The sequence below is a fragment of the Dipodomys merriami genome, unplaced genomic scaffold, assembly GCF_024711535.1.
Source record: "Dipodomys merriami isolate MVZ:Mamm:240054 unplaced genomic scaffold, mDipMer1.0.p SCAF_31, whole genome shotgun sequence".
In the NCBI taxonomy this organism is placed as follows: Eukaryota; Metazoa; Chordata; class Mammalia; order Rodentia; family Heteromyidae; genus Dipodomys; species Dipodomys merriami.
Window position 1 is genome coordinate 12,355,607 of NW_027204604.1, and position 139,966 is coordinate 12,495,572.

The 139,966-nt window shown below is 51.1% G+C and overlaps 5 protein-coding genes and 1 long non-coding RNA gene across 21 annotated transcripts in view; 3 read left to right on the forward strand and 3 right to left on the reverse strand.

Annotated features, from left to right (window-relative positions):
• Positions 1-8,110: 8,110 nt before the first annotated feature.
• LOC138841164 (uncharacterized) lies at positions 8,111-18,036 on the reverse strand. 3 transcript variants are annotated; one of them, XR_011376336.1, is made up of 5 exons: positions 17,797-18,036; positions 13,056-13,249; positions 12,072-12,165; positions 11,694-11,789; positions 8,111-11,234 (listed from the first exon to the last, which is right to left on the reverse strand). It is a non-coding gene; the product is annotated as an uncharacterized lncRNA (long non-coding RNA). The 3 variants fall into 3 exon arrangements; XR_011376337.1 differs by having other exon boundaries at positions 8,111-10,994; positions 11,187-11,789; XR_011376335.1 differs by having other exon boundaries at positions 8,111-11,789.
• Positions 18,037-22,174: 4,138 nt separating this feature from the next.
• Chi3l1 (chitinase 3 like 1) lies at positions 22,175-30,063 on the forward strand. 2 transcript variants are annotated; one of them, XM_070041783.1, is made up of 10 exons: positions 22,175-22,268; positions 22,475-22,504; positions 23,651-23,852; positions 24,284-24,340; positions 24,912-25,062; positions 26,066-26,187; positions 27,159-27,282; positions 28,032-28,214; positions 29,130-29,246; positions 29,419-30,063. In XM_070041783.1, the coding sequence occupies exons 1-10, from the start codon at positions 22,244-22,246 to the stop codon at positions 29,557-29,559; spliced, it is 1,152 nt and encodes a 383-aa protein (XP_069897884.1). In that variant the 5' UTR covers positions 22,175-22,243; the 3' UTR covers positions 29,560-30,063. The 2 variants fall into 2 exon arrangements, with proteins under 2 accessions (XP_069897884.1, XP_069897885.1); XM_070041784.1 differs by lacking the exon at positions 28,032-28,214.
• A 4,333-nt stretch (positions 30,064-34,396) lies between these two features.
• On the forward strand, positions 34,397-41,994 carry Mybph (myosin binding protein H). Its single transcript, XM_070041786.1, has 11 exons — positions 34,397-34,648; positions 34,755-34,889; positions 35,558-35,725; positions 37,821-37,909; positions 38,192-38,387; positions 38,530-38,669; positions 39,339-39,498; positions 40,216-40,370; positions 40,557-40,743; positions 41,215-41,267; positions 41,724-41,994. The coding sequence occupies exons 1-10, from the start codon at positions 34,450-34,452 to the stop codon at positions 41,229-41,231; spliced, it is 1,446 nt and encodes a 481-aa protein (XP_069897887.1). The 5' UTR covers positions 34,397-34,449; the 3' UTR covers positions 41,232-41,267; positions 41,724-41,994.
• Positions 41,995-42,303: 309 nt separating this feature from the next.
• Positions 42,304-88,372, reverse strand: Adora1 (adenosine A1 receptor). 7 transcript variants are annotated; one of them, XM_070041792.1, is made up of 3 exons: positions 88,357-88,372; positions 76,025-76,429; positions 42,304-44,185 (listed from the first exon to the last, which is right to left on the reverse strand). In XM_070041792.1, exons 2-3 carry the CDS (start codon positions 76,363-76,365, stop codon positions 43,543-43,545), a joined length of 984 nt encoding a protein of 327 aa, XP_069897893.1. In that variant the 5' UTR covers positions 76,366-76,429; positions 88,357-88,372; the 3' UTR covers positions 42,304-43,542. The 7 variants fall into 7 exon arrangements, with proteins under 7 accessions (XP_069897893.1, XP_069897892.1, XP_069897891.1 ...); XM_070041791.1 differs by lacking the exon at positions 88,357-88,372 and adding an exon at positions 84,933-84,938; XM_070041790.1 differs by lacking the exon at positions 88,357-88,372 and adding an exon at positions 77,891-77,908.
• A 29,903-nt stretch (positions 88,373-118,275) lies between these two features.
• On the forward strand, positions 118,276-120,188 carry Myog (myogenin). Its single transcript, XM_070041465.1, has 3 exons — positions 118,276-118,746; positions 119,320-119,401; positions 119,948-120,188. The coding sequence occupies exons 1-3, from the start codon at positions 118,276-118,278 to the stop codon at positions 120,067-120,069; spliced, it is 675 nt and encodes a 224-aa protein (XP_069897566.1). The 3' UTR covers positions 120,070-120,188.
• Positions 120,189-125,711: 5,523 nt separating this feature from the next.
• Positions 125,712-139,966, reverse strand: part of Ppfia4 (PTPRF interacting protein alpha 4) — a 52,579-nt gene continuing 38,324 nt past the window's right edge. For 4 of the 7 annotated variants that reach the window (XM_070041796.1, XM_070041799.1, XM_070041794.1 and 1 more), the window contains 6 exons: positions 136,633-136,730; positions 136,013-136,188; positions 133,428-133,496; positions 128,493-128,670; positions 128,177-128,284; positions 125,712-127,895 (listed from right to left, as the gene is read on the reverse strand). In XM_070041796.1, coding sequence (XP_069897897.1) covers positions 128,226-128,284; positions 128,493-128,670; positions 133,428-133,496; positions 136,013-136,188; positions 136,633-136,730 — 580 coding nt within the window. In that variant the 3' untranslated portion in view covers positions 125,712-127,895; positions 128,177-128,225. Of the gene's footprint in view, positions 127,896-128,176; positions 128,285-128,492; positions 128,671-129,973; positions 130,196-133,427; positions 133,497-136,012; positions 136,189-136,632; positions 136,731-139,966 lie in introns of those variants that run through there. The other 3 variants (XM_070041800.1, XM_070041798.1, XM_070041801.1) reach the window with 2 other exon arrangements.

Consider the following 139,966-nt stretch of genomic DNA (forward strand, 5'->3'; position numbering starts at 1 on the left):
CGAGGAATGGGTCTTATTGGCCTCCTTCTTCCCTGACGCATTTTTGAGACTTAATAAATATTGGACCATATCATTGCTGTTTTCCCCACTTTTATCTTCAAGTGCCGAAATTGGTTCTGTCCCTCCAGTAAAGGACTTCTATCAAGTCCTCTTTAATGACCAGAGCACTGCTCTCCTGAGCCCTTCCAGCTTACAACGTCAGCAGACAGACAGGAGAGAATGAACTTTTTTTTTTGCCTGACCAGAAGCTGCACTAGGTGCATGGCAAATATTTCCTAGTGAAGAGTAATCAAATGAATCTGTGCTCCTGCCAAGTATCACTTTAGATCCCTGAGCACTGTGGTCCCAGGCAAGCCCAGCCATGGAGAACCGGCTGAGCCGGGTCCCCCCATAATCCCCCACAACTGTCGAATGTATCACATCTCATCAAAAGCTACAATGCTCCTGCATTTTTATTTTGTTTTCATGATAAAAATGGAACTCCTGTTACACCCAGGTGAGGATACAACACCGGCCCCTGAGCGTTGAGATTACAGACTTGCACCCCTGGGCCCAGTTTTTCTGTCCATTTTGGTAATGATTCTGAAAATTCTGTCTGGTGTTCTATACAGACAATCATATCATCTACATGAGTGAGTCTATTTCTTAAATCCAAACCTTACACCTTTCCGTCCCTCCTTTCTTCCTTCCCATTCTTTCTTCTTTTTTGTTCTGGTACTGGGGCTTGAACTCAGGTACTGGGCTCCTTCCCTTAGCTTTGTCACTCAAGGCTGACACTATCACATAGGCCACAGCTCCAATTGCATTGTGTGTGTGTGTGTGTGTGTGTGTGTGTGTGTGTGTGTGTGTCTGTGTGTGTGTCGTGTCTGTGTGTGTGTCTGTGTGTCTGTGTGTCTGTGTGTGATTGATTGGAGCTAAGACTCTCATGGGCTTTTCCGGCTGGTTTCACATTGTGATCCTCAGACTGCAGCCTCTTGAGTAGCTTTTTGTTTTGATTTTATTCTATTAATAAATAATCATTATTAATCCATTTCCCTGTTAACTTCATCTTAGATCACTGGGATTGTGGCCACATTGTTGTGATGTACAGTATTATCATTTTTGTAGCTTGCTAGACTGAGTTTATATATTTTTTGCATTTCTATAGTCCTGAGTATAATGAGACTACATGTTTTTCTTCCTTATATTTGTTGGGGCGGGGGGAGGCTGCCCTCTTAGCTACTGCCCCAGCCAATAAGAAACTGATCTGGGGTGTTAAGATTCTGCCAGCCTCTTATGAGCTGGAGAGTTGTCTCTTTCCATTTTCTGATAGGATAAAAGGACGGATCTGCTCCTTAGCCATCCGTATGTTAATACTCATCAGTGAAGCCATCTTAGTATGCTCTCTACCCTCTCCCAAGTAGGGCTGACAGGAGACAGGGTCACAATTCATGCTTTGCTCAGAACTCAGTACCTCTGTTTCCCCTGAGTAAGAGTCCAATCTGAAATGAAGTCAGAAAGGCTGCTTCCATTTTCACACCCTCAGGCCCCTAAAGAGGGTCGAGTCAGGCACCGTTAACCTTCCCTCTTCCCAGAAGTCTCTGGGGCATATCCAGACAATTGAAGGTCCCACAGCCAGGTTTGGGGAGCATATTTTATCAACAGTTGTGATAAGGTTTGTCTCCCCAGGGACCCCTCCTTGTGCTTTTCTGAGCCTCTTTCCTGGGAGCCAGGCCTGGTCCAGGGGTTACCACTAGTAGGCACTCTTGCTGTGCCTTTTTACTTCTTACTTTGATTAAAACCCACTCCACGATGCCCAGACGCATTGTACAGAGGGAACAGCCAGATGTCTTAATTAAGTCAGCCATTCGGGCAACAGAGATTTTTTCCCAATACATCTGAAGGAGAGAAATATTCTCTCAGAGACATCTCATCTCATCTGCCCAGGGTGGGGCTGGAGGGGTGCACACAGACATTCCTGGCATTCCTCCACCTTCCCCGGCCCCACCAGATGGCACGGAGATCTTGGGAGCTTAGGACGGCCCCACCCCACCCACTCCTTTCTCCAGGGTGTCTTTGCCATTCCCAGCTGTCACCCAGGCCAATAATAACCTATGGAGGCCAGGTGGCCCAGAAGCCCTGGCTTAGCACGGCGAGGACAGCCCCCTAACCCTCCCACTCCCTCAGCCCCTCTGTTCCTGGGAGATCACAGTTCCCAGCGGGAGAGGGGAGGCCTCAAGAGGGGAAAGATCCTAGGTCCAATGCTCATCACTCCTGCCTTGCCCTGCCCACTTGACCCTGACTTTCCTCTAAAGCAGAGCAGCTGGGCCACCAAGACTCCAGCCCACCCTAACCAGCCTAGACCCACCGGCTGCTGGTTTTACTGAGGTCAAGCACAGCCTTCAGTGCACTGCCCCAGCCTCCATCCCACCTGCCCCCTGAAAGGTAGACTCTGAGAAGGAGAGATGCAGCTCTATAACGTGAGCCAGGGCAGGGTCCTATGCCCAATGTCTGGGATGTTACAACGATCCTGCTGCAGCACTCAGACTCAGGGTGATGCTACACAGAGGACAGTTCATGTGGCCTGTTCCCCTTCATCCCCGGGCACCCTGGGGGGAGCGGGGCAAGTCACTTCTCACTTGGAGTTCTACTGTACAGTGAGCACCTCCCACCAGATACCCTACTGGCCATCGCCAGCCATCCCCAGCACTGGTGTCCCTTCTCAGGAGACAAAACAGGGAAGGCTTGATCATTCACGTGGCACCAGGTAGTACCCTCTCCCAGAAAGAGTCCTCTTTCAGGATAAGCCTTGGGCCAGTTGCCAGTGGCTCACATCTGTAATCCTAATTATTCAAAGAGGCTGAGATATGAGGATCGCTTTTTTTTCCTCCTGTGTTAAAAGCTTTATTTAGACTTTTTGTTTCTTAGCTGGATTATTCCATGTCATTTTGTGACATGAAATAAATCAGAAACTACTCCACTTTCATTTTAAGATCAAGCTTCTTGGTCATTGGAGAAATAAAGGAAGAAATCAGAAAGTTCCCACAATCCAATGAAAATGAACATGCATCATACCAGAATCTTTGGGATATGATAAAAGCAATGCTATGAGGAAAGTTCATAGCTCTATGCATTTCACATAAAGAAAATATAACAGTTCAAATAAATAACAATTTTATGATTCATCTAAAGCTTCTAGAAAAACAGGAACAGACCAAATTCCAAAGTAGTAGATGGAGAGAGATAATAAACATTAGGGCAGAAATCAATGAAGTAGAGCCTAAAAAAACTATATATAGAATCAACCAAACAGAAAGCCAGTTCTCTGAAAAAGTTAATAAAATTGACAGACCCCTAGTTAAGTGACGAAAACAAGAAGCAAAAACCCCTCAAATCAACAAAATTAGAGATGACAAAGGAAACATCACAACAAGCATCCAAGAAATTCAAGAGATTATAAGAGACTATTTCTGAAACCTGTACTCAAATAAGAAGGAAACTCTAGCGGAAATGGATAAATTCCTAGAGACATTCGAGCTGCCTAAGCTGAACAAAGAAGCTGTAAACCGCCTAAACAGACCCACCACAAGCAATGAGATTGGGAAAGTAATAAGCAGTCTTCCAATAAGGAAAAGTCCAGGTCCTGATGGATTCACAGCCGAATTCTGAGACCATTAAAGATGAACTAACACCAGTTTCACAGTTACAGCCTCAATGGTCAGGGATTCCATTGACCTGATGATGCAGATGTTCTTGCTGACCTGTGTGTGTATAGACGGCCATGTTTGCCACCTGGACTGGAAATGGATTCTAGATGACTGGCAATTTCTGACATCACATCTCTGCACAGCTTCCTCTGGGCTGTATCCAATAGGGCCCACTCTCCCGGGGTGAAGGTCACAGTTACATTGTCAATGATCATGATTCTCTGCTTAAAGTTCTGCCTCTTGGCCAGTCAGGAGCAAGTGCTAACTCAGTTTTAGGCACCACCATCACCATAACACTAAGTCAACTGCACTCATCAGCGTGATTAATGAGTCAAGGATTTCCCATGAGGCCAACACCTGGGGATTCATGGTCGCTGCAGTTTGCTGGTGTCTTCCTCTGGAGGTCGACTCACAGGCTTTCCAAGCTCTAAGCAGGAAAATGGCTGTGGTTGTGCTCAAAGCCAGCTGCAGAAGTTCCACCTCCTGTAGTGTCCCTTCGTTGTCACCAAAAACTCTGACGGGATGCAGGTGAAGGTTTATGAAATGAAAAATAGGGCGTCTTCAGGTAGGGTCATTGACTTGGATGGCAGAATTTGAATTTCTAGAAAAGTCACAATGGTAAGAAAACTTGGCAGAGCTTTATTGAGTAGGCAAATGAGCAAGCAGGCAGGCAACTAAGCATGCAGACAGACAGACAAGCAGAAAGGCAGAGACGCTCCAACAGAGTGCGGGTGCTCAAAAGGAGAGACACGGAGGATCACTTTTTGAAGCCAGTCTGGGCAGGAATATCCATGAGATTCTTATCTTCAATTAACCACCAAAAAGCCAGAAGCAGAGCTGTGACTCAAGTGGTAGAGTGCCTACCTCGAGTGAAAAATTTAAGGGACAGTGTGCAGGTTCTGAGTTCAAGCCCCAGAACAAGAGAGGGGGGAGGGAGGGAGGGAGAGAGGGAGGGAAGGAAGGAAGGAGGGAAGGAAAGAAAGAGAAAGAAAGAAAGAAAGAAAGAAAGAAAGAAAGAAAGAAAGAAAGAAAGAAAGAAAGAAAGAGGAAAGAAGGAAGGAAGAAGGGAAGGAAGGTTGGAAGGAAGGAACAAAGGAAGAAGGGAGGGAGGGAGGGAGGGAAGGAAAGAAGGAAAGAAGGAAGGAAGGAGGGAGGGAGGGAAGAAAGGAAGGCAGGCAGGCCTTTGCTGGCCCTGGCTCTCCCCTCTACCTGATGCCCAAGTGCCCACACATATAGGAAAGTTGCCTCTCTTGGCCAAGCACAAGGCCCACAACAATGGAGGGCTAGCTGTCTTACATTGCCCTTTACATCCACTTCTACTTCTCCAGATCACTCAGGGTTCTGTTCTCCACCAGCTGAGCCCGGCAGTCCCTCCTGGCTCACCTGTCCTTCTCTGCGAGGCCTCCACAGAGCCAGAGCCACACAGCAGGGGAGCATGATGCCCAGGCTCTGTCCAGAGCATCCCTGGAGTGACTCAGAGGCTCCTGGCCTTTGGAGAATAGCCAGGCTACCCCTCCTCAGATGCCTGGTGGAGGGATCCTCCGCAGCATAGCAGGCCCTGATGCCTTAAGACAATCTCTTCCTAAGCCTTTAATCCAGTGGTGGGAGCCATTTTCTATTAACAGGCCGTGACTTCAGTGGAAAAGCATAATCATCAAGGGCCCTATCGTTGTATAAAATTACTGAATTTCAGTGTGGATGCCACAGTTGTTTACTTTCACTCTCAAAGGATATAGAAAACATGGAAAAATAGTGCTTTTTAAGCCAAAGGAAAAACTGTACAAAATAAACAGGAGTGACAGTATTTTAAAATATGGTTTCTATATTTGGGGCAGCTGAGTGGACATGACATGAAAGAATGTGAAGGGAAAAGAGAGTGAGAAATTGTGGTGGGGAAAGAGGAAGACAAAAAGAAAGGGGAGGCTGAAATGTGAGGATTGTGGTTCAAAGCCAACCTGAGGAGGGAAGTCTACAAGACTTTCCAATTCTCCAATTATTTCTCCATTTCTCCCATTAACCAGCAAAAAAAAAAAAAAAAAAAAAAAAAACCCAGGAAATAGAGATGTGGCTCAAGTGGTAGAGTACCAGAGCTTGAGCAAAACAGCTAAGGGGCAATGCCCAGGCCCTGAGTTAAACAACAACAACAACAACAAAACTTAGAAAGATGAAAGGGAGAGTCAGGGGAGAGTGGAGGAAGAAGGAAGGAAGAGGAGATGAGGGCCGCAGTACACGCACACACCTTTAGTCATCTGCTAAGTCAGGACTGTCCCAGCTCCAAGCATCTCCCGTCATGCACAGCGAGTTTTCAGACTATTACCAGCTACAAATTATAATGCCAGCATAGTTAGGTGCTTACTTGTACTCTACCACTTAATCTTACCAAGAGCTTTAAAGGTTAGGTCTTTTGCAGATAAGGGAAGTAAGACCTTTCAGAAGCCCTCACATCACTGATAATGAGAGTCTGGATTCAAGTCTTCATCTGAGTTGGAGCTTTTATACCATTTCTGCCATGACCCCGCTCCGTGCAGAACTGTCTGCTGTGATTATCCTTGTGCACTGTTCTTGGCTCACCATGCTGCACAGCTCTTTCCTTCTGCTTCTTTGAGGCCATTCGACTGTCCCATCTCTTCTTCCCGCCTTCCCTGACCTCACACTTGGTTTGATGTATTTTCTTCTTCTGGACTGTTCTGGAGAGCTTCCACGGACACTGGCCCATCCATGGCTCTCCTCTGAAGAGCCTTCCCGCCTCCCCCGTGCTCAGTCACATCCCTCTGCTTTATTTATTTTTTACCCTGGCTGTGGTTTTCTTGCTGATTGTCCTTTGCTGTACTAAAGAAAATCTCCATATAAGCAGAACTTCGTCTGTCTTGTTTATGACCACAGCTCCGGCATCTAACACTATTTGGCAGATAGTAGGTAATTAAAAGTGTTGGCTGATGGATGAATGAATGAGTGCACAGACTTTTCTTCCTTTGCTGTCAAAGGGACATTCTCCTCAAGAACCAGCAAACCATGTCCTGGCTTAACACTTTCCCATGAGCTCCGGTCGGAATGAACCTCCTCCACAAGCCTGCCCAGGGCTCAGGTTGTAGATGGAGATAAATGAGATTTGGCCCCAGACTCAAGGCTTCATCTTTTGGAATTTACAGAATCTAGAAAGGAGGCGAATACATGCCCACAAAGTACTATGCTTCAAAATGAGCCGTAACAAAAGAGATGGAACCAAATACGTTCAAAGAAAGGAAAAAGGCTGTCTGATTGATCAATGGAGCCTTAACATGTAAAGGCATCAGCACTGAGCCTGAGTCCTGGACAAGACTGGGGGGCTGGGGGGCACAACAGCCTTGGGTAAGAAGCTCTGAGATTGAGAGTTGGGACCCCAGGCTGAGAGCCAGGCCCCCCAGGCTGTGTCTAGACCAGGTGGGTGGAGGGCGGGGATGGGAGCTGCAAAGGGAGGGAATCAGCACTAGAAAAGGATGGGTGGAGCTTGGACAGATCTGTGCCAGCCCCACGGGGGACCCTGGCCAGGCAGCAGCATCAGGAGCAGTCCGGGAGGGAGGGAGGGCGGTGGGCAGAGCTCCTGGGCAGTGAGCAGGAGAGGGTTAACCTGCTTCTCCCTGAGAGGCTCAGTGCAGGCGGATTTCTCAGTTTTCTTCAAGTGGTGTGAAATGTAAGCAGGTCAACAGGCCCGATTTCTCAACAGCAGGAAATGAAGCAACTTTTTTTTGTTGTTGTTGAGAAAACAGCCCGCCTTGATCAAGGGCAAGGCTCCAGGCTCTGGCCATTTCCCTGTCACATTAATCCCTGGTTTTTAGAAAACAGTTTTGTCCGGGAAGGGGTGGGGATCTGAGAGGAAGGCGGGGTGAGGGTGGCTGGGACAGGAATGGAAAGGAGGAAGAGGAGAAGGAATAAAACCAGGCTGACCAGCTGCCCAGCGGGAGGGAAGGGGCAAAACTGGGCTCCAAGGAACTTAGGGGGTTTCAAGGGGCGGGAGGAGCGGGGGAAGCCAGATCAGAAATAGGCCTCAGTTTCTAAGGCCTGTCCCACAGATGAGGCCTGACCCAGCTTCCAGGACCAGGACCACAGACAGTTCTAGTTTCTTCTCCTAGGTCAGTCTATCTAAATACCATGTTGTATTGTGCGTCTAGGCTCCTACAACTGCCCCAAGCATAGATGCCGAGCCCCTTGAAGACAAGATTACTCATTATTCTTGTGTCCAGCCAGAGAAGAATTCAGGCAAGGCATGAAACACAGTGAAAGTGATAGTTAAGATGAGTAGGAAAAGAATATACTTTCAATAGACTGAAAGCTTGTCAGGTGAGATGACAGCATGAGCCTTTGGGATTTGAGTGTTTATTGAGATTAGCATGAGAAATTCCCAGCCTACAGGACTGAGGTTGCTGTGGAGGCCTTGAGCCTACTATGTGAGCCCCAAAGGGTCTGGTTCAAGGGCCTGCATCTCAGTTTTGGTCAATTAAAGGTCTATTGTCTTGGCACTGTTCATTGTCAATCCACTTTAGTGTGAAACGAAGCCTTTCCTTAATCCTTAGGTGCATAGGGACTAAAAAGCATCCTCTGACCTCCGCGGGCTATTCAGATCTTTTAACCATTTTTATTGTTATTATACGGCCATTGTAGAAAGGGGGTACAGTTACATATGTCGGATAATGAACACATTTCTTTTTGGACAGTGTCACCTCTTTCCTCCCTCTCGCCCAGTTTTTCCCTCGGCTGTTCTGATCCTAGCTGAGGCTGATGGGCTGCGAGTCTCTAAGACAGACAGCCTGGGACCTCTACCTCCCGCCATCACAGCTGTCTCTCCACTGCTTCACATTTTTACCTGTAGGGACGAAGTCAGGGCCTGGAAGAATCCTCCATTTTGTTTCTGTCGCTTAATTGCTGTCACTAATATCTAACTGCTGCCTGTGGTCCCACTCCCCCGGCTGCTCCTAGCTCCTGGAACCTGTGTATAAAGGAATGAAGCCACTGCCCTGCTCTGTGGCCCTCAACATACAACTCCCCACCCCTCACCCTGTCTCCATATGTCTGCCTGCCTTAGACTCAGCCTGGGCCTCCTCCTATTCTCGCCTCAAAGAGCTCATTTTTGGGCCTGGGCATTGTTCCTTCACTTTTTAGCTCAAGGGAAGTTAGTGTTTTACCACTTAAGCCACAGCTCCACTTCTGATTTTTTTCTGATTAGCCTTAGAGTCTCATGGACCTCCCTGCCAAGGCTGGCTTTGAACGATGATCCTCAGATTTCAGCCTCCTCAGTGGCTGGGATTACAGGCATGAGCCACTGAGGCCTAGCTTTTAAAATAGCATCTTTATCTACCTGTATCTACCTCTGCCCTAGGCCTCCTGCTGGCCTCCAGCTGTGCAAACCAACCACCAGCTCACTGTAGATATGCCTGCCTCCCGTGCCCACCCCTCCCACACGTGCTTGCACTAGGACCTCAGGGGGCTCCTGGCTCTTCCTCTTCTCTTGCCCCTTCCATTGAACACATCTTTAAGTTTGCTGCTTTCCCCATAGTAACTGTCTTGAGTCTGCTGCCTTCTCTCCATCTCTAACCCACCAACCTGTACACAGCACCCAATCTCCCGCCTGAACCTGGTTAATAACTATGCATAACCACTATGGTGTCACATGCCTATAATCTCAGCTGCTTGGGAAGCTGAGGCAGGATGATCCCTTAAGTCTGGAAATTCAGAACAAGAACCTAGCTCAAAAAGGTTACAATTAGCCAAGCACTGGTGACTCATGCTTATAATCCTAGCCACTAGGAAGGCTGAGATCTGAGGATTGTGGTTTGAAGCCAGCTTAGACAAACAGAACTTCAAAACTCTATCTCTGGGGGCTGGGAAGGTGGCTCAGTGGTAGAGCGCTTGCCTTGCATGCCTGAGGCTCTGGGTTCGATTCCTTAGCACCACATAAGCAAAAAGAAAAAAGCCAGAAGTGGTGCTATGGCTCAAGTGGAAGAGCGCTAGCCTTGAGCTGAAGAGCTGAGGGACAGCGCCCAGGCCCAGAGTTCAGGCACCACGACCGGACTACCCCCACCTTCCCCCGCCAAAAAAAAAAAAAAAAAAACACAAAAAAACAAAACTCTATCTCTGATTAACCAGCAAAAAGCCAGAAGTGGAAGTGTGGCTCAAGCGGTAGAGGCCCAGGCTTCAGTGAAAAAGCTAAGAAAGCTTGAGGCTCTGAGTTCAAGCCCCAGTACTGGCGCATACATATACAAAAGAGAGAAAATTGCAATTAAAAATAGCCATTCTTACTTTGGCCTCTTCCACTTGCTTCCTTCTATGTCTGTTTTCTACTGGGAAGTAAGACGCATTCCAAAACATCAATCCTCTCCTGTGCCACTATTTAAGGGGTCAGGAGTGTCTGATTACACGAGGGTTAAGACCCCTCTTTGTTGACAAGGACCCAGACCCTGCCTCTCTCCACCCACCTCCTGCTTCTCTCCCTTAGCGCAATCTACTATAGCCACACTGCTCTGCCTACTTGCTTCTCCTTTTTCTCTGGGACTTTATATTCTCTCCCTCGGCCATTTCCCCTCTTCTTGGCATGCCTGACTCCCTCAGATTCTAGCCTCCTTGGAGATACCTCCCTGGCCAGCCAAACTGCAGCACGTGTTTTTCTTCATTGGACCAGCTCAGCCTGATACTTGGCCTCTTACAGGGGCCCAGAAATTCCCTGGGAGAAGGGATGTGGGCTGGCTCCAGTGACTCTAGTGAGCTCTTTTTCCCCTTTATAAACCACCAAGGATTCAGCTATCTCCTCCCTTTAAAAAATTCTCCATGCTGCTCACACCAACAACACAGCGTGGCCTTTCTCCCCTTTACCTCTTCCAAACTAGTCTCAGAACTGGACAAAGTTGGCTACCAGCTTCCTAGCTGCCCCTTTGCATTTCTAGGTTTAAACACTGGGCATTGCAGGGAAAGAGAGGACAGTGGAAAATAACCACAGAGAAAGCTGCAATCCTGAGACGGAGTGAGTTCCTCGGGCCGTGGTCCTCGGTCTATAGTTAGCCTCTGACTTCCTCTCCTGGCAAGAAGCACACCAGTTATCTAGGACAGACCTGGTTTCAACCCTTCCATTGTGTGCCTGCGCCGCGTGATTTTCTCCGGCGCGCTCTCGCTCTCCTTCCTTCTCCCCTCTCTGGTCCCCAGGAGGAAGCTGTCCTTTCTCAAACAACCCCCACGCTCAGTGTGGAAAGAGCTAAGTCTGGCTCTTACTTTGTTCTACCACATAAAATCTGCAAGACTTTGTGCCAATCGCCACGTGCTCCAAGCTTTCGTTTTCCCCATCTGTAAGAGAGAAAAGTCGACACCTCCTTCTACGATTTGGCAGGAGTGCCTGCATTGTACCTGTCCATCACTTGGTACCCATTTCTCTACTCTTCCTTCTCAGGGTCGAGAAAGAACGTGATAGTGTTTTCTAGCCCCAAGCCCCCAATAACCTCCAGGACTGCGGGGGATAATATAAGGCTTAAACCAAACCTGAGTTGGTAGGGATGCTGGACTCTGTTCTCCGGGTTCTGCGGTGGCCTGGGAGGAGAGCCAGGTCCTGTCTGTAGGTGGGGAGTACCATCTCCATGAGGAAGAGGTGCTCTTGGAAAAGCAAACTCTTTATTGAAAACAGAAGCTTGGAAGACTGGCCTTAGGCAGGTAAGAGATGGTTGACTCTTAGGCTCCAGCTAGGAGCAGGAATCCATCCCAGATTTATGGCTTCCTCAATGTGGTATCAGGGCAGAGGGCCGCTTGGAGGCTGGCTCTCCACAAGTACTTCCTGCCCATCATCCGAGACTCCCCCACCCCTCAAGTCATATTGGAATGTTCTGAGCTATGTTCAACGTTGCTAAGCCAGTGTGGAAAGGGCTGAGTCTGACTCCCATCCAAGGAACAGCAGTGACCCAAGGCCACATTGGTGACAGTTCCTTACAAGAGCACATCCGGGCCACAAAATCTATCCTGCCCTCCATGTGGAACTCGTAGTCAAGTGCCTACCTGGAGTTCATTTCCATTCAGGTCATCTCACCTCCTCCAGGCCCTGATTAGCAGGAGAAAGATTGTTGCCAGGCCCATGGCCTGCATTCTCTTGGGCTGTTGGGACAAAGTCTGGTGATTAGACTTGAAGGCAGGTAGTAGCAGAGAGACTAGGAGATGTCTCTGCTCTCTGCTCCTTGCTGTCAGCGGAGAAAGCAATCTCTGTATGAGTTTCCTGTGGCTACTGTAACACGTCATGAATTTTGGGAGGCTTCAAGCATTACTGACTAGTATATTACAGTTCCAGAGTTCAGAAGTCTTAGATGAGGTCTAGGAGGATAACATGAAGTTGTCAACAGGTCTGTGTTCCTTCAAGAAGCTCCAGATGTAATCGCTTACCTGGCCACATTCACTGCTTAGAAGCCACCTGTGTACAGGCTGGAGATGTGGTTCAGTGGAAGAGGGCTTTGAGGCTCTTGGTTTAATCCCAGCACTGGAGCAGATGCAAGAAGAGGGAGAAGCAGATGGGGGAAAAAATGGAGAGACAAAGAGGAGAAGGCGTTCCCTGTATTCTATGGTTTATTAATCCTTCCTCCACCTTCAAAGCACCTCTCTCTGACCTCTGTTCCACCAGCACCTCCCCTTTTCTGTGTTCAACATAGAAACCTTTGTGGGGCTGGGAAGGTGGCTCAGTGGTAGAGTGCTTGCCTCGCATGCATGAGGCCCTGGGTTCCATTCCTCAGTACCACATAAACAGAAACAAGACGGAAGTGGCTCAAGTGGTAGAGCACTAGCCTTGAGCTGAAGAGCTGAGTGAGGGACAGCGCCCAGAGTTCAGCCCCCATGACCAACAAAACAAAAAACAAAAATGAAACAGAAAGCAACAACAACCTTACATTTGCTTCCCCAAAAGTCAAGCTAACTTCCTTATTTGAGATTCTTAGACATGTTGCCCAATTCTCTTTTGCTACGTAAGGAACATATTCACGATACTGGGGACTAAGACATGGGAACCAATGTTATGTCTGTCACAATCTCTTTATTGTACAAATATTCTCCTCCACACGCATTTTCTGGGCTCTAGAGAAAACATGTTACTATCCCATCCCACCCCACCCCACCTCAATGTACCCCACCCCAACTCCCTTCCCTTCCCATCCCATCCCATTCTAGCTCATCATATTCTTTCCCACCCTATCCTGTCATCCCTCCCCTCCTCTCTCCTTTCTCTTCCTCCTCTCCCTTTTCTTCCCCTCCCCTTCCTTTCTTTCCTTTTCCTTTCCTTCCCTGCCCTGCCCTCCCCTCCTCTCCTCTCCTCTCCTTCCCTCTCCATTTTAAGAATATCTAAGGATGAAAGAGAGGCTTCAGAGTTCTTGCTGTTACCTGATTCACCTCTTGGCTATGGCAAAAGTCCTCCATATCCTCCTTCCAAGTGCTCCTAACTTCAGTGCTTAGTTGAGGAGTCGCAAAATCGTCTTGCCTGTAGAAGGTGGTAATCGCACAGCAGAGCCAGGTCAGGGGTGGTGCAGGAAAGCAAAGACACTTTACTGGGGCTGAAGGTTTTCCGTATAGAATGCCTGCAAAGCAAGTACAAGGCCCTGAGTTCAAACCTCAAGGGCACTGGGGAAAAAAGTCACTTCAATTAAGCCAGGTGCCCTGGCATGGGTGAGAATGCTGACCCAGCTTCTCAGTCGGCAAGTCTCCACCCTGCCTTCTCTTCAATCTGCTCCCCACATGCGCCAGCAGGCCCAGCAAACCCGGACCCCCAGAGGAGTCCACCTGGGTATGGCTTCCCCACCTGTCCCTGGAATCCACCCTGCCTGTGAACCAACAAATCAATTTCACTTTGGCTGAGGAAACTCACACCAGCTGTCTTCATGGATTTTCTGGAAAACAACAATAACAACAACAACAACCAGGGTTCACAGGATCCTCTGAGGAAGCCACATGGCTTCCTTTACCCAAGCAAACGTGGTGACCATTGAGGACACTTTGCCATGAATAAGCCTCACCCAACATGCTAGACACGAAGGAAAACAGCAAACCAACAGTCATCCAAAACCATGGTCCCCAAAATAGTCAGCCTGGAGTGTGTCCTAGATACTTGGACTCCCTCACAAAAGCAGTGTGATGCCCGAGTCTGCCATTTCTGGAGTCTGAGGATGTATGTGAAGCAAGTGGTAGCATTGCTGTTTCCCATCCTAAATAAATGTGCCTAGTGTACACAAATGCATCTTGGCTTGGATTTCTTTCTTTCTTTTGTGGCAGGTCCTGGGGCTTGAACTCAGGGCCTGGGCACTGTCCCTTAGCTTTTTTCATTCAAGGCTGATACTCTACCACTTGAACCACAGCCACACTTCTGGCTTTTTTTCCCCCCTGATTAATTGGAGATAAGTCTTAGGAACTTTCCTGCCTGGGCTGACTTTGAATTGCCTCCTGCTTAGTGGTGATTGCAGGAGTGAGCCATCACTGCCTGGACTGATTGACTTCTTAATAGCTCGGATTCTGCTGTTCTATTGGAGCTCCACCAGCTTGCACAAGATGTGAGAAAAATTACCTCTTCTACAAATATGAAAAAAATGTCCTGCAGACAAATTGAGATAATCTTCCCATTTCTGTAGGGAATCAGGTTTGTGGAAGATGAGAAGGGACTTCTGTCCCGTGGGAGGAGGTTGAATCTGTTCATAAACAGGAAGGATTCTAGCTTCACCCTGTGTGTGCAGTAATGCATGAAGTGCTAATGTAAATCCAATACGGAGCCAACTTTATTAAAACAATTTAACACACAACATTGCTCCTTTCAAACTCATTATTTGTAAGTATTTTAAACCCCAGAAAATAAACTTTAGTTCCCTTTGGGCCATCTAAGCCCATTGCCTTTTATTGTTTTTCTTTATGTTCTGGTTTACCAAGAACATTTTTGGTCTAAGACAAAATCATACTACTTTTCCCCTTGATTAAAAAAAAATCAATTGTTTTTCAGACATATCTCCCTATTGTTATAGATTTTTTAATCTTTCTCAAAAAAAGTCAGAAAAGTCTATGAAACTCATGTCTCCAAAATTAACCAGCAAAACGCTGCAAGTGGAGGTGTGACTCAAGTGGCAGAGCACCAGTCTTGAAGAAGCTAAGCAGGAGTGGGAGGCCATGAATTCAAGCCCAGTACTGGCACACAAAAAAGTTAGTATATACATGAACATAACCAAAAGGCTTTTGTACAAGCTCTTCAAACTGTTTCTGTTGTTTATGCTTCACTGTGTTAAACAATAGAAAAGATGTATATAGATAGATAGATATACACACACATATATACACACACACTTATGTATACACATTGTGTGTGTGTGTATGTGTGTGTGTGTGTGTGTGTGCCAGTTCTGGGGCTTGAACTCAGGGACTGTGTGTTGTCCTTCTACCACTTGAGTCATAGCACCACTTCTGGATTTTTCTGAGTAATCTATTGGAGATAAAAGTCTATGGCCTTTCCTGCCTGGGCTGGCTTTGAACCACCATCCTCAGATCTCAGCCGCCTGAGTAGCTAGGATTGCAGATATGAGCTACCAGCGCCTAGAAAGGCTATTTTAAAATCATGTTTATTTCTCAAGGACCCAATAATACTGATTAGTCATCCAATCCAAATTCTTATTAATATAAGGGTTTAAATTTCAATAAAGATTTAGAAATTAAAGTCTCAGGTAATACATTGTCAGAGTGATGATTTTTTTTTTGTCGGTCATAGGGCTTGAACTCTGGGCCTGAATGCTGTCCCTCAGCTCTTCAGCTCAAGGCGAGCACTCTACCACTTGAGCCACCGCACCACTTCCAGTTTTCTGAGTGGTTTATTGGAGATATGAATCTCATGGACTTCCCTGTCCAGACTGGCTTTGAACCAGATCTCAGTCTCAGATCCTCAGATCTCAGCCTCCTAAGTAGCTAGGATTACAGGCATGAGCCACTGGCATCTAGCTAAGTCAGAGTGATTTTTAGCATTAGAAAAAGTAATTTCTTTTAGTCTTATGTATGTATGTGTGTGCTAGTTCTGGGGCTTGAATTCAGAAGCTTTCTTCAGGCTTTCTTGCTCATGGCTGGTGCTCTATCACTTGATCTATGCCTCTAGTTCAGCTCTCTGGTTAGTCATTCTAGAGATGAAGCCACATGGACTTTTCTGCCCAGTGTGGCTTCAAATTTCAGTCCTCCACATCACAGTCTCCTAAATAGCTAGGATTACAGGCAAGAGCCACAGGTGTCCGGCAAAAGTAATACCTTTTAGTAAAGATAATTGGTTATGATCATTAAGTTAGTACTTTATTTTGTAATTTCATAACCTAAATAAATCAATGTTAGTTATTTTCCTACCAGCAAAAATAATGGAAGGGGCTGGGTGCCAATGGGTCATGCCTGAAATCCTAGGTACTCAGGAGGCTGAGATCTGAGGATCCCATTTCAAAGCCAGCCTGGGCAGGAAAGTCTATGTGCCTCTTACTTCCAACTAACCACCAGAAAACCCGAGTGGCACAGTGGCTCAAGTGGGAGAGGTGCTCTTAGGTGATTTGGCAGGGACAGCCTGCCCCCGTGCCAGGAGGATAGGGGAAGTTGGGCAGGATTGGCAGAGAGAGAGAAGGACAAGCCAAGAGAGCGAAGAAAGGCTGAACACACAGAACCTCTGGCCTTTTACCACTGCATTGGCAGAAATTGTCCAACATCATGTGGGCTGGAGGTTTGCTCTCGCTCTCTCTCAATAAACCCTCTTCCCCTGACCCACGTGCGAGTTTCCTTTCAGCCACCCTTACAGAAACCAACCACAAATTCTCTAGAAAATGCTGCTCTTGGTTTGTGACCTACAGATTTCTGGCCTTATAGGTTGCAAATAATGCCACTTCCTGGCAAGCCAGGAGTATTAGCAAATATGGGAATCTGAGAGAAAGTAGCTCCGAGAAGAATTTCATATAATTACTTGGCACACACAAGCGCCAGTGTTGAGGGTGCTTCTGACAAAGTCTCCAGACATATACTCCCTGGGGCCCCTACTTCACCTGGCGCTAGTTCGGAAACAGCAATGTGCCAATCCACAGCTCTTTTCGAATAGAAGTAAATGCTGGTGAAATCAAATAAAATAGCTTAATAAGAGAATTGTTAAGCAACTTACACACTTTAAAGTAAGATTTTTCCCATAAGAAAGGAAAGACAATATTGCTTTCAGCTTTGCTTCGGACTACAGACCACTACAAGATGCGGGTTGAGGAGGGGGGTGCAGGATCCTGCGGATCCCGCTCCCCCAGTAAGCAGGTTAGCTTGATAGGTTCTGGACTCTGAAACAATGAGCTTTGACTTTCCCCTATGAATTTGCAGTCCTGACAACATCGATTTGGTACCTGGTTTTTGCCAGGCTGCTGAGTGAGAAATGTGTGGTCACAGTGAACTTGCTAGAACACAGTGGTTTACACAATCCAGGCAGTCTTGCTCATTTTTTCCCTTCTTAACATCTGCGTTTGCATTTGGCAAGCCATTCTTTCTGAATTCTGACTCCTTTTCGCTTTCCACAATTTGTATTCTTTTTTTTTTCTTTTTTCTTTTTCTTTTGCCAGTCCTGAGGCTTGAACTCAGGGCCTAGGCACTGTCCCTGAGCTTAAGGCTGGCACTCTACCACTTGAGCCACAGTGTCACTTCTGGCTTTTTCTGTAAGTGGTACTGAGGAATCAGACTCAGGGCTTCATGCATGCTAGGCAACAACTCTACCACTAAGCCACCTTCCCAATCTGAAATTTATATTCTTTACTATTGTGTGTTTGCCTGTACCAGGGCTTGAACTCTGTGCTCTGACCTCTCGATTAGGCTTTTTCTCCTCCAGGCTGGTGCTCTATCCATTAAGCCACACTCCCATCTCCAGTTTTCTACTGGTTAAGTATAAATAAGACTTTCACAGGTTACCTGGGGCTGGCTTCAAATCACTATCCTCAGATCTCAGTCTCCTGAGTAGCTAAGATTACAGGTGTGAACCGCCAGTGCCTGGCCCACAATTGTTTTCTTGTTTAAATGTTTCTGCTTCCCCTTGAATGTTTTCGTAAGTACCTATTACACATTAGAAACTGGCATGGACAGAGGCTGAAATCTGACCCGGTCCTACCTTATTGACCCTGTAGTCTGGCTAATGACGCAGATGTTAGTAAACTGCCACGTCCGTGTATACTTGCGCTGGGCTATAATGGCACTCTCCATGGGCTGTTCTTCCTTGAGATGAGACACCTTCAAGCTTCAATCAGAAGTGCCGTGGACCAGCTGTGTCAAGCTGTCTCTGAGGGAAGACATAGGAGATTTAGGAAAACACACACACACACCCCTTAAAGAAAGCTAGGACCAAGTAGGATGTCAGCACCCAGAAATCTGAGGGACTGAAGCAGCCCAGGTTCTGGTTTAACATATTTATTTATTTATACAGTTGTGGGGTTTTTTTAATAAGGCAAGGAAGGGACAGATTAAGATATTTATAACAAGTTGCATTCAGCAGGCATGGTTAGCTTTGGCAATACAGGAAACAGAAGGCCTGTGGTTAGAGACAGCTGAGCTCAATGTCGACTTTAAAGGCGGAGATGAGGAAAACATCCTCTTTTTATGCCTCGTGGCTGATCAGCTCTTGCCACTTCAGGCCATGGGCAGGGGTGACAAGGCTCAGGACTGCTGCCCCAAGAGCTCATGACTGCTCCCAGCACAGAGAGATGGGGATAAACTGGTCAAAGAAGGGCCAAAGAAGCTAGGTGGCGTCTCTGGGCAGCTTGCCTTGATGCATGCTCTGAGCAGGCATGCTGGCTAGAGACTGTTCCCAGCTGCTGTTTGGTGGTTTGTGTACCAAACAGCCTAGGAAGATAGAAACAGTACTTCTGAGAAAAAGACAGCCTGTGTGCCGTCCAGAGTAATAGAGATAACGTCTCCCTCCAGCGTAGGCAAAGCCTTTGTGGCAAAAGGCCTTGGTTCTGCAGGTCCAACATCACTCCTATGGCACCTAGGCTCCAAGTCCGCTCCAAACGTGAAGTTCATGTTAATGTGAGTGAATGGCCAAAGCCCTTAGTCTCCGACCTGGGATCTGACAGCATCCGTGGAACTGCGGCTGCTCATCTCAACAACTTGCAGGAAGCATAAATCTCAGACCCTTTCAAGCTGTGGCGGGGAAGTAGCTGGCACGTGTGGATTTGGAAGGAGACCCGCTTGAGTGGAGTAGAGGGAGGGGAGGGAAGTAAGGTGAAAGGTAATGACCCGTGAGGTGAGTCCCTTGTTTTGTCACCAGATGCCGGTGAAAGTTTGTGAAGTTTCCTTCTAAAAGTAGGGACTCAGGCCGGGTGCTGGTGGCTCACGCCTGTAATCCAAGCTACTCAGGAGGCTGAGATCTGAGGATTGTGGTTCAAAGCCAGCCTGGGCAGGAAAGACCATGAGACTCCTATCTCCAATAAACCACCAGAAAACCGGAAGTGGCGCTGTAGCTCAAGTGGTAGAGCGCTCGCCTTGAGCTGAAGAGCTGAGGGACAGTGCCCAAGCCCAGAGTTCAAGCCCCATGACCGACCAAAAAAAAAAAAGGTAGGGACTCTTCGCTTGGGATCCTTGACTTTGATCACAGAATAAGAATTTCCAGGCAAGTTGCGATAATAAGAAACCTTGGTGGAACTTTATTGAGAAACTAAGCAAGCAGACAAGCAGACCAGAAGAGAGGCAGGGGCACACTCTAGCAGAGTGTGGATGCTCTCAAAGGGAAAGAAAGAAAGAGCGAGACACAGCTCCTTGGCTGGTAGGGGTATTTATAGGGTAAAGGCATGAGTCTGACTTCAACGTAATGAAAAGACAGGCATTTTGTCTTTGCTCTAATCACACCTGGTATTTCATTTTCTGAGTTTCTGCATATTTGAGTATTCTTTCCACGTAAGAATTCATCCTGCCATAAAACAGATCTTTATCCTTGAGATAAAGATCCTATTGTCTGCATTTTGGGTTTGCTTAAGTTTGGAGCATTTGTCCCAGGAAGGTATACATCCTACCAGACAAATGTTAATTCTTGGAGTGAGAAATGCATCTCTCAGGAAGGAATGCATCCTATTGTCTTGCTTTGAAGCTGTGTTTCTAAATACCATGTTTCTAGCGGAAAAGGTCAGATAATGTGATGTCAGGAGAATGATCCCTTAGATATGTATTTTAATGTTTTTTTCTTTCATGCATGTGTTTCTAACGCATTTATAAGATTATCTCTTTGTTGCTTTGTATGTCCCTCCCCCACAGTATAACCCCTGCTTTCACTATATTTGATGTCAATATAACTTGTGGAGGAGATGGGGAAAAACCAGTTGTTTAAGGATACAGGCTGACCTGTTGCAACAATGAGAAGTACAAGTTGTCATGTCCAAAACGAGCTTTACAACGTCGGTGTGGGGGGGGGGAAAGGGGGGGAAGGAGAAGGATTGGGATTGGGGGGAGGGGGGAGGCTGGGAAGGGATGTGAAGGGTAAACAAAGGAGGAGGCTGCAATGCTTGGTAAGAAATGTACGTATTATCCTGCTCATGTAATTGTAACCCCTCTGTACAGTATGTTCACAAATAAAATAAAATTAAAAAAAAAATAAAATAAATACCATGTTTCTGACTTGCCTTCACCAGGCCTCATTTTCCTCAATTCACCATGCCTCATTTTCCCCTAAATGACTTTGGTCCTTCAATCTTAAGGGAAGTAGATGAATGAATATCTCCTGTATTTGCTGTAAGCTTTCCATACCTCATTTTCCCCTAGTCTATCCTGCTTCAGTTTGAGACAGAACGTGGGGTGAACAATCTTGGCAATGCCATTATCCTACAGAATGTGTGGAGTTAATAAACTGAGCTTAAGGTCTCACAGGACCAGAAGCCAAGGCTCCCCAAACCTATGAGATAATTTTTATGATGATAGAGATGAAAATAGGAAGTGTTTTCTTCATGTCCTTCATCCTGTTGGGAGAATTTTTGCCTGCAGATGCTACTACACTGTATCTATCAGCGTTAGAAGGAAGTCCTCCTTACAATGCTCCCAGGTAAGCAGGGGAAAATTCTCATTGGCTGCGATGTCTGTCAATCATCTCAGGTACAAAAGCAGTCAATGAAGGGAGGGGCTGTTGGGGCTTTAGAGAAAAAGAAAGGGAGAGAGGGAGAGAGAAGTGGGCCAGGGCAGCCCTTCCTGGAAGATCACTTTGTAAAAACAAAGGGACTTGGTTGAGAAGCTTTTTTGGCTCATTCTGGCCCTGGGAGTTCTAAACTTTTCACTCACTGTCAATTAATTTACAGTGAACACAGAATGGAGTTGTTCTGCAACTTTGGCCAAAACAATTAAAAAGGAGGAGGCAAAGGGGGAGAGGGGAGGAGAGGGAAGGGGGAAAGAAGAGAACAAGAAAAAGGAGGAGGGGGAAACAAAGGAGGAGGCTACGATGCTTGATACGAAATGTACTCATTATCTTGCCCATGTAATTGTAACCCCTCCGTACAGTATTTTCACAATAAAATAAAAAAGAAAAAGGAGGAGGAGAAGGTTCCAGAAACAGGAGCTAACCCACGCAGAGCTTCCTTAAGACATGTTGTGTGGTTGTGGCTGTGGTTGTGGTACAGGGGCCGGACACCAGGGCTTCCCACAAGATGAGCCGCTCTTGCTCTTGGCCTGGGCTTAGGGAAGGGCTGCTTCCTGCCCCTTCCTGAGGGGGGCGCTCTGTGCCCTGCTCCTGGTCCTAATTTACTCCTGTGTTTAGTCCGTGATACTTCACTGTGGTCTAGGCTTGGTCTTAGCCGGCATTTTAGAAAGGGGTAGCAAGCATCAGGCCTCCAAACATTCTCAGAACTTTCTCTCTCTGGCTTCTTTCCTGTTTGGTAATCAGCACATAAATTGCTAAAGTGTGCATGAAGAGAGGTGGTACATCGCTTGTGCCCACTCAGCCCCTAGGTTCTCTGGCCCTAGACTGGACCATGTAGCGACAGAGTGTGTGAGGGGAGGGCCCGCCAGGCAGGCAATATAATAACAGCCTTGTCAGAGGACTGTGGCTTACATAACTCAATTCTGCCCAGCATCATCCTGGCAACAGGCCTGGGCAGAGAAGACTGGAGGAACACAGGTAGCAGCTGCCAGAAAAGCTGGGAAGCTACTGGCAAGTACAAGTGGCCAGGGAAGGAGCAGGAGGAAAGTTTGGGAAATGTGGGCAAGCCCTATCCTTTTATCATACCTCCCCCTTTCCCTTCATTCCCTCCCTCCCCCCCCTACCCCCTCCCTGCCAAGGCTGGCAGGTGCTTTAGGAAGGCCTGGCCCAACATTTTCAAAACTCCAAGCTTTCTCAATCCCCTAGAGGACCACAGGACGCCTCCACCTCCTCTTGCCAGCCCGGGGATTGACTCACAGCTCAGTTCCTGCGAAGGACCTGCCTGGGACTGCGGTTGGGCGGGGGGGTAGGGAGTGGGTTGCAGTGGGATGGTATAAAAAGGAAGCGTGGGGCTCAGGGAAGAGGCCCTGTCTAGACAGCGAGGTCCCCGGATCCCACAGGCAATAGAGGGGTGCCAGGCATACGCTGCTCAGCTGCAGCCAGGATGGGCCCAAGGGTGTCTTCAGCAGGTCTCTGGGCCGGCCAAGGCCAACTGGATTTAGCAGGGGGGGTGGGAAGGGGTGGAGGCTGTGAAGGGGCCAGACAGCAGGCTGTGGGGAGGGGAGAGGGAAATGGGGGAGGAAGAGGCTGGTGTCTCTGGTGTCTTCCTGGCCTGGGGTCGGGGCAGGAAGGATGGATGCAACTGCCTGGAGTTTGACTCTGGATTTCCCTTCAGGCTTTGTGGTCCTGGTGCTGCTCCAATGCTGTGAGTACCCCCCCCCCAGCTCCACACTCTGACTCCTGGAGTGGGTTGCAGGCTCAGGGCCATGGAGGAAGAGTTCTTGGCACAAGGGAACACCCTTCCAGTTCCTTCTCTGACCCAAATGCTTGGAAAGACTCAGACTTGCTCAACCAAGACGGTGAGCATCTGGGAATTGATCTCACTACGCTTCAAAAAACAACAAGCAGGCAATGGTGGCTCAGGCCTGTCATCCTAGCTACTCAGGAGGCTGAGATCTGAGGATCATGGTTCAAAGCCAGCCAGGGCAAGGAACATCTGTGAGACTTATCTCCAATGAACCACCAGAAAACTGGAAGTGGTGCTGTGGGTCAAGTGGTAGAGCGCTTCCTTTGAGCTGAAGAGCTGACTGTGCCCAGGCCCAGAGTTCAAGCCCCATGACCAACCAAAAAAAAAGAAAAAGAAAAAGAAACTTGAAAAGGCTCTGGTTCAGTGAAGGCCTTGGCTAGTAGCCCAGGGGACCCCCAACTGCCTTTCCCTGTCACCAAGGGCTTCATTTGCAGCAGGAGGAATTTGAATGAGAGAGAAGGAAGAACTTCCTGTTCCTTCATCACAGATAGTGTGCCCCTCCATTCTGGAGACAGAAGAGCAGCCAGCACCCCTTCTTGAGTCATAGACCCCACTGCAGGGTCAAACTTGAAGGCCAAGGGCATCTTTGACCCTGGCTGTCTTGAGCTAGATCTCTGCCTTCTCACGTAGCCACTGTCTCCGGGAAGTCCTCAGTGCTTGCACGTAGTCCCATTTCCCGTTTGTTCATTGGCCTTCCCCTCACCCTGCCACACACAATGCTGGCTACAACTCTACAGCATGTTCATCCATTACCTGTGAGCTTTTCCAAGCATTTTCAGAATAGGCCTTGTTTCTATCAGACAGGGGGCTCTCCAGGGACAGGGAACTGGAGCCAGGGGCCCTCCCTCCAGAAATCTCATTTTGGGGGTTGGAGGTGGGGCTTAGCTGGTAGAGCACTAGCCAATGAGCAAGGTTGTCATGCTGCTCACGACTCTGCTCATCACCCCCCACCCCCTTCCTCCCAATACACCACGGCACCCACTGCTGCTCAGCTAGGTCTCCAGCTGAGGCCTGGCCTGCGTTCCACCCTGATTTCTCCCTCAGGCTCTGCCTACAAGCTGGTTTGCTACTACACCAACTGGTCCCAGTACCGGGAAGGTGACGGGAGCTGCTTCCCGGACGCTATTGACCACCGCCTCTGCACGCATATCATCTACAGCTTCGCCAACATAAGCAATGATGAGATTGACATCTGGGAGTGGAACGACGTGACCCTCTATGGCACGCTCAACTCGCTGAAGACCAGGTCAGACCACGGGCTGGCCAGGCCGGGGGGGGGGGGGGAGCGGAGCCGTGGGGCCCATCCCAGGGTAAGGCAGCTCTGCCCACAGGGGCCGGGGAGGGCCGCATGGGAGGCCTTGGGGGAAGCTGAGCAGTGTTGGAGTGCTGAGAACAGACTGTAGGAGGCGCTGTGGAGCTCCCTGGGCAAGGGGCGTCTGTGACCCTGCTTCACTCCTCTCTGGCTCCCCCCGTGGGGAGACAGGACAGGAAGCTAAACTCAGAGGACCTGCCACCGAGTCTGTGACCTACCAAAACACTAGAGATAGGAGGACACCAGAGAGATAGGAGGACACCAGAGCCAACCCCAGCCTCGCCACCCAAGCTAGAATTCCCCCATGGCCTCCCTGATGCATATGCATCATTCCACCACTGACCTCTCCTTCCCCGCCTTCACAGGAACCCCAACCTGAAGACCCTCCTGTCGGTTGGAGGATGGAACTTTGGTTCCCAAAGGTAGGACCCATTCCTGGAGCAGAGCAGAGAAATGAGAGCGGGAAACAATGACTCCAGACTGGCCAGACACAGAGGCCTAAATATACTTCTGTATATTTGAGAAACCAGTGCCCAGAGAGGGAGAGAAGCTTACTGAGAGTCACACAGCCTTCAACAATAGATCTCCTGTTGCCTGCCCATGCTCTTGCATCTCAAACCTGAACACGAAGAACTTCCAGAGTTGATGTGACAGAGCCAGAGGGAGAAGGGGGGAAACATGGGGTGTGGGGGGATGCCTTGGGGTAGGGAAGTTGGAGCAAGGTCTTGGAAGGAGAGTGATCATGCCATCATAGGTCCTGCCCGCTCAGTGCTTACCCTGTCCCACCATTCACCCAGGTAATCCTCCCAGCAGCCCTGCTTCGGGGCTCCACGGCACCTGGGGCTTCTTGTATATGGAGTCTGGAGCTATCCCAGCCAGGCCTGGGGAGCTGGATGACTCAGAGCCCCTGCTCCCCAGGGCCAGGAAACCCCTCCGCTAGGGCAGGGCACCTGCATCTCGATGCTGACACACTCAGGGTAATTTCTGTCCTAGATTTTCCAGGATAGCCTCCAGCTCCCGGAGACGCAGGACATTCATCAAGTCCGTGCCCAGGTTTCTGAGGACGCATGGCTTTGATGGGCTGGACCTGGCCTGGCTCTACCCCAAACTGAGAGACAAGAGGCATTTTACCACCCTGATCAAGGTCCTGGGCAATTCAAGAGGAGGCAGGGAGGAGGGTGGGCAGGTGTCAGGGTATGGGGTGAGTTAGAAGCTCTCTCTGTGTGTGTGTGTGTGTGTGTGTGTGTGTGTGTGTGTGTGTGTGTGTGTGTGTGTGTGTGTGTGTGTGTGTGTGTGTGTGTGTGTGTGTGTACACTGGGGCTTGAACTCAGGGCCTAGGTTCTGTCCCTACGTTTTTTTGCTCCAACTTGGTGCTCTACCACTTGAGCCACAGTTCCACTTCTGGTTTTTGCTGGCTAGTTGGAGATAAGAGTCTCTCAGATTTCTCTGCCCAGCTAGCTTCAAACCATGATCCGATCCTCAAATCTCAGCCCCCGGAATAGCTAGGATTACAGGCATGAGCCACTCGCACCCAGCTTTAGAAGTTGTCTAAGGACAGGCAAAGAGTGTCTTCAGCCTCATGACCCCAAATCATACAGGACAAGGAAGGCTCCTGTTAACCACAGTGGGAAGGTGGGGGGGGGGACGGGAATCCAAGAGACAGAAGGCCATGACTGTGCAGGTGCCCAACCCCACTTCCCACTTGGAGGAGAGGCATTGTCCCCTGTTCAATCCCACACTGGTCCCCCTGCTACCCGCATGCACTGTGTTCAGGGGCACTGGGCTGGATGTGGGGTGGGCCCAGGCATCACCAGGTGCCCAGGGGCAGTGTGGACACTCAATCTCTTTCATGCACCAGGCAGAACAAAGCGCAGAGAGGTGTTGGAAAACAACCTCATCAACCAATCTTCCAATGGCCCCTTCAGGCCAGGGAGCCTTTGAGTGCTGATGGGTGGGCATGGGGCTTGAGATGGGATTGGCCCAAACCATATTCTAATAAAATCATGGAGGAATCTTATTGGGAACCACTGAGCCCTAGGCAGAATGAGGTCAGAGCAAAACAGGAAAGGTCAGAGACCTTGGCCTCTCTGCCAATCTCTCCCATGTCGCTGGGGGCTCTTCTATTCACCTGCCTTTCTCTTGCCCAGGAAATGAAGGCAGAGTTCACAAAGGAAGTCCAGCCGGGAACAGAGCAGCTCTTGCTCAGTGCCGCATTGTCTGCAGGCAAAGTCGTCATCGACAGCAGCTATGACGTAGCCCAGATCGCTCAGTGAGTCCCCTGCCCGGGCAGCCCCCCCCCCCGTGCCTCTGAGTACACCCCCTCCTTCCTCCACCTTACCCTAGCATCCAATGAAGATTCAGGAGACTAGATTTCCAAAGCCTCACCGTGTGAACTTGGCCAAATCACACCCTCGGCCAGCCCACTGTCTCGATTTCCCCATCTGTCAAGTGGGGAGCCCTGTCCTTTTTTTTTTCACTTGGGGAGCTGTTGACCGGTTAAGAAAGTTTCTATGAATGTATTTTGGACAGGGAAGTAGAAGTTATAGACACATAGCAGCTAATACCGGAGATTCTCTCCACAATGGGCTGAGTGCTAGGCCCCGGAGAGGAACCACAGCAGCAAGAATCGCTTTCTCGACCAGAATGCTGGAGAGTCCTCAGAGACTCCCACCCCACAGGCAGCCGCTTGTGCTGCCAATAGCCACGCGGGGTCTCTCCCAAGCACACAGGCAGACCCAATGACATTTACCTTGTGTTGATGATATTCTTTGGAAACTCGGTACTTAAACAGATTACATGGGTGCAGGGAGGTGGCTTGGACATTTACCCCCAATTTCTGAAGCTCACTAGGTGCTGTCCATTTGTCCCCAATCCCCCCACCCCAGCCTTTTGTCCTGGCACCTGCCCTGAGAGTATGACTGCCCATGCCATTTTAAATCTGCCTTCACCAGCATGCGGGGCGGGGAGGGCTGGGGAGAGGTGGAGCCCAGCTCCCACACATGAGCTCGGGCCTCACACTGCAGCCCATCGTGCCTCGAGGATGCTCCTGGGACCCAGAGCCCCACCCCAGTGTAGCTCAAGGGAGCTGCACTGGACAGCGAGCATTGGACAACCGGCCTTTGGGTTCCTGGCCTGTCTGTCAGCTGTCTGTTTGCTCTATTCACATCCTGCTGTGGGCCTTGGATGTGAGGCCAAGGGCTTTTCTAATTTCCCGTCCCACCTCCATCCCCTTCCCCCCAGGCACTTGGATTTCATGAGCATATTGGCCTACGATTTCCATGGAGCCTGGCGTCAGACCACAGGGCATCACAGCCCGCTGTTCCGGGGCCAGATGGATGCCAGTCCTGACAGATTCAGCAATGTTGTGGGTACCTGGAAGATGGGAATGGGGTAGGGGTGGAGAAGAGGACCACAAAACCTTGCCTCCATGTCAGGCATTGGTGGTTCATGCATGTAATCCTAGCTACTCAGGTGGCTGAGATCTGAGGATCACAGTTCAGGCAGGAAAGTCCACGTGACTCTTACCTTCAGTTAACCATCAGAAACAAAATAAAACAAAACAAAAAGCTAGATGTGGAGCTGTGGGTCAAGTGGTAGAGTGTTAAACTTTGAGCACAAAAACTCAGGGACAGTGTCCAAGCACTGAGTTCAAGCCCCAGGACAGTCCTGCAGGCAGGGGCCAGGAGTTCCATTTCCTAGATAGGGAAATGGAGGTCCTGAGTCTGCATTCTCCCTGGCTCTGGGAATGTGGCCTATGGGGGGAAGCCAGGGAAGGCAGCAGGGGAAGAAAGGAGAGCGGCTGGGGGCTGGGCGGTGGGAGTCTAGCCTCCATCTGCCGTTTGCTTGCTGTGCCTCCTGAGCCAATCACTGGATTTCTGCATCTGTCACCTAAGAATCCCTTCCTGTGTCCAGAGGGGCTTTTCAAGAATGAAACTTAAAAATCAGTTTTAAGCTGGCGTCTGGTTCCCAGAGGAGCCCAGGATCCCAGGTGCATGGTGTAATTGCACCCACCTGTCCAGGTAGCAAGGTCCATGGGGAAGATCACCTCCCCATTTAAGCACCACCTGCTCTGCTAACTGCTCCTCCTCCTTCCTGCCCCCCCCACACACATAGGACTTTGCTGTGGGGTACTTGTTGAGGCTGGGGGCCCCGGCCAACAAGCTGGTGATGGGTATCCCCACCTTCGGGAAGAGCTTCACCCTGGCTTCTTCTGAGACCGGTGTTGGGGCCCCAATCTCGGGGCCAGGAATACCAGGCCGCTTCACCCAGGAGCAAGGGACCCTCGCCTACTATGAGGTCAGTGGAGTGGGGGGAGATGCTAAGATTTCCCCAGCACCATCAGGAGCCCCCAGGGAAGGGGAGCCTCACATCCCACTTCCACCTTTTCTGCTTTGGAAACACACCTATGTTCTGTTGGCTTAGAATCCCCAAGGAAGAGGAAAAGGGAGGTCATGACTTTTGCTATTAAAAGTCTCCAGCAGGCACAAGCACCACCAAGGTTCCAGAATATTCCTCTAGCCCCAGAGCTGGGATCTTCCTTTCAGTCTAGAAATATGTCGTGGCCAAGAGGCAAAGCCTGTGTTTCAGTCAGCCTCTGCTGCTCCGTGTGACCTGGGTCAGCCTGCAGTGTGAACCCCATTTCTCATGGGAGGAGGCAGGCAGGGCTCAATGGCTCATGCCTGTAATCCTAGCTCCTCGGGAAGCTGAGACCAGAAGGATTGGAATTTGCCAGCTCAGGCAAAAAAGTTCATGAGACCCTTCCAACCCCCAGTTCAACCAATAAAAAGCTGAGCGTAGTGGCACACTCCTGTCATCTTTTATGGGAAGTGTAAATAGGGGGACTGTGGTCTAGGCTGGCTACACAGCGAGACCCTCTTCAAAAACTAACGTATGATTAAGGAATAATGAAAAGTAACAAAAAGTATGGCCCAAGTGGTGGAATATCTGCCTCACAAGCACAAGGTCCAGAGTTCAAAACCAGAACTATCAGAAAGAAATTTTGTTTTGGAGAAGGTAATCAGATGCCTTAAGTCCTTGGGGCTACAGTAGCCGCACTTAGGGACCTTTGCATCTGCTTTCCACAAGGTTGCACGAAGCCTGCAGATCCTAGTGGAGGGCTTCATACTAAAGCAAGTGAAGGAGATTTGGGGAATGGCCTCTCCTGGTGGCCTGCCAAGTCCCCCTACGATCCCTGCTCTGTTCTCTGCTCAGATCTGTGACTTCCTCCGCGGTGCAACAGTTCACAGAATCCTCGGTCAGCAGGTCCCCTACGCCACGAAAGGCAACCAGTGGGTGGGGTACGATGACACGGAGAGCATCAAGAGCAAGGTAGGCTTTCCCCGGGCCACGGCCAGCACCAAGTGCAGCCAGATTCCATCCCAGGCTCCAAGGGCTGGGCTGGGTACTGGGTCTCCAGGGTCAGCAAGGGGGCCACAGCACATTCCCCTACACACTCCCTGCCCCAGAGAACCCAGTTGTACCCCCTGACTGTCCCCACCAGGTGCAGTACCTGAAAAACAGGCAGCTGGCGGGCGCCATGGTGTGGGCCCTGGATTTGGATGATTTCCGGGGCTCCTTCTGTGGCCAGAATCTCCGCTTCCCGCTCACCAACGCCATCAAGGATGCCCTCGCTGCGGCCTAGTTGCTCCTTCTGCAATATAGCGGAGGCCACGGAGGCTCCACATCCTCGGCTCCAGCTGCCCACCATCCACATCACGTGCCCTGCTATGTCCCCCCAGTTGAGCCTCAGTTTCCCTCCCATGGAAGCCACGCAGACAGCACTGAGCTTGGAGCTCAGCCCCGAGGGTCAGGGAGATAGCATGGGTCTGTGGGGTGAGCGAGGGCCTCCCACACCGGTGCAGTGTAAGACACCAGCCTGGAGGGGGATGAGAGGGAATGCTCACACTCCAGGTCCGGCCCGAGGTGGTTGTTCAGCTCCTTCACCCCCAGCGCTCCGATCAAAGGGCACCATCTGGCAGGCTGTGACACCATGTAGGCCCGCATCCCAGGAGAGGCAGTGGCCCTACTAATTATACCCCCTGCAAAGCCCAACTTGAAACCTCCACTTAGGAACATAATCGCGTCTCCCATCTCACTTCCCTTTCCTAATTCCACAGCTGCTCAATAAAGAACCCCAGATCCACAGCAGACGCCACGTGCTTCTATTTCGGTGGGCACACTGGACCTCTGGCCTCTTCGCCCCCCTCCTCTTACTTTTCTATTTTTTTCTTTCTCCTTCCTTCCCTTTCCTTGTGCAGTTTGGGAGACTGAGTTAAGGGTCTCTGTTCTTCTTAGCAAGCTCTTTTTTCCTCTCTACTGGTCCTGGGCTTGTGTTCAGGGTCTGGGTGCTGTTCCTTAGCTTTTTTTTTTTTTTTTTTTGCTGAAGCTTAGAGTTCTATCACTTGAGCCATGGCTCCATTTCTAACGGTCTCCTGGTTAATTGGGAATAAGAGCCTCACTGCCTGAGCTGGCTTTGAACTGGATCCTCAGATTTCAGCCTCCCGAGTAGCTAGAATTACAGGCATAAGCCATGGGCGCCTAGCTTCTAGACAAGCTCTTGATTCGCACTTTTGCCTTTTTGCTTTTAATTTTTCAAGTAGGGTCTCTGCTAACTTCGCCTGGGCTGGCCTCAGACGGCAATTCTCCTACGTCCCCCACCCCAACCCCCTGAGTGGCTAGGATTATAGGTGTGAAGCAGTATACCCAGCTCCCCTACCTTTCCTAGATTCTCCTCTCTGAGGCTTAAGAGCCCTGAACTTGCAGAGCCAAGGCCACCATGACCTCTGCTGGGCCCCCCAGGGAACCCGGGCAGAAGCAGCATCCTCAGATTCACCTGCCTTGAGCATCTCCTAAGCCTGAAAGTCTTCTAGAAGTTGGTGGGTGCTGACTACAGGGTTGGATCAGAGACCACTGAACCCCAGATCCCCTAGTACTGAAGGGAAAGACGGCCTCCTCTAGGATGGCCTTCTAGACTACCAATCCTCCCAGTGACCCCCGGGCAGCCCACTGCATGCTGGGCTGGAGCTGTAGGCTGCCCAGTGCTGACCTTGTCCCCAGGCCTCTGCTTGTGCTTGCTCATCCCTCAACCTGTGCAGAGGTCAAAGCAGCTCTGCTCCAGCAGCCTGGGCCTGAGCGGTGGGAGCTGGGGGACGGATGGGAGAGGGTCAGCTCAGAAGGTTCCCAGCCTGAGAGGTGGAGATACACCCCCCATGCCCACCCCCGCTGCTGAGACTTGCCAGCCCCAGACATGATTTGATCCAATCCAGCCCAGACACAGATTCCAAAGCTAAGGAGAACTAACCTCTAGATTCTCCCTGGGTTGGGTGGATCTGTGACTTGGGACAATCATGAACTGGTTTGAGGGGTGGTGAAGCAAATGCCAACCTGCTGCCCTGAAATCCGAACCCACTGGAGCTGGGCAAATGCAGCAGATGCCAAGGTCACAACTCCTTGCTGAAGTCAAGGAACCTGGCCAGAGCCTTCAGGGGGGACCTGGTATGTTATTGCTGCTGACTGGGCCTAGTATTTCCTAGCTCTGCCCACCGCCTGCCCCACCACACAGGGGCTCTGAAAGCCAGAGCTGTGAGCCCCCTCCCACAGCCCTCCTTCCCTCCGGCTTGGGACGGGCTCTCTGGGCTGACTCAGGGTCTGCCGAGCTAGTCACATTTGCTTATAGCTGCAGAGTCAGAGGCCAAGGATCGTGTCTCTAGGGCCTGATCAGCAGGACACCGAGTCACCTGGCAAAGGACAGGGGCACCGGGGGAGGGCTGGATTCTCACCTGTCACTTCCCACCACAGGATGTTGGGAACCATAAATAAGTTATGTTTGCTTATTTTATTTGTATATGTGGTACCAGTGTCAAACCTGCTAGGCAGGTAATCTTACCATTAAGCCAAATCCCCAACTCTTCTGCTTTAATGATTTCTGTGACAGGGTCCCAAGCCAGGCTTGGATTGTGATCTTTCCATTTATACTTCCCAGGTAGCTTGGATGATGGGTGTGTGACACCATGCCTGGTTTACTGATTGAGATGGAGTCTTTTTTACTTTTTTCACCAGGGCTGGCTTCAAACAGCTATTCGCCCAATCCCTTCTTCCTGAGTAGCAAGGATTATAGCTGTGAGTCACAGAGTCTGGAAACATTGTTTATTTTTAAATTGTAGGATACACTACATACTAAGGAGTCCATAAAATGTGTTTGCTATTTTGGATGGAGGGCAGAAAATAAAACCTTGCTGATCCCCTGAAGCCTGTCCCTCCACCAAGTGGCCCTCATGGAGTGGCCCTTTGTGCCTTGCTCTTTGGGGGCTGCCATGCGTGGACGCACCTTGGAGTGGCCTGGGTTGGGGGTTGCTGTGTTTTGCTGCTTCTGTTCAGCCACGCCGAGCGTAGCTGACATTTGTCATTTGCGTCCCACATTGTGCTCGAACGTCGCATAGGCACATGGCAGGTGTCTAGCTCCTTCCCCACACACGTAGCAGCACCTCCACAAGTATTGTCTTCCATCTTCCAGGAACCGCCTAGAGCGTCTCCAGGGATGAGGACGCGGTGACAGTCAGGTCACAGCTCCCTGTCCCGTGTTCCAGTCATCGCTCCGATCCACACGTACAATGTAGAGTTGATCATGTCCCCTGCTCCCTGGAATTTAAATGATTACCTATCTAAGCATTCTCTCAATTTGTTTTTGGCAGTACTTTTATTTGAACTCAGAGCTACCTGCTTGCTAAGCAGGTAAGAGCCATGCCTCCAGTACTTTTTTTTTTTTGGTCAGTTTGGGACTTGAACTCTGGGCCTGGGCACTGTCCCTCAGCTCTTTCAGTTCAAGTGAGCGCTCTACCACTTGAGCCACTGCACAACTCCCATTTTTCTGAGCAGTTTATTGGAGATAAGAGTCTCACGGACTTTCTTGCCTGGGCTGGCTTTGAACCACCATCGATCTCAGCCTCCTGAGTAGTTAGGATGAGAGGCGTGAGCCACAGGCGCCCGGCACCTCCAGTACTTTATTCCTCTGGCTATTTATTGTTATTATTATTTTATTGTAATGGTGATGTACAGAGGGGTTACAGTTACCTAAGTCAGGTAATGAATACATTTCTTTGTGAACAGTGTCACCTCTTCTCTCATTGTCCCCCAGTTTTTTCCCTCCTGACTTCCCTCCTCCAACAAGTTGAGTAGTTCGTTTTCAGCATAGTGCTTAGTGAGCATTGCTGAGTTACTGTTTTGGTGCCGGTAGTGGGGTTAACCTCAGGGCCTTGCTCTCTGGCTTGCCTTTCGCTCAAGGCTGGCACTCTACCACTTGAACCATACTTCCACTCCCAGCTCTGGCTGTGTTTGAGATGGAGTCTTGCTTTCTGTCCTGGCTATCCTGGACTGCACACTCCTGTTTCTGATTCCCACACAGCTGGGATGGAAGACACACGTGCTAGTTGATACAGGATCTAGAAAACTTTTCTTTGCCTAGGCTAACCTCAAACTGCAGTCCTCCGAATCTCAGCCTTTTGAGGAGAAAGGGTTACATTTGTAAGCTACTGCTGCCCAGCCTAGTCCCTGTCCCATTGACTCATTCCAGAATGAATGAATCAGTGGCCAGGAACTTGGCCATACTCCCATCATTCCCCACACTGGGACAATCTGAGCCCAGGTCTGTGGCAGGTTATGAAGAAAAGAAGCTGGGCATTTCAGAGTGCTGCCTTCCAGGTGAGGCCAAGGGGCACTGTCTTCATAAACGGGTTAGTGCCATGATCACTGGAGTGGGTTGTGGTCTCGGCAGTGGGTCCCTAATGAAAAGTTCTTCAGCAAGTTTCCTTTGGGTCTTGCTGTCGGTGTTAGGACACAGCACAAAGCTCCTCGATGGATGTGGGCGCTGTGCTCTTGGACTACCCAGTCCCTAGAACCATAAGCAAATCAAGCTTTATTGTTTGTGATTCACCCAAGCTATGGTGTTCTGTCCCCACCTCAGGTACCCCAGTTCCTTCGCTAGGGTCCTCAACTTCACACAGCCTAGTGAGAGTCCCCAGGGGCTCTGGGCACCAGGGCTGAGTAGACCCTAAAGACAAAGCGGGGAGTGTCTAAAGGGACGTCTGGATCAGGCCATCTGAGCCCCAGGCCCCCCAGTCTGAGTAGCCCCAGGCCTTGCGAAGGCCAGACTCATAGAGCTGACCCATGTCCTTCTCCAAGTGGCAGCTGTCTCTGGGGCCCCGACCCCTGGCACAGGTCCTGGGCATGTCCCAGTCACCCATCTGTGCCCTCCCCCATCCGGGCACCAGCACCCTGGCCGTGAGGGCCAATCGGGGTGCTGGCGAGTAGCAAGCTCTTCAAGGGGCCTTTCCTCCCCCAGAGCTATTCCTGGCCTGGGCACCTCCCCACCCTGTCCCCCTGCCTGACCTGACCCCACAGCTGGGAATGGTTTGTTGGGGGTGGGGCTACCTCTGACTATATAAGCTGGGACCTAGGTGTCCCAGGCACCCTGGAGGCCCAGACCCTCCACTGCTGACCCCCATCCACTCCAGCCTGACCCCCAGCCAGCCCGGAAATGACAGGAAAAGCCGCCTCCGAGGCCCCTGTCTCTGGTCCACAGGAGACAGCGCCTGAGCCTGCCAAGGTGCCTGCCACAGAGCCTCCCGGGGACACAGCAGCCTCTGGGGAGCAGCAGCATCCGGAGCCTGGGGCCTCTGCCGCCCCCCAGGCCCCGGCCGCCCCTGCAGCCACTAAGCCTGCACCTCCAAGCGAAGGTGACCAGAGGCAGGGCAGACGGAGAGGGGAGGGAGGCAGGAGGCAGGCATGCGGGGAGTGACTCTTGGCCATGAACTTCTGTATCTCACGTTGGCTTCTCCCCAGATGTCCCCAGCGCCCCCCTGCAGCTGACCGTGGAGGATGTGAGCCCCAACTCTGTGACTGTGAGCTGGGAGCCCCCTGAAAAACTGGGGCGGCTGGGGATCCAGGGCTATGTGCTGGAGTTCTGCAGAGAAGGAGGTGAGCACCTGGCTCAGCCCTTCACACGCCCAGCCACGGCGGGCTAAGAGGGGAGCAGGGGATGGGCCCGGCCCCCACAGATGGGGCACCCCAGAGATGCAGAGGGAGCTATGCAGGCCACCTCCTGACGTCTAGTAACCCCAAGAATGCTACTGGTCCTCAAGCTCCTGAGAGCCTCTGGGTATCAGAAAGGTGGGGGACCCTGGGCATGCTCTGATGGGAAGGGAAGGAAGGGGGTACGGGGTACTGAGGGACTCTGCTTGGTAGGGTAATGCAAAAAGCGCATAGCAGAGGATCTGGGGGGTGGTGCACGTAATAGGAGACAGTGAAGAGAAATAGGGAAGGGGGTAGGGGCCTGGCCCCATTTCTGCTGCTACTGTCCTCTTCCGTGACAGTCAGGCATGCTCTCTGCCTCAGTTCCTACCTTGCTGTGTGACTTCATAAACATGTCCAGTCCCCTCTGGGCTTCAGCAATCCCTTCTCTGCCCACCATTCCAGCACTCAAACATCGGGTTATCCTTTATGTCATGAGACACTAAGAAGTCAGGGAAGAGGAGCCAGGGGGTATCAAGGCCTGAGAGCCGGGCAGACTTCTGAAGATGAACACGGAGGAGCAGGGGGCCCTGGCCGTCACAGCCCGCAGCTCACGTGCTCTCCACTCCCCTCAGCCTCCGAGTGGGTGCCCGTGAACGCCCGGCCCCTGATGGTGACCCAGCAGACTGTGCGGAACCTGCCTCTTGGGGACAAGTTCTTGCTGCGGGTGACGGCAGTGAGCTCTGCAGGGGCCGGGCCGCCGGCCGTGCTGAACAAGCCCGTCCACATCCAAGAGCTTATCGGTAAATCCTCCCCTCAGCCCCACGCGCTGGAGAAGCAGCAGGATAGGTGCAGGACCGGCGAGCCGCATGCCTGGCCTTCAGAAAGGGTCACATTCCTTGGCACCACAGAGCCTCTGGAGACCAGACGCCTCTCCCAGAGGGTCAAAGCTATCTGCAGCCAGAGACAGGAGCTGGGCTTCCCTGCTCACCTGGCCCACGGTCCCCACGCCAAGAGGCCGTCTGCCCTTCCTCCCCTTGTCTACTCTTCATCCCTCCAGCTGCCCTGGGAGCTCACCTGTGCCCATTTGCTGGGGCCTGAGTTCCAATACTCCCAAAGGTTCTAGAAGAGAGAGGCGGCCAGCTGGCCACCTCTGTGCCATCACCCCGGTAGGAAGAAGAAGAGGGCCTATAAAGGCCCATGAAGGCGTTTCCATCCGCAAAGGCCGGCACCTTAGAGGAGACCTGGGTGCTGACCCTATTGCTAATATTTCTATTTGCAGGGTGCATTAGTCTCTGTCTTACCCTCGCTCCCCTCCCGACGCCGATCAGGTTTCAGTCTGTTAATGGCTGTGAGTCATTGGGCCTGATCTCAGGTCTCTGGGGACAAGGCAGGGCCCCTGGGTGAAGAGAGACACAAGCTAGCAGGTGGTCTGAGGCCCTCTCCATCTTCCTGTTTGTTCCCACACTAGGGAATCAGATGGTGGAAGGTGACTGCCATGTCCACAGTTCTGAACTAGGTACCCAGAAGGAGAGAGTATCATGGTCCCTGGAGGGGTCAAATGTGGAGTCCTGAGAGTCCTGAGGCTTTAGAACCTCATGTCTTGGTGGGGATGAGCAGATCCCCACGGTCCCAGGGACACCCTTGAGGTCACTTCATCTTTCAATGATGGTCCCAGACTCTGAAGTGTAGCAGGTCTTTCCCTACCACCTAGGCTGCAGGACCTAAAACTACAGTACGACAGGACGGACTCCAGCTGCCTGGGTAAAGCCCAGACCTTGTCCCCCAGAGCCCCAGAGAGCCCAGTGCTGGAGGAGCCAGCCATCCTCAACACCCACTTCACCATTAAAATTCCTCTGGCAGAAGAGTAGGGGATTTCCTGGAGAGAAAGGGTGTGTGTGGGGGGGGGGGGGGAGAAGACTGTGAATAAGTGGGGGAACAGCCAGACTCCTGGGCAGGGCAGGGCAGGGCAGGGGCCCATCCAGGATCCTCAGCTGTCCCCTCCTGGGCCACCTGGAGCTGCCAGCCATTCCTGACCCCCTGCAGCTGCCCCTGGAGCATTCCATGCCTGATGCTCCCCCTGCCAAGTGCCTGCTCAGCTAATCCTTGGAGACACAGTGTTCCTTCTCACTGTCTCCCCCTTCTCCTCCTCCGCCCTGTGTGCCGATGACCAACTGCTGCCACCTGTTCGCCACTGAGGAGGCTCCATCCCGGCCCTGGCACTCTCCCCTCCCCCAGGGACAGGGGTGACTGCCATTTTTGTTGGACTGTCCAGTGACACCTGATTAGGTGATGGTCGGGAAGATGGTTCCCACCACCTCAGGTGGCTGAGGCGGGACTTCAAGAAGGACTTGCCATCTGTGAAACTGGCAGAGGAATAGGGGCACACCTGCTCTGGCCTTGATCAGGCAGGCCAACGCAGGCGTGGGCCAGCAGGTTTCAGAGATTCTCTGAAAGTCCTGTGCTGGGGGGAGGGGGAGAAGGGGGATGGATTAAGCTGGAAGCCTCATGGCTTCCCTGGGCTCTGTCAGGCTGACAGGTGCAGCACCTGCCTCCCTCCAGGGGGAGCCAGAGAGCCAGCAGGCCCATCTGGAGCTTGAGAATGCCTGGGTTGCAGGACAAATCCCAGCCTGGCAGGGTTGAGGTGCCAAGGGAGTGCCCGAGATGCCTACCGGTTCACACCACGGAGGTCCTGACCTCCCCGGAACCTCTCGCCTCTCAGCTCCCCAGGGGCCTTAAAGGATTCGGGGCCCTCAATCACAGCACTGAGAGCCTGAGCCTGACCCAGTGCACCCCGGGGCCCTCCTGCCGGCTCTGCAGCCCTCACCTGCCTCAGAAGCCCCCACCCGGCCGTCCCACCGCCGTGCTAAGCCTCGCCTCTTGCTTTCTTTCATGCAGAACACCCCAAGATCCGTGTCCCCCGCCACCTTCGTCAGACCTACATCCGCCATGTGGGAGAGGCAATCAATCTGCAAATCCCCTTCCAGGTGGGCTTGCCCGTGCGGAACACCAAGCCCTACCAGTCAGAGGGGTGCCAGGAGAGCCCCAGAAATTGCCATGGGGACCCTGACTGGGACCACTTAAATGGGCTCACCCCCTCACACCCCCTTCATCATGCTGTAAGCTGTGGACAGGCAGGTTGCCCCGGAAGGACATGGCTCTGGGCAGCACATGTAGCTCCAGCCCAGCTGATACCCCTGGGTGTTGGGGGGCAGGAAATGGGGTGCTGGCACCTGCTGCTGTACCCACCCCAACAATCCCTCCCTCAGGGGAAACCCAAGCCTCAGGCCTCCTGGACCCACAACGGCAATGCTCTGGACAGCCAGCGGGTGAATGTGCGCAGCGGGGACCAGGACTCCATCCTCTTCATCCGCTCTGCCCAGCGCTCTGACTCTGGTCGCTACGAACTCACCGTGCGGCTGGAAGGCCTGGAGGCCAAGGCGGCCATTGACATCCTGGTGATTGGTACGGGGCCCAGGGGAGACATGGCTGCCTCACCAGGAACTAGCTGACAGGATTGGGATGGGGCTGAGGGAGCATGGCAGGGGTCGGCTTAGGGTGGGCACTGTGCTCCACACATGCCTCCCTCTCCACTCTGGTCCTGCAGAGAAGCCCGGTCCCCCCAGCAGCATCAAGGTCCTAGACGTCTGGGGCTGCAACGCGAACCTCGAGTGGACACCTCCCCAGGACACAGGCAACACGGAGCTTCTGGGTTACACGGTGCAGAAGGCGGACAAGAAGTCAGGGGTGAGGCGGGCTGGGGGCTGGGAAGAAGTGGCCGGAGAGGCTGCGAAGGCCTGTCCCACCACCAAGCTCAGGACTGTGTGGACCTGGGCAAGACTCTTGATTGTTCATGCCTCAGTTTCCCTCTGAAGTCTGCAGGGAGACCTTTTGAGCTCTGGCACTGTTTCTGGGGTTTTAAACTCAGGTCGTCAAGCATGCTCTGCTTACTTGAGCCATGCCTCCTGTTCAGCATTTTACTAGTTAACTGGAGATAAGAGTCTCATAGACTTTTCTGCCCAGGCTGGCTTGAACTGTGATCCAAAGATCTCAGCCTCCTGAGAAGCTAGGGCTATGGGGGTGAGCCATCCCACAGCTGGCTTGTTTCTGATTCAGGGAGCTCTGCAGGCGGCTGAGCACCTGCATTTCCAAGGGGCATCTGGGTGGTATTGAGATCACACATCTGGGTGGCACTGAGGGCACACATCTTCCAGCTGCATTTGGAGCTTGAAGCTCTAGGACCCTGAGGACCAGAGAGCTCTCCTGAGTGACCCAGGAGCTCCTCCTCCCAAGCTCCTTGCTTGGATGGTTCCGGCCTAGCTGGGGTTGAACAAGGCCATACCAGGAGCCCCTGAGGGGAAGCGGGGAGGGTGAGGATGGAGGAGAGTGGAGGGTGACGGGCTTGGATCCCCACAGCAATGGTTCACCGTGCTGGAGCGCTACCACCCCACCAGCTGCACCATCTCTGACCTCATCATGGGCAACTCGTACTCCTTCCGGGTCTTCTCCGAAAACCTGTGCGGCCTCAGTGACTCGGCCACCACCACCAAGGAACTGGCTCACATCCAGAAGGCAGGTGGGTCTGGGCTCCATTGGGAAACCAGGCCAGGGATGGAGTATTGGCTGAGTCTCACCTTGACTCCTCATCTTCGTCAGTGGAACAACCCTGCTCGGGGCTTTGCCCGGAACATTTGCTGCCCTCCTCCCATGCCACAGTAGTGTGCACGCGCACGCATGCGTACAATCACACTGTAAAGTAATGCACGTGGCTGATAGAGTTTAACAGACCCATGCAGATGAGCAGCAGCCCCTGGGTGTGTGTGTATTCTAAAGATGCACGTGGAGGCAATATCACCCCCATCCTTGACTCTCAGGTGCAGTGTCCCCAGAGACCTAGCCCGAGGGGCAATGCGTTTGCCATAGTTCTGGCTAGTGTGCAGGAGCACTAACCTCCCGGCGCAGAAGACAAGACCACATATAGATGGGAGGAGAGATTCGGTATTGACTACTGCCTCCCACCGGTGCCTAGTCCTTGCAGATCAATGTTAAGTTCCAAGTCTTCTCTCTGCTATCCTGTAACAGATCTGGGCCCTCCCCTTCCCAGGGTCTCGGAGGTTTCTGGAAGCTGTGCTCTTTAACGAGGCAGATGCTGCTCTGGTCTCCACCGGCCACCCCCACCTGGCTCTCTGCTCACCACACCACCCCACCCCTGCTCCTCTCCATTTTCCACTTTTTTGACATTCTTAGTAACCACAACTTGACCACGCCTGTCTTCCTCTACCTGTAAACTCAGCTTTCCCCCTGAACCCAGACGTCGCTGCCAAACCTCAAGGGCTTGTTGAACGAGACTTCTCAGAAGCCCCCTCGTTCACTCAGCCTCTGGCTGACCACACCTCCACGCCCGGATACAGCACTCAGCTCTTCTGTAGTGTGCGAGCATCACCCAAGGTGAGGGGCCCTGGGCTGGAGGGGAAGCAGGGGCAGCAGAGTGGACAGATCCCCCTGGCATCCCCCCCTAGACCTGAGGGTGGCCCGTGGGAGCCAGGTCCCCATCTGCACAGCCCATTTCCTCCCGCCTTCCCCACCCCCCCCTTGCACCCCAACTCACTGTACCTCTTCTGACCGCACTTCCAGCCCAAGATCATCTGGATGAAGAATAAGATGAACATCCAGGGTGACCCCAAGTACCGTGCCCTCTCTGACCAAGGCATCTGCACCTTGGAGATCCGGAGACCCAGTCCCTTTGATTCCGGGGTCTACACCTGCAAGGCCATCAACGTGCTGGGGGAAGCCTCCGTGGATTGCCGGCTGGAGGTCAAAGGTGAGAGACGGCACACCTCCCCCACCCCAGACAGCACCCCCACTTCACCCTCTTGAGAGCTGGACGAGGCATAGCAAATGTTAAAACTATAAAGCAGCTGCGCGCTGGTGGCTCACGCCTGTAATCCTAGCTACTCAGGAGGCTGAGATCTGAGGATCGAGGTTCAAAGCCAGCCCAGGCAGGAAAATCTGTGAGTCTCTTATCTCCAGTTAACCACCAGAAAACTAGAAGAGGTGCTGTGGCTCAAAGGGGTAGAGCGCTAGCCTTGAGCCAAAGAGCGCAGGGACAGCGCCCAGGTCCCGAGTTCAAGCCCCACTACCACCATGAATAAAAGTAAAGCAGGAAGAGGTAGTAAGGATGGCAGTCAACCTGAGCGAATAACTTTCCTGATGAGAAGGTGGCCCACGGGTGCAGCGGAGGGGCTGTTTGCTCCTATCTTCCCCAAGCTCTAATCTGTAGGATCTCTTCCAGCCTCAGCCACACACTGAAGAGCCAGGACAGAAGGAGGCTAGGAGGAGGAGACAGTAAGTGTCTGGACCCCCTGCTACTGCTAGGAGAAGCGGGGGAGAGGCTGGGACAGGGGTGGGGCAGAATGGGAAGGCATGAGGCAATGGGACAAATCTGCCCTCACAGACAGCTAACGTGCATTCCAGAGTCTCCAAGTGCCCACGCAGGGCTGGGTGATGCGGGCAAGGTCTGGAAGTGGATGGCACAGCCAATGGGCACAGGATAGGTTTTAATCCTTGCGCTGAGTGACCATCAGCATGAGCCTGCTTCCTCAGCAGGAAAGTGGGGACATCAGCCCTCCTCCCTTGGCTTGGTGGTTCTGTGGCTCCGGATAAGCCAGGAAGTTTCTAGAACTATGAAGGACACAGCTCAGCCCTGGGCACTGGGCCTGAGGGAGGGTAGCCTAGGAAGGGAAAAGGGACTCCTAGACATTTCTTGTGGCACGTGTCTGAGTTCACGCATGTTCTCACCAGGTCCTGCAGGCCTGAGGATCGATTCCCCTGGCTTAAAGTCAAACCCCACAGATGCCAAGATCTCCATAGCAACGGCTGATGCTAGCAGGCTCCTGGTACCTGCTAGCCTCCCTCTGCCAGAGGCTGGGGTCCAGAATCCCAGGAGTGTGCTTGGCAGGCCGCAGGCCAGACCTTGTGGGTACAAGATGGTCCCCAAAGCACAGGGATTGGAGCACCCTGCAGAGTTGCATGCTGGGTGAGAAGCACTCAAATAAAGGTGTGTGGTGTTACAGCGTGGGGCTCTGTGGCAGTGTCATTGTGAAGGGGGTGTTTAAATGTGCCACCACGGGAAGGGGCCGGTGAGAGGGTCTCAAGATGCCCTGGGCATTTCTTGGACGTGTGAATGGCCTGAATCTTGCTCCCGGATTCAGAGTTTACTACCCCAGGTAGCGACAGACAATACATGTGCCCTCTCTGGGAAGCCCCCTTGCTCTGACCACATTCCCCCGACCTCCCCGTCTTCTCCCCGCCCCCCACTCAGCTGGGGTTGTCTGTTACCCTCTGCCAGCGATGGGGGTAGACGCCAGGGGTCTGCTTGCCATGCGGGTTCACAGTCTTTTATTAGTCACATGGGACTCCCTTGAGAGCCAGGGACACCCCACTCCGACAGAGGGTGGAGGCTGGAATCCGGGCCTGGAGTTACTATTCACACTCAGGACCTGTCAGTCTAACAGTCCCTCCCTCTCCTGCCTGCCTTCCACATGGGGGCTCCGGGCTTGTCAGGGTATGGGGTGCTCCTAGCCCAGACCCCTACAGGCCTAAGCATAGTCTATAACAGAGCTTCCAGAGCCCTTGAAAACTGAGCTAAATACCAGGGACATTTAGAATATTTCACTTTCGGCTGGCAAGCCTCTTCCCACATTGTCTGGAGTTGATCTCCACTGGCCTGGTCCCACCTGCCACAGCCAGCCCAGGAGTAGCCGGTCAGCTCCTCCCCAGGCCTCAGAGGACTCCCCAGGGTTGGGATGACTTGGGCTCTCTCCATTGGACCCAGCAGCAGCAGAGACCATGTCAGCCAGGAGCATCCAGGCCTGTCACCCAGGGCTAGTGGGGCTAGGTGGCCCAGGTGACAATTTGAAAAGCCAAGAAGGAGGACTCAGTGCTGCCCCCTAGTGACTGAGATCAGCACTTCTCATACCTCACTCATTGCCCGGGGCTCAGAAGCCTTGCTGGGAGTTCAAGGGCAGATGTGAGAAATGATCTCTGGACTCCTCTTGCTGCCTCTCCCAAGCATCACGCCCGGGCTGTTCAGCGCAAGGTGTGCACCAGCATGGCCAGAGATGGGTGCAGAATCCTTGCTGGTGGGAACTGAAGCTACTTGCTTCCTGACCCTTCGCTGCTCCAGGAGAGAAAGCAAGACCAGGACATCCCCAGTCTCCTCCATTCCTTCATCTCAGAAGCAAGCCTCATGTTTGATCCCTGGGTTACCAACCCCGACCATGAGTGACTCCCCTGTGGAAACTCACTCATTGGCTCCTCCACAGACAGGCCTCTAGGACCTGCTCACCCTGAGGTGCTGGGCTGCTCTTGAGATGGCCAGGCAGAGGCAGGAGATCAGCACATTTTGCTCTCGCCTCATCACGACCTGCCCTCCCAAACCTCCCGCGCACCCCCGAGGTGCAGGGCAGCTCGCTCCCTGCGGAGGGGAGCCGGCTCCGTGAGCTCCTCTCAGCATCCTCCCCAGCGCCCACTGCCCACCAGCCAGCTGGGGAAAGGCTCGGGAGGACCCGTGGGCCAGTGGGGACAGGGCTGGGCTGAGCCGCCGGGCGCAGAGGGCAGTCTAGTCATCAGCTTTCTCTTGAGGGAGGTCATCGTCGTCGATGGGAGGTTCGGGCTGGCAGCGGAAATGGTCGTTCCAGATCTTCAGGAAGGTGACCCGGAACTTGTGGATGCGGAAGGCATAGACGATGGGGTTCATGGCCGAGTTGCCGTGCGTGAGGAAGATGGCGATGTAGATGAGGATACTGGGCTTCTGACAGGTGGGGCAGAAGAGGGTAATGCAGTTCAAGATGTGCAGCGGCAGCCAGCTGAGGGCAAAGAGGAAGAGGATGAGGGCCAGCGACTTGGCGATCTTCAGTTCCTTGCCATAGTACTTCTGAGGGTCGCCTGAGGAGGCGGACACCTTCTTGTTGAGCTGCTTGCGGATCAGGTAGAAGACCTCCAGGTAGATGAGAACCATGAGGAGCAGCGGCGGCAGCACCCACACGAAGAAGTTGAAGTAGACCATGTACTCCATGCTGATGACCTTCTCAAACTCACACTTGATCACCGGCTCCCCCGCGCTGCCGTTGGCCACCCAGGCCTGCTCCACCTCACTCAGGTTGTTCCAGCCGAACATAGGGGTCAGGCCCACCAGGAGGGAGAGAATCCAGCAGACAGCGATGGCCACGGCTGCCCTTCGCGGGGTCACCACGGTCTTGTACCTGCAGGGGAAAGAACAGGAAGGTGTCAGGAGCTGCCTTGCATTGCCTCGAAGCCCGCCCACTCCCCAGGGGGAGGGTTCCAAAAGAAGGCTGCTTTCCCCCTTCCCCCTCCCCCCCCCCCCCCCCCCGCCATCCAGGGCCCATGGAGTATGTGTGGGAGGGCAGTCTCCAGACCTAAGGTTACTTAGGGCAGAACTTGTAAATGCCCTGGTGCATCTCTCCTCCAGAAGAAGGGAATCTGGAAGAAGAAGGAGGAGGAGGAGGAGGGGAGGAAGAGAAGGAGGAGGAGGAGGAGGAGGAGGAGGAGGAGGAGGAGGAGGAGGAGGAGGAGGAGGAGGAGGAGGAGGAGAAGGAGGAGGAGGAGGAGGAGGAGGAGGAGGAGGGGAGGAGGAGAAGAGGAGGAGGAGGAGGAAGAGGAGAAGAGGAGGAGGAGGAGGAGGAGAGGAGGAGGAGGAGGAGGAGGAGAGGAGGAGGAGGAGGAGAAGGAGGAGGAGGAGGAGGAGGAGGAGGAGGAGGAGGGGAGGAGGAGAGGAGGAGGAGGAGAAGGAGGAGAAGAGGAGGAGGAGGAGGAGGAGGAGGGGAGGAAGAGAAGGAGGAGGAGGAGGAGGAGGAGGGGAGGAAGAGAAGGAGGAGGAGGAGGAGGAGGGGAGGAGGAGGAGGAGGAGCAGAAGGGGAGGAAGAGAAGGAGGAGGAGGAGGAGGAGGAGGAGGAGGAGGGGAGGAAGAGAAGGAGGAGGAGGAGGAGGGGAGGAGGAGGAGGAGGAGGAGAAGAGGAGGAGGAGGAGGAGGAGAAGAGGAGGAGGAGGAGGAGGGGAGGAGGAGGAGGAGGAGAGGAGGAGGAGGAGGAGGAGGAGAGGAGGAGGAGGAGGAGGAGGGGAGGAGGAGGAGGAGAAGAGGAGGAGGAGGAGGAGGAGGGGAGGAGGAGGAGGAGGAGAAGGAGGAAGAGGAGGAGGAGGAGGAGAAGAGGAGGAGGAGGAGGAGGAGGAGGAGGAGGAGGAGGAGGAGGAGGAGGAGGAGGAGAAATAATAAAAGGCCTCCTTTAAGACTTTTAAGAAAATAACCAGGGCTGAGGTTGTGACTCCAGTGGTAGAGCCCTTGCCCAGCAACTGCAAGGTATTGAGTTCAAATCACACAGTACTGTCACAAAAAAGAAAGAAAATGAACAGGATCCAGGTATCGGAGCCTGTAGTCTCAGTTACTTGGGAGACAGAGGAAGGAGGATTTCATTCTGAGGCCTGACAAAAGTATAGAACCCTATCTGATAAACAAAACTAAAACGCCAAAGGGTTTTGGAAGCATGGGAGCGGTAGAGTGCTTATCTAGCAAGGTAAGACCCTGAGTTCAATCCTAGCTATTATCAAAAAAAGAATGAAAAGAAAATAAAAGAAAGCCTTGGTGGGGCAGGCAGGCACTGCAAGAGGAGGGCTGCCCGGCTGGCAGATGAGGAAATGGCTGAACATGGTCTGGAGATCTATTTGTCCAAGGCCCCACTGGAGCTAGCAGCACTGTCCTGGCTTCTACAATAGCCAGGAGATTAACAAACACCTTTCACCTGACCACCCCTTCTCCCAGGCCTGCCTGCCCCCTACTTCCTGTCAGCATCTGTCTCTCACCCCCTTCCTGTCCTCCCATCCCCCCTCCAGTCCCTCCAGTGCCCCTCTCCTAAGGGACTGGCCTCAGCAACCCCCAGCTACCTATAGGAATGACTTCCAGAGAGTAAGCTGCTGTTCATAAGCAGCTACTTAGTGCTAGATATGTGCACTCATTCCATGCATGTGTGCACAGGTGCACGAGTGCATTCTCAGCAAACATTCAGTGTTTTCTCTCTCTCTCTCTGTGTGTGTGTGTGTGTGTGTGTGTGTGTGTGTGTGTGTGTGTGTGTGTGTGTGTGTGAACTCTGGGACTGTCCCTGTCCCTTAGCTTTTTAGCTCAAGGCTGGTATGCTACCACCTGAGCCACAGCTCCGCTTTCAGCTATTTGCTGGTTAAGTGGAGATGAGGGTCTCAGGGACTTTTTCTGTCTGGGGTGGCTTTGAGCCTCAAGCCTCAGATCTCAACCTCCTGAGTAGTTAGAATTATAAGCATAAGCCAAAGGTTCCTGGCATATGCAGTGTGTTCTGTGCCAGGCATTGCTATCTGGATTGGGAATGAATAAAAGATCTCTCTGTAGCCCTGCGTAGCTCACATCTTCAGTGAAGAGATCAGCAACAGAAAAGCAAGGAAATGAGACAGCCACGCGTCCTGCTAGGACTCTCGAAAGGAACGAGCAGTCTAATACCAAGGGCAAAGCTCCTGAACTTTTTCTTTTTTCCAATACTGGGTCCTCAACTACTACCACTTGCGCCACACCTTCAGCCCCTCTTTTGAACAGGTTATGCTTTTGAGGTAGAAGCTTGCTTTATGCCCAGGCAACCCTGGCCTGTAATCCTCCTATTTATGCTTCCTTCCCCCTGTCATGGAGGATGGCAGGCACATACTACAGCACCCAGCCATCCCGCTTCCCCTGCAGCAGAGACAACAGGCATGCATCCCCGTGCCCACCCACTGGTCGAGATAGAGTCTCACAACATGTTATGCTGTGGCTGACCTCCAACTGTGAGCCCCTACTCCACCTCCCAAGTAGCTTGGATTATAGACTTGAGCCACGGTGCCCGGTTCTTCCAACTTTTTTCCCCTCATATATCACAGCATCCACAGAAGGTATAACACATATGGCTGACACAGAACACAAGGCTTCCCTGGGTCCTCCCCCGCTCTGAGAGCTGAGGGTTTTAGTATCTCAGAGACTTCCCACTTCCCATTAAACCCACCCAGACAGCAGCCAGCCATAATGCCCTCAGCCCACACACTGGCCTTGGCGTGGGTGTCCAGGGCTGGGTCCTGTCCAGCGCTGGGCTGTGAGCTGGCAGAGCAGCTGGACCTTGCCCAGTTGTTATTTTCCAGTGTAGCTTTGGAGAGAGATGGAGTGCTCTCCTGAGCAGTAAACAGCTCCAGGGCCCATGGTGTGTGGTGTATGGGATGGGGGTGGGGTGGGATGCTGGGCCTGAGAATCTGCCGCTTTCTCCTCGATAATGACACCGAAGGTCCCTCTCACCCTGGGCTGCGGCTCCTCTAGACCCCTTTCCTGTCCATCAATCTGGATGGTAGAAGCCAGGTACCCATCCCCTGCCCCATCTAGAAGACAAGAACTAAAGGCTGGGGGCGTGGCTCAGCAGCAGAGCACCAGCCTAGCCAACAAGCCCTGGGATAGGCCTTTGGGATCATAGATACAATCTCTTCATCATTTTCGTGGAGAAACTGAGGTCTGGACACATTCAGAACATGGCCTCTTCCCTGTCTCCTGCTCCCCTCCTGTCCTCAGAAGAATATCCAGGCTGGTGCATCCACTGAAAGCCAGACAACTCCAAGGGGGGACCCAGATCCGCAGTGTGCTAACTCAGTTCCTCCTCTGCCAAAGCTCCAGCTCAGAGGATGAGGATGGCATGAGACATGAAGGGGTACATGCTCTGCAGACACCGCCAACTATCAATCTTCCATACGTAGCCTGAGCCCTCACCACTCTGGCTCCTACACAAACATCACTTGGAATTACCCAATAGCCCTAGGGACTCAGCTCACACAGCCTGCGCACTGCGCAAACGCCTCGCTGCTACCTCAGAGCCTTCTCCTCCTGTCCTCCTCTGCGCGTGTGTCAAAGGAGAAGCACAGGGGGATCATTCTGCGGATCAGCTCTCCCCTGGAGGATCATGGGAACATGTCCTGGAAGCAAAGGGGGCTGAGGCTGCAGCGGGAAGGGCTGGGCGGGGCCAGGTGCTCCATCCCTACCACTGTCAAGCACAGCTTTTGTTTGGATCCCACTGAGGGTTTGCAAAGCCCTTTCCCAGTCATGTCTCAGGTGAACCCTATCCCCACCTCTCACTGCACAAGGAAGCAGAGCAGCTCACCCTTGGCACACCTTAGGAAATCCACTTGCTCACATCTCCTGACTGTAAGCCCTAGGAGATCAAGGGCCCTTTGGAATATCCCCCTTGCCTACAAGCTTTTAAATGGGAAGTTCAGGCCAGGTACCCATGGCTCCCACCTGTAATCCTAGCTACGAGGCTGAGATCTAAGGATCATGATTCAAAGCCAGCCAGCCAGGGCAGGCAGCTCTGGGAGACTCCCATCTCCAATAAACTAGCAAAAAGCCGGAAGTGAAGCTGTGATTCAAGTGGTAGAACTCTGGCCTTGAAGATGAAAAACTAAGGGACAGTGCTCAGGTCCTGAGCTCAAGCTCCACGACAGGCACAAAATAAAAATAAATACATAAAACAGGAACCTCTGTTCTCTGCTCGTGGATGTTACCACCCAGACATGGAGAGAGACAAGGTCACAGCTACTGCTGCTGTACTGATGCCCATCCAGCCTGGGCACCGGGGCTCTAGCCCAGGTAGGCCTGTGTCAGGACAGGGGTTGGGCACAGACAGTGTCCTGGATAGGAGAGAGGCAGAAGGCCACTGGGAGCTGGAAAGGGGCCTCCTCCTCCCTCCACCCCTCACCCCTCCTGACCGCCCAGAGCCCTGGGGTTAAAGCTTTCCTGGGGCTCCTCCAGGAGCAGGCCTCAAGGCCGACCTACATCACAGGGTATCAGTCTTCATCTGTTTTTCTTGCTATTTTCTCTTTGGTGGGAAAGGCTAGATGCAGGACCGTGGCTGAGGTGGGACAGGCTCTCACAGGAACGCTGCCTTCTGGGACCCCCGGGAAGTACTTACTTCTTCTTAAGCGTGGGAAAGGAAGGCAAAAGCACCCATAGAACAGGGGCACAGAAAGTATATTCAATGCCTGGAGAGGTCCCTCCAAAGTCGGTGCCCAAGCGCTCACTATCCCAGAAGCTGTGCTTGGTAGGAATAAGGCAGAGAAATGTGCAGCCTCATACAATGGCTTCATGAGCACCAACTGGACCTCTACAGACAAGCAGGTAGTACCAGTTAGAAAGATGTAACAGAAGGTTTTGTGCCAGACATAGTAGCGCACACCTGTAATCAAACGTGGGAGACCAAGGCCAGATGGAGGCCAGCATGGACTACATAGAAAAACCCCTGTCTTTTAAAAGCCAAAAAGATAAAACTGAAGGAACCAGGGCAGGAACTCCTCCATGGCGGAGAGAATCCACCACCGAGACATGCTTTTGGGTTGAGATAAACACAAAGTCCATGGTATGAATTAGTAGGTATCTTCTTACCGATGATGCCACCTGGGAAAGACCTGGTACCTGAAGCGGCAGCATGGCAGAGACACAGAAGGAGCTGGAATTTTTAAGAGTGAGTTGAGTTCACAGGCCAAGCCCACACTGGACCGGGCTAGCTCTGTTGCTGGGTGGTGGAGAAGGAGGGACAGGTGTTACTGGGAGAGCAACATTTTAGGGTGCAGAAGGCAAACCACCCTCAGCTGGGGAGCTCTGCCTGGATGCCACCACACCTGTGTGTTCAGTACTCCCTGAAGGGAGTTAATGGCTGCCAGGAAGCTCAAGGTAAAGTGCCTGAGGCCCTGAGCCCCATACTTAGCAAACACACACCGGGAACCTGCGGCTGAGGCTCTCTCCCTTCCACTCAGTAAGCAGATACTCCTGGAGCTGTATCTGACCCAGGAACCCGGCTAGGATTTGGTAACACCGACCAGAACAAGCTTACATGAGAGATCTGCTCTGAGGCAGGCAACAGATTCACAAACAAACCCGCCAGAACCTTCCAGAATGAACTGGAGTATGTCTGGAGTATTCCGGAGCCAGGAGCGCCAGTGATGGCCAGGGCGGGAGACCAGTGCTGATGGCCAGCTGGCTGGGCGGGCACAGCCCTGGGGCGGGGCCTCACAGGCGTTACGCAGAAGGTATGGATGACGCTGAGCCTGGCAGATCTGAGGAACAGAGCAAGATCACGGCGGAGGAACTGAAGCTGCGGGGCATGAGAGGCTGGCTGAGCTCAAGGCCAGGGCAGGGTGGCTCACCCACGGCAGACAGGACCACAGTGACGGCTCTAGGGTTTAGTCTACCTGGAAGAAAGCCATTTTTTAGCAAAGGAGTAATATGATTCAGTTTCTGCTTTCAAAAGACAACTCACGTTGCTGTGTGGAGACCATGTGGTAGCAGGGAGTGAGGAGAAGTAGGAAGGTTGATGGGGGCCCATGTCAGCCATCCGGGCCAGAGAGGCTGCTGCTTCACCCAGGGGCTTGGGGGAGGGGAATCTACTTGAGAACAGGAATGGCAAGACCAGCTGTTGGGTATGGGTATCTGTGCAAGGGAAAGAATTAAGATGATGGTCAGGTGTTTATCCTGACCAGAGTCGGGGGACAGGACCATCAGCCCTCACGCCTCTCCCCTCTTGCATAGAACCTAATCTGCTCACCTGGGAACTCCACAGCACCTGCACGGATACCCCCTTAATGTGCATACCTGGGCACCCTCTGACCTCAGGACCTTTGTGCTTCTCACTCATCTCCTAAGAGGTCTGGGAGGCTCATTCTCCACCTCTCTCCCATTCAGGTCTTAGTTCAGGTGTCTCACCTCCTCAGAGAAGATTCCAGACCACCTTGTAAAACTGGTCTCTGTCACCTTGTAAGTTGTGGCTGTGTTGTATTTGTGTCTGTTTCTCTCCAGTCGAATGTAAAACTCACTTAAAGCAGAGCCTCTATTTATAAGCTCACCACAGTACCTCTAACACTTAAAAGAATGCTTAATGACAAGCTGTTACATGAATGGATAAACACATGTGGAAATGGATTAATGAATCTGTGCATCTATTTACTCAGCAATGACTGACTGTGGAACCACTGAGCAATGCATTCAGGGAACTAGAGACCAAGACTGAACGGTAAGTGTTGGGTCAGAGACAGTCTTTTAGGACAGCAGTTCCAGCCTAGGAGGGGATTACAGGGCTGGGTGAGGGGGTCATTGCCTGGCCCTTCCCCCCCACCCCTGCTGGGCTCGGAGCAGCAGGGAATCTGCATTGAGTCACAGCTACTGGCTTAGGCTCCATGATAGAAGACCACAGGCTGGGGGCCTCCTGTGAGAGGCAGGAGCGCCTGGCACCACCAGCGCCTGGCAGCTCTGAGCCTATAACAGGAGCTTAGATCATTGCAAAGGTAATTCGTTTTTGGTGGTGGTGGTGGTGGTGGTGGTGGTGGTCATGGGGCTTGAACTCAGCACCTGGGCACTGTCCCTGAGCTCTTTTGCTCAAGGCTAGTGCTCTACCACTTTGAGCCACAGCGCCACCTCTGGTTTTCTGGTGGTTAATTGGATATAAGAGTCTCATGGGTCATGGTGCCCAGCTGGCTTCAAACCACAGTCCTCAGATCTCAGCCTCCTGAGATATAATTAGGATTATAAGCGTGAGCTACAGGTACCCAGCAAGGTGATTCTTTATCTGTCTTCACCTTGCAGCCACCTTGGAATCTGTGATAACTGGTGGATAACATCTTTATGAGGAGGCGTAGAGGCTACCCCCAAGGAGCCTGGAAGGACAGACCCCAGACAACAACGGTTTCCTTATTGTGACCCGATTGTTCCCCTCAAGTGATGACAGTGATAAGAAACTTTCCATAATGAGCAATCAACCACATCTGGGAGCACAAAAGCCCCCTGTGACCTGGACTATTTAATAATGCTGTACACCTCACACCCCGTGTCCCCAGTCCTCTCTCTTATTGACCTAAAGCTCACATCTGTGCCCTGAAGTGGGGCTGACATGATTACTCAGCCTTCTCCCACAGCCTTGTTAAAGAAGTTCCTTGTAGTGGTGGACAGCCGGTGATCGAAGCTACTTGGGAGGTGAAGACCATGGTTCAGAAGGATCGTGGTTCAAGGCCACCAGGGGAAAACAGCAAGAACCCATCTGAACAATCTGGGCAAGGGGTGTGGCTCAGATGGTTCAGCACCTGCACAGCAAGGCCTAAAGTCTGGAGTTCAAATTCCAATACTGTAAAACACACACAAATACACACACACACACACACACACACACACCAGTCATGGTGGCACAGGTCTGTAATCCCAACTACTAAAGAGGCATAAGTAAGAGGATCACAGTCCAAGGCCAGCCCAGGGCAAAAATGAGATATCATCTGAAAAGTAACCTAAAGCACAAAGGGCTGGGCGTGTGGCTCAAGTGGTAGTGCCGGCCTAACAACAGCCAGTCTCCTTTCTCTGCCCTAACCACAACTTGTCTCCTTATTTGGTGTGTTGGGGCAATTGGACAAACTCACTATGGGGAAGCCTAGCGTTGGGTCCCTGGCTTGGAACTCCAGTTACCATCCCAGCATTGCCCTTATATAGTGGGACACCAGCAGAGTCCCCCCAGCCTTCTAGGCTACAACCCCAGATCCTGCCACATTTCAGTGGCAGAGAGCGCCCAGCTCCTGGCCATAGCCCCCTCAGTGGATGAGAGGCCAACAGTGCACAGGGGCCATCCTCCCTGAGCTGCTCCCCGCCACCACCGGTATCCGTCTCTAGGCTGACTCTGAGAACATGAACACTAAGCTTAGAGCAGGCAAAGCTCCACGTGCCACCAGATGACAAACACATCGCAAGAGGATGAGCAGCACATCGAGAGACCTAGGCAGGCAAAGAAAAGAGAAGGATGGAGGGGATGATGGGTGGGCTTGGGACCCCTAAAGAGTTCTCTTCAGTGAGCTGAGAAATGACCACCAGAGGAAGGTGAGAGGAAGCATTCTGTCATTGCAGGAAGACTTGAGCACGCTTGTCCTGAAGCTGTCTGTCCCTGGCTTTCCCTTGCTCTGCCTTACCCTGCATCACTAAAGGGCTGGGCCCTGCAGGCTACATTTCTCAAGTTCCTGTGCCAACTGTGTGTAAACACTGATGCGCTGGAGGCCACCCCTCCCTCTAGCCCAGCCTGTCTCAGACAGTGGTTTTATCTCTTCTTTTTTTTGGGGGGGGGCGGTCCGGTCGTGGGGCTTGCACTCTGGGCCTGGGCGCTGTCCCTCAGCTCTTCAGCTCAAGGCTAGCACTCTACCACTTGAGCCACAGCACCACTTCCGGCTTTTTTCTTTTTGCTTATGTGGTGCTGAGGAATCCAGCCCAGGGCCTCATGCATGCAAGGCAAGCGCTCTACCACTGAGCCACCTTCCCAGCCCCTGGTTTTATCTCTTCTTTGGCTCTATCTCCCTCCATTCAGTTTCCAAGGGCCACCTGCAGCCCGCAGCCTCCAAGATACCTCTCTTTCACTTTGTTAGCCTAGGGGTTTGTTTGTATTCTTGCTCATCTTTCCACTGGGGTCTCTACGGCTGTGTCACTTGTGCAATCAGTCCCTGGTGTGAAAGACCCATCACCTTCCTGGCAGTTCAGGATCAAAGCTGTGGCAGGAGGATTTGAACCCAGCCATCCAAGGAACTGGCTGCCAGCCAGCCTGCCACTGGCTCAGGAGTGCAAGAGGCTGTATGTAGGGAGCAGGACAGGTGAATGTGGAATGTCTGAGTGCCCCGTGGAGTGGCGAGACCAAAGCAGGGTCCTTAGATCTGCCCACCTGCTGCTCCTCACTCAGGTCAGACATGGGGACACGGAGGAGAAGGCTGGAGGGGGCCCAAATGGAGTCTTCCAGCAACCCTGCAGACAGGGTAGTCAGACACTGGGTCCACATCTCCCGTCCTTGCCTTGGCTTACAGGGAACGGCAGTATTTCATATTTCTGAGTTCTGGTCCCCTCCCTCCTGCCTCCCTTCTTATCAAGAATCTATCTCAGCCACTTGTAACTGGAAACTTGGATCTCAAGACTGGGGGAACTAAGGCTTTCAGACTATTAAACTACTTCCTGCAGAGAAATTCTTCCTCCCATAGGAGAACAGGAAACCAGATACAATCAAAGACGCCCGGCACACTTCAGGGACCAAATATTTAATAGTAACATTACCCAGGGGAGTCTGGCTCCTGGGGACCGTAGGGAGTAGGGGAGGGGACCGGATGTCTGGGCCCTAAGAATCCTGCTCACTTGGGCCTGTGACGTCACCCACCATCTCAGAATCAGTGTCCACTGATCCCTAAAAGAATGGTCAGGTTGACAGCCCCCGGCTGCAGAGAAGATGGGGTGCTCTGAGCTCCCTGAAAGAAAAAAAAAAAAGCTGGATAAACTGATTAGGTCATTAGCGTAATGGACCTTGGAAATAGCTCCTGGTCACTTGCTGAGGACAAATAACTCCACAGCCTGGTGGGAAAAACAATTAAGTTCATGCATATGATTCCTAACAGAGTCGATTATGAGCAGCCCCTCCCCCTCCATGGCTGGGGTTCAGTGCACTGGGGCTGCAAGCAGGAACTCAACCTGGAGACGGCAGCATGCACGAATGCTGCCGGTCCCCAGCAGCACTTGAACCCTCAAATCTAAAAGACAGCACAGATCACTGATGCTTCAGTTCTGCTACCACCCCACAGGCTCCAGGGTAAGACCCTGCTTCTTTCTGGGCGTGTGCCAGAGCCCCCCCAGAAGAGCTTGAGTTTCCTCAGTGACTCTGATCCACCGGAGACTAGGGATAAAGGAGGGGGACTCAGGTTTAGGGGAAGCATGTTTTCAAAGTACAATTGCTTTTGACCTCATTCCTTTCCCCATTCGGGACATATAAAAAAGTCAGCGCACACACAAGCCACCCCAGCCGGCACTGGTGGCTCCGGGCTATAATTCTAGCTACTCAGGAGGCTGAGAATTGGGGATCAGGGTTTAAAACCAGCCTAGGCAGAAAAGCTCAGGTGACTCTTACCTCCAATTAACCTGTTAAAAACCAGAAGTAGAGCTGTGGTTCAAGTGGTAGAGCACCAGGCTAAAAGCAAAAAAGATAAGCAAGAGTGCCAAGAGTTCAAGTCCCAGTACCAGCACACACACACACACACACACACACACACACACACACACACACACACACACACGACCACTTGTCTGCACATGAACTTAGTGACTTGTGAATAGCTGGTGCAGCAGGGCCTTGGTAGGTGACACTATGCCTTTTCTAGCATGGTGGAGAGCTCGGATGTAGGGCAAGGGGCTGATTGGAGAGTCTGTTTTCTCATCAGCCTCTCTGGGCTCTACAGACTATGGCCACTTGTGAGAGGCTGAACAGAGGCCTAGAGCCTGATAGGCACATGGGGGAGGTGGGGCAGGAAGGAGCTAGAAAGACTATGCAGAGTTCCCCAGGCCTGGAGAGCAGGACCACAATCCTCCCTGCGGATACCTCACTGTGACAAGAGCCAAGAGACCCCAGCTCCATTCCAGGCTCTGCCAGGAGTGAGGCAGCCTTGGGGGAGACCCTGCCTGTATTTCGGCATCCCTGTGCTCACGGAACGGGAGGGACTGGAAGAGACATCAGCATGCTCTGGCAGACTATGGCTCCCTTCTTGTGGAATGATCAGCTCCTCCCCTGGGCAGAGCTGAGCTCAGCAGCTTGGAGGAGGTGCACTGAGACCCTTCTCACTCATCGGCACTTTCTGCCTGCTCCCTAAAAGGCCGACCCTCCACTATGAATTCTATGTCCAAGTATGTGTCCCACAGAGAGAAAGACAGGGGGAACTGATGGAAAGGGAAGAGAAACGAGTGTCCAGTGTACAAACGAAGCAAAGATGCATGAATGCGGGAGGGGACTGAGTAAGATCCAAGTCCAAACTTTGGCTCCCCCGTGAGCAGCTGGGGGCCTTGAGCAAGTCGCAGCTCTGCAGGCCTGGGTTTGCCTCAGCACATGGGAACAGAAGAGGAGGTGAGGGTGTTGGTAGCTTATCTCAGCATTCGGCAAACATACTGATGGCCATGCTATCACCCCCTGAATGTTGGACTACTGCCCCCGACTGTGTGGGAAGAGATACAAAACTGGGTGCAGGGACACAGATGAACAAAGTCACTTCTGTTCTACTTTGGAAGGCCAGCCAGGGGGCTTTGTTTCTGTGTAACAGCCAAGCCTGCTGCCCAACTCAACCTTGCTTACACAACCAGCCCACGGCCCCGATCTGTCTAACTGAGGTGCCTGAGTCGGAGTGGCAGAGGGCTGGGGTGGAAGAACTTGCTCAGTCCGGCCCTTGATCCCCACAGATCCTAGAGAAGCCACAACCTCTGGGAAATGGCAGGGGAGCTCTTTGAGACAATGGCTAGCATGGAGGCTGGAGGTGGGGAGGCAGACTTGGGAGAGCCACGCACTGAGCATCTCTCAGCCTTTCTGGGACCATGGGGGTGCTGGGCATCTGCTAAAAACCTGTTTCTACCCTGGGAGTGTCATCTGTTCCCCTCTCCCTTCCCCCTCCCCTCCCCCCCGCCCCACCCAGGGAGACTGTGCAGGCTCCAGATGGTCCTGAGGACAGCACCAACATCACCACATGGAGAACAGGGCGGGTGCGCATGACAGGAGGCACCCCCCCCCCCTGCAGACTTCCCTGGCCTGGGAGATCGGATCTACACTCCGCTCTGAGGAGATGACTGCTCTCACAGTTCTTTCTATGTTCTCACTCTCTTCAGGTGTCAGGGCTCACTATAGCTCAGAACACCCAGCCCTGGGCTCTGGGAAAGATTTGACATATGGCAGGATGTGGGAGGAGGACAGAGAGGAGGACAGGGAGAGCTCTCCACCTTGGAAGTCATTCCAGAGACAGAATGCATGCCCTTCCCAGAGTCCAGATTCAAGCCCTCCCTTCCACTGTCTCAGAACCCGATCAGACACAGCTCTGGAACCCAGAAAAACTGCAGTCTCCCAGGCTCTGACCTTTCTCCTCACCTTACATCCAAGCCAGCAGGGTTTAGAAACCAAATAACAGCAGTAGGGACCCCAGGACTCAGCAATCTGCATCCTCCAGGCGTGGTGTCCTACTGGTGTTCTTTGGGCCTTGAATCCCACCACACCCAGGACCCTCCACACCCAGCCTCATCGAGGGAGGGGCCATTCACATGCATCCAGAAGCCAGCCTTGATTGGCCAACAGACAGAACAGCAGCTGTGGCTCAGCTCCCCTCGCCCCTCTGCATTTGCTCAAGCTGCCCGTTAGCCTCAGCCTCAGGGATGGACGAAGTGAAGGGAAAGGCCGGGCACACAGGTGCAGTGGGAGGTGAGGGACACGCAGGCTTGCCGGGGTGGGTGACGGTAGACTAGAGTATTCCCTTCCCAGAGCATTTTGCAACCAAAGGCAGATGCCAGCCGGCCTGCTCATGGAGATAGAGGGATTCCCACGTAGGAAGGATCATTGAATTTTTTTTTTCTTCCCTTGGCTCACAACTGCCAGTCCCCAAGGACAGGGACAAAGGCCAATTCAGTGTGGCCTTCCTGGAACTTCCCCCGGATCTGGCATACAGCACATACCTGATAATATATGGGACCATTTAGAAATTGCTCTCTCTACACCAGAGTGGCAGGGGGAAAAAAAAGAGGAAGAGAAAAGAAACAAAGGACATACGCAACAAATAAAAACCAGTTACAAGCCAGGCGCCCATGGCTCATGCCTGTAATCCTAGCTACTTGGGAGACTGAGACCTGAGGATCCAAGTTCCAAGCCAGCCCAGGCAGAAAAGTCTATGAGACTCATCTCCTATAAACCAGAAAAGAAAAATAAAGCCAGAAGTGGAGCTGTGGCTCAAGTGGTAGAGCACTAGCCTTGAGTGGAAAAAGCTCAGGGGCAGAGGCCAGCCCCAGAGTTTAAGTCTCAGTACAAGCACAACAACAACACAGTCAAAAACATAGTAGACATTAAACTAAATGTCACTGTCCTCCCTGGCAGGGGAAGAGCCCTGACTGATGAGAGACAATTCATCAGGAAGAATTACTACAGCGTTCTCAGGATTCCCATTCAAAGTCCTGCCTCAATCACCCCTGCCCCAGTATCTCAAGCCACTTGGATCACTGGTTCCACCAAGAGTCTAACCACACTTTCTCCGGCTTCTAGATCAGTCCCTCTCACTACTACTAGGCCTGCTTTGTGGGGCACCTTGTCCTTTACACCCAGAAAATGGAGCAGGGCCCCACAAGACAGCCTCTCTGAGAGCTGATCAATAAATTCATTTTTAGCCACTTCTTCCATTCTTCAAAGGCCTATAAATCACATACATGTGCCCTAACTGGCCAGGGAAATCTCATGTTATGACATGAGGCAGGGGAGAGGAGAAAGCTTATTAAATCAAAGTCTTTTTCTTTTTCCATCTGCCATTCACGAAAACTTCAAAGTGCCGTGCTCAGAGCTGGAAAAAGAAAAGGCAGAGAGCCTGCAGTAATGGGCCTTGGGGAACTCACCAGGCAAAGCTCCAGAGGGGGCAGACACGAGCAGCAGCGGAGGGCATGTGGGGTGGCTGGTATAAACCCAGCTGGTATAAACACTAGCGATCTGGACCATTTGGAAGGCCCCCATGTTCAATTCTACAAGGGCCTGAGCACCTGAACTCACCTCTCTCTCCCCTCCCCACTGTGCTGCCGGTATCCACATCTCCAACAAAGCACCCGGCTATCCAAGGAAGCAAAGCGCAGGTCACGAGCAGAATTCCCTGTGACTTTGTGTTTACCGTTTGGCCTTTCCTCTGCTCTTTCCACCCCCCAGCTTTAGGAAGGTGCCCACTCCATAGATGCCTATTCCACCTGCCCAAGTCCATGTGCCTAATGGCTGGAATCGGAACTGCAGCTCACATCAGCTACCTCCAAAGCTGGTGTTGCTTAATTTCATGGCAGTCTTTTTCTCATTAATTGAATTAGTTTATTCATTTATCCACTCGTTTATTTATTTATTTGTTGTGCCAATTCTGGGTCTTGAACTCAGGGCTGCATGCTCTCGCTTGGTTTTTCTGCTCAAGGCTGGCATTCTACCACTTGAGCCACAGCTCCACTTCTGGTTTTTTACACATTAATTCGAGATCAGAGTCTCTCAGATTCTCAAACTGGCTGTGAACTGTGATCCTCAGATCTCAGCCTCCTGAGTAGCTAGGATTGATTGCAGGTGTGAGTCACCAGTGCCCGGATTACATTATCTTATTGACAAATAATAATTGTATATGTTTCTAGGACACATAGTGATGTTTCCATATTTGGATGCATTCTAACAAGGGGTGAGTCTCGGCTTTCAAAGTTGCTCAAGAGTGGCTCTGACAGCCAGGGTTGTGTTTCCTGCACTGCTCCCAGAAGGCTGAGAGGAATCTGAGGGCAGGATTGTGGTCTTAGATTCCCTAGTATCCCTGGCAGGTCTGAGCAGCCCAAGCCGAAAAGTGGCTATGAATCACCTGGGGTCATTTTAAAAATGTAGATTATGAATCATCAAGTCTGGGGTGAGGCTGGGCTACTGCATTTCCAACAAGCTCCTGGGGTAACGAATGCCAAGGCTGAATACACTCACACAAGCAAGGCCTGATGGCACTCGGCCCAATATCTGATACAACCTGGTTTGGGGAGGAAGGTGATGGAGGAAGCCCAGAAAAAGAAAGTCATTGTCTCGGATCATGCAGGAAATAGAACCCATCACAGCCCCGTGGCCTGTTTCTCTCCATGGAAAAATACCTCCCTGCAGGGGGTAGGAGAGGCTGAGAAGCTAGGACAGCAGAAGGAAGAGTGGCAAGGCTGCCCTTCAATGCCTCCACAGTGCCTAGCACAGCATCACCGGGCAGTGCCAAGTGACGATGCTGCCAGATGTCCTCAGCTCCCAAGGAAAAGCACAGGTTCTGTTGCTGCCTTTACCGGCAGAGGAGTCGAGGCCCAGGGAGGGGCAGCGCGAGCCCTGACTTGGCTGGTATTTGAGCTGAGACAGAGCCCCGTCGCCTTTCCATAGGTCCATTCTCTTGGCAGGAAGCCCTCTCCTGGAGCGAGAGGTCACTGAGACCCTCAGCACTCTACCCCAACAGACATCCGGGCCCATCTCCCCCACTCCCTGCCACGTGGACCTCGTGGGATTGCTTCTGCAGTGTGGTGCTAGCAACACCGCCCGATTTAGCTCCCCTGCCCTCGTGATCCAGGTAGCCGTGTGAATGAGCACACGCAGGTTCTGGGGCTGGAGAGGAAGCGGGCAGAGCCTAAAGGAAACTGGGCAGCAGGCCCCGTCACGCCCAAGCCCCCCAGAAGTCTCTACCTCAGAAATGTCAGACTTCTAGGCTAGCAGCACTGACTTCTCTGGCTATCTGCAAGATCTTGTCCTGTGTCTCCTTCGGGGCCTGGAAGCTCCCAGGGAGGGTTCCCTGCAGTCTAGAAATCCCTGAGGACAGTGGCCTATCGCAAATCTTACTCACTTGCTATCTGGAAGGCTCACGTTCCAATCTCAGTTTCGCAATGTACTAGCTGGGTAATGACTTCCCAGTCACCCTGTGCCTCCGGTTCTCCATTGCATTATTTGCAAAGAGGGTGGCTTTGCAGGCGTAAATAAGAATCAAATGTGTGAACAAAGAAGTCTCCCAGGGGAGATACTCAGCAAGCAGGGGCTCCATCCTCCTATCAGCCACAGGTCTGATAAAAGGCAGCAGTGGCTCAGAGCAGCGGCCTGTTTGAAGGTCTGAAGGGAGGGGGGAGGGCACCCAACTGATGTTTCAGAAGTAGCTTGCCAGAGCATCACACCTGGACATTAGCTGACCATGCCTTCAGCTCTGTGCAAGACACAGCCACACCTCCAAGGCCTTGGCACGTTGTGAGAGGTTTGCTCTGTCCATTCCAACCATATAACAAACATCCACACACTGTTATCCATCTGCCCATCTTCTTCCCCACCACCAAACAGCAGGAGGAAGAGGGAGGAAAAAGGCCTGTGATAATGGAGGGAGATATTGGGTTATGCATTTGTTTCCATATACATTTCTTTTTTTCTTTTTCTTCTTCTTCTTCTTCTTTTTTTTTTTTTTTTTTTTTTTTTTTGCCAGTCCTGGGGCTGGAACTCAGGGCCTGGGCACTGTCCCTGAGCTTCTTTTGCTCAAGGCTAGTGCTCTACCACTTGAGCCACAGCACCCCTTCTGGCTTTTTCTGTTGATATGGTACTGCAGAATCAACCCTAGGGCTTCATGCATGCTAGGCAAACACTCTGCCAGTAAGCCACCTTCCCAGCCCTCCATAAACATTTCTCTACACAGTTCCAGGAAGCAAAACACTACCATTCCAATTTGACAGATGTGAAAACTGAGGCTCTAAGAGAATGGTTAAGGAGGACCAGAGCCAGGCCCAGGAGACCTGCTCAGCCAGCCTGACTGCAAAGGCCATGCTGTACCTACCCTACCACATGTCCAGTGCACGCTGGACTCTATGTCTGCGAGCATCCCTTCCTTTCTATCAGACCCCGCACACACCATGCATTGGATCCTTGCAGGAGTAGCCCTGAGACGTCAGTGTAACCATAAGTCCATTTGCAATGAGGGCGCAGGTCCAGAGGAAGGAAGTGGCCAGTCCAAGTGGACATAATCACCCTCCAAAGTCCAGGCCTCCTGGTTCACCAGCCAATCTATACCAGGCAGGCTGCAAAGCACATCCCCCCAGCCTCTCCCTGGTACGGAAGGAGGTTCCCTGTCTTTGATTCTCCTCATGGAACACTTGCTCCTTTGGACTTCGAGGTAGAATGAGGTCAGACTCGGGCTGTGTTGTGGCAGGAAGACTAGAGAAGGGTGTGTGGGAGGAAACAGCGGGCTACACCCCTGTGCAGAGCTCTGGCACAACCTGGGCCCTGAAAGGTTAAAGCCCAGCACCAATGGCACGTGGAACCCTGTGGGTTCCCTCTCCACCCCTGGCATGGCTCCCGTGCCTTGTGGTTTGGTTCTGGTCGATTGGTGGGTTAGTCGTCAAGTCGGACCCTCCCTTTGGGTGGTGATGGGGCAAACCACTCATCTCCCCACAGCTGGGAGCTGTCCACAACAGCAGCAGGTGGCAGACAGCATGGCACGGAACCCCCAGAGGGAAGAGGCATTCTCTAAACAATAGCTCCAGGGCCAAGTGTGTGGCACCACCCACTTCCGGAACTTCCTCACTTCCAAGCACAGGACCTTTGTCTCAGTACTCCCTGCACGCATGCCCGGCCCTGCAGCCAATATCAGCTTCTCTGCCTCTCAGTGCCAGGCCCTCAGGCCAGCCCTCGAGTACTGCATGAGCTGCAGGCCCGGATGAGACTGAAGGGACTGGGCACCCCCTCCCATGCACACCCAGAGCCAATTCAGTGCCCTACAATGAAGCCATTCTTTCCCATCCTGAGAATGCCGTCTCACACGGTGTCAGAATTAGGCCCATTCTGTAATCCTGGACACTGAGACCCAAAGAAGAACATAATCTACCCAAGATCACCCACCAGGAAGTGTTGAAGTCAAAGTTCCAATGCAGATCTTTTCATCCATTCACTCACCCATTCAAAAATTCTGGTCACACCTAGCAGCCGTGTGACTGTTTAGCAAGTCATTTAATCCCTCTGAGCTCAGCATCCGTGAGTAGAGATGGGGGTAGATAGCACTATTGGTATAAAACATTAATACTAGTGTGTCTTCCTAAATGTGTGCAAGCATTTCAACAAGTTAGCACAGGGCCAAGTGAATGACAGGTCTCAATGCTCACCCTGTGACTGCTCATTCAGTAGTTCACTGGATACCAAAGATGGCCTGGCATTCAACCGGCCATTCTGTGGGTGCAGAGGTGGGCAGGCTCGGACTCCACCCTCCAATGGCTCACAGGCCAGTGTGATTTGAGAGGGAGCCCGGGAGCCTGGCAATAGGAGAACACTGAATGTCAGGTACTCAAGAATGAAGAGGAATTAGGTAAGAACAGGGGAACCACTTTCTCCCGGGTCCCCAATCATAGATGAAGAGGTGGGATGTTGGGGTGAGGAAGCCATGGCCTTGAAGTCAAATCCCTTTCTTGTGCCATTTTTCTCAACTCCAAGGTCTGGAAAGGTTAGGAAGTAACTGGCGTGGAAAGGAAAAGTGAGCCTGGAATGGCAGGTTAGGCGGGTGGAGCTGGGAATGACCTCGGGCCGTGTGACCAGACTGCTCGGGCCTCCTGCCAATGTGGCAGCGGGACACATGTCTGTCTCCCTACTACACGGAGAGGACAGGACTGCTGTTGTCCTTGAGGAGAGGACTGGTGTTGTCAGAAACCACCAGATGGCTGGATCGCTCACATCATCAGGGAGATGCACCAAGGGTCAGTAGGAATGGATGGAAAGAAGGCTGGGACTCTTGTCTAGACCCTGGAGAATCAAGGATCGCACAGAAGTGAGCAGGCAGAGTTGAACAAAAGGTCTGGAAGCCTAGAATATCACTCTTTGACTTATAAACAGCCCCACACATACACACACACAGCACAAGTGTGCCGTGTGAACACGCAGCCTATAATGGGAGGTGGGGTGCGGGTGAGGCTTCGTGCCTTCACAACCCTCACTCTCCGGCTGTCACCGGCACCTGGGGCGGATGCAGGCACTCTGTTCTGCACACTGTTATCCGTGAGCCTCATCCTAGCCCGTAACGGGGTGTCATGTCTCCTCAAAGAGGACAAGGCACTGTGGCAGGTATATGTGCTGAGCACTGGAAGGCTCCAAGCACATTGAATAGCTTCCTGCTCAGAGGCAACTCAGGGCCACCAGCCCTCAGGGGAACCCTTGTTTTATTTAGCCCCTCCAGAGGCCAGTGCCCCCCGGGAGCTGCCAGGAACAAGGCCCTGGGGAAGACAGGAGTGCTGAAAAGGCCATTTACATCCTGGAAGCAGAGGATGTCAAAACTCTTCGCCTGATATAGACAGGCATCTTAGGAAGGGGGCTGAGCTGGAAGCCAGGAACCCAGAATCCTTGCCCTCTACCTCATGGGTAGACCTGGGTGACCCTTCACCTCTCTATGCCTCTCTGACCTTGGGGGATGATTTTCTTAAATAATTCTGATTCAGCCATCTGCCTTTGCCCTACATGCGATAATCTCAACCCTCCTGCTGGCATCTTCCCTCCCTGGCCACTCTCTCCTATCACGAAGCACTGCTTCATTCCTGAGCTCCACACACATGAAGTAAACCGCCTGCTAAGCACCAGGAAGAGCAGAGCGGCAGGTGGTCCAGTAGCCATCCAATGCCTGCCACCAATGCCCCAGGCATCCAATGCCCAAGGGCAGTCAGGGAAGTCACACAGCATCAAGCGGTCAATGAAAACCAAGCTGTGCATTATTTAACAGTAGCAGCCCTTGTCACTGAGTACTGACTAGACGTCAGCCCCTTAACACACGCTATTGCTAAGCCAGGCCTGGAGAAGTCTGTTCTACCGAAGAAGGAATGGATAGTGGATACTTTACACAACAGCAGTACAGCCTACTGCGTTGCAAAGCACATTCTGCTCCCCAAGGCAAAAGACTTTGCTTCTGCGTGGAAGGAAGGAATGCTGTAAATCAGCAAGCCCAGGTGGTGAGGACACAGAGTGCCCCCCCATACAGCCTTGAGACTCCCCCAACCAGTCTGCTCTGCCATCAGGGCAGGGCTAGAGCTGGCACTTGAACTGTCTGCTTACTGACCAACCATCCTCCTGTTGTAGGAGCTGCAGCTGGGCCACTCCGTGCCCGGCAGCAAGAGGATCCTGCTTGATGAGGGCAGGGGGCAAAGTTGTGCAGGAAGGATACAAGCCATGGTGCAAACCACTGAATATGTTCCAGAAATGTAGGGGTCATGGGAGGTGGGAATACTGGGGGTCTAGGGGTATACCTTCTATCCTGGACCCCTCGGAGATTTCTGAGGATGAACAGGCTTGGAGCCTGGTGGGGATCTAACTCCTGAAGTTACTCTGAATGGATCCTGCTAGAGGGCAAATCCCAACTGTACTGCTTCCTGGAGGAAGCCAATGGCCTGAGACGTGGGGTGGGAAGAGAACAGATGGAGCCGCTGGAGGTGCCCAGGACGCTCTCTAGGATGCCTCCCACGGAGACAGAGGTGAGCAAGAAGACCCCTGGTGGGCCTACCATCGCATTACCTCCTCTTCACACATCTGAGGAGCCCGATCTCCTGACAGTTTCCTCTTCTCTCTCCACTCCCAGCAATGGCCCCACCATCCCCAGGGACTCAACCATAACCACAGAGCAGCATTTGATTCTCATGCCTACTCTTCAGCTCATTCATCCTTGGTTGACTGTCACAGACCAGCAATCCTTCCAGTTCTCTCCTCCTCCAACTCCATGCCAGTCCCCAGCACGGCCCTAACTAGTCTCCCAGGTCCTCTTGTCCCCCCATGCACTTGTCCTCTACACAGCAGACAGACTGGCCTTCCCAGGCGAATGCCAGGAATTATACACTGAGGTCTTTCAAATGCTAAACAGCCCTTGCTTCCACGGAGTAAGCCATTTGGGTGGTAGTATATCATCTTTATATCACAGGATTTGATTTGCTAATATTTTGTTCAGGACTTTTGCCCTTTTAAAATGCAATTTGAATTGTGTCATTCCCTGCTTAAGCCATTTAGGGCTGCATAAAGCACTTGGAATAAAATTTGAGCTCTTGGTGATGAACCACAAAGGCCTTATCTAGGTCCTCAGACCCTTGAAGATCTCTCTGGATGTCAACACAAGGTTTTGGAGAATCCCATCTAGGGCCAGTTACAGAGACTATCAGGATGGTGCCCTTCCTCACATACTTCTCAAATCGCAATGTTAAGCTGGGCACTGGTGGCTCACACTTGTAATCCCAGGAGACTCAGGAGACTGAGATCTGAGAATCTGTGTTCAAAGCTAGACTGGGCAGAAAAGTCCACAAGCCTCTTATCTCCAATGAACCAAGAAAATGCTGGAAGTACAGCCAACCTTGAGCAAACAAATCCAAGCTAGAGGATGAGACCCTGAGCTCAAGCCTCAGTATCAACACCAAAACAAAACAAAAAGAATATATTCAAATCCTAATTGTAACTTACAGGTCTACTGGCTTTCTCTCAACTAGCCTCTAAGTTCCATGAAGGCAGGGATCAGAGTCAAACTCTGACCACAAGACATCCTTATCTTATCATAAATCGGGTAAATCTGAGTGAACAAAAGAATAAACTTAGTATAATTGAACCAGGCCCTTGATTAAAAAAACAACAACACTTTAAGCTCACCCTTGAGAGCTTGGGGGGGGGGCCACCTCAATTATACTAGACCCCAATTATACTAGACCTCCTGAGTCTAGTCACTCTTCCACTTCCTAGAGGATTCATGTTTCACACTTGCACACCACAACACCTCCTGCTGCTCTTGGCTGCTGTCCTTGTTCTCCACTTTCCGGGAAAACTAAAGCAATCAGAAGAGGATCTCACCTGCTGGCTTCTGCATGCAGACCTGGCTTGACCCACGGGAGAGCCTCCAGAGTCCTGTCCAAAGCCAGGCCCCCACTAGATCCAACCCCACTTGCCTACACACCAAATTCTCTTGCTCCTTGCTGCTGGATCATGTCCATCAGCACACAAATCTGCTAACCATTCTCCTATATTCACAGTCAACACCAAGCACAGAGCCTTGTTCCTGCCCCCTTCTGACCACAACTGCCCCTGTTACCGGGCTCTCTTTACAACAAAATTCCTCAAAAGAGTAATCTGTACCAACTGCCTTCAACTCCATTCATTCCTCTTCTCTCCTGAGCCTTCTCTGAACCGGCTTTCTGCCCCCCCACCCTCCACAAACACTGCCCTAGCCGCCACGGTCTAGCTACATCCAGCATCAATTCTCAGTCATATCTCTCCTAACATCTACTGGCAGTATTTGAAGTAGCCCATGTCTTGCCCCTTCTTGATATCCCTTCTACCCCTCACTTCTAGGACACCACATGTTGGGTTTGGGGTTTCTGTCCCACATCTAGACTCTCCTTTAGTCTCCTTTGCAGGTGGTTCCTCCTAGGGAGGACTCCTCGGTGCTCCCCTTGGTCCTCTTCCTTCTCCTCTGGTGGAATCTCATCTGGCCCCTCAGATTTCAAACCCACCTACGCGACAGAGGCTCCTGCATTTAGGTTTCTGAACTTCATCCTGGTTTATCTAACTGCCAGCTCAACGCTCCACCGAGGGATCTGTCAGACACTCCACACTCAGTGTGCCTAAACCCACACTTCTACTGCTTTCCAAACCCGCACCACCTGCTCAGCCTTGCCCAGCTTGGATGATGCCAACCCAGCCTCCAAGTTGGTTAGGACTACAAGTGGTGACTCTTCTTTCTCACATTCAATCTATAGCTAAATTCTCACATCCAATCCACAAGCAAATCCTTTGACTCCCTGAACAGATCATACGGCATTCACTCAGTGAAATTCTAACAAAAGCAAGAGGGAAAAAAAACCCACTGCTTCACACAGGCCCATGGATGAATCATAGCTGTAACTTTCTAGGGCTTCAGAAGCCAGACACAAAAGGTTACATCCTGCTTGATTCCATCTATAAAAGCTTAAGAACAAGCAAAATCAATGCAGGAGGATAAAAATCAGACACAGGGGACCCTTTTGGAATGTTCCAAACATTGGTTTGGTTGGTGGTTATTTAGGCATCTATTATATATCATAAAAACATCTATCCAATTATTATTGTGCCGGTGGCTTATGCCTGTAACCTTAGCTACTCAGGAGGCTGAGATCTGAGGATCACTGTTTGAAGCCAGTGCAAACAGACAAATCCAAGAGACTCTTATCTCCAATTAACTGGCAAAAAGCCAGAAGTAGAGTTGTGGCTCAGGTGGTGGAGCACTGCCTTGAGCAAAAAAACAAAAACCTAAGGGCAGTGCTCAGGCCCTATAAAACCATCTGCCCAAGATGTACCTTGGACGTGTGAAAGTGCTGTCTAAAGACAAAGAATAAAAAGCAAAAAAAAAAAAAAAAATGGGGGGGGGGGTAAATTTTCTTACGGCACTCAGGAGGCTGGGGCAGGAGGCTCAAGTTTGTGGATAACCTGGGTTCCACAGGGAGACTCTGCCTCAAAGGTAAAATTTAGCAATGCACATCCCAGAATAAATCACTGGCCACCTCTTCCTCTGTTGCCAGGCGGACTCAAGCTTCCTGTGTCCTTCCCCTAAGCGGTGGTTGTAGCTCCTACCCAGTCTCCAGCCTGCAACCTTAGCCCTAAAACACACTGTCAGCGCTGCAGGCTCCTTGAGCCTTTGAAACCTAAGCCACGCGATGCCACATCTCCGCTCCAAGGCCTGCACTGGCACCCCCACTTCCCTCTGAGTGAAACCCATGTCCTTTTCAGAGGCCTCCAAAGCCACATTGAGACCCTGGCTCATTATCTCCAACCACTGTCTATCATCCAGCCCAGCCATGCAGGCCTTCTGGCTAACACTTCAAGTACATTCCTGCCCTCGGGCCTTTGTTCTGTGATTTCCCCTGCACAGTGTCCTCTTGATATCTGTGTGGCTGTCCCCTCACCTTCTGCTCATGCTCATGAGTCTCTGCACGTGCTCATGGCGGTGCCCTCTCTCTGAAGCTGTCCATCCGTCCACCCTATTAAGGGTTGCAGCTTTCTTCCCAACCCCAACCTGGCATTCCCAATGCCAGTGTCCTTGCTTGTAGCAATTGTACGTTTACCCTCGAACATTCTATATAATTTAAGCATTGCGTTTATTGTTTGGTATCTGTCCTCCCACCCATCAGAGTCCAGGCTCCATGAGGATCTGTTTTGTTAATGAATCTGTTGCACTCCATGAGTATTTGTGGAATAAAGAAACAAATGAGCAAATAGATCTGTCTACATTAGGGTCCCACCTGGGGACAAACAGAGTGACCAGATGCTCATCTTTCCCAGAGGGCAGAGAAGTTCTGGGAGCAGGTGGCAGGAAGACAATCTGGAGGCCTCTTCTGCATGTCCCGAGGTATAGCGGACAGGAGTGGAGTAGGGCCCAGCTGCACAGCCCTGTGTTGACTGCAACCCATCAGGCAGCAGCTTCCTGCTGTCCTTATTCCCACCATGAGCAGCTTAGGAATCTCTTGTTGACATCCTTGGTCTGCAGAAATCTATCATCTCAAGAGCAGGTAAGAGCTCCAGAGAGAGGAAGAGGCTGGAGTGGGCTGTGCATCTGTCTCCAGGCATACAGCAGGTGTTCAAAGCATGCTTATGAAATTATTAAGTGGATGCCACAGGCCCCTGACCCCATGCCTCTCTGTGATCCAGCTAAGAGAACACTGGAAGGTCAAGGATCCAAGTAAGAGAAGGTACCCCAATGTCTTCTTCCTTGGGGAATCCCCCATGTTACTGCTCCCATCTCCTTTCCCATCAAGTCCATAATTTTAAAGAGGACATGACGCTGGGTGCTGGAGGCTCCCACCTGTACTCCTAGCTATTCAAGAGACTGAGATCTGAGGATTTAGGTTTGAAGCCAGCCTAGGCAGACAAATCTAGGAGATTGTTATCCTCCAACTAACTAGAAAAAGAAGCCAGTAGTAAAGATATAGCTCAAGTGGTAGAGTGTCAGCTATGAGAAAGAAAGAAAAGAAAAAGAGCTGAGTGAGAGTAAGAGGCCTTGAGTTCAAGTCCCGTTACTGGCACACATATAAAAAATGGGAGGTGGCAAGAATGCCAAGTTACCCAATTACCATCCTTCCTTCTCTATCCCCCCAGGCCAGTCTGCAACTTGGACCCTCTGTTGGGCTCAAGTAAAGAAGGCTGAATTGAAGGTGTGACTCACACAGCCAAGGACAGTGTGTCAGCCGCCTTCCTTCTGCCCTATGCATCTGTGCCTGCCTGTCAAATAAGACCACCTGAGATGCGTCACACTCCCAGCCCTCCACTCTCCACCCAGCCCGCCATGCCTGAGGCTAGGAAATAGGATGCTTAGGCCTCGGGGAATGGAAATAGATAATAAGGACCAGCCTCCAGGCCTGGACAGCCCCCTAGCCCTAGACAGGAGGGCAAATGGACTAGGTGATGCCTAATGCCCCATTGGAGACTTACAGTGTGGGAAATGGGAAAGAGGGAGAGAGGGAAAGAGGTGGGAAAGAATGGAAGGAATTGGGAACTATTTAGCCTCATGAAAAATCTTAAAGCTGGAAGCCCAACCTTGAGTTCTTGATTTTGGCTCTGACCCTGGGAACAATGTGAACCACCGAGGTTAGGGCTGTGTGTGTGTGTGTGTGTGTGTGTGTGTGTGTGTGTGTGTGTGTGTGTGTGTGTGTGTGTGTGTGTGTGTGTGTGTGTGTGATCACAAAAGATTGGATTGGGCATGATAGCACACACTGTAATCCCAGCTACTGGTGAAGCAGAGATAGGAAGACTGAAGCTGGAGGCTTGTCTGAGCAAAAGCTCCAGACCCTATCTGAAAAACAAAGCAAAAGGACTGGGTTCAAGTTCAATCCCTCGCACTACTGAAAGAGGAAATAAGAAAGTTCAACAACAATCGATGCAGCCACCGGTGAATAAACACGATATTCAAATGTTCATTTACTCCAAAAACGCTCACAGACTGTGTACTTGTGCCAGACCTGGGGGTGCTTGAGAATGTAAGCAAACGTGATCTTGGCTCTTTGGAGCTTACCAAGCCCAGAAAGAGAAACATGAATAGAAAACCCCATGGGCCAAGAGTAATGAGGCGTGAGGAATAAATCCAATCTGAACAACTAATAAAAAAAGAAGAAGAAGCTGGCTGGGGGAAGCAGGGAGGGAGGGTTCTCTGAGGAGAGGCTATTTTAGCTGAGACCTGAAAGGTGAGTAATAATACAACCCCATATTATATCATCATAAAAGTCCTTAGAAAATAATTTTGGGTGACACACGGAATTGTCTAGAATATAATGTTTAAGTGGATTAAAATGGGACATAAAACCAGATATAGATGCTCTCCATATGCAAAAATAATGTATCTATATATACACACATGTGTGGAGACTGTTTCTGGAGCACCAAAATGTTCCCAGGAGTTCTCTGTAGGTTGGGGAAGGGCTGGTGATTTCAGCACCCTCATTCTTTCTACATTTCTCACAATCGACCTGGATTGCTTTTCTGCTCAGAAATAAACACCAAATATTAGGAAGCAGCAGCAGCCCAGAGCCCTAAGATTGAAAGAGATCTTCATAAGTCCTCAAATCCATCATTGCCTGCTTTCAAACAGCTCACATCTGGCCATATTGTCCACCCCCACCCCTACACACACACACACACACACACACACACTGAGGCTTCCTTGAAGCCATCCCAACACCTCCGAAATGCATCCACACACCTCTGCTCCCCAAGCCCACACACCCAGGCTCAGCCTGGTCCTAAGCCCAGTCCCCACAGATGACGCCCCAACTCAAACCCAAAAGATGTTTTTTTTTATTCCAACATGCCCTCCATCCCAGCCCTGCCAAGTCCACCGATTTGCTCACTGAACCACCTGAGATGGAAATTTTCTTTTTTCAGCCCCCCGCAGTTGGTAGTGGCTCTTCCTGCTCCAGCTATTGGCTTTAGCGGTAAGGGTAAGAATCTACATTGGGAGAAGCAGAGCTCCCAGCCACGTGACCTTCCTTTGAGAATCTCCTAGCCTCCTGAGCCTCTGTTTCCTCACCAGTCTTCAAGCAGGTGGGGTTGGCTCAAGGCTTCTTCCTGCTGCTCTTCTGCCTCAACCTATAACTGATGCACCCTTAGACAGAGGCTCTGGAGACAGTCATCTCTCCTGGAAGTGGAATGACTGTCCCTGCACCCAGAGACCACACACACACTACACAGGACACTTTGATTGTCAAGAAAAGCCCAGCATGGAGAGACTTACCGTAGCCTAAAAGCAAACACTCAGCCAAGCTCCAGGGGCTTGCATCTATAATCCCAGCTCCTCAGGAGACTGAGATCTAAGAATGGTAGTTCAAAGTCAGCCTGGGCAAGACAGGCTGTGAGACCCTTATTTCCAATTAATCAGTGAAAAGCTAGAAGTGGAGCTATGGCTCAAGTAGTAAAGTACGAGGCTTAAGCAAAACAACAACAACAACAAAGGGAGAGCGCCCAGGCCCCCAGTTTTGAGCCCCAATACTGGCATAATAAATAAATAACCAAACACCCTAATCTACCCTATTGATTTCCCTGGCCTAGCTCAGCCCAGCACATCAGGCCTTCCCCACCCCACGCCATGCCTCTCTGGGTCAGCAGCCTGGTTGGGCAGGGCTCCAGCTGTGGGCAAAGGCAGGGCTTGCCAGGGGCTGCACTGCCCAGTGAGGTGAAGGTGGGGGGAGGTGCTAAGTGTGGGCTGAGCAGATGGCAGAGGCAGTGACGGCTTTAGGAAACTTGCAGAAATCCTACAGCTGCCTGGGCTGATGCAAGACTCACCAGGGCATATAAGTTAAAGGTGTCTGGTTACAGGTCCTGGAGTCAAACCTGACTGCTCTAAACAAGTGGCTTGTCTAGGCAAATTACTAAACTTCTGAGCCTCAGACCCGAGTTTCCCTAAACCTTATCTATATAGTGGGAATAATAAACTCTACTACCACCAGGTATACACTGCATGAGGTAAAATAGTGGGGCAGGTGGCTCCTACCTCTACTCGGGGGGTTGAAATCTGAAGATCACAGTTAGAAGTCAGCCTCAGAAAAAAGGTCTGTAAGACTCTTATCCCTAACCAGCAAAGAAAAGCCAGAAGTGGAGCTGCAGCTCAATAGGTAGAGTGCCAGCCTTGAGAGAAAAAGCTAAGGGACAGTACCCAGGCCCTAAGGTCAAGCCCCACCAGTGCCCCCCCACACACACACAAAAGATAATTTTAACATATTTTAAATATAAATAAATTTAAATATATATATATATTTAAGTAGTATTGCATCCAGCACATAATCACTAAGAGCTGAAAAACATAACACAAAACCCTGCCAGGATCCCAAGACAGCACTGGCAGGAATCAAGGAAGTGCTACAAAGCATTTAGAGCCAAAAGGAGCCGTCTTGACTTACACTCTAACCCCTTCACATACCACATACGGCAGAGGGAAAACACTCCGGGAGGTTGACTAACTGTCCAAAGTTGCACAGCCAGCTCACAACAGGGCAAGTTCCAAACTCAGATCTGACTAACTCCCAAATACCCACCACACCTTCACGTCACTCCAACCCATCCTTGCCATGAGCAATCCTTGCTGGGTCTCTTCCACAGAGAAGGCTTTGGACAAAAGCTCCCTAGAGTGGACAGCAAATTACCAAAGCCTGCCGCCAAGAAAGCTCTGCTGGAGCTCTGGGCGGGGTGTGTGTGTGTGTGTGTGTGTGTGTGTGTGTGTGTGTGTGTGTGTGTGTGTGTGTGTGTGTGTGTGTGTGTGTGTGTGTGTGTGTGTGTGTGTGTGTGTGTGTGTGTGTGTGTGTGTGTGTGTGTAAGATGAGGAGTCCACAGAACTAGGAGTGAGGGGAATAAGATTACAGTTACCAAGCATGGGGAGGGGCTATGCAAATAATATACAAATTATGTGTAATTGTCACTCCTTGCTGACACCTTTTGAACCTTTTCTTTTTAAGTTTACAAGTGGATCACACTTGCATGATATGAATCTATTTTCGTTCTTGGCTTCCTGCCAGATAGAAGGAAATAAAATCTGTGGTTGACTAACCAGCCCATACCTCCATACCAGGTTTGGCCAGGACCCAGGTGACCCCTGTGTCCAGATGCCCAGCACGCCTCACCAATGCCTAGTGGTTGCTCTCTGAGCCCAGGGCCACACGGATCTTTGACTAGTATAACAGGGCAGGGAGCCAGGAGCCTGTGGGTCACAGACCCAGCCTACCACTGACTCCAGATGCCTGGGGGTGGGGGAGGAGGGAGAGCATGCTGTTCCTCCTACAGGGTTCCTGGGCAGTGACAGGCCAAGGCCTTGAGTGACCAGGACTCCTGCTTGAGGAGCTAGGCCTCTAATTAAGGAGCACAGCTCCTTTCCACAGGGCGAGGTGCTGGCAGGCACACTGGTAAAAGAGCCACACTGAGCTGCACGGTACTGTGGACAGGGGCCTGGGGTAGAATGAAGGACAGGTCTAGTCAACAGCAAGAAAGCTAGAGGCTGGACACCTGACTTATCTGAGGGCTCTAAAACAATGTTTCAACCAATGCTTACTGAGTGGCAGGGTTAGATAGACACTGAGCTGGACAATCTGGACACTAGAGAGGCAGATAAGATGTGGCCATCACCTGAGCCACTGCCCTTGAGGCACCAACAGTCCACCAGGGGAAAGAAACATGTACAGGTAGAACTTCCCAGGGCTTTGACACCTCCTTGTAATGTGCTTGTATCAGAGTGTGTGCCTGTGTGCATTCATCTGCGCATGTGCATGTGCATATGTCTATATGTCCATAGAAGAACATGACTGTTTGGGTCAAGGGGACTGCATATCCAGTCCTATTTTGAACGTAATAATAATAATTATTATTATTATTATAAGACTAACATAACCCTACCTCTTAGGGCCTGCATAAAATATATCAGGTATAATACTGTCCTCTTTTTATAGATAAGGAAATTAAAATTTAAAGAGGTTAAAGCCGTGACTTTTCCAAGACCACACAGCCAGGAATTGGTAGCAAGGATTCAAGCCAAGACACAACCTGAGTCCCGGCCTTGGCCCTCAAAGACACCCCCTTAGATCCCCAAACTCCCAAAAAATAATCGCCTCCTGGAGGAGGGAGCTACAGTTCTTCCCAGCACAGCCTTTTCTGTCCCCATCCCCCAGGGCACGGAGGGTGCATTCTGCATCTGTGACCTCTGTCACATCAGGACAGGGCCTCTGGTTCTCTTTGGCACTCACTCAGCAGGCAGAATTTCTAGAGAAGCATTCCTCCATCTGCCCATCCTCCTATGTTCCCAGTATGGCTACGCTTATGATGGTGGGGCTCTGAGCCCCAGCCCATCTGATAGATGGAGACCACTTCAACTGTGGGGCCAAGCAAGGCCTGAGACTACAGGCCCATGAAGGGAAAAGAGGCACAAAGAGAGGCTGGGAAAAGTTACACACGCACACATGTGACCACAGGAAGGACGGGAGTACCTAGGCCGGCGAAGGCAAGCTGCCAAGTGAGACCAGACGCACCACGTCCCAGATACCAAAGCTAGGACACTGTACTGGGGTGAGATGGCAGGTGCGAGAGATGGCCAGAGCTCCCCACTGGATAAAGACTCTACTAGTGACAAGAATGTAAAGAGAAGGCAGGCACTCTCACCGAGTGTCCCACAGCAGGGCTAGCTCCTGGCAGCGTGCCCAGGCACTTGCTGGCACTTTAGCGGCCCAGGCACTGCCTGGTGACGAGAGTCTGGCCTGCCAGGCCCGGGCAGGGAGCCCCAGTAAAGAGGGACACCCACACTGAGAAGAGCCACCATCAGGCCTCCCACCCTATGACTGCCTAGAGAGACGCAAGCTCCTCTATTGTGGCCAGCTGAGACAGGTTTGCAACATACCCGAGAATGAGGCACAGGCCCCGGCATTTTCCAGCCTGCTGCTAATACAGATCACCTAAGAGGGAGCTGGGCAGCGGTAATCAGCAGGCTCTGTGGGACAGCCTCAGAGAGTGGAGCTGGCTGGCACAGAGACACCTGGAGAACAAGCCAGCTAAAGGGTGTCTGCCTGGTCTGGCTGAAAAAGCAGCCACCCCCTGGCCCTAGTGTGCCATCCTCACCCCTCCCCAGAGATCGCAGCCCCTGGTCTTGTCCCTGGGACTGATAGAGCGCCACCTGACCCCACCCAGCACTCATTACCACCCTGGTTGGTGGCTCCTCCAACGCTCCACCTTCACTCGGAGCCCAACAGGCAGCTCTGGTGTCTTGGCTGCAGCAGCTTGGGGCTGAGGTCCTGGACACCGTCAGAGCCCATCCACCCAGCCCCCTTCTGCTTCTCCAGCAGCAGCTCTGACTGGCACCAGGGCACAGAGCCCAGAAAGGCAGAGTGAGACAGAGGCATGATGGCCAGAGAACACCTGTCTGCCTCAGGTCTGATGTGCTATCGTTAAGCCTCTCTAGCTGGCACTGGAACCAGCCAGGACGACCAGGGCAGGTACCTGGGGCTGCTCACGACTCACCTGAGCGGGATCTTGACGCGGAGGTAGCGGTCCACAGCAATGGCCAGCAGAGCCAGGATGGAGCTCTGAGTGAGGATGAGGACAGGGCACGCCACCATGAGGCAGGTGTAGAAGTACGTCTGTGGCCCGATGTTGATGAGGATGGCCAGGGGGATGACCAGCGCGCCCACGGCCACGTCAGCCACCGCCAGGGACACAATGAAGCAGAAGGTGGCATCCCGCAGAGCCTGGTTCACCTTGACCGCCCAGATCACCAGCACGTTGCCGGGCACAGAGACCAGAGCGATGAGCACCTCGATGCTGATGTAGGCGGCCTGGAAGGCCGTGATGGTGGGTGGCATGGTGGGGAAGGGGTATGGGCTGGGCACATCAGCGGACAGGAGCCCCAGGGCCCAAGGCCAGCACCTGTGAGGAGGAAGCCCGCGGTGGGGAGGCCAGCCTGGGCGGCCCCGGGCGCTGCCCTGCGGAGATGCGTTCCACTCGGACACCCGTGCCTGCCCAGGCTGGCCAGGACACGCAGCCCCAACTCTGCTCCCGACCTCTGTCCCCTCCCCTCAACATCCCCGGAGGTTTCCACGCAGCAACTTATAAACAGCCCCGCGCCCCCGCGCCCCCCGCGCCCCCCGCGCCCCCCGCGCCCCGGCCGCTCCGTCAGGTGAGCGGCTGCTCCCAGCACACACCCCCACACTCCGCCCGGGTCCCCCGCGTCCGGCGCTGCCCACCCCGGTCCCCAGAACCGGATGCCGGCAGCTCACCATCCCGCCTGTTGGATGGCACGGGGTCCCCGAGGCCGCGCCCCAAGTTGCCGGTGCGGGGTGCGGGCGGGAGTTCCGGGGCCGCGCCGCCGCCGCCGCCGCCGCCGGGCAGGGCTGGGCGCCGGGCATCGTCCCGCAGCTCCCGCCGCAGCGCGCCCTGCCCGGCCTTTCAAAGCAATCACATGGTGCGGCCGAGGCTCAGCCCCGGACGCTTTTAAAGAGGTAGCACCCCCGTTTCGCACCTGGGACTCGGGGAGCAGGCTTAGGTTTGGGGGGGTGGAGCGGAAAACGAAGCCCAGCCCCGGGCCGGGCGGCGGCGAGTTCCCATTCTCCAGCCACAGCAGCGCGCAAGCGCCCCGCGCCCCCCGCGCCCCCCGCGCCCCCCGGCCTGACGCGCTGCGGGGCGCCCCGCCGCCTCCCGGTCCCGCTCCGGCTCGGCGGGGGCCCCTTGCCTGTCCAGCCCACCCCGCCCCAATCGCTTCAGACCCGCGTCCCCTGAGCCCCGGGGACGCGCGGAGGCACAGACTTACCCAAGGTCACACCGCAGCTGGCCGCGCTGGGGCTCGGGCCACGCGCCCCCCGCACCCCTCGACGCCCTCGGCCGCCGCTCCCCGGCGGGGATGCCTGGAGAATCCAGGGCGGGGGGCGGGGCGGGGGGGATGGAAAGGCGGCGGGGACCCCGCCCGGCGCCCGCGCCTCCTCGCCCCCGGCGCGGGAGCTGAGTGACACTCGGGAGGGGCGGGGGCGGCGGCGGCACCCGCGGGCCCCTCCCTCCGCGCCCTCCGTCTCCTCCCGCCCCACCTCCCTCCAAACAAAGGAAGTGATCCCGTGCGAGGAAAGCTGGGGAGCCCTGAGCCCCGGGGTGGGGGGAGGCGGGAAGGGTCTGACGGGCGACTCCGACCTCGGGGCTGTGCCGCGGTGCAGCCTCCTGGAGTCGCCTCCCTTCCTTCCCAATGCGGCACGGGCGCGCGCGCGCGCGGCGGCGGCCAGTCCCGGCTGGCCCCAGCGCAGCATCCCACCTGCTGGACCCCGGAGCGAACCCTCCCTGACTTCCCAGAGCCCTCGGTGGACCCCGGGCCGCAGCCTCCCCACCCTCTCCTCCCCCGCAAACCTGCTCTCGCTAGAAACCCGGTCCCTGCAGCCTCCCCGCGTTCATTATTCCGCGGGCTGTATTCTGAGTCATTAGAATCCTTTCTCATCCATCTTTTAGAACAGCCTTTTAGTCTGTTAGCGATTTCCATTCTGCAGATGAGATCACCGAGGCTGGGGTGGAGGGGGGGAGGGGAGTGTTTCCAAAACCTTCTGTGGGTCTCACACCCGGGGGGGCCCCCTTACTACTCTTCTTCTTCCCCTTCTCCTCCTCCACCTCCTCCTCCTCCTCACAGCACCTAAACCTTAAGGTATCTAGTCCAATCCTTGTACTGTATTCCAGAGAAAGAGACAGGCTCGGGATAGAAGGTAGTTCCACAACAGCACTCCAGTTCCCGAGCATTACAGTAAAGGACCCAGCCCCACGAGGAGCTCTTTCCCACTCTGCTCCCAGCCTGCCCCGGTCACTTCCAGCCGGTTTTAGCCCACTGGCACTAATAATGCCCATTGGGGGTCCAACCCTCGTGGTCCCTGCAGAGATCCCAACCTGAGAACACAGCAGCCATGCAAGAAAAGCACCCCACACACACACACACCTCCATTAAGGAGGGGATGAGTCAGACTGGGGGACACCAGTGCCACGTTGCTCCCTGGTTGGATCTCAGGATACCTAGAGAGACATTCTACCAGGAGAAGGGTCAGAAACTGCACCCCCTGGGTGTTTTCTGGGGCCTGAGTATCTGGCAGGAGAAAGTGAGAGGAAAGACAACTCTCACTTCTGGCTTCAGGGGGAACACGAATTCTGCACCTCCTCACACAACAAAACTGCAAACCTGCCTTAGGACAGACTAGAAAGGGCTCCTCCTTCCTTCCCCGGCTTCTCTGGCGGACTTGCTTCCTCTCGTCAGTCCCTCAGGCACACTGAGTGACATTCTGCCAGCGCTCCACACCCACACCCTGCAAGCAAGCACCCGGCCTTTGCATCCTCTGCCTCCCAGCCCTCTCCTTGGCAGAAGTCCTGTGTGACTCAAGACTCCACACTCTTCATTTCGACTTGATTTCCTAACGGCCCTCCATCGAGCGAGGCTGGCCCCGCTGGGCGCAGGGAGCAGGTGATTGGAGCCACCCACCCTCATCTCTAAAGGGCACCCGAGGCCCACCTCACCCCCACCTCCCCTTCTGCCATACACACACACTCCCCCACCCTGGAATCTTCTTACGAAGGATTGTTGAAGTGGAGTTGATTCATTTGTGTATACCTGTTAGGTAATTGGGGAGTTCCACAGATTTGAGCAAAAGAAGCTGAAACTCCCTCTTCACCCCTTCCTCTTCCCACACTTGTCAATGCCCAGTGACAGGGGTGGGGTCCAGGGGGGAGGCGGGTGTTAAACCAACCTGTTTGAAAACCCAGCCAATAAGATGGGGTCCTTCTCCAGAGCTGTGCTCTGGGAAGAGTACATCATTTCTTTTGAGTCTCTGGCAGTGCCAGAGGCAGTGGAGGGGGGGAAGGGGAGGGATGGGGGAAGGGGGAAGGATGGGGGGGGATAACAGGTGCTGTCCCTTGGGGCCAAGACAGAGGGTCATTAGGTGAGGTAGAAAGAGCACTTGGCAGAGCTGAAGAGCTAACCGTTGGTTCTAGGTCCTGCTCTACTAGCTGTGCAGTCTCCAGTGAATCGCTGTTCTCAATTTACCCATCAGTCAAGCAGCATCTATCATCCATTCCAAGAGGGGAGACCTGAGCTGAGATACAGATGAGGCGCTGAATCTTCCCCTCCTCCCCTCCGGGAACCTTTGGAGCCTGGCTGGCCAGTGATTGGAGGTGGAGGTCAGCATCGCTCTGCATTGTGGGAGGGATAGAGGCAGAGCAGGTTGGGCTCAGGTGTCTGGGGTTGATGATGAACCTCAACCTCTCTGGCTTTCACACAGGTCCTGGACCCCCTGGGGTGACCCTGCCTACCCAGCTCCACCCCTGGTCCTCCCATGCCCTGAAGATATATGAGCCATCCGTATTTCACCACTGCCAGCCACAGAACCCCTTTTCCTCCTGTGTGCTGTAGCAGGAATAGCCGTCCTGGGAGGCGATGGCCGCTCCCTCCGTGAGTGGTGAGGGAGAGTGTTTAGCACAGATTCCTTCTCAAAAAGGCAAGTACAGTAATCCTAGCTACCCCAGAGGCTAAGATCTGAGGATCGCAGTTCAAAGCCAGCCCAGGCAGGAAAGCTCATGAGACTCTTACTGATGTGTGGGAATTCAGTCTCAAGAAACAGAAAAGCCACATTTTGAGAGGTCAAATTGGGAGTTTTTAGTGGAGAGCCAGCAACTGCAGGTGGATTCTAGTCTCAAAGACCTGCAGCCCAGAATGGAGCTTGCACAAAGCTTTTAAAAACAAAAAAACACATGTTTGGGGTGGAAACTTAACCCCAACGAAAGCAGACCAGCTAGGGACATACTCAAGTCTGAGCAGAACTTTCCTGGGGCTAAACAGCATGCCATCTGTAATTCAAAGAAAGGCCTGCCTTCCCTCCAGGCCCCCACCACGCAGCAATGTGTCAGGATGGCCGTGAGGATGAGGCATGTTACTTAGCCCAGTATCCTTATTTCATAATTGCCAATTAATCTGAGAGACTTTTATTTCCAAGTAATCAGCAAAAAGCTGGAAGTGAAGAGCTTGCTCAAGTGGTAGAGCTCTAGCCTCGAATGAAAAAGCCAAGCAAGAACTTGAGGCCCTGAGTGCAAGCCCGGATACCAGCATGTGTGTGCACATGCATACACACACACACACACACACACACACACACACACACACAAACACGTGGGGAACAAGGCCAAAGGAAGTGGAAGAGGTGAGCACAAAGTTCAAATGTCTGAAGTGTGTTCCACCCAACCAATAGTACAATGTTGAACCAAATTCACAGGTACCCGTTTAAATGCCCATAAAGGTACCAAGGGAAACGCTTTCTCCTGAATATGTCACTCCAGGGACCAAATGCCACAGTATGTTAAAAAGCTCCAGGGCCTAGTGCTTACCTTGCTGTTCTTATATATTATTTTCCTTCCAAAGCCGCTGTTCTGGGTTTCTCACTGACCCTTAAACCTCTACCCTCCCCACCAAAAAAAGTTTCTCCACTGTGGACAGGGGTGGCTGAGGAGCAGGGACTGAAGTGAGAGCTGAGCAGCCCTGCATCTTCCCCTTCCTGGAGCCTATTACCTTGAACTAGACCTCCAGGTCAGCTGGGAGGCTGGGGTCATCCAGTACCACCCTCCCCCACGGACCAGCAAGGGGGGTAGCGAGGGGATGCAGAATCCTGGGACTAGAGGTGCAGCTAGCTCAGTGGCAGACCACTGGTCTGGCTTTTGAGAGATTATGGGTTCCATTCCCAACACCCGCCCCCCTCCAGTCCTCAAAACAGGTGTTGTTGTTGTTGTTTGGTTTTGGTTTCTGTCTTTTCCTAGCAGGTAGGAAAATATGCTGGCTCCTTTCTTATTTGTTCCCTCAACATCGTTGTGAGCAGTGTGTGCACAGGAGCAATTGTTGGGTAGGAACCAGCAGCTGAAAGCAAACCCTGGATAGCAGGGAAGTCTCTGGCCTTCCGCACCAGCCCTGCTGTGACTCTCTGGAGCTCCCCTCCGCTCCCCTCACATCTGCACTCGAGGTCTGCTACATCCTCCTTTCTCTTCCTACTGTCCAGCTGCCAGGCTTGAGCCTGGAAGGGGAAAGAACCAGAACATCAACACAGCCTGAGTGGTCCTAGGCCTTATGTCTGTGATGGGGAGGAGAAGAGGCCTGGGGTAAGTGGGCCCGTGCGTTCGGCTCCTTCCTGACAGCAGGAACTGGTCCAAAATCCTGAAGTAAGGGCAGTGCTCTTTGCTTTTTTAACCTCCTCCCTCCCTTCCTCATTCACTTACTCACTCACTCATTCATTCATTTAATTCAGCAAATATTTGCTAGGTATGGATCTGAATGGGCTGAGCACTGCAGACAGAGAGATAAGAAAGCCATTGTCTCCAGGAGGAGTTGACAGTCAGGTAAGGGATATAAGCATCAGTGAGCCCCAAAGCCCTCCTGTAAGGATCAGGTCATATCTCTGACTGCTGCCTCAGTTTCCCCCGCCTCCTCTAGAAGTGTCTCCTCCCAGGGAACTTGAGCAGGGTATAGTCCTCTCACTTGGGGAGTATGTACACTGGGGAAGCCCAAGATAGAGTCAGATCCTGGGGACTGAGAGCCCCCCTTTTCTGCTTTACATAGTGCACTCTAATTTATTTCACATATGGATGGGTTCCTGATATAAGACTTTGTTTGAATATGGATTTTATTATCTTAGGTGGCTTTAAAAACTAACCTTGAAAATCTGCCCTTTAACCCAACCTGTCTGTGTACAGATCAAAGAAACAAGAAAGAAAGAAAGAAAGAAAGAAAGAAAGAAAGAAAGAAAGAAAGAAAGAAAGAAAGAAAGAAAGAAAGAAAGGAAGAAAGAAAGGAAGGAAGGAAGGAAGGAAGGAAGGAAGGAAGGAAGGAAGGAAGGAAGGAAGGAAGAAAAAAAAGAAGCGAAACCCAGAAAGGGAATAAACTTGTCCAACCCACCTACAAGTTGGGGGGAGAGCTGAGACCAGGGGGAGACTGGAAAGTGAGCTGTTCTTGCGCTCTGGGCCTTACCCCTCCAGTATCATGGCGAATTCCCCCAGGCCCAACCCTTTAAACCTAGCCTTGGACATCATTAAGAGAGGGCTCTTGGCTCCTACATGTCTCCAGAGCCAGTGCCAGGTAGATGCATGCTGATATCACAATAAAGACCCTCCGAGTAATGTGGGCTGAGAAGACATTCCCAGACTGTTTCTTTGAATGCTCCCGGCACCTCTGGGTGTAGCAGAGCCAGTGGGAATATTACATAGATGAGGAAGCTGAGGCTGGAAGAGGCTGAAGAGGAGACCTGAGGCTGGATCATAGAGGCCTGCGGCCCATGTGACCTGGGCATGCCAGGCTCTGGAAGAGGCTGCATCTTGGAGCCAATTGGTCAGCAGATACCTCCTGGAGGAGGGGAATGCCAGGCAGCCAACCACTCACACCTTCATCCAGTGGGCTGAGAGCTGCGAAGAAGCGCACATCAAAAGTTCAAAGCTCAGAAGCAGCCAGAGCTTGAAGCCCGTGTCACAGATACTTCAGGCAAAGCAGAGCCCTCGCCTCCCGGGCCCAGGGAAGGGATTTCTGAAGAAAGCCACCCTGAGCCTGGACCTTGAGAGGGAGCAGCGTCTTCTGTTTTTGTGAAGAGAAGCAGTTGGTATGGGGACAACTTTGTGGGCAGCCAGAAAGAACAAACAAAAGAGTTAGAAAACTGCCTGCTAGAGTGTGGGCAAGATCGAGGGCTTGGCTGGGAGCAGGGAACTGCATCTGGGCAGCGGGGGGACATGGAAGGGCCCCAAGGCTGGAGACCTCCAGGGGATGTGAGGAGGACCCCCGTGGGTGAAGGCCCCCAGTGGGAGGCTGAAGGCCTCAGCTCCAATACTGATTCCCCCCTACAGCACTGGGCATACCTGACAGATCACCCTATTCTCCTGAGTCTGGTTCTCTCAGCCATGAAAGAGGAACAAGTGTTGCCTATGTATTTGAAAGGGTTCTCTGGGGGTGTAAATCACTAGATCAGCACCATGTTCTCCTCTATTGGCATTTGGAAGATTTAGGTCAGAAGGGTGTGAGGATGTTAATTTTGAGACAGAGAGACTGGAGGAGAAGGGGTAGAGGCGAGAGACTGGTCAGGAGCAACAGCAGGTTTGGTCAAAGATTGTGGTAAGCGGCGCAGAAGAGGAAGCAGTGGGAACAGCGGATGGACAGGAGACATGATGCGCAGAGGACTCAGGGGCTCCGGAGCCAGCCTAGCCCAGCAGCCCCAGCAGGATGAGGGGCAAGGAAGAGGCCATGGGGAATGTTGGTGGCCAATGTCAATGAAACTGGCTGGGAGGACAGAGTGTACGAGCCCAGCAAACCCCAGGACAGGTCCTTGGGGGGGGGGCTCAGTGGGCTTCTGGAAAGGTGAAGGTGGGACAGGCCCTGTAGCTGTGAGCGGCCTGTGGCAGTGAAGGCCTGGGAGACACAGCACCACTGGGGGATGGAGCAGGTGTCAGGATGAAGCGGATTTCAAAGAGGCTGAGCTGTGTCTCAGCACTCAGAGGGGAGCAGGAGGTTCTTTCAGGGAGAAGGGAGGGGTGGGAATTGGTGACAGGAAGGAAATGGAGACTTCGAAGACAGAGGTGAGCATCTGATTGCCTCCCAAGGGGCAATGTATTTGCATTGAAGGGAAAAAGAATGAAAGATAGCTGGTTAGCTGCAGTTGGTGGGGAGGGGGGGCGGTCAAAAGAGGTTAGTTTTAGATGGGGAGATCTGAGCATGCTCACAGCCCAGGGGAGAGACACAAAGGTAAGAAATGAGTCAGAGAGAAAGAAGAGAGGCTGAGAACACTCTCTCCCCCTCTGCCAAGGACCTTAGCCGTCACTGGCAGCTGGCTAGACACAGAGCACTATAGTCTCTGTCGGGCTCCTTAAATTCCCCACCCCAAGGAGCCCAGCACAGAGGCTTCCAGACCTCTGCTCAGCCTTTCACATCACACGTCCATTAAAGTTTCAGCCTTCCTTGAGTACCAATCCCTGTTCCTCGAGGGTATGGGCCAGCCCCCAACCTCCACCAGCCATGGATTTCTCTTGCCCTATCTGTAGCCAAAATGGTACCTCTGGGGGATCTGTGTGCCACCACCCCCCGCCCCCACCCAGAAGACACCAGACAACTCCACCGAGGGACTACCATAGAACTCACCCCACCCTGCACAGCCCACCCCATCCCGGCCAACACATATACCCCACCTTCCTGGACTCCCCAACACCACCACCAAGACGGCAAGGGCAAGAGCTCCTCTGCTTCCTCTCCCCTCTAGGTAGGGTAGAAGGGGAAACTGAGGCAGGGAGATTGTGACTTCTGTTGACAGGCAGGCTGGCTTTCAGCCCCCCACTCCTTGTCCCCCTCAGTCCTTCTCACTCACCAGGCAGTGCCCTTACCCCTTGAGAAAGAGACATTCCCTACCTTCCACATGCTCCAAGAAAGAGGAAGGCTCTCAGAACTCGGGAAAAGAAAGAAGACAAGAAGGAAGATAGGACAGAAGTTCAAAGCAGTGTTCTTCACAATAGCCTAAAAGTAGAAACAACCCAAATGTTCATCAAGTAGAGTTGCCAGATTAAATTCAGGACACACAGTAAAAACATTTTAACAGCTTTATTGCGATATAATTTACATATCTTAAAGTTCACATTTAGTGTGCAGTCTCAATGGTTTTGAGTACTATATTTACGGAATTGTGCAACTATCACCAGAATTTCATTTTAGAATATTTTCAACACCTCCCTCCCCCCAAAACCTTGCACCCATTAACACTCCCCAAACCCTCCCGCCCCCAGACCTAGGCAGCCACACAAGACTTTCCAACTCCAAGGATTTGCCTGTTCAAGACATCATATTGATGGAACTACACAATTTATGGTCCTGCAACTGGCTTCTTGAGTCTAGAATAATGTTTTCAAGATTTTTTATCTGAGTTATAGCAGTGTCTGTATCTGATTCTTTTTATTTAATGGCCAAGTAATACTCCACCCTATGGACATACCACATTGTATGTACCCTTTTTTCAGCAGATAGACATTTGTTTTAACATTTCGACTATTTATGAGCTGCTCTGAACAGTCATATAATTTTCATGTGGGCACATTTTCATTATTAGGGCAATACAGACAGATAAAAGGGGACACACGGGGCTGGGAAGGTGGCTCAGTGGTAGAGCGCTTGCCTTGCATGCCTGAGGCCCTGGGTTCGATTCCTCAGCACCACATAAGCAAAAAGAAAAAAGCCAGAAGTGGCACTGTGGCTCAGGTGGTAGGCCCAGAGTTCAGGCCCCACGACCGGACCCAAAAAATAAAAATAAAAATAAAAAAAGGGGGGGGGGACACAGGCCTGGTCCTTTCTCTTAGTCACACTACCTGTTTGGAATTCTGATCCTCTGTAACAGGTTGCAAGGTGAATTTCAGCAGGAGCTCCAAGAGTGCTCGGGCCTCTCCGCTTCCTGTCCAGGTGAGGCTCGGAGGGAGACTAAAGGCCACTGCGTGCTGGAACTGAGAAGAGCCCCTAGGGTCTTTCAAGGCAGCGGGAGGAGCCCTGTTCAGATCTTTCAGTCTACCAGGAGAATGAGATCGAAAGAACTGAAAAGCAATGGAGTCTATGTTTACAAGCCCTCCCTCCACAATGCAGGAGGGAGGACAAGGCCTGGGGCCTGAGGTTGGAACCCTCTGGGTAGAAAGCTAGGAGGTGCCCAGCAGCCTCTTCTCTCCTGGGTTGTCAGAGGCTTTAACAGGCGCCCATTCACAGATCTCTCCAGCTGCAGACAGGCTCAGAAGGCGTGGAGGCCATGCATAGAGCCACTAGACATCACACGCACGCACACGCGCACGCGCGCACACACGCACACGCACACACACACACACATACATTGAAGAGTTCAAACCAGTTGCACAGGCTTGGCCACACAGTGGGCCACAGCAGCAGCTCACTCCTTCAGCCCATTCTACCCTGCCCTTATTTCTCTGGTCTTCAGAAGAAGTCTAAATGCCACTCCGGAGTTACTCCCTTCAGATGCACCTGCCTGCGGCTCCCAGCTTTCCCAGCGAGCATTGCGCCTGCAGAAAGAACCTGAGGCTGAGCGCTGAGGACTGGAGTTCAAAGCCAGCCTGGGCAGACAAGTCTGTGAGACTAGCAAAGCAAAACAAAACCAGGACTGGAGGTGTGGCTCAAGTACTGGAGAGCCAGCCTTGAATGGAGAAAGCTAAGCCAGCGCGACGGGTCCCGAGTGGAAGCCCAGCACCTGCGCGCCCTCCTCCCCCAGCCTGCCTGTCCCGAGGTCAGGGTGGAGAGGGGCCGCCCGGTGGGCTCTCTGCCCCCTAAAATCCTGAAGTCGCAAACCGCAGGCCAGAATGCGAGGCAGCTTGCCCGTGGGGCCTCCCTCCCGCACAGACCTGGGTCTGGCTGGGGAGACCGTCCACCGCCGCCGGCCACTTCCACCCACCCCGGGGTGTGGGCCCGACAGCGGCACCCGGGCGCCGGGCCGGCGCGGAGGGTCCCGGTGCGGACGATGCTCCCGCCCCACCAGAACCTCCAGGCCTGGCTGCATGGGAGGCCGCCCGTTCTCCCAGGGCGCAGGGGCGGACGCCGAGGCCGGCCGGCCGGGCCGCTGCGGGCCCTCGAGCCGCGCCCCCGGCCCGGCCCCGCGCGTTGCCCGGAGCTCGGGGTCCCCCTGCCGGCCGCGGAGCGCGGAGCCCGGCGCTCGGACGCGCGCTGCGGCCCCGCCCCGCCCCGCCCGGCGCGGCCCGCTGGCGGCCGTCCCCGTGGCCAGGTGCGGGCTCGGGGCACAGCGATCCCGGCGCCCCGGAGAGGCCCAAGGCCAAGGCCGGCACCCGGGAGTGTGCGGCACACCGGGCACCACGAGGGCCTCCCGGCCTCCAGTCCAGAATCCCCCCTGCCGACGCGGCCTCCCAGTCGCCCGGGAGAACCCGGCTCCCCTCCCGGCCTCCCCGGGCTGCTCTGAGGAGCCTGGCGGCCCCCCCCCACCTACCTACTTCTCGGACCCCAGCCCTCGGCCCACCCCGGCCTCCTCAAGGGCCCCAGCGACAAGCAAATTCGGCATCCCTCCATCCCTTCCTACGGTGTGACATTGAGACCTTCAGCGACCAAGAAGCTCCGGTCCTGTCTCGAAAATGCAAATACTATTTTCCTAATTAGGGCCGCCGGGAACGCCCAGTGCTGATCTAACGTTACAGCGCCCAGGATTCCTCCGGGTTAGCAGCAGTCATTACTGGCCAGGCTCTGGTGCCTCACACCTGTGATCCTAGCTACTCGGGAAACTGAGATCCGAGGATTGTGGTGTGAAGCCAGCCTGGGCAGGCAAGTCCACGAGACTTTGACTTCCAATTAACCACCAAAAAGTCTGAGGTGGAGCTGTGGCTCGAGTGGGAAAGCACCAGCCTTAAGTGAAAAGGCTAAGGGACAAAGCCCAGGCCCCGAGTTTAAGCCCCAATACGGGCACCGTCAATGAAAATGAATACTAATTGAAACAATAATCTCAAATAATTGTCATTACTACCATCTTCATAATTCTGCGGCGTCCCCCACCCTAACACATCCTAACTGAAGGGCACTGGGGGCGGTGGACAGGCATTCTGGACGGGAAAGCATGGCACACTCCTGCCATGTGCTTTGGATCTCCCCAACCTGGGCACCTGCTTGGGTTCCTACAAGGAGGGGGGGTGGCAGCTGCTCCCTCCACTGTCCCTGGCCTGACCCAGCCAAAGGCTGCGGCACAGCTGCTGGAGTGGCCCAAATGCCTGGGGTTTAGGTAGGTAGGAGACAGCTGCCCTGGAGGGGAGGGGCGCCCGTGTTGGGCATCTCTCTCCATATGCCCACTTACCCTGCAGCCTCCTAAGTCTTCCTGGGCAGTCTGGGACATCTGTCTTCTTCTGCCCGCAGCTGCAAGAAGGAGGAATCGCCCCTCTTTCCTCCTTCATCGTCCTCTGCCCTCCAGGGCCTCTGTGCCCTCTTGGCTGGCCTGCCCCCCCTTTTCCTGCTCCCTCCGCCGCCCACATGCCGCCCAGCTGTCACTGCCCCTGTGCTGGGCACTGGGCCCGCCCGCAGCACTCATGAATCGCCAGTATTCACACTGTGACCCTGGAGCCTCCACCTGTTCCCCTCGGTCTGAGCAGAAGGGCTGTGTGGCCTCATCTGTCCTCCTGAAGCCAGCACTGAAGGCCAGAGACTCGACTTCAACCCCCCACGTCCACCTGCCGGGGGAGGGTGGGGAGGTCCAGCTTCGTGGCAGGGTCTGACCGGGTCCTCATCGTGGGCCTGATGCAGGCCCACCAGCGCTGCCTCAAACAACCCACATTTCAGCCTGACCTTAGCAGAAAGCCCACTCGTGCTTCCAAAGGAACCTTTGCATATTTATCAGGGTACTACCATGTTAAATATGTGTGTTCACCCATGATCAGTCTCCATTCAACCGTGGGCAGGTTCTATGTCAAGCTGTTCAGTATGTGGTAAACAGAAAGACACAGCAGTGGGAAAGTTTTTTTATTGTTATTATAGAGGTCGTATACAGAGGGGTTACATTTACGTGTGTCAGGTAATGAGTACATTTCCTTTTGTACCCTGTCATCTGTTCCCTCATTCCCTCCCAGTCCCTCCCTCCCATCTCCACCCACGAGTTGCATAGTTCGCTTTCATCAATGTCCGGTGTGCTCCACTGCTGCACTTTTTCCCTTGGATTCTGTGCCCTCCTCCCACCCTCAACAGTGGGAAAGCTTTAAATTCATTCTTTATTATAGAAGTGATGATGTGATATCTGAGTATACTGCGTGTGTGTGTGCGCACGCATGCGCATGCATGTACACAGATACCAGAACTTGAATTCAGAGACTTGCTTTTTATGTGTTCATACCGGCGCTTGAACTCAGGGCCTCCCTTGCTTGTTTTAGCTCAAGGCTGGAGCTACAGCATTTGAGCCACACCTCCAGCCCAGCTTTTTGCTGGCTAAATGGAGGTAGAGTCTCATAAGACTTTCCTACTCAGGCTTGCTTTGAACCTTTATCCTCAGATCTCAGCTTCCAGAGTAGCTAGGATTACAGGCATGAGCTACTAGCACCTAGTGATGATTTTATTTTGTTTTGTTTTGTGCCAGAACTAGGGTTTTAACTCAGAGCCTACCACTTTTTTGGTTTGGGATGGGGGGGGCAGTTGACAAAGAAAAAAGACTACAGATTAGGCTCAAATTCCCTTTGATAACTCCCCAAAACCTAGACCCTTTCTCCTAAACACATTGGTGACCATTGGAACCAGCTGGATATGGAAATTTCCAGACATTATACAATATATACACATATTTACATAATACACTTACATGCAATTTATATATCATATATTTGATCTACAGTGCTATTATTATTGTGTGGGCCTAGGTTTTGTTGTTTTATGTGAATTGTAAGCTACAAATATTCTGCAGCTAGAACCTGGAAAAGCTGTTGCTGCTATTGATGCATAACATACTGCTATTATTGGTCTTTTATATAAATATAAATATATATATATATACATATATAATTTGAATTTTTGGAAACTTTAGCTGTGCTGTCAACTTTGGAAAAAGTATCTCAGTTTACCGTGTTGAGTTGGCATTGTACAGAAATTAATAGCCATATTGGTCTAGAAATGTTAAACTTAATTTTTTTCCATTTGTACAGGGGTAAATGCACTGTATTAAATATATAAGGTCTTATCTACGTGGGTTTGATTACAGAAACTAATAAAGTATTCTCTAAATAATGAAAAAAAAACAAATATTCTGCAGCTAAACTCACTAAATAAATCCTATCCAAGTCAGTTCACACAGCTGTGCAATCTCTGAAATACTACATCACATGCCTGTCACGGACACCTCTGCTTTATTCAGCCATGTCCCCATTTGTGTCATTTCTCCCATTACAAACACTGTATCTCTGTCTCAAGTTTGGGCCATCTCCAATCTGGCCTATGTGGCTCCATCTAGTCCTGAGTTGTTAGTGCTTTGTAAACACGATTGATCATTTACACTGTTGTAACAGTACAAAAATAGCGACCAAAAAATGTCTTGGGAAGCATTTTTAAAATATCTTTTAGTAATTTTTTTTTTTTAGAAATCTTAGGATCCAATACGCTGATTCCTGTTTGGTGGCAAATTGCTGCTCTAGGGAAAAGAACTATATAGTTAATGAGGTAGAAGGAAATGTGGGTGGAAGAAAAAGGCCATAAGAGGAGGGAATGGAAGACAGACAAGAGAATGAACAAGACCACAACACTCTCAACAACAGAGGAAGACGGGAACGCAAAAAGGAAACGGTTAAGTCAAACTTCCTGTAGCCTCTCAATGAAATACTATGCAACCATTAAAACAATAATTATGAAAGGATGATACTGTTCGGGGAAGAACACAAAAACGCAATGCCTATGTGCCTCTGATCATATAAAATAATATTTATCAAAATGAACTCCAGGAAGTGGAAAAAAACAATAATTATGAAGACAGTGTAGGAGCATGGAAAATGCTTCTAAGATTAAGTTAAAAAGTAGAGTATAAAATTAAAACTACATTATGGTTCCAACTATGCAAAGCCTGGAAGGAATGCAGATAAATGAGAGCAATTGGATTGGCTGTTGTAGCAGGATGGTGGGTACCCCATTAGCATGGCTGATCACCATTAATAATGTTCTAATGCTGTTTGTGAAACGTGATTAAGGAGAAGTAGCAATAGGAAGAAGAAGGAAAGGAAAGTGAATAGAAGAGAAAGAGAAAGAAGAAAGAGTATAGAGGAGAAATGAAAGGGTGAAAGGAAAAGAAATGAGAAAAGACAGATTGGGGGTGGAAGCCATGTTTCAAAGGCCATTTCCACAGCTGTAACAGCCAGCACCCCTCAGGCTCCTCTTCCAGACATACAGAAGCTGGCATCGACCTCTAATTTCCCATCTCCCCTTTTGATGGGGCGTGGGGGGTATGTGGAGGAGGGGGTGTTGGGACTTAAACTCAAGGGCCGAGCTCTTGCTCAGCTTTTTCACTCAAGGATGGCACTCTACTGTTTAAGCCATGTTTCCAAGTCAAATGTTTTTGTTTTTACTGGTTAATTGGAGAGAAGAATCTCTCCAGTTTATCTGCCTGGGCTGATTTCCAGCTGTTATCTTCACCACTCAGTCTCCTGAATTGCTAGAATTACAGGTGTGATGCACCAGGGCTTGGCCCCTCCAGCACTATTTGAGACCCACAAGGGATCCAGGAATAGATACCAACCCAGGACTGTGCTCTTGAAGGCAGCAGAGGCTGGTGGGATGGGGAAAGCAGAGGCATAAATATGTGACCAAAATATTAGAGCAATTAGCTGGGCACTGGTAGCTCATGCCTATAATCTGAGCTACTCAGGAGGCTGAGATCTGAGGATCATGGTTCAAAGCCAGCCCAAGCAGAAAAGTCCATGAGACTCTTATCTCCAATTAACTACCAGAAAACCAGAAGTGGCGCTGTTAGAGTGCTAGATTTAAGCAAAAAGAGCTCAGGGAGAGTGCCCTGAATAGCTGGGAAGGTGGCTCAGTGGAAGAGTGCTTGTCTTGCATGCATGAGGTCCTGGGTTCAATTCCTCAGCACCACATAAGCAAGAAGAAAAAGCCAGAAGTGGCACTATGGCTCAAGTGGTAGAGTGGTAGCCTTGAGCTGAAGAGCTCAGGGACAGCGCCTAGAGTTCAAGCCCAACCTCTGACAAAAAACTAAACAAATGAATGAATAAACACATAATACAATATACATACAAACATATGGATAGATAGATGCAATCTAGCACTCAAATCAAGATCAAATCCTCTGGAAGCAGAAGCTGTAGCGCTCCAGGGGCTTCTCAGAGCAGGGACATTTGAGCTGGGACTCAAAGCATGGGGCACAAGCTGGATAGGCAGAGAAGGGGGTGTCGTATCCTAGGTGAAAGGCACTGCGCCAAACACACACCAACACCACAAATAGTGCCGGGACTAGAGCTACACACAGAGTTCAGGAGGAGCAAAAGCAAGAGAAGAGGAACAGTGAAGAGATTTTATCAGAGCAAGGTCTCACTGATTTGTCCTTCAGAGCAAGCCCTTGAGACAAGGAGGAAAGCACACGGGCATGGGGGAGCTGAGGGAGGGATATTTATTTGTTTGGAAGTTCTTGTGAGAATTCTGGTGAGAACCATCCCTGTCTTGAGCTGCTGCATCAGTGGAGATTCATTCAAGAAACACTTGTGTAGCAGTGACAGAACAGGGGGTTAGGGGCATGGCTCCGTTGGTAGAGCACTAGCCAGTGAGCAAAAGCATCAGGTACTGAGATCAAGTTCTGGTCTTGGATCAAAAAGAAAAATGACAGAATAGTATCCATTTATTCAGTGAGCATTTCCAGAAGGTTTGCTATGACTGAAGCTGTCTGAAGATCAAAGACAGTCAACGCACGGTGACCAATAGGTCCAGATCAATGTGAAAAGCACTTCAATCGAGAAAAGCCACAGGCCAGAAAGTGTGGGCTGTGGGAAAGGAGGGAGTCAGGGGATGAGCCATAGGTTTCAGCCACCTGCTCTGAGAGGAGAAAGGAGCTGTCACTCCAGACCGGGAACCCAGGGCAAGAGGATCATTTTCACTCAGATCTTTCCTCTCTTCCTTTGGCCTAGCCCCATTCACTAGGCAAGGTGAGGCTTACAGAGTCTGTTGTCCTCTCAGTGAATGAATTCCATGGGAAATACCAAGAATAGCATCCAGCCAGGTGCCAGTGGCTCACATCTGTAATCCTAGCTACTCAAGAGGCTGAGTGCTTGGGGCTGGGAAGGTGGCTCAGTGGTAGAGCGCTTGCCTTGCATGCATGAGGCCCTGGGTTTGATTCCTCAGCACCACATAAGCAAAAAAGAAAAAAGCCAGAAGTCACGCTGTGGCTCAAGTGGTAGAGTGCTAGCCTTGAGCTGAAGAGCTGAGGGACAGCGCCCAGGCCCCACAACTGGATCCAAAAAAAAAAAGAGGCTGAGTGCCGAGGACTTAGGTTTGCAGGAAGTGCAAGTTCTTTCAGCAAAGTCCATGAGACTTATCTCCAATAACCTTCCAAAAAGCTGAAAGTGGAGGTATGGCTCAAGTGGTAGAATGCTAGCCTTGAGCAAACAAAAAGCTCAGAGAGCACACCCAGGCCCTGAATTCAAGCTCCAAGACTCACTCACACACAGACATACAGACACACAGACACACACATAATATACATACATATACATACAACAAATACTATCTTTAAAGACCAAAGCAGGGTGTGGCAGCTCACAACTATACAACTGTAACACCAGCTCCCCAGTAAGCACAGATGGGAGGATCCTTATCGGAAGCTATGCCCAAGCAAAAGCATGGCACCCTATCTCAGAGGCAAACTAAAAGGTATAGGACTGATGGTCAAGCTTAAGTCCTAGGATGCTTGCCTAGCATGGGCAAGACCCTGAATTCAATCCCCAATCCTGCCAAAATGAATGAATGAATGAACAAATAAGCAAATTTACAAAAACTTAAAGCAAAGTTTGTGCTCATCAGGATTTTCTATCCATCCCTGCATGAGATCGGGGAAATGTGGCCTCTGGGCATTGCGAGGAGCCTACAGAGTGATTTGACAAATCTAGAACTCCACATGTCTGGAAGAGGTTGCTTTTAAAAATTAAAGTAGTGTGGCTATAAATATGTAAACACAGAGCTCTCTGCAGATGGAAAAAGAAAGGGAGAGATGGGAGCAGAGCGTTCAGCCATTTATTCCGGTGGAAAGGAATTCCCATACCTTGCATTATTTGTTTGAGGACAGTGTGCTGTGCATGTGGCAAGCCAGGTTGCAGGAAGCCGCCGGGAAGTTGCTGGCCTTGTCCCTGGTGCTTTTATTCCAGTGCTTCAACAACCATGAGCTGAAGCCGAGTGTGGAGATGCAGTTTGGTTTCTGTGATGCTGTTGGTGGTGAAGTCACAGAATGGTGCTGGGAAGACTGACTGAAGACCTGGGAAGCTGCTTCCCCAGCTGGAGGGGATTCAAAGGCTTTGAGGAACCCAACTCATCAGCCTGCAGGCCTTACTGCTGTAAGGGACTTGTTATCACTCTCATCTTGTCTGACACACTGCCCATGCCCTGGGGACTTGATGCCCTGGGAACTCATCCTGAGGACCAATGTGGGGGAACTGCTCATTTCTTCTCTCAAGACCATCCCCAACCCTATGAAAGTGATGAAGGCACCAAGTCACAAAGCTGGGGACTAGGGAACAGGCTGGGGTCCCATGAGGGTGAATTTGCTTTGGGCTTCTGTACTTTTGATCTGCGTGAAATTAACCCCTAAGAGTGCTCCGGGTACAGATCCATGTGTGTCACACTTGTGCAGGTGCTTTCTCATGTTATTCGCATTCACATGTGCCAAAACTGAGGCACAGAAAAGTTCAGAGTCAATGGTTTTAAGTGGGGACGGCCTGGACTCCAAACCCCGCATCCTAGACTCAGGGCTCCTGACCACCTGCTGTGTAAACCTGACCATCCAGCTGAATTTCCTGGCATCTGCCCCTCGCAGGCTTCATGTCCAATGAGAAACTGAGTTATGCTCCCCAAGATGGCTTGGCTATCCTGAAACCTGAGAAAGCATTGGACAAACCTCAGACCCTGCCATGTCCTGGCCAGTAGCTGCGTCCTTTATCTTCTTTTTCAGGGAATGGCTGAAACCCATCACCTGGATGGGCAGCCGGAGCCCGTACTGAGACAGGACCTGAACAGGCACACTCCATTCATCTGCTACCTGCCTCACAGGCTCTAGCTGATGCTCCCAGAACCAACCCACGTGTAACACAGAGCTGGATTACCCACCTCTGCACCCACAGTTAATCCAGCTGCCTTTCACCGTTAACAATCCATGCATTTGTTCAGCTAGCTCCTCCACTGTTATTAATTTTTTATTTATATTTTTATTTATTTTGGTCCAGTCATGTGGCCTGAACTTTGGACCTGAGCGCTGTCCCTCAGTTCTTCAGCTCAAGGCCAACATTCTATCACTTGAGCCACAGCGCCACTTCTAGCTTTTTTTTTTCTGCTTATGTGGTGCTGAGGAATGGAACCCAGGGCCTCATGCATGCAAGCAAGCACTCTACCACTGAGACAACTTCCCAGCCCCGTTATTAATTTTTTAAAGCAATGGACTTCCGTTCTGAGGTGTAGCAGAGCAGTTTATTGATTGAGCCTCTCAGCAGAGGCAGCAGCAATGCTGGAGGAAATAGTTGAAACCTCTTTTTAAATGCATCAATACACTGGGAAGGAATGGAAGGGAAACTCAGAAGCCTAAAGTCTCATGGAAGCAGGCCCCCAGAGAGTTAAGCCCTCCATCAGTGTCACTTACACTGAACTTCAGTGGTCACAAGCCTGCCAGACACTGAGAACTTAGCAATGGAAGGGTATGTAATAGGAAACCCTGCCCACATCATAAACCAGTAAACCTAGAACCTCAGGGCTACAATTCAATACACAGAAGAATTCAAGCCAGGTTCTGGTGGCTCACTCCTGTAATCCTAGCTACTGAAGAGGCTCAGATTTGAGGGCTGTGGTTCAAAATCAATCCACACAGAAAAGTCCAAAGTCCGTGAGACTCTTATCTCCAATTAACCAAAGCTCTCATGTGGAGTTGTGGTTCAAATGGTATAGCACCAGCCATGAATGAAACAGTTAAAGGCCAGAACCCAACCCCTGAGTTTAAGCCCTGATACTGGCATAAAACAAACAGTTAGCTAGCTACTTAATTGTCTGGCTTGGGTACTCAGAAGAAAGAGAAAAGCATTTCCCTGGAGAACTTTCAGATGACAGTTCAAAACTAGTCTTAGCAGACAAATCTGAGCAACACTCCAATTAACCTGTAAAAGTCAGAAGTGGAAGCATGGCTCGGGTGGTAGAGCATCAGCCTGAATGAAAAAAGCCAATCTAGAGTGTGAGAACTTGAGTTCAAGCTCCAGTACAGAGGCACATGCGTGCGCGCACGCACGCACGCGCACACACATACACACACACACACACACACACACACACACACAGAGCAGTCAGTGATAATGTGTCTTTTCTCTCTTTGTACATCTACTTAAAGAGGTAAAAGTTAAATAAATCTCAATGCAAAAACATGTAAAAAATGTACTATGTCTTTTCCAATATGGGTTTATTCGGGGAATTAAAATTGATTTTTTTTTTGGGGTGCTAGTCCTGGGGCTTGAACTCAGAGCCTGAGCACTGTCTCTGAACAAGGCTATAGCACTATTCCACTTTGAGCCACAGTGTCATTGACTTTTTTTGGTAGATAATTGAAGATAAGAATCTTACAGACTTTCCTGCTTGGGTTGGCTTTAAACCACAGTCCTCAGATCTCAGACTCCTGAGTAGCTAAGATTATAGGCATGAGACACCGGTGCCTGGCTGATATACCTTTATTTTTTTTTAAGGAAATATATATTGTTTAACATAGTAATGGATTAAAGGATGAAAATCATCTCATATGTTGCTGAAAATGTTTGATTAAAAAGCCATTCAAGACAAAATTTAGCATGCTAGAAGCAGTAGGAAACTTATAAAACAGTTTTTGAAATCCCTCAGCAAGCACAACTAATGGTGAGTCTTTGAAAATCCTTCCTATAAGTTCAGAACTGTATTGACCCAGAAGTTCTAAATAAGCCATAAGAAGGGGGGGGGGAGAGTAGGAAAGCTAAAAGAACCTTGAAGAGGAGTCAAAATTGTTATTTTTCATGAATGGTAATATGTATGTGTGAGAGCCTACATAATCCACATACAAATGAGTAGAACAGATAGAAGCATTCAACAAGGTGGCTGCACAGGTGATATTACACTAAAATTAATTTCACAAATCAATTTCATTTCCATGAACAAAAAAATCAAACCATTTCCAGCAATAAATAAATAAATAAAACAGAAAAAGAAAACTTCTAAAACTATGGTCATTCAAATACAACATCAAAATATAAGGCGAACTAGAAATGAATCTTTTCAAAGATGTGAAAGATTATTGTGGAGAAATGTTTAAAGCTTTACTGGAAAATCCTAAAGGAGCCAGGCGCCAGTGGCTCATGCCTATAATCCTAGCTACTCAGGAGGCTGAGATCTGAGGATTGCCATTCAAAGCCAGCCCAGATCTCAGCCTCCTGAGTAGCTAGAAGCCACCAGGGCCACGGGGGCCTGCCCCTCCCACACCCACCCCCACCCCATGATACTCTTATCTCCAATTAACCACCAGAAAACCGGAAGTGACACTGTGGCTCAAGTGGTAAAGCTCTCACCTTGAGCTGAATTGCTTAGGGCAGTGCCCAGGCCCAGAGTTCAAGACCCACAACTGACCCCCGCCCCCAAAAAAAATCTTAAAGGAGAATTATTACTTAGTTTAAGAAATACACATAGGTTCTTTCTTCAGCAGCACATATACTAAAAAATGGGAATGATACAGAGAAGTTTAGATGCTCCCTCCTCCATCCCCCCACCCCTACCCACCCCCTCCACCCCCCCCCCAAGGATCACACACTAATTCCTGAAGCAGTCCATATTTTTAGAAAACAAGGGAAGAGGTGACACTGTTCAAAATGCACTCATTACCTAACTAATGTAAATGTAACCCCTCTGTACATCAACAATAAAAAATAAATAAAATTACCACTTAAGAGCAAAACATTTAAAAATTAAAGAAAGAATGCATGTGGAATCCACGCTATGCTAAGTCATACTAATATTTTACCATTAATCATCTAATAAATCCTCAAAAGCACCCTAAGGGATGGGTACTGTTTTTTTACCACTCTTAACAGATGAAGTAACTAGAAACTATCTCAAGGCCAGACATCTTCTAAGTGGTAGAGCCAGATCTTAAACTCAGGAAGTTTGGCTACAGAACACATGTTCTTAATCTCCCATTATATTGATTCTTTTTTTTTTTTTTTGTCGGTCGTGGGGCTTGACCTCTGGGCCTGGGCGCTGTCCCTCAGCTCTTCAGCTCAAGGCGAACGCTCTACCACTTGAACTACAGTGCCACTTCCGGTTTTCTGGTGGTTTATTGGAGATGGGAGTCTCACGGTCTTTCCTGCCCGGGCTGGCTTTGAACCGTGATCCTCAGATCTCAGCCTCCTGAGTAGCTAGGATTACAGGCGTGAGCCACCGGCGCCCGGCTCCATTATATTGATTCTTAAAGGGTAAAATAAATGAAGAGAGCCATGGTATGGAAGTATACAAACAGCTATTCTTCCCCAAATCAACTCACACTTGGTGCAATTCAAGCCAAAACCCCAGGAACAGCCACAGGTTCAAGTACAGCATCTCTCCAGATGTTGAGATTTTCAGTGGAGACAAAAATCACTGCTGTGACTCCTGTTAAAGCCAAGAACTATCTGCTCCTTTATTAAGCACCTAGTAAATCCATTCTACCTGTGGAAGAAGAGGTGGTTTCAGATCATTCCTCAAGAACTTTAAGCACTGAACAAAACTGTCTGAAGGCACAAAGAGCCGCAAGGGCAGCAGGATTTGCAGGCTTAAGAACCAAAACAAAAGGAAATGCAAAATCGATCCCAACCTTCTAAAGATAGTTTCACATCAAGGCATTTGCTTAAGGGTACATATGTAAGGCAGTATTGCAAGAAAACCAAGAAAAGAGTTTTATGTATGAGGCTCAAGACTCAGGGCTTTCAGTGTAAGACACAGAACTGTATCTTAGAAGTGAGGGTATTGTGGGAACAGACAGGTCTCAATTGGATCATGGTAATGTGATCATAACTTATCTGCCTCGCAGATGAAAATGAAATTCTTATCTGGAGGAAATTATCAACACATAAAGCTCCTAAACTACATTAGGAATAATAACCAGAAATTAATCAAAAAATGAAAAGGCAAAGGACTGATGTAGATCAGTGGTAAAGCTCTTGCTTAGCATATGCAAGGCCCTGAGTTCAATCCCCTTGCATTGAAAAGAAACTTTTGAAAGTTAAAAGAGAATGCTGAAGCGTGTTGAGATTGATTTGGGAAGGGCAGAGGAGGATGAAGGCGAAGGACAGAGGGAATGAGTCTGGTCATGGTATACTGCATGCCTATACATACATATCAAAATGAAACTCTCTGTACAACTAATTCATACTGATAAAAATGTGAGGAAAAGAGTTGTAGTGGGGTTTTTTTTGTTGTTGTTGTTGTTGTTTTGGTTTGGGTTTTTTTTTTTTTTTTTTTTTTTTGGTCTGTCATGGGGCTTGACCTTGGGGCCTGGGCACTGTCCCTAAGCTCTTTTGCTCAAGGTTAGTACTCTACCACTTTGAGTGACAGCTGCACTTCTAATTTTTTGGTGGTTAATGGGAGATAAGAGTCTCACGGACTTTCCTGCTTGGGCTGGCTTTGAACCTGGCTCCTCAGACCTCAGCCTCCTGAGTAGCTAGGATTACAGGCTTGAGCCACTAGCTCCTGGGTCTGTAAATCTTGATTGTCAACTTGACTGGATCAGGAACACCTAGGAGATCAGTCAAGCACACCCTGGGTATGTTTGTGCATTTCCAAAGAAGATTAGATTATAAACTCTCTGACCTAATTAATAGTTTAATCCATTGTTGGATTCATAATCTGAATATCGTGAAAGACCGCAGTATGAAAGGTAGAGCCTTGAGAATGTATCTTGCCCTGGCCCCTTCTGGACACACCTCTGGTCCAATTCCTGTTTGCTGGGCTGTGAGCTGCTCGGCCACACCCTCCCCACAGTGATGGACTGAAACCTCTGCATCTATGAGCTGGAAAAAAAAAACCCTTTTCTCTTTTAGGTTGTTTCCCACAGGTATTTGTTTAGAGAAAGAAGAAAATCATGGGTGTTGTTATTTTGTACATTATCATCCGTAAATATTTTTCTATCTAGCTAAATGGTGCAACGATGAAAACTTCACCTACATATTGGCTTCTGGTTGTGTGGCTCGTGATGGAACTGGAAGGCTTCCATAACAGGTCATAAGTTTCTCACAGTTCTGGAGGCTAGAGTCTGAGAGCAATGTGTCTGCATGCTGGGGTCTTGCTCGGGCTCTCTCGCTGGCTTTGCATCAGTTGTGGTGAAGGTCTCTTCCCAGCTTGCAGATGGCTTGCTACAAAGGCACTTCTGACTGGCAGAAGCTCTCTGGAGTCTCCACCTATAAAGGCTCTAATCCTGTCACCAGGGCCCGACCCTCATGACCTCATGTAACCCTAACTACCTCCCAAAGACCTCATCTCAAATGCCGGCACACTGGTGATTAAAGTTTCAACATCTAGAATTTGGAGGGTGACTGTATGTTCACTCCAGAGCATACAGACACCTGGGCAGGATGAGAGGGCACGAGGCACACAGGGCTTATGAAGAACAAGACATTAGGAGCGAGGAATGAGAATGGGGAAAGAGCCCAGGGGTTCTTGCCTCCTCCCTCAACAAGGTTGGGTTTGGGCTTGGCTTTGGAGACTCAGAAAGCCTCTGCTTTGGAGCTGTGAGTGAGGCCTACCTCCCACCCCTCCTTGTGTTTTCTAACAACGTTGCAGCTGCTAGTTCTGCTCAGCCACAGGCCGAGGCCTGTGCACACCACTTCTGTGCAATTTCTCTAAATGGGTACTTCCTTCCCAGAGAAGTGTTCCCCGGAGATTTCCTCGACATCTGAATGATGGAGAGTCCACACACAGGCGTCGGGTGTGGGGAGGCAGTACAGAAGAACAAGGATTTAAATCCTAAAGCAGAGAGAATAAAAATCCTGCTAGGAGCTGAGGGAGCTGGGGAAGGATGGAACAGAGAGCTAGGAAGCTTCTGCTTTACTCACTATTGGGGTTTCATAAAACAGATGGCCAGGGATTATTTATAACTCCCAACAAGCAGAGTTGAGATCTGTGAAATGCAGGAGGCTCAGCTGACAATGGTTTGGGCCAGGTAGGGCCTGAGACCTCCACTCCTGGAGTGCAGGGTTTGGTTTTGTGTGAGCTGAACAGGCCAGGAATAGATACCATTGTGGGAAGGTTTTAGAACCCAAGCTCCATTGTCCAGGCAAGATGGGAAATCCTCCAGAGAACCATCGATTTCAGGAATGATCATAGTCACCACTAACAACAAATAATAGCTAATGTTTTCTTTACTGGCTGAGTGCTAGGCATAAGTGTTCTATATGAAGTGTTCTATGATTCCTATTTCTAAAATGAGAACATGAAGGTTTGGTGAGGCTACCTCAGGCCTTATAGCTCTAAGTGGTGAGTCTCTCTGCTTATACAGTGAGGAAGGAGGTGTCTAACACATCTTCTACTGTGTCCAGTCAGTACTGTGCCCTGTGATAGAGGTTAGATCCCCGGCAATCCGACTGGACAAGGGGCTTTGATGGTGGTAAGATTGGGACAAGAATCTGGAAGGATCTAGGGCTTGGCTCTGAAGGCTCAGGAGAGTATAGGAGGGAGAGAGAGAAAGTGTGTGTGTGTGTGTGTGTGTATGTGTGTGTGTGTGTGTGTGTGTGTGTGTGTGTGTGTGTGTGTGTGTGTGTGTGTACACACACACTCAGGCAATCATCCAGGTAAAGGCATTCTTCCTGGCTCCTGATGAGAAGGCAGGCAGGCTGCTGAAGTCCAATATGGCTCGCTCCACCCTGCCATCTGTCACCTTAAGCAATCACTCCCTCCTTCCTAAACTAGTTCTTACTTTCTCCTCGTTAAAATGAGACCGTTGGTCTAAGATGTTTCCCAGCTCTGATCATCTAAGCATCTATGATTTCAGAGTGGTTAACAAGTCGGGGGCGGAGGGGGGGTGCGGGGGGAGAACAGTGTCCAAGGCCAGAGGTTGGCTAACAACTCCAAGGCCAAGAGCCAGGCCTGGCAAGGACAGCCCAAAAAAGCAAAGCAAAATGAAAGCAAGTGCCGAGGCTCTGTCTGCTCGCAGCCCGCACCCAGGCTCGGCATGTGGCAGGGACTGGAGTTCCATGAGTGTAGCTGACTGTGCCAACACCCACTCCTGGACTGCAGGCACTGGTGCCAGGCTCCCCCTCCAACAGTGGATGGAGTGTTAAGAATTTCATGACTCTGGGGGAAAGGCTGAGGCTTTGTCTCAGAACAAAGCCTTGGGCAACTGGGTACCTCTTGCCTAGTTTTTTTTTTTTTTTTTTTTTTTTTGGCTATAGCAACTTTTTTTTTTTTCTTGTGCTGGTCCTAAGGCTTGAATCCAGGGTTTGGGTGCTGTCCCTGAGAGCTTTATTCACTCAAAGCTAGTGCTCTACCACTTGAGCCGCAGCTCTACTTCAGCTTTTTGGTGGTCAATTGGACATAAGATTCTCATGGGGCCGGGCGCTGGTGGCTCACGCCTGTAATCCTAGCTACTCAGGAGGCTGAGATCTGAGGATCGCGGTTCAAAGCCACCCCGGGCAGAAGAGACCGTGAGACTCCTATCTCCAATAAACCACCAGAAAACCGGAAGTGGCGCTGTAGCTCAAGTGGTAGAGCGCTCACCTTGAGCTGAAGAGCTGAGGGACAGCGCCCAGGCCCAGAGTTCAAGCCCCACGACTGACAAAAAAAAAAAAAAAAAAAAGATTCTCATGGGCTTTCCTGCCCAGGATGGCTTCACCATGATCATCTGAGTAGGCAGACATACAGGCATGAGCCATCAGCACCCCCAACTCCGTAACAACGCCTTTGAAGATCAAGGTTTCTACCATCTGTGTCCCTCTGAATGGCAACCTAATTTTCTTTCTCCAGTGACAAGAGATCCAAAGAGCCAAGAATTTTCAGATCATCGCTGGGAAGAAATGGCCCTGAAATCTCACCCAGTGGTGAGAAAGGACATCATGGGCTCCCTCATTGGGCTCATCTAATCACTAAGTATGTAGCGACTATGTGCACTTGCAGAGTGCCTACTGCATACACCCTGTGAAGAGGAACTGGCATCCAAGGTTGTCGGAGGTCTGAGGTGGGAGACCCTAATGGAAAAGGTTACCACTGACTGGGGGATGAGGAACCCAAGGTGTCCACTAAAAGACCAGCAGGTCACAGGCTGAGGCAGCCACAGCAGAAACTTAACTAGCTACTCAGGAGGCTGAGATCTGAGGATCACCCTTCAAAGCCAACCTAGGCAGGAAGGTCCATGAGACTCTTATCTCCAATTACCACTAGAAAACCAGAAGTGGAACAGTGGCTCAAAGTAGTAGAGTGCTAGCCTTGAGCAAAAGAACTCAGGGACAGTGCCCAGGCCCTGAGTTCAAGCCTCATGACTGACAAAAATAAACAAACAAACAAACCTGGCTTTAGAGTCAGTGCTGTGTCTTCACTGTAGGGAAGGCAAGATGGGGTGAGGGAGCAGATGACAGACATCAGTAAATGTCTGGCCATGTGCACTCTCTTGGTGGTCTGAGAGTACAAGAAAGAGACCCCTGGCCATGGAAGCAAGCACAGATATCCCTGCTTCTGCCTCCAAGAGGCCTTTGGCTTTGAGAGGAAAAGAAATCAGTGGGCCCTGCCTTGGGCTAGTGCAAGTCCCCTCTGGAAGAGAGGGCTAAGAATGAGAATCAGGGGAAATACTCTGGCACCATGGAGAGGCAGGGGGGTGGGGAGTAAGGGTGGGGAGGGCAGTGTTCCCACCACCAGCTATGCAGGGAACGCAGCAGATGGAACTGCCCGGCTCCAGGGAAACATTTGGTTCCTGTCTCACACAATCTCCTTGGAAGACGGGAGGATGGCCTGAAAGAACAAAAGACAAGGTCGGGGAAGGGCAGAGAACCTAAGTCAGGAAATGGATCAAAATATCCTGAGAGGGCTGGGAAGGTGGCTCAGTGGTAGAGTGCTTGCCTTGCATGCCTGAGGCCCTGGGTTCAATTCCTCAGCACCACATAAGCAAAAAGAAAAAAGCCAGAAGTGGCACTGTGGCTCAAGTGGTAGAGCGCTAGCCTTGAGCTGAAGAGCTGAGGGACAGCGCCCAGGCCCAGAGTTCAGGCCCCACGACTGAACCAAAAAAAAAAAAAAATCCTGAGATCCTTCCAGAAGTCTTGAGCAGGTGGCAACAAAATGCCAACATTGTGGGCTGGGAAGTTGGCTCCACGGTAGACCGCTTGCCTTGCATGCCTGAGGCCCTGGGTTCAATTCTCCAGTACCACATAAGCAAAAAGAAAAAAAGCCAGAAGTGGCGCTGTGGCTCAAATGGTAGAGCACTAGCCTTGAGCTGAAGAGCTGAGGGACAGTGCCCAGGCCCAGAGTTCAGGCCCCACGACTAGACCTAAAAAAAACAAAAACAAAAACAAAAAAATTGTTAAAGTACCTCCTAGAACACTGAATCCAAGTCTTGTATTTTACAGAGCAGGAAAGAGTGGTCTCTAAGAGGCCAGACTGTGCAATCAGGGAGCTGAGCACTTGGTACTAAGTAGCTGTATGATTTGGTGCAGTTATCTTAACCTCTTTGAACCTCAGCTTTTGTAGGATAGGAGCTTTGCTGTATTCCACAGATGGTTTGGGAGGAGCAAGAGAAGAAATATATGTAGAATACTGAACTCCAGAGCCAACACATAGCAAATTTCAATAAACATTGATTTCCCACATTTCCAAGGTCATGTTGAGGTTAATCACAGAGCTAGAACTGGAATCCAAACATCCAGTCTCTCGACCCAACCAGTTATGCCACATTCCCCATTCCAGCGACAGAAGAGTCAAAGAAGAGTCACGCTTGGGATGTGTGATTGGGGGGTGGGGAAGGCAGGGGACGTGATGTTAGAAGGGATTTTCTCATGACCGAAGCTCAGGAATGCATTACTGAGGTTCCATTTTGGGAGCTTATTTAAGTGTGTGCCTGGGATGGATTAAAGGCTGAGGATGAACTAAATGTCATCTCGATGACCTGTTCCACCCACGGAAGCTAGAATTTACCAGAGGTGGGCGGGCTATACCACTCCCAGACTCTCCCAAAGAAAGGAAAGAATCTGCATTCTTCCCCACCACCAACATATACAGCACATGTATGTGCCCAGAGAAATAGGTTGTCTCATTAATGAAATAAAGGTGCTAGGATACTAAACAAGGAAGAGGTAGCATGGCTAGCAAGTGGCAGGGCCAGGATTCCATGGCATCTCCATTTGCCCTGTACCCCTTGGCATGGAGAGGCAGAGGGGTCTTATCCGACCCAGCATGCTCCTTTCTGGGGGTAGACAAAGACAGCCCCTGGAGGCTGCCTCCTGACTTGTTGCAGGAGCTGCTAGGCTCTCTTGGGGAGCTGCCTGCCCTAGGCAGGAATCTGTCCAGGATGCCCTGACTCTCTCCCCAAGGCCAGACTTTCCCACAGGGCAGAGGCTCCAGGGCACCTCCCATAAGAGCTCCTCTGTCCCTCTTCTTCCAGCTCTGTCCCAAACACAGAACCTGAAGGGCAGGCACAGCTCCTGTCTGGTGGCAGAGACACATTCCCTGCATCAGGAGTCCCTGTTCTTTAGGGGAGATGCAGCCGGGCTCCCTAAGAGCTCCCAGGACAACGGAGTGACATAGGAAATGCTACTTCTGCTCTAAAGAAGCTACAGTCTGATGGGGAGACATAGGCAGAAGCCTTCCCCAGAGGAGGAAGCCAGAAGGGCTTGTGAAGAGTTCAGACTGAGTACCTAAGCAAAGCCAGGGAACTAAGGAAAAAGCTCACTGGGTCAGAGAGCTTCAGACCCAAGGAAGAGTGCAGTGAGGACACAAGGCAACTCTCATGGGAGGGTTCTTCAGCACCAAGCCTCGGGGTGGGTGGGAGGTAGAGAAGAAAGAAGCAAGCCTCCATAGCTCTGTATCTCTCACAGACACAGACACAGACACAGACACATAGACACAGACACAGATACACACAGACACAGACACAGACACAGACACACACACAGACACAGACACAGACACAGACACACACACACACACACACACACACACACACACACACACACACACTGGGCTCTCAGGACACTGAGCATGGCTCTCCTGGGCATTCTCTTGAATGTTCTAGCTGACAGTGGTATGATATGTGAACGCCATGGGGCTTTGGCATGGGGCAGATCTGGTTTTCTGCTCCTTGCTTTCCAATTTCCCAGCTGCCTCATCTCTCCCAGCTCTCTTCTCTCTTGCTTACAAACTGGTAATAGCAGTTATCATTTTATAGACCCATTGTAAAATAAAGAGATACAACGTAACACAGGGTCTAATTTTGACCTAGCTCAATAGGAAATGACCTCTGACCTATACAAAATTCAGTTGCCAAATATTTGGAAGTATCTCCCTTTGTGGTCAGAACACAGGTTCTTGATTGTCAGTATTTTTTATTACAATTTTGGCTTATGGCCCAGCATAAGATGTTGGTGAATGTCCATATGCACATGAAAACTACGAGTATCACTGCAGAATGGACTATCTACATATATGAATTGGTAAAATGGATCCACAGATGTAAGTCTTCCATATTGACTTCATTGATGTGTTAATTGTGAAAGAAGAGTATCAAAATCTCTAAAAAACAATTGGATTTGTCTATTCTTTTGGTTTTGTTGGATTGTTAGTTTTTTTGTGTGTGAAAATACTGTATAGAGGGGTTACAATTACATGGGCAAGATAATGAGTACATTTCTTATCAAACATTGTAGCCTCCTCCTTTGTTTCCCCTTCCCATCCCTTCCTATCCTCCCCCGTCCCGAATTGTTAGTTTTTGTTTCATGAATTTTAAGTCCATTTGACATAGGATTGACACGTGTGTGTGTGTGTGTGTGTGTGTGTGTGTGTGTGTGTGTGTGTGTGTGCGTGCCAGACCTTATGCTTGAACTCAGGGCTAGACTTGAGCCAAACCTCCACTTCCAGCTTTTTGGTGGTTAATTGGAGACAAGAGTCCTGTGGACTTTCCTTCCCAGGCTAGCTTTGAACCACGATCCTCATATCTCATTGATCCCTTTATTATAATACAATGCCTCTTTGTCCAGCAATGTCCTTGTTCTGATACTAAGACAACCATTCCAGCTTTCTTATGACTACTCCATATATGATTGTGCATGTATATATAGATACACACCTGTATGTGTTTCTGTGTATATATGTAGGTATATATACATATATATATATATATACATATATATATATGTATTTTGCTCAACCTGTCCATCTTCATGTGTAAAAAGCCTATGGTTGGAACTCACTTTTTAAAATTCAGTCTATTTCTATTTAATACAGTTTTTTTATATATGGCTAATTTCAGCTCTTTCAATTTCTTTTCAATTTGTCCCATCTCTTTGTTCTTTCTTACTTCTTATTAAATTCTAGATTAGTTGTTTTTTGACATTCCAATTATCTCCACTACGGGACTGTTAATTGTATTTCTGACTTCTTTTCCAGTACCAGGACTTGAACTCAGGTCCTCATGCTTGCTCACTCAACTTGCTTGCTTGACTGGTGCTTTTCTACTTGATCCATGCCTCCAACCCAACTTTTATTGCCAGTTATCTTGGAGATGGAGTATCACAGACTTTTCTGCCTGGGCTGTAGTCCTCCGTATCTCAGCCTCCTGAGTCACTAGAATTACAGATGAGAGCCACCAGCTTGATTTTATATTTTAGTAGTTGCTCCAGTGTTAACAATATGCATCCTCGATTTTCAGAGTCTATACTCAAATATAGTAGTATATAATGCACTATAAATCAGCCAGATGCCATGTTCAAGCCTCTACTTTTTAGAAGGCAGAAATCAGGAGATCATGATTCAAGACCAGCCTATATATAAGTTTGTAAGACTCTATCTCAACTAATGGCTGAGCACAGTGACACATACGTGTGATTCCAGCGACACAGGGAAGCACAAGTAGGAAGATCACAGCCAGGCTGGCCTAGACATAAAGTGAGACCCTACCTTATAAATCACCAATGCTAAAAATGGCTTAAGTCATATCATAGCAACGGAGGCCTTGAGTTTAATCCCTAGTACTGTCAAATAAGTAAAGTGGTAAAAGTGAGATGCTTACAACAGTTAATTCCTATTTCCTACCTCCCATTCTAGGCACTATTGTTGTCATACATATTGTTTCTATTATGTTATAAATTCAGTAACATATTGTTACTTTTGCCTTAACTAGGTAACTACCTTTTAAAGAGAATTTAAAGCAGGGAAAAAAGTCTTTTTTTGTACTTAGCCATATGCTTACCATGTCTGGTGTTCTTCATTCCTTTAGGAGAGTACCTTTAGGCACACATTAGCAGTTTCCCTCTTGCAAAAATTCTCTTCTTCCTAGAAAAGTTCTTATAACTTTTCTTGTAAAGTTCTGGTGATGAATCCTTCCAGCTTCTCCTGTCTGAAATTTTTTTTTCCTTTGTAGACACTGTTTTCATTAGACAGAGAATCCTTGGTTGTCAGATTTTTTTCCGTTCAGCACTTTAAAGATGTCTAATTGTAGCCTGGCCTTCATAGTAGCCAAAGAGAAATACTCAGTTCTTTGTTGGTCTTCACACAATGTACTCTTTCCTCTAGCTGCTTTAACATAAGTGGTTTTCAGCAATGCCTCACTGTGTTTGTATTTGTTACTTTAAGGGCTTATTGAATGATTTCGATATGTGAATTTATGGTTTTTAGCACATTATAGCTATTTTTTTCTAATATTTTCTTCCCCTTTCATGGATAATCAATTCCATGTATGTAAGTCCAACTGGTATGGTTTTACCCTTAGGACATTGAAGCTCTTTTTATTTTGTTTTGTAGTATTAGTATTTTTCTACCCTGTGTCTCATTTTGAATAGTCAGTCAACTTTTCCCTGCAGTCTCTAATCTGCTATTAATCTGCCATGGACTGTTTATGTCTCTTTGAAAACTCATATGTTAATTTTTCTAACTCCTACTGTAATGGTACTTTGAGAGGTAACTAGGCCATGAGTATGTTTTCCTGGTCCAATACTCCAGAAGAAAATATAGCATACTTGATCTCTACCCCCCTCCCTCTTTCTCCTTTTCTCCTTCTCTCTCTCTCCTTCTTTCTCTCTTCTTTCCATAGACACACCAATGGAAGGCCATGTGAACAGGAAGTGATGTGAAAGCCAGGAAGACAGTCTGAAATATGACCGTGCTGATACTCAAATTTGCAGCCTCCCACATATTGAGACAAGAAATGTCTATTGTTTGAGATGCTCAGGTCTAGGTGCTTTATTATGGCTGCCTGTGTGGACTAATGTATATCTTTGTCCAGTGAAATATTTATTCTTTTTGCTATCTTTCATTTTTCTCTTCATCATGTTCACATTTCTCTTCAAATCTTTATTGAACATAATTATCACAGATAATTTAATAAACTTGACTACTAATTGTATCATTCCTGTCTCTTTTCTTCATAAGTACATTTTCTTTTATTATTAAATAGTGGTAGAAAGGGGTTATAATTTCATATATCAGGTTATAAGCCTGATATATGGTTTGGTTTTTTGTTTTCTTTTCTTTTCTTTCTTTTTTTTTTGTCAGTCATGGGGCTTTTACTCAGGGACTAGGCACTGTCCCTGAGCTTTTCTCTTCAAGGCTAGAGCTCTACCACTTTGTTGTTGTTGTTGGTTTCTTTTTGGGTCCGGTCGTGGGGCCTGAACTCTGGGCCTGGGTGCTTTCCCTCAGCTCTTCAGCTCAAGGCTAGTGCTCTACCACTTGAGCCACAGCGCCACTTCCGGCTTTTTTCTTTTTGCTTATGTGGTGCTGAGGAATCGAACCCAGGGCCTCATGCATGCAAGGCAAGCACTCTACCACTGAGCCACCTTCCCAGCCCAGCTCTACCACTTTGAACCACAGCTCTACTTCTGATTTTCTGGTAGTAAATTGGAGATAAGAACCTCATGGAGTTTCTTACCAGGGTTGGCTTTGAACTATGATCCTCATATCTAAGCCTCCTGAGTAGCTAGGATTACAGGTGTAAGCTACCAGTACCCAACCCTGTCCATTTTAGATTTTTTTTCCAGTCATGTGGTTTCAAACATGGGACCTAGGTACTGTCCCTGAGTTCCTTTGCTCAAAGCTAGTGCTCTATGAGTCACAGCACCAGTTCTGGTTTTCTGGTGGTTTATTGGAGATAAGAGTCTCATGAATTTTTCTGCCTGGGCTGGCTTTGAACCACAATCCTCAGATTTCAGCTTCCTGAGTAGCTAGAATTACAGGTGTGAGCCACACAAGGCTGGCATAATTAGCAGATATTTTTCCTTCTGGTTATGACTCATATTTTTTTCCTCCTTCTTTTTTGTCTACTAATTTTTGAGAGAATGTCATTGTGAATTTTACATAACTGTTAGGTTTTTATTATAATCTTTTAAAGAGTTTTAGGCTTAGTTTTGGAAGCCTTTGCTTTCAAGTTTTATTTTTTATTTTTTTCAGTGCTAGGGATCAAACTTGGGGCCATGCTAGGCAAGAGCTCTACCACGGAGTTATACCACCAACACTGATTTTTAACACTTTGTCTGTATGTGCCAATAATAGGTCTTGAACTGGAGGCCTCACACTCTCACTGATTTTCAACATTTGAAGGCACATCTGGAAAAGCCTTTATCATGAAGACAGGACCCTTTTGGCCTCAGTTAAATGCCATATCTTCAATGGGGCCTGACCCTATGTAAGTTCATCTTGTTGAGCTGGAGTGTGGAACTTGTTGAGTATGGATAAGATGTGGATGGGTATGAGATGAAGAGAAATTTAGTGGATGATGGCCTCAGTCAGCAACAAAGGGGACACTGGAATGGAGGAGAGAGTAGATGGATCCCATAATAGATACACTCAATTTAGGAGCCCATAAGACATCTACGTAGAGATATCTACCAAAACCATGAATACCTGATCTACAACTCAGGGAAGCACGCAAGGCGGAACATAGAATATGAAGTAATTGATACATAACAGTAAGAGTAGCTGACAGTTGCCAGGCATGTATATACAGTAAGAGAATGAGTTTGTCAAGGAAAATCATAGAAAAGATGGCTAGGAATAGAAGAAGCCTTCTTCAGCAGTGGAGCGCATGGAGATAAAGAAGAAAAGAGGCTTGATGAGAAAAGACAGAATGCGAGCCAAGAGAGCAGAGTTACAAAGAAGGTGTGGTCTAATTCATCAGATGATACAGACCAATCAAAAAAGTCATGACTGAAAACATCCCCCAAGTTACCCCCGCTAAGGGTCTCTGTTGATCTTGGGAAGAGCAGCCTTGGTGACCCAGGGAAGATGGAAGCCATTGAGTAGACAAAAGAATTGGAGGTGAGGAAATACAAACTCCTTTTTCTAGAAACCTGTGATGAGGGAAGGTTAGCTACAAAGCATAGCAGGGGCGGGGAGGCTACATGAGAAAGAAGTAGAGACTCCAGCATGTTCAGCTGCTCAGAGGAAAGGCCAGCAGCGAGAAACAGCGGGATAACATCCTCAGAGGAGACAACATAGTGGAATCAACAACCCTAAGAGCACTGGGATGGTTCCAAGTCTCTGCAGTTAGTAGACAGCAAGGTACTCACACTTGGCAGGTAAGACATAATTATGCATCATCCCTATTTAACATAGAAGAATAAAGTCCAGAGGGGGAAGAGGCTTGCCTCAAGCCACACACAGCTTGGCAAAAGAGATCCTACCCACCAGCCTTGACGACCTGGCTTTCTGCCCCTAGAAGGCTCCCAGGTAACCCTATGGAGCCTTGGCCATCCTTCAGAATCCCAGGAGAAGTTGGATATCTAAGTTGCAGAGAGGGGATGTAGATCAGTTCTCAGTGCATTCTGGGAAGGAGTGGCTGTCAAAAGGACTGGGACAGAGAAGATGGAGCCAGGAGGAAAGCAAAGACTTCTCCACCCAGGCAGCAGCTGCTCCCAAATATGTCACAACTTGTCAAAGAGGCAGAAATAGAAGCAGTTTAGGGAGTGGAAGGGGGCGGGGTGGAATGCTAGGGCTTCTGAGCCCACAGGGCAGGGGTAAAGGGGAAGGGAGCTACGTTCTGAGGTGAGTGGGTCCAACACACATGAGGTAGTTCTAAGTGAGCTGAAATGGACCAGAGAATCACCACTAGAGAAGTGAGGTCAGACACAGAAGCGGAATAACAATGGGATTTAAAAAGAAAGAAAGAGAGAAAAACAACCAAGGGTGACACCTATAGTCCACTTCCCCCACCAGGCTGGGCCTACAAAGCTTTCCCAGCTGGAGTTGATCACTTGCCTAGAGTGTTCACATAGGGTCTTGGGTTTGATCCTCATGACCACAAACCCAATAAAACAAAACAAAAAGTAAATCCTCCTCCCCTGACCCCCCACACGCGCTAGGTTGGGAAAAGGGAGGGCTACATAGATCATTTGGTTTATAGGCAGGCAAATGGAGAAGCAGAGGGGAAAGAAGACAGGCCCCGACTCCATATCCAGGCTTCCTTCCTCCACTTTCCCTTTATTTCCTGACATGTCTATCCCAATCAGAAGCTGAAGGCTCTGTTTCCATAGGGACACAGAATACTCACAAATTAATCCTCTCCCTTATTTTCAAAGGCCCCATGGGAGCCAGGCCCCAGGTTCACACTGCCACATTCTCTGTTGAGTCCTGTACTGGGTATTTTTCAGGGGGGAGGGGGGATTGTCAGTCATGGTACTTGAACTCTGGACTTGGGCACTGCCCCTGAGCAGTTCAGCTCAAGGTGAGTGCTCTACCACTTGAGCCACAGAACCACTTCTGGTTTTCTGGTGATTTAATTGGAGATAAGAGTCCCATGGATTTTCCTGCCCAGGCTGGCTTTGAACCATGATCCTCAGATCTCAGCCTCCTGAGATTACAGGTAGCTAGGATTACAGGTATGAGCCACGAGCACCCAGCTCTGTACTGGGTATTTTTAAGACCAGTTTTCTGCTTTGTCTCCAGGAATCACCCATCTTGGCCCACCACTCTCCTCAGACCCAACCTCTTTTTGCCTCCAGGTCTCCACCTTCCCCCACCCTGAAGCCACAGATTCTTGAGGGATGATCCCAGCTCAGAACTCCAGATTCCAGGTAGGGGTGGAATTTCCCAATGGTTCTCCAATGCTCAGTCCTCAATGGGAATGATGCAGCCAGAGGTTGGGGACCAGTAGGGACCAATCTCTCAACTCTGATCCTTCACCTCCAAACCCCATCTCCTCTCACTGCTGTCCTGTATCCTATTTTCCTCTCTCCATCACACTTTCCTTGCACTTGCCATCTGAACACTGAATTCTCACTGTTCATCTGCCTGTGGTGTCGTTCATCGCCACCCAGAAAGCACGTTCCCACAGGCTACATCCTTCTCACCTGCAACTTCAGGGAAGGGAGGGGGAACATGGATTCAGCCGCTAGGGTCTAAGCTCAGGTGGTCCAGGTGCAGACAGCCTTCATACTCTGACACTAAGCCTGGGCATCCTTCCCTGGGCCTCTGTTTCCCACTGCCTAGAGGGGTATTGGATGAGCTGATCTGAGACCTCCTGAAGCTCTGAACCATTTGAGATGCTGTAATCTGCTCACTCTGCCAAGAAGCCACTGCCTCCCAAATAATCAGTCAATGCTGATTTGCATGCTAGATAGATGAACCTGTATCCTACTGAAATGCACGCACATTCCTGACATCCAACTCCTGAGTCATCTTCATCAATGATACTCAAAGACATAGTCCAGGAACCAAAAAGTGGAACTATTTATGGAAGCTAGAGGCCGTCACTGTCTAGACCCTATTGTTCCTCTGTTCTCCAGCACCTAGACTTCAGAAGGCACAGCTTGCTTTGATTTCAGCCAAGCGACCTGGCAGTCTGAGTCAGCCCACCCGTGAAGCCGGCAGGGACCAACTAGGCGAGGCTGGAGGCCAGACGTGGCTGGATGGGCAGCCGAAGGGGAAGGAAGGAGCAGGAGCAGGTGAAGGGGATTTCTGAAATCCAACACTCCCATGCAAATGAGAACAGCTTAGCATGTAAATGGACAGAACCAAGTTGAGACCTTTGGGGTGGGAGGGCCAAGAGCCTGGCAATGGAGCCCCCCGTGGGGGACCAGGGCTTCCTCTGGAGAGAGGAACTCTCCTGAAGAGGAGGCTACAGTTGGGGAAAGGGGCCCTGTGTGCCCACACAGCAGGGGTGAGGATTAAGGCTGACGCCCTGCTGTCAGGTTAGAGCTGATGGATCGACACTGGTGGCTGAGCACAAAGGCTGCTCTGTGCTGGGCACCAATATGTTCCCATCCATCAGAGGGCAGCCTGATGGCTGGGCCGGAGAGCTGTTCAGGAGAGAGAGAGCAAGGCCTAGACATGGCTTCTTCACAACTTGGCTGAAGAAGAACAAAAGTGTTTAGGGCCAGTCTCTCCCTACATCAGGACTTGAGAGGTCAGTGTCCTGGGACCATCCCCACAGCAAGCCCTGACAAGGACCTCAGTTCACCTCGCTCAGGCATACACAGACATACCTACAGACAAGCTTCACAGAGACCTAGACAAACAAATCACCCTTAACCTCCCAGCCCTGCTGTGATGTAAGGTCAGAGGCATACACAGATGTTAGGTCTAAGGTCACAGACACACAGCCACACTCATCAGCACAGTTGCCTGCAGACAGGGGCTGAGTCCAGTTACTGCTGTCACTCCCAAGTCTGGTCCCCTCTCAGAGATGGACACAGAGTCTGTCCTCAGGAAATTGGTGTTGAGCAGAGGAAGTCACGAGCAAATCAATTTATTCTCTAGATTAAATGCCAATATGGTACCTTTTCTAGAACTCTCTTTTGTCACCTCACCCTTCCTGCCTTGGTGTGTGACTGCTCTCATGACCTTCGCTCACCTGTGAACAGGTTGACAGCAGAGACCACATCCCATTTACATCAGAAACGCTGGTAACAGGATGGAAAGAACGAATATCTGCACCTGGAGAGGCAGACAGGTGTCCCCTCCATCCCTGCTCCTGTGGCCTCCGAGAAGCACTGAAGGAAGCGTAGGGGTAGACCACGGGGCTGAGAGCAGGTGAGGGCTCAGGAGTGGAGGAGAAACATGGGCCTCCATGTTTATTGGGTGTTTCTGTGTGCCAGGTGCCCTCTCATCTAATACAACTGCCATTCTTTCAGGGACACACATGCAGGCACCCCCCCCCACACACACACACATACACACACACACACCACCACCCTTGGCCAGCTTGAAACATGCCTATTTCCCAGTTTCCAGCCTCTGAGGGTTGTTCAGCCAGACCTTCATCATCTCACCGCAGGATTCCAGTCATGGTGGTCTGTGGCCTCACTGGCTCCCTTTCCAAGCTGTCCAAGCCAGGCGAGCCTCCTCCATCTTTGCAGCTTCATCTGCAATCACCCTTTGACCTGAGCCCCATAGACACTGCCTGACCCACTGCTTAGTTCCCTCCTTTCCTCTTGTCCGCATCCTAACCATTCTCTAAGATGGCCCAGCATGCTCCTGCCCAGGCCCTCCAAGAGGCCCCAGCCTTCAGTGGTTTTGTCTTTCTATAAACTCCTCAAACACTTGTTTGCAAGTGTGGGCAGCTTTAATCTAGTCTGCTTTGACCTGTACCAAGCATCAGAGCTCAGCATCCAGGCTACTCGACAGAAAGCACCATCCCAGAACAAGTCTACTCGGCTTCCATTTGAGAGGAAGGAACAGATGGTTTAGAAGAAAGTCAGATTGGATTCCAAAAGCACAAAAGACAACTTTTCTGGGTTTCCATGGAGCTTTGAAATCATTCTTTTTTATTTTCATTTTTGGCCAGCCCTGGGACTTGAACTCAGAGCCTGGGCACTAGAGCTTCTTTTGCTTAAGGCTAGTGCTCTACCACTGAGACACAGACAGCTCTGTTTCTGGCCTTTTGTGTGTGTGTGGGGGGGGGAGGGAGTTTATTGGAGAGAAGTATATGACTGACTTACTTGCACAGGCTTGCTTCAAACCTCAGTCCTCAGATCTGAGCCTCCTGAGTAGCTAGGATTACAGGCCTCATCACTCCTTTTTCTCGGGGCTTGTGGGACTGGAGTGTAAACTGGGGTAAGGTTGTTGTTCTGGGTTCTGTTTGAGGTTGGCTGTTGGAAACAGATCCTTCTTCAGCTCAGCTGGTTGGTATACCCATAATACTTGTGCTGTATTTTCTCTCAACTTAAACCAGGTGTCCATAGCCCATGGCTATAATCCTAGCTTCTTGAGAGGCCAAGAACGTTGGGATTGAGGTTCAAGGCCTGAATGGCTATGTCCTTTCCTCACCCATTTCCTGCCTCAAAAGGACACCATTTTCCTGTCTCTTCCCGTGGCGAAAGCGAAGAAAGCAAGCCAGTCCTTCAAATTCTAGGGAGATCTCACTTCTTCTCAGAAGCCAGTCCTCCCTCGGTCCCCCACAGGATTCTGCTTACTCTTATTGTCTTTGCTAATGATTATTACTCATCAGTCGCATCTACCATGGGATAGGGATAGAATGAGGAACCAGACTTAGTCTACAAGGTTCTAGGGGAAAAACCTGGAACTCAAGGGTAAAAGACTGCAGCCCAAGGCCCAGGACTCAAGTAGCCACACATGGGTAAAAGGGGCCAGACAATGGTGACCCAGAGGTCAGGTATCAAAGGTTGAGTGAGACAAGTTGTTCCTTATGATATCTACCACAGGGAGGTAGAGGGGTGTCCCTGTGACCACTAGGCCTAAGCCTGAGCTTGGTTCACACTGGCATGTGAGCCCTGCCACCACATCAGGGAACAGCTGTCTCAGCAATGAGAGGTGATCATCTACCTCGACGCTCAGAGATGACATAGTTCCTCTTCCATTTCACATCTGAGAACCGAAGGATGCTTGTAAGGCTGACGGCATGGACAGGAAGCAGTAGGAGGACCCAGCCAAGGTGGTCCAGAGGAAGGGAGTATGAAGTCTCTCCTCTCTCCTTTGCTACTCCATCTACCTTAAGGATTCAGGAAGATTCTGGTACTGAAGCAAGGAGGAAATAAGAATTGAGGAGGTAACATGGACGGACAGATAAATGGGAGTGACAGAAGGAAAAAGACTCTTAACCTTGCCTTTGAAGTTAGGGAGAGTGGTGATACATGGGCTGTGAATTTTAATCCTTGCTCTGACCTCATTAAGGAGAAAACCTCCTATTAAAAAAACCCTAAATTCCCTTGGTCAATTTACCACCCATCATATGAGATCTAAGAGAACACAGGAGGTCAAAGGTGCATTAAAAACAAGAAGTTGAACCCTGTGAGCTTCAATTTTCCTTGTGCCTGGGCACTAGGGACCTGTACATGCCCAGATGGAAGTAGACCCGTCTTTGGGGTGGGCAGTCTTTAACTTTTGCTGGACTGTTATAGCCCAGCAAGGGTGGTTGGAAGCAACAAGACAGATGGATTGGCTCTGAAGGGCCCCATCCAGCCTAAGCCCACCTCTTCCCCGTTCCTCTTGCCCTTCACCCACCAGGCTACTTTGGCCTAGAGAGAGAGAGCAGAGTGGGCAGGCAGGCGGCTGGGGAGGAGTAATTGAAAGGAGCAGATGAGAGGGGGATGTGTTCGCCCCCACCTCCCCTGTCCCACTGGGGCTGCGGAGAAATGAAAACTAATCAAATTACAGCCGACGGCCTCCCGACCCGTGCACAGAAGCCACCCCAGTCAGGGGCAGGCGGGCTGGGTGGGTGGGGGCCTGGGGAGAGAGAAGGGGAATCACATCTAAGCCACTGTAAACGTCTTGATGTGCAGCAACAGCTTAGAGGAGGGCTCAGGTTTCTGTGGCGTTGGCTATATTTATCTCTGGTTCCATGCCAGTCAGGAGGGTTTAAATGGCACCCAGCAGTTGGCGTGAGGGGCTGCAGGAGCCTGGGGGCCAGTGGCAGGAACAAGTCTTTTCCGACCCCATGGAGCTGTATGAGACGTCCCCCTTCTTCTACCAGGAGCCCCGCTTCTATGACGGGGAGAACTACCTGCCTGTCCATCTCCAGGGCTTCGAGCCACCGGGCTATGAGCAGACTGAACTCAGTCTGAGCCCAGAGGCCCGAGGGCCCCTGGAAGACAAGGGGCTGGGGACCTCGGAGCGCTGTCCCGGCCAGTGCCTGCCGTGGGCGTGCAAGGTGTGTAAGAGGAAGTCGGTGTCTGTGGATCGGCGGCGGGCAGCCACGCTGAGGGAGAAGCGCAGGCTCAAGAAGGTGAACGAGGCCTTCGAGGCCCTGAAGAGGAGCACCTTGCTCAACCCTAACCAGCGGCTGCCCAAGGTGGAGATCCTGCGCAGCGCCATCCAGTACATCGAGCGCCTGCAGGCCCTGCTCAGCTCCCTCAACCAGGAGGAGCGAGACCTCCGCTACCGGGGTGGGGGCGGACCCCAGCCTGCGGTAAGTGGCCAGCCACCTGCCCCAGAAGGAGGGCCAGAGGGGGGGCACCACACAGGGTCGATCAGATGGCTGCAGCAGGTGCCAGGCAGGGACCCCTTCCAGAGTTCAGCTGTCCAGCTGACCTCCTGTGCCCCCTGGCTCTTCCCAATCAGACAAAGGCGATGGTCAGGAGGTGCTGAGGGGTGGGGCAGGCTGGTGCAGAACTACAGACAGGGCCCTGAGCAAGCTCCTACTGAGCCTGCGCAAGGGAGCATTCATTCCAGTGCTTGAGTCACAGGCTGACCAGCCAGGCCAAGTATGCCAAGAGGCCCAGACTCAACCCTGTCCTGGGTGTCTTGAGCAGTCCACAGATACCCCTTTAAGCAGGTATCTTGGGACCAGAGAATTATCATCCTGGAAGCCAGAAAGGACCTAGAAGCAGAGGGTGAACATTCTGACAAGGGGATCCTTGGCTGATGTCCCCAGCTTGTGGCCCACCTTCCAGCCCCACTTGAGTTCAGCCTACTGGTGCCAGGCAGAGGTATGGTCCAGGATGGCTGTGCCCTGACCTTGGGCCTTGGCCCCTTCCTGCAGGTGCCCAGTGAATGCAGCTCCCACAGCGCCTCCTGCAGTCCAGAGTGGGGCAGTGCCCTGGAGTTTGGCCCTAACCCTGCTGGTAAGTGAAGCCTGACCCTGATAACAGGCTCTGGGGTAGGGGGTGGAGGGGACTCCTCTCTTCTCACTTTATTCCCTGCTCTGGTCCTCTTCCTGTATTTCTCCAGGGACCTAGTGACCCTAGGACCCCAAAGGGTGATCTGGGAAGCTGTGTGCCTCCCTGCAGCCTTGGCAGGCTAAGAGGTGGGGGCCTCCTGTTGCTTCCTAGCTGCTGCTGACCTCCTCAGTGACCAGAGACTGGCCTGCCCTGGGCCGTCTCTGGGAATTGCTGAGTTGGCACTGAAAAGCTAGGCCCAGAAAAGGCAGCTCCAGTCCCCCTGAGATCTGCTATCCTGACTCCACACACATGAGGGCATATAGGTGTGTGTGCGTGCGCGCACACACACACATGCATGCATATATGGACTCACAACATGGAGAAAGTCAGGGGCTAGAGAATCCTGAACTCTGAAGCTTTGCTCCTCCATCAGTCCTGGAAAACCTGTGTCACCCAAGGGTCGTCCAATCTGACTCCCCCAAAGGTGACACATTTCTGACCTCCTTACAGACCACCTGCTGGCGGCTGACCCCACAGACGCCCACAACCTGCACTCCCTCACCTCCATCGTGGACAGCATCACAGTGGAGGATGTGTCTGTGGCCTTTCCAGATGAAACCATGCCCAACTGAAGTTGGCCACAGGTTGGGTGTCCGTGGGAGCCCCCATGGTGGTGGCAAATGCCACCACTTCTGCAGTAGGGGCCTCCTAAGCCGGGCTGTCGCTGCCAGGAAGATAGCCCCAGGCTGCCATAGACCAGACTATCCCCTCCCCCACTGACTTAGGGTTCATGCAAGGCCCACTGAGAGAATGGATGCCTTCGTTTAGGTGACTTAGAGCAGAGGGCATCCCCTTTCCAAGGAGACAAAGCAAAGGACCAGAGCGCCCCCTTGTGGATGCCCCCGGCTCAGGGGAGGGCAAACTCAGGAGCTTCCTTTTTCTCATAATGTAGTCTTCAATTCCAACCCCCACAATGTAATCTCTTGAGAGACAAAGACAGTTCTGACCTGGACTATGTGCACATCTCCTGTTCTGGTCACTTCCTGATGCCAGTGGCTGGGCTGGGCCTGCCCTGAGCTGAATGAGAAGGGAGAACAACTCTCTGTTCCTGTCTCTGGGGTGAGGGGGGCGGGGGAGGGAAAGTTTTTGCAGTGAATATTGGGAAACTTCCAGTGGTTTTATGTTTTCGTTTTGTTTTGTGTGTCGTTTGTAAAGCTGCCATCTGACCAAGGTCTCCTGTGATGACGTTGAGGGGACAGGCAGGGGCTCTTGGGGGTGATTCTTTTGTTAACTAAGCATTGTGTGGTTTTGCCATTGTTTTGTACCTTTTTTTTTTTTTTGCTAACTTATTTGGATTTCCTTTTTTTAAAAAAACAAATAAAGACTGGTTGCAAGAAGTCTGTCCTTGACTGTGGTGATATAGAGGGAGGAGAGTGAATGGTATCTACCCCAGCCCTTCAGGGGTCCTGGCTCACTCCAGGGGTGGGGTTTCCAAGGACACCCAGGGTTGATTTGGGCAGGGCTCCAAAAGCACCAAAGACTTCCTGTAGCACCATCCTATGATGGTCACTAAGCCCTGAGGAGCCCTGCTCCTTTTCCTGCCATCTGGGACAGGGTGGGTCTGATTCAAAGCCTGGGTGACAATCAGTTAATACAGAAACCTTGTAGCCCACAGAAAGGCCTGGGGGTGTTTCTGCACTTGAAGTCCTAGATACTGCTCACAGTCTGCTGCATTCCACCTTATAGCCAATAGCCAGCCCATTGCCTCCAGTTAATTAAGCAGGTATATGTGCCCAGGCTATTGGGAGGGCCGGTAGACCTGGATAGGCGGGGCTCTCAAGTCCCTGTAACTCCACTGATTCCTCATAGGGAAGCGGGAGGTGATTTATTAGAGCAAGTAGTATCAGATCATTTATTTGTAGGCTAATGGCATGTCCCCTCACTACCCTTAGCCCCTCCCTCCAAGCAGAGGGGGCTGCTATCCCTGCCCAAGGCTCACAGGAGATTGTGCTAAGGGAGTGGCCAGAGGTTCCCAAAGAACAATCAAAAGAGAACCTGGGGTTCTCATCATTTAAGATGCCATTTTTCAAAAACTGGCTTCCTAAGGGGAGAAGGTGGGTGGAAAGTCAAGAACAGAGATTTTGGATAGAGATTACATAAGGATTCATTGCAGTAGTTAATGGGAACTAGAACTGGAATGGGCCACAAACACCCAATAAAAATGTTAACTCCAACAGCTTGGGAATAAGTTTGTTTGGTTGCAAATTATAAATTTCAGGGTCACTATAGAAGAACGAGGGTTCAGAGCACAGCACATCCTAGCCCCCACTCAGTTCTCTGGGGCCCTTGGTAACTGACCTGACTCAGTTTCACACACTAGTAATGGCAGGCCATTCTGTATTTACTCTAGGCTTAGCTGGGCTAAGCCAGCCCCCCCTGGCCTGGTTCCTAAAGAAGAAGCTAACATCCTGCCCCTAGTTGGTCCACAAATTCTACCTAAGGAAGAGATCAAAAGAAAGCTTCAACAGAGTCTGAGAATGCAGAAGATAGGGTGTGTACAGAGGATATGAGTGTGTAGAAGACAGGGCCCCAAGTCCAGACCTGCTTCTCTTGAGTAATTAATCATCAGCTGGTCTAATCTGTCCTGGTCTGGGAGATTTTCTTTTTGAGTTTGTGTCACTGAATTTATAGTCTTTCCTTCCTGGAGGGGCTGGAGAGACTAATCTAAATCATTTCCATAACTCTTAGTCTTGATCCACTGAGAGTAAGCAAGACAAGGCTGGCTGCCATGACTTGTCAATAGTCTATGTTTACTCACTACCCACCAAAACACTGTAGTGCACAGCCAGGGGTGGGGAGAATCTTCTCCTGTCAGATTCATTTCCTCTACCCCCGGTACTGCTCAAGCTTCTAGGGTTGACACCACTCTACTGCCTTCAGCTGGGACTTGCCTATCACTTGACCTTCTTACTGGCATCTAGGGCTGGCCAAGGAGGGCCTTCATGGATACCAAGGATCTGATAGGCTCCGGAATCACCGGATATAGTTTTAAAGCCCACAGCCAACTGGACCTTCAGGTTGATATTCATCCTCTGAAACAAATGGCAGTTTTAGTGGTGGTGGCCCTGGTGGCTCACGCCTATAATCCAATCCTTGCTACTCAGGAGGCTAAAATCTGAGGATCCTGGCTCAAACCAGCTTGAGCAGACAAATCCAAGACTTATCTCCAATTAACCCTCAAGAAACCAGAAGTGGGAGGTATGGCTCAAGTGGTAGAGAGCCAGCCTTGGGTGAAATATGCTATGTAAGGGTGCAAGGCCCTGAGTTCAAGACCCAGTGTGCATATACACACATGCCTGTGTGCATACATGCATGCATGCACACACACACACACCGCACTTTAGGAATGGCTACTAGAGCAGGAGATCCCTGACATTGTCAGGTGTAATTGTCATTTACTTACTTTATCATACCCTAAGTCCTTAACTTTGACATACGGTGCCATGACCATCCAGGAATGAATGGCAATCTCTGCCACACAGGAGCCCAGATTCAGTCATTATTTTTACAGAATAAATAATTGTCATCAAAGCACAGAGACTTCCTTAATTAACAAATCCTTAACTTTCACAATAGAATTACAGATAGGATTCTGGCTAATGAACAGTGAGGTGGAGTCCTTCAGGGAAATTAGCTTAAACTCCTTCCTCGGTGGAAGCATTTAGAATAAATCAAACTGGGTTAATCAAATGTTGCCTAATTATGGACTTTAGGGAATCCGCTGGAATGAAAAGATAGGAATTACCTGAAATTGGCACACCAGTTGTTAGTGTAGAAATAGTTTAGATAATTAGTATGAACTGCTGAGTGTTTAAAGTACTATTTGTATACTCCAATAAACTCATGGGTATTTAATTTCTCCAGATAATTAATCTGGCAGGCTGAAAAACCTTTCTAAGGGTTCCAGATGTAGCAGGTGGCTGGGCCAACTGGAGAGAAGTTCAAAGGTGAAAGATAATGGAGGGGAAGAGGAGAGGAGGCTCCTCTACTCAGGTACCTGTTTTACCGGCAGACATCATGGCAACATACCATGCCCCTCACACTTCTTTGGCCTCTTTGCCTCTTGGCTCAAATTGAGGAGCAGAAGCCTGCAGGAGTTAGAACACCAAATGAGACAGGGAGGTTCCAGGCTGACCTTGGGAAAGGAAGGCCAGCCTATGACCTCCTTGGAAACCCACATGGTACCACTTTGGCTATGCCTCATCCCTGCCTTCCCTCAGCCACAGGGAACCCCCGCCCCCCAGACCCAGACTTGCTGCCACTCACTGTCTGGAACAAATTCCTTTTGCTGGGCTTCTGGGATAGAATTCCAGATTTTTTTTGGCTTTCTACAAATGCTGAGAGAAACACAACGTTGGGTGGTCTCACTTCAAGCTCAGCAGGTCCAACACTAAGTTCTCCTTTCTGCAAAGCCTGTTCCTTCTACATCCCTTCAGATCTGTCCACCAAGATACATCAATTCTCCCTTTCATCCAGGAGAGGGTGAAGGGGACCCCTTGAAGCTTGTAGGCACTAGGCCAGTGCCTTCCCTTGCCTCCGATTGCTCCTCCTCGGGGCTGTCTAGGATGCCTTCTCTGCCCCCTCTTGTCTGTCATCTGGGCCTTCTCCATCAATGTTTGGGGCATTGCTAACCACAGACAGGAATACAAGGATGCACAGAGCATTTTTCTGTGTTGATGGGCGTTCACCACCACACACGGGGCCCCATGCCAATTCACAGAAGCTGGGCAAAACAAACAGCGAGGGCAGCTGGAGAAGTCACAAGTTCCCTTAAAAGAGAATCAAGTCACATGGTCAAGCACTCCTGATACTGGAGTATTTATCTCACCATGTATCTCAGGCTGGCCTCAAACTCTTAATTCTTCTGCCTCAGCCTCCAGACTACTAGTATTACAGGCACTGCCACCACTTCTCACCTGGAGCAATACTTTAACATTGAAACCACAGTTAAGGACAAAGCACTGAAGTCAGGAGATTCACATCTCTTTCTGGCTGTAAGATCTTAGCTAGGCCTACATGGCTCTCATCTATAAGATGGAGATGGTGTTATATCACAGTGCTGTGACAGTCAAATAAATTAATCCACTTAGTAAGTGCTATGATTACACATTTGGTCTCTCCAACACTCACATTACAATTCAGTAGTATTAACAGAGTTGAATTAGGAGGCAATAAGGTCATCAGGCCCCACTCTCAGAAATGAAATTCCTTATAAAAGGAGTGTGTAAGAACCCTCAAGAAAGTGCCATCTCTAAGACTGGACCCCCACCAGACACCAGATCTGTCTGCTGGGTCCCTGGCCTTGGATGTCTCATTCTTCAAAACTATGAGAATACATTTCTGTTGATTATAAATCACCTAAGGTATTTTGTTATAGTAGTGATAACAGACTGAGACAATGCTTAGCACAGTGTCTGACACATACAATAGGCAGTAATTTTCAGCTTCTATTCATATTCGCTCTGCTGACAACTTTCTTGAGATAAGATCGCTCATTCATTCACTCAAGTGTGTGAATGAATTAATGGGACACAGAGGCCCATTACCCTGACCTACGGAGCAGCCTTGCAGCCTGGCATGGGAGACAAAGAGTGCCTAACATCTGAATGTGCAGAGCATTCACGGACCTAAGGGCTGCTGGCTTCCTAATTCTGCTGGAGAGGCAGGCACTGCCTCCCAGGGGAGGCTTAACGTAGATCTCAAAGGCCTGAAGGTACAAAGTCAGAAGTCTGGGTATCCTCTGATGAGGGGGCAGGGGGACTAAACATTTCCACATTAGACTCAAACTGACAGAAAAGGGAGAGGCCAAGGAGCCAAATCATGAGCCACCTGGAGGAGGAGCTGGGCCTGATCCAGAGGTACTGGGAGCTGCTCAAAGAGGAGTGGAGGAAGGACGTGCAGAGAAGCAGCAGCAACTCCAGTGCAGAGCGAAGGGGACAAACAGAGTAGGCCTGGCAGGTGAGCAGATAAAATCAGTGGAGCCTGGCCGTGGGCTCCTGGCCCTTCATCTGGCCCTCTATGTCCTTGGCACAAGGCAGCAAAACATTAACCTCCTCCAAAATCCTGTGGAGGTAGAAATAAACAGAAGATTTTCACAACTGTGATGCTTCCTTCTCAGAGTATAGCAGCCCTGAGGGCTATCAAAGAAGCTGGACACGACGGTGAGCTCACACTTTCAAAAGAAGACCAGAGGCCATTTGTACATTGTCTTAAAACCAGGTCGTTTATTGGTACACACACACCCACACTCACACCCACATACACTCACACATTCACTCGTGATGCACGGAGCCAATACAGTACTGAGAAGGGACCTGGTGAGACACAGAAGGCTGACAACGAGGACTTGGATCACTGGTAACTCTCCAAAGAAAAAAGATTGGCTATGAGGCAAGGGGTATACCAAGACAACTGCCTTCCATCCCTGGGTAGATTCCCCTTCTCCATGGCCTCCCTGCAATCCTTCTCAAAAACCCTGAATGCACCTGGCTCCCCCAGCAGTTGCCTAATGGACAAGACCAACCATGACAAGGTTACATTGTGAGAGGAGATGCCAGGGCTGACTCTCCCACATAGACCCTGGAAAGACAAGACTCCTGAAGGAGTGCAGTGCTCAATCTTAAGGCTCTGGGCCATCTCCATCACTACTGAACCCACTACCTAGAAATGGGGGGAGGGGTAAGTCTTCTAATTCATCCTCTGCTCAGCAACTCTTCCTTCCCCCTTCCCAGCAGGGCAAGGGCAAGTGGCTGCCTGCCCAGCCCAGGTGCCAGCCCACTGGGCAAGTTCTGCACTACTGAGAAGCAGCACAAGGAGCTGAGTCCTAACCCTGCCCCACACTCCATAACTCCTTCAGGTCAGGTGCACTGGTCCATTATCCCACCTGCATGCCTAGCCTGGCTCTGAACCAAGTAGTTGGGGTGCGGGTGGGGGCACAAATTGCTCGGGCTGCCTGTAAGATGGTACTACACTGCCCCTCTCCAGCAAACTACTCCAGGTGTTTTCTCTTTCCTCTCACTTGGATGAAGCCCTAGTCCCATCAGCTCACCCTGAATTGATGTCCCCAACACTTTCAGGCACAATGGGTGATGAAGAGAGATTTCTTAAGAATAAAATTCCTCCCAAACCAGGACCCACATCCTTCTGCCCCAGTTCCCTCCTGCTAGGGAAACCACTAAAGTGACAGCATTTCTGGGAGTAACAGTCCAGGCACATCTAAAGAACAGGCACGAGTGACAGCTTTCACCAACACCAAATTTCTGAAGCATGACTCACGGAAGGGGAAGCTATTTTCTTCCTGGCCAGTTGGAGGAAGGAAGTTTGATACTGCCTTTTTCCCAAACCTGATTCCCAGGCCAGTGTATATTCAGCTTACCCATCAGGCTGGTTCTTAGAGGGCTGGAACCACTAAAGAAGGGAGGTACCAGAGAACAGCAAAGGAAGGGAAGCTGGGCCCGTCAGCAGTGTCCAGTCCAACTGTTCTTCCCTAGCAGGATCAGTGTCCCTGGGGCTTGGGCTAACATTCCCAGTGTCCTTGAGCTTATGGCTTCCAGGGGCCATCAGTTAGTTCTCCCTCTGTCTTGCCTGTCTACCCCTCTCATCAGATAGAGGGCTGAAAAGTTCACCACCCTCACCCTGGGCAGGAAGCTCTGGGGTCCCTTTCTCATCCTGTCTGGGATTTGGCTTAAGCCAGGGCCCAGAGTTTCTCCCTCAGTGTCCCCAGTCCTCCTTCTGGGTCTCACCATCCTGGCTGCGGACAATCGGGTCTTCTACAGCCCTTCCAATGCCCAAGCAAGTCCCAGAAGCAGGAGCTTCAAGTTGTGGTGGGTTGGGAAGGGGGCGAGATGATGCTGGAGATCCCCAAACCAACTGTGAGGAGACTGCCAGAGTGGGCAGGGACCAGGAGGCAGAACAGGCCGGGCAGGGCGGAGTCTGAGAGGCCCCCTTGCAGGAGGGGCCGGCTCAGGCCTTGACCCAGGGTGGGGCCTGGTCCTGGTGGAGGGCACAGTCCAGACCAGGCTAGGTCCAGAGGGGGGAGCATGGTGCCACGCTGGGCTCCATCCCGCAGAATCCCAAGCACCAAGCACGGATGACCTGGGTACCTCCGGGACACGAGGAGACCCAGGCCACATCCACAAGAGACTTAGAAAGGACGCGCAGTGGGACTGGGGATAGTGGGATGCCCGGGGCGGGGGTAGGGGGTGGTGGGGGATAACTCTGAGATCCAGAACAACTGGACAGTCACAGAAGGACGAGACTGGGCGGCGTGGAAGAAGGGGAGCGAGCAGGAGGGGCCGGGGGCCGGCTGAGCCTGGGAACCCGGGAGATGCCAGGCAGCCCAGGCATGGCTAGTCCCGGAAGGCGGAGAGCATGTGTCCGTAGAGATAGTGGGAGCGAGCTGAGAGAGAAGAGACATAGGCAGCCGTGAGCGTGGATCCCTCCGCTTCCCCGGACCCCCAGAGCCGGACGCGAGGCATCGGCAGCATGCTCCCTAGCGCAAGGCGCCCCAAGCCACGCGCGCGCGCGCGGGAAGGGAGCCGGCAGGGCAGGCAGGGCCGGGCAGGGCAAGCGGAGCCGGGCAGGGCAGGGCCAGGCAGAGCGGGCAGGCGGAGCCAGCCGCCGGGCGGGCCGGGCGGGGCCGGGCGTGCGGCGGGGGCGCCCCGGGCCGGGCCCACTTACCCCGAGCCGGGGGCGCACCCCCGTCGGACCCGGGGCGGGAGGGTGGGGGTCAGCAGGAATAGGTCCGAACCGTGGAGGTCTCCAGTCTCTGCGCCCCCGCCGGCCCGGCTGGGGGGGAGTTGGCAGCGCGGGAGAACACAGAGCCGGGTTAGTGCGCGCCCGCCCGCCCGCCGCCCGCCCGCCCGGTGGCCGCGGCAGGGTCCCCGCATGGCCGCCCCGCAGCGCCCCCTCCACACACAGCGTTACAGCAGCGCCGGCCGCGCCCGCTACCCGCCGGGCCGCAGGCCGCGGTGCCCGCCGAGCCCCGCCCGCTCACCTTCCGGAAGGATCTTCTTGGGTGGGGCGGGCGGGGGCTGCAGGGGACCCAGCGTGGACACTCGGAAGCCCGCCGGGAGGGTCTCGGCCGACGTGCCCAGCATGCCCCCGCTGTGGTGGTCCCGCGGCCGGAAGCGTTTCCTCCAAGACGGGGCGCGGCGGAACACTTTGTCTTCCCCCTGCACCGGGGGGCACACTCAGGATCCGGGGCACACTCAGGATCCGGGACACACTCAGGATCTGGGCACACTCAGGATCCGGGGCACACTCAGGATCTGGGCACACTCAGGATCCGGGGCACACGCAGGACCCCGGGCACACTCAGGACCCGGGGCACACGCAGAACCCGGGGCACACTCAGGACCCCGGGACACACTCAGGACCCCGGGGCACACGCAGGACCCGGGGCACACTCAGGACCTCGGGCACACTCAGGACCCGGGACACACGCAGGACCCGGGGCACACGCAGGACCCGGGGCACACTCAGGACCCGGGGCACACGCAGGACCCCGGGCACACGCAGGACCCTGGGGCACACGCAGGACCCTGGGGCACACGCAGGACCCTGGGGCACACGCAGGACCCCGGGCACACGCAGGACCCGGGACACACACAGGACCCGGGGCACACTCAGGACCCGGGACACACGCAGGACCCGGGGCACACGCAGGACCCGGGGCACACTCAGGACCCAGGGCACACGCAGGACCCCGGGCACACGCAGGACCCTGGGGCACACGCAGGACCCTGGGGCACACGCAGGACCCCGGGCACACGCAGGACCCGGGACACACACAGGACCCTGGGCACACTCAGGACCCGGGCACACGCAGGACCCGGGCACACGCAGGACCCCGGGCACACTCAGGACCCGGGACACACGCAGGACCCCGGGCACACTCAGGACCTGGGACACACTCAGGACCCCGGGCACACGCAGGATCCGGGCACACGCAGGACCGGGACACACGCAGGACCCGGGGCACACTCAGGACCCGGGGCACACGCAGGACCCCGGGCACACGCAGGACCTGGGGTGCGCTGGAACGTGCCCCGCTCTAGGGCTACCACACTCGTCCCTTAGCAAAGAAGGGAGCCAGACCCAGGGCTGGCCGGCTTTCTAGCCCTCAGTTCTTCCTCTGGATTCTGGATCAGCGGTGAGGTGGGAACCCAGAGCCGGCTACATGGGGTCAAGAAGGAGGCTGCCGAGGTCACAGCAGTCATCCAGCAGTGAGCTCAGCTTTCCCCCACACCCCAACGGTCCCAAAATGAAGCTGGGGTGTCCACAGATCTTTCTAGGCATTTCTCTTCTCAGCCTCCCCTTGGGAAGTGGCTCCTCTAAGCGTGGATAGGAGCCGAGGCTTCCCTGGGCCTGCACAGGGCTGCCACCAGTCACCTGGGGCAGCACAGGACTGAGAACACCTGGCTTTCTTGACTCTGCCTTAGGAGCAGCAATGTGCCCAGGCCAAGCTGGCTCGTTTCCTCTTATATAAAATGCAAATGCCAATGTCTGCCCCACCTAGCTCCTGGACTACCCACTCCAATGGGCTCATACCAGGTACCCCATGGCAGTAATGGGTCAGGAGGACGACCAACCAGAGATACACTCCTCCAAAGGACAAGATGGACACCACATGCCCCTCACCAACTGCAGCCATGTCTCCAAAATCACTCTCTGCCAGTGGGCACTCAGGACCACAACCTTAGAGAAAATGCCACCCATCAGAGCCACAGCCCTCCTGATCTAGCCAGCCCGCCTTCCACCCTGTGTCCTCAGAACTGCAGGGGCCCAGCTGCAGCTGAGCCATACCAGAAGGAATCGTGACATTAACTCCTTGTTTCCCCTCCAACAACACATCTATCTCCAACCCTTGGGATTTGTTGTCTGTGCCCTGTGGAACCCAACTGCTCTCACACGCCTTAGCACTTGTCCCACAGGCATTTTTACACAGTCTTACGAGAGAGGATTTCATGAATATTTCTTTCCAGCTCCCCTACCTCCACCCCTTTCACTTTCTCTTTCTTCCTCTGTCTCAAATTCTATACTCCATGGAGGCAGAAACCATGAAACCAGTGATTCCCCAGCTTGTGAGCTGTGTCTGGGAATACCACAGACACTCAATAATGATCTGCTAAATGAAAAGACTGGCATTTGTCTCCTGTACAGGAGTTCCATCCTAGCAAGAACCTCATCATGCTAGCCTCCACATGATCCTGCCCTTAATCTAGCCCTGTCCTCCCTCCCTCACCCCCTGCAACCACCTTCAGCCAACCCCAAAGACTGACTTCTAGGACCTCAAGTTTCCTATGGGACACATGTTCTTTCTGCTTCTCCTCATTTCCCTTGAGCAATCTCCATGAAGAGGGAGACCAGGATGAAGCCTTTCAGAGCCTTGATGCTTGACAAAGGAAATGGAAGAACTGGCAGAAGAAGTCATTGCAAGACTCAGCTTCAGACTACCCATGACATGCTTCATGCTCTGGAGGCAGACTCCTTGGATATCAGACTTTCTCCCTAGTCCGTCCTCTTTACCTATTCTCACCACCAAGCTTCTACTTTAATTTTCCTGCAAGAACCAGACCTCTCTCATCCCATATCTAGAAGCAGCCCTGAAACCTCACTATGCTGTCAGACAGTATCCCTTGGCTCCACTCAACAGCTCCACTTCATAGTGGGATGTACTGGAAACCAGCTAGCTCCATTGGCATCCAGGAGATAGCAGGAAAAAGCCCTGGAAGCAGACATGAAACTGCTCCAGACCTACCCTGCCGCATACCAGCTCTGTGAGGTGCTTCTTTGACCTTCCAGTCTCATCTGAAAGATGCCAATAATAACCTCCATAGATGACAATCAGAACAAAATGAAACTCCTGTTACCACTGAGCTACTGTGCCTGGCTCATCCTGGACAGAGAAGGCATTCAAAGAAGATTGTCATGAGGATTGAAGCAAAAAATAGCCTTCTAAGAAAGCACCATACTTGCCAGGCACTGGTGGCTCATGCCTATAATCCTAGCTACTCAGGAGGCTGAGATCTGAGGATCGCAGTTCAAAGCCCACCTGGGCAGGAAAATCTATGAGACTCTTATCTCCAATAAACCACCAGAAAATCGGAAGTGATGCTGTGGCTCGAGTGGCAGAGTGCTCACCTTGAGCTGAAGAGCTCAGGGCAGCGCCCAGGCCCAGAGTTCAAGCCCCACGACCAACCAAAAAAAAAAGAGGAAGGAAAGAAGGAAGGAAGGAAGGAAGGAAGGAAGGAAGGAAGGAAGGAAGGAAGGAAGGAAGGAAGGAAGGAAGGAAGGAAGGGAAAGAAAGAACGCACATACCACACTAACATATATGGGAGTCATTTTTCTGATGACAAAGAAAGCTAAGACTGTCAGTTTATGTAGATAAAGTGATAGGGTCAGCATTGCAGGAGCATGGAGATGAGAAGGAATTAAAGGGTCTGAGAAGGGGGACAGCCAGGGGAATCAGAGTGGTATATCTACATCATTAGAATGTACATGCATGCACACACGTTCATAAATACATGTATAGATATGTGTATTCAAACACACATCCCCAACTTCAGGGTACCTCTGTGAAAACACACCTTCAAAAATGCTGTGTAGGTAGGCTGGGAAGGTGGCTCAGTGGTAGAGCACTTGCCTTGCATGCTCGAGGCCCTGGGTTCGATTCCTCAGCACCACATAAGCAAAAAGAAAAAAGCCGGAAGTGGCGCTGTGGCTCAAGTGGTAGAGTGCTAGCCTTGAGCTGAAGAGCTGAGGGACAGTGCCCAAGCCCAGAGTTCAGGCCCCATGACTAGACCCCAAAAAAAAAAACCAAAAACATGCTGTGTAGGGCTGGGAAGGTAGCTCAGTGGTAGAGTGCTTGCCTTGCATGCATGAGGCCCTAGGTTTAATTCCTTAGTTCCATATAAGCAGAAAAAGCTGGAAGTGACGCTGTGGCTCAAGTGGTAGAGCGCTCACCTTGAGCTGAAGAGCTGAGGGACAGCACCCAGGCCCAGAGTTCAGACCCCTTGACCAACAACAACAACAAAAATCTATGTATTCTTGTGTGTCCTGTCTACTAGTGAGTGGTCTTCTGCAAAGGTGGTTTTTAGCCTTATTAAATCCAACTAAGAAACAATGATCTGTCTGAAGATGAAGAAGCTAAAAATAAACAGAGCCTGGGCTCTTTTTTAACATTCTTGGAGCCAGAATGGCTAAGGCAGACGTGACTGGCGAGGCAAGGCAAGTAATTAGAGAGGAGAAAGGCAGAGGTGGTAGCCAGGCTGTAGTCCTGGGGAACAGGTGAACTGGGGTAGGTATTTCTAAGGAGATACTTATGGCTCAAGCTGTCAGGGTCTGCCATGAACTTGAGAGGAAGGCTTGAAGAAGAAAGGCATAAGACTGCATCTGCAGTGACCAAGAGAGGACAGCCCTAATGTAGTATGACAACAGAGAGAACATAAAGCCAGGGAGCTGGGATGATGGACGCGTAAGCTGTGTGTTTAATGCCATCAGACTGTACGAGGAGCAGAGGACTGTCACTCAGCACCTCTATCCTCAGATACAACAGGATGGAGCCAGAGGCTGCTGTCTCCTAGCAGGCAGAGAAGTGGCTGAGATGGGGTCTAAAAGACAAATTAGACCCCAAGGGTATGGTCTCTAGGGAAGACATTTGATCCTGTGTAGTTAGGAGCACTGGGCCTGAAGCCAGAAGATGCTTGAAGTATCACATACTTATGCCAGAAAGAAGTCATATAGAATTCACAGTCACTGCTCAGTCAGCTGAGCCTGGCTGGCCTCCCTGACTTCTAAAACATCCCATACCCCTGGATCTCTTCCCTGAGGCAAGCTCACCCATCATCAGCCAGGGTAGGCAGAACTCATCAACCTCAGTCCAACCAACCGAATCCCCAAGGCCTTGGATTCACAGCCCGGTACTCACGTCATCCAGCTTCCGGTCTGTGCCCAATGCCAAAAGGTTATTGAACTCTCTTTCCATCACCTGGCGGGCCTGGGAGCCACAAGGCAAGAGAGACAAAGGGGAGAAGGCTAAGGTTAATGACCTTTCTGCCATCTTCTACCTGTTTCTTGGGGTCTGAGGGCTGAGAAGGGGCAGAAGGTTAGTGTATTTGCCTATTCAAAACCTTCCTGAGGCCCTTGTCAAGTAAACCACTAACAGTGTGTACATTGGAGAGAGGGGGGAATATCATTTAGCAAAAAAAAAAAAAAACACAGACCACACGAATGGATAGGCTTTAACTACTGGACAAAACCCACATTTTTCCCATAAGGGGAAAATCATGCATGACTTCTCTTGGAGGGCTAGGATAAGAACTAAATATACAGACTACAGATAACCAAGACTTAACTTATTTGCAATGTGTGGGGAGGTTGGGGGGAGCAGGGGGAGAGCGAGAGAGCACGCAAGAGAGAGAGAGAGAGAGAAACAGAGAAACAGACAGACAGACAGACAGACAGACAGACAGACAGACAGAGACGGGGGGGGGGGGGGGGAGAGGAGGGAGGGGAGAGGTTCCACATCCCAAATTTCAACTACTGCTCAGCAGTAGATATTGGTGGTCCTGGCCTACATAGCATACAGAGGCTCTTACCTTTCAGAAATTAACTTATTAAGAAAACTGCGAAAAACAAATAAAGTTTTCAAACCTTTCTGCTACCACTTTTTTTGGGGGGGGTAGCAATGGGTATTGAAACCAGGGCAAGAACTCTATCACTCGAGCCACATCCCTAACTCCCAGATAATTTTGATCATTTTAGGGCACCAGTGGCTCATACCTGTTAATCTTAGCTACTCAGGAGGCTAAGAACTGAGGATCATCGTTCAAAGCCAGCCTAGGAAGACAAGTCTAAAAGACTCTTATCTACAATTAGCTAGCAAAAATCTTGAGGTGGAGATATAGCTTAAGGGGTAGAGCCAGCCTTGAGCAGAAAGAGCGAAGCAAGAGTATAATGCCCTGAGTTCAAGCCCCATACTGACACACAAAAAAAAAAAAAAGTGAAGGAATTCATACTGGGTTGGCTACTACTTCCCCAAATAGCTAAATAAATAAAGTCAGGAAAATAAGAAAGGTTAGGAAGAGAGGGATAAGTATCTTTGATACAAATTTAAAGAACTATCACCACCCACAAAAACCAGAATTTTGAGATGGGGAATGAAGGAAAGAGAAAAAAAAAGCTCATTTCTGGTTGGGCCCATTTCCAGTTCTATAGGTTAATCTTCATCAGTGTTGGGAGCACAGCTTTCACAAATGTTCTGAAAGGAAAAGCAGAGTTAATTTTCAAGTATCTAATGTGCTACTCCTCTGCATAACAAAAAATGGAGAGCTATCAGCTTGAGAAACAGAGGAGGAACAAGACAAAGGGCTGAGGTGAGCAAAGGCAGACAGTGGCACCCAGACAGAGATTTAAGCTGTTCCTGGAAAAGAAGGGATCCATGCTTTGTTTTGGCTGACTAGAAAGGGTTACTGCAGAGACCCTATAGTACACAATGACACTGTGTGCTGCCATTGTCCCAGAGGCCAGCACAGCACCCAGGAGACACACTGCCCTATCCCCCCTCAAGTCAAAACGTGTCTGCTCCCAGAATAGCCCACAGAGCCTGGCTGGCTGAATTTCAAAAGCATTCTGACAGCTGCAAACAGTCCAGACAAGGGCAGCTAAAATGATCAGGGACATGGACAAGTCTATATGAGGGAAGGCGAAAAGAATTAAGACTACTCTGTCTGGAAAGACAAAGGCTTGGGCCTAGAGGCAATAAAATCAGAGTTTATGAAATTCACAGTTCGTACAAAAGGTGAGAACTGGTCAAATACAAACATCCTTACCAAACCTACACCAGGAGGGGGCTGTTCCTTCCCTAGGGAAAGCCTGACAAATAAAATCAGGAAGTACTTTACACAATTGTTAGTACTGCTAGAGTCCATTACCCACAGGAAGTTAGAAAAGCCAAAAGTATAAATAGGTTCAAGGGAATTTAGATACATTTGTGGATGACAGCTCCATCATAAATATGGAATGTAATTTAAGGAGATGTCTAATCTTTTGGGCTGTGGATGGGCAGTTCTGTGGATGGGTAAAAAGGTTTGGGGCTGTACGATCTGGTATAAATAGGTTTTGGACACCTGGAGGCCCAGGAACAGATCCCTAGGGAGGCAGGCAAGGGAGCTATGGGCTATCTGGTCTCTATGGGCCTCGGGGCTCGCTTTCCTCTTAAGTCAGGTTGGATAGCTGAGTGAAACAGGTTGAGGAGCCAGAAGACATCAAGAGTGAAGTATGAAAGGCACTGGAAGGAGCTGCAGGTACCCACAGCAAAGTGGGGACAAACTCAGGTGTCTCTGCCCATAAAGGGCACGTGCCCTAGGGACCTTGGCTATACACAGGGAAATGTGAGGACATCACAATCCTCCCCTTTGAGACATGCTCCAGAAAAGCTCCTACCAAACATACAGGCAAACCCCTGGGCCTGTGCACACATGCATGAGAGAGACAGATTGATGGGTCGCCCACCTGGGTGTTCTGCGTGGGAATCTGGAGGACCAAGGCCAATGTGTTGTGATCAAAGTTCTCATCCAGGGCCAGCAAGGCGCCATGGACCCCACTTTCATGCAGGTTTCCTGCATAATCCCGAAGCCCAATAGACTGGACCCAGTGAACAACCTGGTCGTTGGTCCAGACCAGCACATCTGAAGGACAAGGGAAGGAAGGAGCAAAAACAAGACAACAGGTTTGTCCCTGATCCTGCAGGGACACAGACAGAGTTCCCTAGCCCTGGAGCCCAGTCACCTGCTCTCCAGCTCCCATCCCTTCTCCAACTCCCACATCTTCTTTCTGCCTTCTTGGATCCTGAGTGTCTCCAGAACCAGCCCCACCTCATCCCATCCCTGCCAGTCCACAGGACTCAGTTAAGGGCCAACAGTTGCCTGGTTTTTGGCCTCAGCCTGGAGCAAAGGCTATCACAGCTGACCATGCACGGACTACGGCCCTTTCCTCAGACTGGAAGCCCATGAAGCAGCTGGTTTACATCTTCTCCTTGGGGGTGGGAATGTCCACTGGGTCCAAGGGAGAGACCAGAGAGGCGGGCTGTGCTGCCCTTTTCTATGGAGGCCCAGCAGGCCCCAGCAGCTTACCCTTGATCTCGTGCTGACTCTCCTCCCGCCTCTTCTCCAACTCCTTCCGGTCATAATTTAGCCTCTTCAGACACATGATGCCATACTGAAGGCTGGTTCTGCAGGCACAAGCCCCCTGAGCCTGAGCCACAGTGGGGCCGTGTTCCTGCCCACGTGCCCCATTACCCCTCCCCCCCAGAGCAGCCACAGCAAGTACAGACCCACCTCCTCCAGCCCTCTCACACATCTCTTGCTGGGCTTGTACAGTTATTTTCTTCTCCTTGTTCATCAGCTTTAAAAACTGTACCAACACCACCCATACCTCACACTCCCAATCTTCTTCATCTTGGTTTGATTTTTTTCCATAGCATTTCTGATCTATTTAACATACTGGATGGTTATTCTCCTTAACTGTCTTGCCAAGTTAGAATACAAGCTCCATGAGGGCAGGGACTTAGTTCTGTTCAATTACAACACATCTTACAACTCTAGCACATAAGGAAATACTCTATAAATGTTCAGTTAATCAAATGGGATAATTCAGCCAGTTGCCGGTGGCTAACACCTGTAATCCTAGCGACTCAGGAGGCTGAGATCTGAGGATTGAGGTTCAAAGCCAGCCTGGACAGGAACATCTGTGGGACTCTTTTTTTTTTTTTTTTGGTCCAGTTGTGAGGCCTGAACTCTGGGCCTGTGTGCTGTCCCTCAGCTCTTCAGCGCAAGGCTAGCACTCTACCACTTGAGCCACAGCACCACTTCTGGCTTTTTTCTTTTTGCTTATGTGGTGCTGAGGAATCGAACCCAGGGCCTCACACATGCAAGGCAAGCGCTCCACCACTGAGCCACCTTCCCAGTCCTCTGTGGGACTCTTATCTCCAGTTAACCACCAGAAAACCGGAAGTAGAGCTGTGGCTCAAGTGGCAGAGTGCTCACCTTGAGCTGAAGAGCTCAGGCACAGCACCCAGGCCCAGAGTTCAAGTCTCACGAGCAACAATAAATAAACAAACAAATAAATAAATAATTGTGATAATTCATATAAATTACTAGGAGTACTTAAAGAGTACCAGGACACAGTATGCCCTAAAATCACTAAGTAAGCCAGACTGAGAACTAGAGTCTATAGGCTAGAAGGGACACCAGAGCTGTTAGTCTAATTAGTCATTAGCTTCTCCTAAAGCAGGAGCCACCTTTACGTACCTTACAGAGCAGTTACTCAGCCAGTCCCCAGATACCTCCATCGACTCTCCCTTCCCCAGGCAGCTCATCCCACCCTGGATGATTTCCTAGGGCTTTTGCTTAACATACTCAGTCCTTTAGCTGTTCTGGGTTTTTCCATCCCTGGAGGGACAAAAAGTTCTTTCCAACACCAACTGCTTTTTTTTTTGGTGGGGCGGGGAGGGAGTCCTGGGACTTGAACTCTGGGCCTGAACTTTCTCACTGAGCTTTTGTGCTCAAGACTAGAACTCTACCACTTGAGCCACAGTTCCACTTCTAGCTTTTTATGACTAATTGGAGAAAAGAGCCTTACATACTTTTCTGCCAGGGCTGGCTCCAAACTGTGATCATCAGATCTCAGCCTCCTAAGCAGCTAGGGTTACAGTCATGAGCCACTGGCACCTGGTGCCAGCTGTTTTTGACTCTATTACCAAGTCATTACTTGTGAGAATAAATTATGCAGACTACACCCTTCTGGTCTCCCCACAGTTCTATTCAGAAATCCTTCTGCCCCAAAGTCATAGTTCAGAGACACCACTTTCAAACCATACATTTAAGCTCACTCAGCTGGGTGATGCCTTGGCTACCCTGAGGGAGCATGAAAGGTTCTTAAATATCCCTTTCTTGTCATAAAAAAGGATGAGTTAATAGAATTATTCTAGATTGCGGAACATGTTTATGAAATCTAAGTGGAATAAAAGCAGATCGTGCTAGATAGCTAGGGAGAGAGGATGTGGAAAGGCTTTCGAAGTCTGAAGCACTGGAGAACAAAGCCGGTCTAGGAGCAGCATGCGGCAAGCTGCCTTCCCTCCCAGAGGGGGCTGAGCCAGAGGGATGATGAGTGGGGTAACTTCCACATCCCACCGAGGCTAGAGAGGCTCCTCAGCAGCCCAGGCCCATTCTGGCTTGGCAAAAGACTCCCCCTTCTCCCCAGCCCTATCAATCAAGGAGGACAGGACAGGTGCGCTGGGCCTGCCAGCCTCCCTCCGAGACAAAAGATTCCTTTTCAGCCCAGTGAGGGGAGCGGGAGGAAGAGAGGCCAAGTTGAGCTGGGGTCAAGACAGGAGTCTCTGCCTATGGTGACCACAGCATTGGACTTGAGGCTGCAGACATGATTCCAACTGCACGTGGGTTACCAGTCCTTCCCACCACTGGTTCCCCATCCATTAAAATGCATAATAAGCTACCTAGATCCCTTCTTGATTTACATTAGCAGTATGACAGCTACAAGCCCTAGAGAACCCTAAAAGGCTGCACAACCTTAACCCCACTCAAGGGAAACGACCTGGCTTAAATAACAAACGGGGCTACTTGAATCTGGATTCTGTGGAGGACTTTCAAAAAGGGTTGGGAAGGCGGCTCAGTGGTAGAATGCTTGCCTCACATGCATGAAGCTCTGGGTTCGGTTCCTCAGCACCACATAAGCAGAAAAAGCTAGAAGTGGTACTGTGGCTCAAGCAGTAGAACACGAGCCTTGAGCTGAAGAGCTGAGGGACAGTGCCCAGGCCCAGAGTTCAAGCCCCATGACCGACCAAAAACAAAGTCAACTTATAGAATCATTATTATCCACCACTCTCTCCAAGTTAAATACTTGCTGGGAAGCAGGCTGAAAGGGCTGGAGGAGCCAGTGAAGGCCGCACCAGCCAGTGGGCTGCTTAAACTGCTAGATTGTTGCCAGAGCTTCAGGTTTGCAAAGCCAGAAATCCAGAAGTCTGTATGAATTCTGCTACATTGAAGTACTGGCAACAAAATGAGTGATTTTCAAAATATATGTGGGCCAAGTGAAACATATCTATGCGCCAAATTCCTCCCATTGGTTGCCAGTTCAGGACCTCTGCCCACAACTGAGCAGATCTTTTTAGCCAAGAGGAGGGGAGAAATGGGTGACACCACCCACAAAAGGATGTGGCCCACAGCTGATTCCTCCCAGGGCCAAGCCCCAGCCACCCTTTCACTTAACCTGGAAGGAACCGAAACATCTAAAGCAAATGACAGATTTCAGGTGCATCCACTTGGCAGAAATGGAAAATCCAGCAAGCTCAAAAACAAGCCAAGAAATTTCAGACCTTGGAGGAAAACCAAGAAAGGATGATGCCTGAAAGAAATGACTTTGTGTGTACTAAGGGTTGGAGGTGAAAGG

Bases quoted from the DNA above. Each gene is read 5' to 3' on its own strand.
- Chi3l1 (XM_070041783.1), top strand. From the start codon at position 22,244: ATGGGCCCAAGGGTGTCTTCAGCAG. The intron at 23,853-24,283 runs GTCAGACCACGG...CCGCCTTCACAG, and splicing joins CTCAACTCGCTGAAGACCAG to GAACCCCAACCTGAAGACCC. The intron at 27,283-28,031 runs GTGGGTACCTGG...CCACACACATAG, and splicing joins CTGACAGATTCAGCAATGTT to GACTTTGCTGTGGGGTACTT.
- Mybph (XM_070041786.1), top strand. From the start codon at position 34,450: ATGACAGGAAAAGCCGCCTCCGAGGCCCCTGTCTCTGGTCCACAGGAG. The intron at 34,890-35,557 runs GTGAGCACCTGG...CACTCCCCTCAG, and splicing joins GGAGTTCTGCAGAGAAGGAG to CCTCCGAGTGGGTGCCCGTG. The intron at 38,670-39,338 runs GTGAGGCGGGCT...GGATCCCCACAG, and splicing joins AGGCGGACAAGAAGTCAGGG to CAATGGTTCACCGTGCTGGA.
- Adora1 (XM_070041792.1), bottom strand. From the start codon at position 76,365: ATGCCACCCACCATCACGGCCTTCCAGGCCGCCTACATCAGCATCGAG. The intron at 44,186-76,024 runs GTGAGTCGTGAG...TTTCCCCTGCAG, and splicing joins CGCGTCAAGATCCCGCTCAG to GTACAAGACCGTGGTGACCC.
- Myog (XM_070041465.1), top strand. From the start codon at position 118,276: ATGGAGCTGTATGAGACGTCCCCCTTCTTCTACCAGGAGCCCCGCTTC. The intron at 118,747-119,319 runs GTAAGTGGCCAG...CCCTTCCTGCAG, and splicing joins GGGGCGGACCCCAGCCTGCG to GTGCCCAGTGAATGCAGCTC. The intron at 119,402-119,947 runs GTAAGTGAAGCC...ACCTCCTTACAG, and splicing joins GTTTGGCCCTAACCCTGCTG to ACCACCTGCTGGCGGCTGAC.